This window comes from Myotis yumanensis, unplaced genomic scaffold (assembly GCF_028538775.1).
Source record: "Myotis yumanensis isolate MYYU_CA2020_CCGP unplaced genomic scaffold, mMyoYum1.0.hap1 SCAF_4, whole genome shotgun sequence".
Lineage (NCBI taxonomy): Eukaryota > Metazoa > Chordata > Mammalia > Chiroptera > Vespertilionidae > Myotis > Myotis yumanensis.
In genome coordinates, this window is record NW_027223755.1 from 57,395,516 (window position 1) to 57,539,694 (window position 144,179).

Here is a 144,179-nt window from a genome sequence, read left to right on the forward strand (position 1 = left end):
TCTCACAACTTTCCACCATTCCATTCTTGCTACACACACACATATTTATATACAATGTGTGTGTGCAATTTTCTTTGTTGAACTTAGTTACTATTTCTGTTCAGATTTATATAGTCCCCGGGAAAGAGATGATATGTGAGGAAGGGAGTGTGTAAGATTAGTGACCTTAAAATGCCTAAGTTTCAATCCCTGCCTTCTCTCAGTACTTTATTTATATCCTGAACACTCAACTGACTGAAGGCCCAAAATAGCTGTTTTCCTAAGACAAATATCAAGGGAGCTCTGTGAATCACAATAGTTAATGACAAAACAGTATGCGGTTCCACCTGCTAATTTGTCCTTTCTTTTTTTCATTTTTCCTTTCAGTTTCAACCACCAATTTAAATTTTGGTTAGCTTGTTTTCCAGGTCCTTTCCTTTTCCTATAGATACTGATTCTGAAGAGTTTAATGGTATTTCTCTTCAGTTACGTTATTTTCTCCAAGTGTTCTTTATTCATTTACTTATGTAAAAATGACAAAATAATAACATAATTTAACTGTATTAATAAAATGAATGTTTTTAATATATCATAGTATCAAAAGCCATCTTTGGGTTCTGTGATGAGCTTTGCTTTACATGAGCAGTTAAAGATATCTGTGTTAATATTGACAAATTGTATTAAATATATAAGTTTTGGTCCCTATCATTAAAAATTGTTAGATTCTGGGACATAAAACATTTTCTGATGGATTGAAATATTCTTCTTTTATAGTCTTGGGAAATATAATTCTTTATATATGTTCAGGTACAAAAGAGCCACACTTTTTTTTGCCAGGAAAATTAATAGAACAATAAAAAGAAAGTGAGAATTGTGTTTTAGTTCTTGCCAGCAATGAAATTTTATTAAAGATATCTAGTCTCCATGAACATGAATTTTGTTCAACTATAAAAAAGAACTAATAATTATGCTTTCCCTATTGGCATTCATAAAGTCCATGTGTGTTAATGGATACATAAGCTACAAGTCAACTTTGAAATGACATACCACTTTCCTTTACAAAAGTATAAAAATGCATGGGCTTATAGTTAGGATGTACACAGAAGTTAATAACAGAAGAAGATCATTTTGAAATAACAGAGCAGAAAAAGAATGGGGTACAATTGCAACTTAACTTTTATATAGGAAAGTTTAGTTTGGAACCTGGTATAGAGACTGAGCGTCAGGTCATGGCCAAGCTGTTAGTTAGGCCTAGATAACAATGTCATGTGGAATAGATAATATGGAACTCACATATATATTTTTTCTGATGGTTTCTGATGGGTTGTACTGGCTATGGACTTTTTATTTCATAATGTTTTTCTGCCTTGTAAAACTTGCTTCAACAAATTTCCAGGTCTGTTTCATCAATTATGTGAAGAAAGTAACAATGTTGACCAATTAGTCAAACATGATAGAATAAGAACACAGTATTAATTGCCACTACATCCAATCTATTCTTAAATTTTTACATTTGTGCTCTGCAAAAGGATGAGGTAGAGGCAGCTTGCTTTGATCCCAGGATTAACCTTAAATATTAGAGAGACAGTAAAACATCATCAAGATTTTTGTTCAGGAAAGGTAAGTCATAAATCAATGTTTGGAGTACTTTTTTGTTTGTTGCAGATTTTTCAAGGTCTCTTTGACTAAGAGGCAGAATATGTCTGAGGTTTCTATACCTCTTGTGAACGCTGGTTTAAACACTTTAAAAGTGATGGTTTTGATGTGAAAGACAACGAATGTCCAGGTCAACCGAAAAAGTTTGAAGACCAAAAGTTACAAGCATTATTGGATGAAGATGCATGTCAAACTCAAAAACAACTTGCAGAAAGATTAAACGTTGCTCAGCAAACAATTTCTGATCGTTTAAACACAATGGGAAAACTTTAAAGGAAGGAAAGTGGGTGCCACATCAACTGAATGAAAGACAAATAGAAAACAGCAAAGTCATCAGTAAAATGTTGCTTCAATGGCATGAAAGAAAATATTTTTTGCATCGAATTGTGACTGGATATGAAAAGTGGATTTATTTTGAGAATCCCAAATGCACAAAATCATGGGTTGATCCAGGTCGACCATCAAGATCGACTGCAAGGCCAAATCACTTCAGAAAGAAGAGAATGCTTTGTGTTTGGTGGGATCAGGGAGGTGTGGTGTATTATGAGCTTCTAAAACCAGGTAAAACTATTAATACTGATTGCTACTGACAACAAATAATCAATTTGAACCATGCTTTGATCATGAAATGACCAGAATGTTCCAGAAGACATGACAAAGTAATTTTGCTTCATGATGACGCACCATCACACACTTCAAAACTAGTTAAAGGCACGTTAAAAGATCTTGCCTGGGAAGTATTAACCCACCCACTGTATCCAACAGACCTTGCTCCTTCAGATTACCACTTGTTCCGATTGATGGCACATGCACTTCCTGAGCAGCACTTCAAAACGTACGAAGAAGTGGAAAATTGAGTCTCTGAATGGTTTGCCTCAAAACAAGAAAAGTTCTATTAGGACGGTATCCATAAATTACTTGAAAAATGGGGGAAATGTGTAGTTGCGATGGACATTACTTTAAATAAAGCACTTTTGATGTTTCTCTTGAAATTATCATGTGTTCTTTGATTACAAAATCCACCATTATTAACCGGTACACCTAGTAAATTTATTATACACTTATAAGCATTCCAATGATCATCTTGCTTGGAAAACCTACAGATAAAATTATAGATACAGTCATAATTATAACCTGATTTTGGCCTAAGAATGAAATTGCATCTATGTAATTTTTCTTTAAAATAAAAATTCCAAGTTACTGCAAAATTGATTCTCAATTCTCAAATTTTAAAATGTTAATGTAGATATGTCTTAAGCATCATCAAACTATAACTGTGGCATCCTATATAATAAAACCCTAATATGCAAATTGACCAAACAGCAGAATGACTGATGGAACAACCAGTCACTATGGTATGGACTGACCACAGGTGACAGATGCTCAATGCAGGAACTGCCCCCCGGTGGTCAATGTGCTCTCATAGAGGGAGCACAGCTTGGCCAGAAGCCTCTCTCACCTCCACTGCAGGTGGGTGGTAAGGAGCGAGGATTCCCGAACTGCGAGAGCCCTGGACTGGGAGAGGGATGTCTGCCTGCCAGCTTAGGCCTGATCCCCTGGGAGAATCAGGTCTAAGCTGGCAGGAAGACATCCCCCGAAGGGTCCCGGAATATGACAGGGCACAGGCCGGGCTGAGGGACCCTCCCCTCTAGTGCATGAATTCCATGCACCAGGACTCTAGTTAAAATATATTTTTCTACAGAGTTGGCACTGTACAAAATGTTGTGGAATTTGCTTTGTTGGTAATGACTTGAAATTTCATTGACCAGCTGGGGAACAAAATTATTTAGTTTGAAAGTCTGACCTATGCTATTTAATTTATCGTAGCTCTATGCTTTGTGTAAATTTTGCCATCTGTGTTTTCTGTTTATAACCACTCAAAACCCCATTGGCTTATTCATCTATACTTGTTCGTATAGACAACACAAAAATCTATTAATTTAAAAATTACAATAAGAAAATCCATCTGAAAATTCATGCACATGAGCAAAGATACAATTGGAGATGCCATCAAAAATATATTGCTTATTATTAATCTTCTGGGAATAATGGAGTCTAAAAACAAGGTAAATTCAATGTCCTTATACTACTTAGGGCAGAAATAGAATATTGAGGACTGTTATAAGAAGTATTAATCATGCTCTATTAACAATGATTGTTCTGTTCTGATAGAGAAAGCACATTCTGACCTGGCTGAGAGTTGTACAAGTTGCATGGCCCTGGGACATGGGAGAAAACTCTGGAATGCAGTCCATTCTCCTTTTCAGAGAATTGCCTGTTATCATGGAAAGATTAACAACCTTGTTACAGAAACAATGGAGTCACTGAGGAGCTCACCCTTTTTACCCCCAGCCCACATTGCCTGTAACCTGTAACCATTATACCTTGCCTACTTTCCCATGCCTGTAATTCTTACTTTCCCATGTAGTGTATGTCCTTCAAACCAATATAAACAGCTGGCTTATTGGGGGAGGGAATGGGGGAGCAGATTTTCCTGGATCACCTGCTGCTCTCCCATATTCCATTACTGGAATAAATGCTCATACAAGATTCAACCCTGTCTCTGCTTAATTGGCTCAAGAAGTGACAGGCAGCCAAGACCCATTCATTGTCCGGTTTCAAATGGACTTCTAACATTATGACCTTTTTCTCACTGTACAAAGGTAAAGAGAACCATGTTGCCCTATGTTCTCTTATCCTAAACTTTTACAAATATAATGAGTTGCTTTGTCCTGACAGTTGGAAAATGTTTAACACAGCCTAAGGTCTAAGATCCAAGTATAGCAGAGAAACCATGCCCTGGATTCCTGTGGAGTGTGCCCTGTAGAAAAGCAGACCCAAATTCCCATAGGCATTCCCACCCAACATCATGAATGGTGTTTAAAACTGAGTACCAGGCCTCCCTGTGGAAGAAAGGCTGTGCGCAGAGCATGATCATGCAGAGGGGACCCCTTGATGTCCGTAATTTTCCCCCTTGGCTCATCGGTGAAAGAAGAAAAGCAGATGCATACAGGTGGAAATCAGGAAAGATTAGCTATAGTTTAATCTTATATAAAGACTTGTTTATCTTATATAAAGACTAGCTTTATATAAGATAAACAAGGAATAATTTAAATAAGTTCTGGCATATTTTTCTCATTTTTCTCTAGACATAATTGTAATTATATAACCTTGTGGTTGGAAGCAACCTTGACATGCATGTAGTTTAAATACATCAAAGCCTTTGCATATTGTGTATTTTTTAAGGAGCTGTCAGATTTGGTTGGAAGAAAAGCATACTGGAGGTGGAGTAACTATAACTCACTTGTACTATATGAGGCCACACAAATGTCATCTAACCTTTCTGGGCTTTGCTATGACATTGGTAAAACAATAAAATAAAGGATATTAATTTATACATTCCAGATTGTTTTGAAGGTTCCAGTGAAAATATTTTGAAATCCCAAAGTGCCATCCAAATATGAAATGCAATTATTATTTTCCTTAACTTGGAGCCGAACTCAGAATTAAAACATCAGGACATCAATGATAAATTTAGTTAGCTAAAGACAGAGGATTTATTGCTTTTGTAGATTTAGAAAAGATCTAGAGAGAGGACACTATCTTAAAGAAATGATGCTTAAGTAGATATTCACAAAGAGAAAACAGGTTACATAATAATGAAACATTCTACCCAATTATAAAAACTATGTGGGGGCTAGGGAATAGTTCACTCATGTGAAAAAAAGTGAAAATATATTTAAAAAGCAATGAAATTGGAGGCTGAAGTTAAAAAATGTTCTGCTAGAAATAAAGAACCAATACTGTGTTCAACATTGAATACTACAATGAGAGCAGTTACAATGTTTTAGAAACATAAAAAGTGTCCTTGGAAAAAATAATGTCATGATGTATCAGTACAAATTTACACACAATGTTCTCATTCTTTGTGGAAAATAAGCCAAAAAATTATATGTTAAAGTAACAAGGGGTTTTGCTGTGGACCTTAACAGACATTTTGAAACCTAACTGGAGCAGACAAGAAGAACACAAACATGGCATAGTTAAGCATAGTAGAATGAAGGCTGGTGATAAAAAATGGGTAGGTTAATTAAGTATGATATTTACTAGCATCAAATATTCTATTACTCTAGTAAAGACAGTACAAAGATAGATTGGGGTTTTGTTTAAAATATATTTTATACAAAGCAATATTCATAAGATAATTAGATGAGAAATAAGGTATACCAAGCACTGTGGAATTTACATTCTTTTATTCTTTTTCTTAATTGAAATATAATTGACATATACATTGTGTAAGTTTAGGATGCAAAGTGCATTGTTCTGGCAAGACAGTAATTAGTTCCTATCACATTTTAATGCTGATATTAATTTTCTGTGTGGTAATTTTAATTTTATAATCACATAAAAGGAAAATATTTGTTCTTAAAATTCAGTCACAACTGTTATATAAATAATCGTTTGTTGCCAATATTTGACAGTATTGATAAGAAATAATTTCCTTATAAATATAAATCAATGTAGTTTATTTTTGCCAATATTTCAGACATTTTGAGGCATTCATGGTCATCTTATGCTTATTTGCCTGTTTGGAATTTTCTTGGATATCATCTTGGGTAGCAGAGATGTACAGTTCACGGGAGGTGACAGGTCCTTCCATTTTGTTGCACTTTTTGATATAAAAACAATTATATGTAATAAATTGAATTTAAATACATTGGTAGTGAGGATAAGAATTATGATTGAATATTGGTAAAAATGAGTGAACAAAATTAGGTAATTCTTATCCTTACTACCAATGTATTTAAAATTAGAGAATGAAGAAATCAAATATAGACTACATTTTCTCTGAGACTTGAAAAAGGATAATTTCAGATAGCTTGAACTGTAATGACATTAAAGAAAAAAATCAGTAATTTATGAAAAGCATGGTTATTTGGGGTAATTAATAAAAATATTTTGGTGTTAATCAAACATCAAGAGAATGTGAGGTGCCTCCTTATCAAAGCAATGGCTTATTATCTGCTTAATAAAAACCACATTATTATTTTTGTTATTTTTCCTTTTTCTTTTTTCATTTGGAATTAATAGAAAGACTATTCAGATTAACAACTCTGTTTTTACTTTACTCAATGAACTTCTCAGTTCTAACTAGTCTTCACTAAAATAATTCCATACTACCTATTTAGTTACTATAAAACTAGAAATTTCTCTTTTATTACACTAAAATATAGGGTAAGTTCCAATAACATTAGGAATATTTTCATGGCAAGTCTATTTTATACCTGATATATTAGAAAGGATCACAACATCATACTAACCAAAATTAATATAGTCATAAATTAAAAGAATATTGTCAAAGTTTATAAAATGAACATTAAGAAGTTTTTAAGGGGGGAATGTGCAAATGGCATATCACTCTAACACAAATACGAAATTATCCTGCATTTCCAATGCTTAAAATAGCGACTTATTTTTTGTTTTTAAACATTTAAAACTTGGAAAATATATACCTGAGGATTATAAAAGAAGTTATGGTTACCATGGCATGACTAATCCAGTGTGATTGAAGTATCACTTTAATATTTGCAGAGCTGAGCATGAAAATCTGAACATTTTGGTATATATTATGCAAGGGGAAAAATCTAAGGGCAATGCAAATATTTATTAGCAGGAACACATTTCAAAGACGGCCCTGCCACCTCCTGTTCTTAATGTTTCCTATTTGGTTTCAAAGTCAAATCAGTAGAATTAAATCACTAATTTAAACACATAATAGGATTAATAGCTTAACCAAACACAAATGGTTTTATTTCTAGAATACCATTAACCTTAATTTCCCTTTAGTCATTGGTTCAGAAGCTCAGAGTAATTTTTTCATTAACCCATTTTTCAAAAAGTTTACATCTAGATTCTACAGAATATTTTTTAAAGTTTGTAAGCATATATTTATTATATCAATGAATCCTAAAACATTTAAATTGTTGGTTTTTCTTCTTTTAAGGTTTGCTTTTACAGTACTAGTATATGCAAGCTATGACTGGAAATGGAATTCTTACTCTATAAATTGAAGTTTCAGGAAATTGAATTAGCAGAGGGCATTAAGAGTCTGGGTGCAACAGCACAAGGAAAATGAAAGATGGAAATTTTAGAACTCAAATATACAAAAGAAAAATTTGATAACACCAAGGGAACAATTTAAAAAAATGTCATATGGCCTTTATTTTTAATTTACTGAACTAAATGTCTTATGCCTAAAGGCATTTCAAATCTACTCTCATAGGCACATTACTAAGGAAAAAATACGACAGCATGAGAAGATTCCACGTTACCCCTACAAAGGGAAACAAGATGCAAACCTACTCCCTCAAGAATATTTATACTCTTGTAAATTTTTGGTGCTGTCTACAATATTTGAAAAAAAGTCATTAAAATTGATGTTGACACATGTATTAGAACCTCTGCTACCATTCTCAAATTATTTCCAATAACATAAAACAGAAATTTAGATGCAGGACATAAATTAGCAGTAAAATCCTTCCACCCTTGGTAAACCCTGCCAAATGTAAAATCTATATTTTTCTTATGTAAACATTTTCATTTTGCATTATTTTTCTTATTTAATGCTGCAATGAAACCATTTGGAATATTGTTTTGTAATAGAGGCCAAATATTACATATTTTACTATCTGGCAGACTTCTATTTTGAATGTGTAATAAAAATGGACATATATTGACATCAGTTGTGTTTTTCATGTCACCATACCTGTGACATGGATGCTGTAATAACCTTTATAAATATTTTTGTTTACATGGTACTTTCTTTCTCTAGTCATTTAATATGATGTGTTTAAGGGCTCCTAGGACATTGGTGGTGATAAAGAGAGAAGAGACCTGCCAAGTGCCTGTTGTGTAGGCTTATCTTCATCATCACTGTCACAAGGTTTGATATGCACTCATGGATGATTTACTGGATCCCTTTCATTTCCAAATATCACAATAATTTCTAAACATGATAATTATTATTAATTCTCTATGTGGGTCTAGATAAGTACCTTGGTCAAAATTTAAAAACTGGAAGGAACTTTGTTTTTATGTTTGTAATAAAACACTTTCATTGTCTAGATGACATCATCAAGGACTATGGTCACTTATGCAATATCCAAAGCTACACACATATGCTAACAATTACTGTACAGAGAAAGGTATAGAGCCAAGTGTTCAGACTGGAAGTGGTATCCTTTCTATTTTGATTAATGGCTCACCTCCTATTATACTCCCACTTACTACTTTCTACTCTTAGAGCTCTAGAAACATCAGCCTCCAATCTATTCATCAATTACCATAGCTATCTCCCACATTTGGGATTTTCCTTTAACTCTTCCCTTTCCTGATATCCATTTGTATTCTCTCTCTCTCTCTCTCTCTCTCTATATATATATATATATATATATAATAAACAACATATATAAATGTGCATTTGTCAATTTATCGGAGTGTGTATTTATCAATTTATCTGAATTGATTCTTTGGTTCTAGAAAAGTGTCCCTCAATCCACTGTATATTTGGCTGATCCAGAATAAAGCTGAGATTCAGCACTTCCTTTTACACAGAATCTACACTATAGCAATAGCTTTAAAAGAAAGTGACCAGGAAGGGTCCAAGCTTTTTAGATGAAAAGTAAAGCCATTTGGTTACAGAAAAGAGATGGACTCCAGGTATAATGATAGCTACAAAAGGACATCAGCCACTAAAACCAGGGCTTCTACTACTGGAGAGTGGTAACAAAACTAATGTGTGAACACTGGGTCAAGGACTTATACTGAATTTTGTTTGGACTTTAGGTTCTGTTTGACCTTGGTGTGCTTTAGAATCACTTGGGTAGTTACTTCAGATTGGTTCACCTGAAACCTCTGAAAATGTGCCCTGGTAATTGTATTCTTAATAATTTGCCCAGGTAATGTGAAGGCCTTTGCTGTATTTAATGTATTTGAGATCCCTTATTTTACTTAATGCTCTAAGATCACAATTTGTTATTATAACCAGAAGTCATTCAGAAACTTAAAGGCAAATTTTTCACCTGAGGGGGCTGACACAATATTTAAGGATTATGTCATACTAGAATGAGATTGATAAGTGTATTGAGATACCCAAATATTGACTTGTGATTGGCACTGCACCATGAAAGCCTAAACAACAGAATGATACAAAGGGTTTTGATCTAATAAGAAAAATAAATTATCTAAAGATGACTATGGCCCTGGCTGGTGTGACTCAGGTGTTTGAGTATTGTCCCATGCACTAAGAGGTTGACAGTTCAATTCCTGGTCAGGGCACATGTCCAGATGTCCAGGTTGCTGGTTCGATCCCCAGTAGGGGATCTGCAGGAGCCAGCCAATCAATGTTTCTCTCTCACTGATGTTTCTCTCTCTCTCTCTCAAATCAATAAAAACATATTTTTTAAGAGAGATGACTAAAGTTAAATGTCTATACACCATATACAATGAGTTCAATTAACTGTTACTTGAATTCAAATGAGGAAGTTATTTCTAACTCAGATGTACCGGGAAGTATTCATGGTGAAGGTCTTATAGAGTGGAGTCAATGATGAAAATTTTAATGGATGAACAGGAAGAGGGGGGCATATTATTTGGCTCATGATGAATAAGGTTCATATAAGGGTTAGTTGAAATTCTTAAATATTTTGAGTGGCCAAGTTATAGAGAATATTGGGAATGTTTTATTTTTTATAAAGGGAAACCTACTATAGGCTTTTGAGGTTAATAACCTAAAAATTAAATTAGTTTAACATTACTATCAACTGAACTGAAGGAATGGTGAGTGAATTTAACTGATATTATTGAGAAAGTTATATAATAAAGCAGAACTGATAGTGAAGAAAAATATATAATCAAAGATAAAGATGAATAAACAAATCAACAAATTTAAATAATGCATGAGATTTATTGACAATTTGAAGTAATGTTTTAAAAAAAAGAGAGAGAGTGTAAAATTTATCTGAATTTTGAGCCTATGTCATCCAGCGAATGGTGGGGCCAAGAGTTGGGTACCCTAGCAGCAGAGTTGGATTCAGGGACTCAGGGGATGAGTTTGCTGAAGCCGTGCTTTCACATGTAACTGAGTGAAGAAAGCACGATAGGGAAGGAGGAGACATGAATGATGTAGTCTCAGATGAAGTCTAGCTTTTGGCCTGATTGCCGGTGGGGTTGGGAGCTCAGGAGCATAACTCTCACTGGAGTTACTCTACAAGAGCAAATCTCTAGAGAAGAGGACACATCTGTGAGCCTCACAGCCCAAACTCCCACTAACAGGGGGATTGGTGTATGGCACAGTAAAGCTGATCTAGATAGGGGTATCAGCAGCATCTTTCAGCAGGAGAGGATCTGTTTTACCATGAATTTTCAATTTAATGTTCCTGTTGTCCATCTAAGTAGAAATGTCCAGTGTGTTACTGAAAACTCAGAAAGACATGAGGAAACTAAGTGCTATAATTAGAGATTTAGATTCATCCCCTCATTCCAAACATTATCACAGATGCACTGAAGCAGAAGCTTAAAAGAAGAGGGTTGATGTTAGCAAAATAAATTAAAAACATTGATTTCCTGTAGACCCTCTTTTGCAGTCTCTGTTCAAATGATATCAAATCTATTTTTTTAAAACATTTTTTAGGCAACTTATTTATTTTGTTGTAGGAACTTTTGCTGATAATAAGGAAGACAACAGAGTTCTGAAAACAAAACTAAGTAAATTTGAAGCGTTTAACCATAAGAGAAAAAAAAATCAATGTGAACCAAGCTCTGTGAAAAGTCTATGGATATTTTGTCACTGGCATTAGAGACCTCACTAGTCCCTTGCTAAGTTATGTAAATTTACACCCAGAGAGACCTTATAAATTATTATCAAAGCCACAAGAGTAACATTGGGAGCTATAAATAATTACACTAGAGCAAAATAGGTAAACTACAACTGTCTGGGAAAACCAAAATTTAGGAACAATTTACTTGTCCTAGAATGAATTAATCTCTCCAGTCCTGAATAAGTGACATTATGATGACAATTAACAATACTGCATTTCATTTTAGATATTTACCCTGGTAAAGATGGAGGCAATGCTTGATAGTTATCAACCAACAAAATAGTGCTCTTAATTCTGCCTATGAAATTATTTTATCCATTTCCTAAATTTAATATCATTTTGGAATCTGAATATTTTTCCACCAAAGATATGTATTACCTCTAGGTAAATGTCTACATGAGAATATTCATTATTAGGCCAGCTCCATTCCTTGTGGCATCCTGCTCTAAAACAAGTTAATGCCTTTAAACAAAGAGTCATGAGAGAAAAATATTAATCCTGAATTTATTTTGTACAGTTATCTTATTTGATTAGAAAATATTAAATATGAAGTCATCTAAAAATCTTTAAAAATTGTACATCTTCAAAACCCTTTTTAAGTCTATTATCTAAATTAGACCTTGATTATGACTCAAAAATCAGTTGCTAAATAATTATGCATAGTATTTCATAATGTTAAATACAATCTTTTCTAACTTAGATAATTACAGAGTAGTTACAGAATTTTAAAACTATAGTTTTCACACATTGTAAAACAGAATTTTCTGGGGGAAAGTTGCATAAAATAAATAGGCAGAAAAATTCACATATGAGAAAAAAACTATTATATATGTGCACACGATTAATCACTTACTCTACATTTATTTATTTTTTCTAAATATTCCAACTCACAAGTGGGACAAGTCCTTCAATTTCCATGATCTATCTCAATGGAGACCATAAACTATACCATTAGAATTCATTTTCTCTGCTGCAGAGCTAAGCATAGCTAATCATAGGCACTTCAGATTATGTCAACATCACTTCCAAACTAAAAATCTTCTGAAATATTTTAAATAAAAATAATTGTTTTTCTTCTAAAGTTTATGCCTGCTTTCCATTTGCAGAGATTTTTAAAAAGATATTTTTATTGATTTTTAGGGAGAGAGGAAGAGAGAGATAGAAATATCTATGAGAGAGGGACATCATCAATTAGATGCCTCCTGCATGGTCCCTACTGGGGCTTTGCAACTAAGATATGTGCCCTTGACTAGAATTGAACCTGGGACACTTCAGTCTGAAGGCCAACACTCCATCCACTGAGCCAAACAGGCTAGGGTCATTTGCAGAGATTTTTAATTGATAGCTTCCTAATTACTGGAAAATGGATTCTAGACAGGTTATGCACACCACATCTATATAATCCAGGCGATTTTCACTTTTCTTTCCCCTATTTCCTCTCTCAGTCATTCCTCAAAAAAAGGCTTTTCCAGTTTCCACTGCATGGCTATTGTGAGTAGTGCAGTAGTGAACATTTTGCATGCAACTATTTGAGTACCTGTTTTCAACTCGTTTGGGTATATACTTAGGAGTGGAATTGATGGGTCCCATGGTAACTTTATGTATAAACTTTTGAGAAATTGCCAAGCTGTTTTCCACACTGTCTGCTCTGTATTCCACTTCTATCAGCAATGTTTGAAAGCTCTAATTTCTCCACTTCCTTGCCAACATTTATTTACCTTTTTGTTTTGTTTTGTTAATGGTAACTATTTCAGTGGCTGTGAAATAGTATCAGATTGTGGTTTTGACTTGAATTATTCTAATGAATTATTATCAGCATTTTAAATATCTTATTGACCATTGGTTTATCTTCTTTGGAGAAATGTCTATTTAAATCATTTGCATATATTATAACTGGGTTACTATCATTGTATAGTTGAATTGAAAGAGTTCTTTAAAAATGTCCTATCAGATATATGAATTACAAATATTTTATCCCATTCACAATAATTTAATTCCTTGGTAGCATCATTTGTTGTACTTTTTTTTTTTTTTGAAGAGGTCCAAGTTATGTTGTTTTTTTAAAATTACTATTTAAATCTTACTTGTAGGTCTATTCAATTTTAACTTCCTTCTGGGTCAGCTTTGGTTGTCTATATATTTCTAGGTAATTCTAGAAATTTACTAAAGTCATCTAGGTTAAGTAATTTTTTTGCATACAATGTGGAGAACATTCCTTTATAATCATTTTTATTTCTGTATGGTTGCTAATAATGTCTTTCCTTGTATTCTTGATTTCAATCGTTTGAAACTTCATTCTTTTTTTCTTTGTCTTTTATTGATTTTTAAATTCATTTCATTGAGATTGGAGAACATGATTTGTATGTGTTCAATCCTTTTAAACCTAATTGTGATTTGTTTTATGGGCTCATATATGGTCTATCTAGAATAATATTCCATGTTCACTTTGAAAAATACATATTCTTCTGTTGTTGAATAAAATGTTTTATAGATGTCTGTAAGGTCAAGTTGGTATAAACTGTTGATCAAATCTTTTATTTCCTTTTTGATTTTTTTTCTAGTTGCCCTATTCATTATTAATAGTAAGGCATTGAAGTCTTTATTATTAGTGAATTGTCTACTTAATTTTTCAATTTTGTCTGTTTTTACTTAAAGTATTTTGAGTCTTTATCAGATATAAATATGATTATAGTTCTTATACTTTCTTGAAAGAGTGATGCTTATATCACAAAATGCCATTCTTCACTAGTAAAAATACTTGCCTTGTCTTAGCTCTATTTTGTCTGATATTATTGTAGCCACTTCAACTCTCTTTTGGTTAATGCATATATGGTATGTCTTTTCCCTTTCCTTTATTTTCAACCTATTGTGTCTTTGAATATGCACTGTGTCTCTTGTAGACAGCATATTGTTGGAGCATGTTCTTAATTGCTTTGCCAATGTCTGTCTTTTAATTAAAATGCTAATTAATCTAATTGGAATGAAAATTATTTACATCTATTACTTTAATAACTTATAAAGTAGATTATGTCTGCAATTTTGTTCTTTGTTTTACAAATGTGTTATCTTTTTTTGGTCCACTATTCCATTTTTACTGTGTTTTGTGTTATAGATATTTTCTAGTGTGTCATTTTAATTATCTTCTCTTTTTCTTACTTAATTTTTGAGTTATATTCTTAATGATTGCTGGGGGTTACAATTAATATCTTACACAATCAGTTTGGATTCATACTAATTTAATTTCAATAGTATTATGCTTTGAATTGTATCCCTGCCCAGCCCTTCAAATTCATATGTTGAAGTCCTAAATCCCAGTATTTTAGAATGACACTATATTTGGAGATAAGAAGTGAGTTAAAATGAGGTTATTAGGGTAGGCCCTACACTAACATAACTGATGTCCTTACAAAAAGGAGAAATTTGGACATAGATGCCCATAGAATGAAGACAATGTAAGAGACATGGGAGAAGATGGCCAGCTATAAGCCAAGGAGAGAGGCCTAGAACAGATCCTTCCCTCACAGCCCTCAGAAGGAACCAAGTCTGCCCAGACCTTGATTTTGGATTTCTAGCCTCCAGAACTATAAGACTATAAATATCTGTTGTTTAAGCTTATCCAGTCTGTGGCACTTAGTTAAGACAGTCCTAACACACTAATGCAAGTGATATACAAAAACTTGGTTCCTATATAGCTCTATGCTCTCCCCAATTCATTTTTTAAAGATGTTATTTTTTTTTAATTTTTAAAATTTATTTTAGAGAGAGACAGAGAGAGAGAGAGAGAGAGAGAGAGAGAAAGAGAAATATCAATTTGTTGTTCCACTTATTCATGCATTCATTGGTTGATTCCTGTATATGCCCTTGCTGGGGATTAAACCCAGAACCTTAGCATATCAGGATGATGTTCTAACCAACTTAGGTACCTAATCAGGGCTAAAGACTTTATTTTTAAAAACAGTTTTTAGGTCACAGCAAAGATGAGATGAAGATACAGAAATTTCTGATAACTCTCTACCCACACACATGTATAGACTCCCCATTGTTATCTTCTACTAGAATGGTATATTTGTTACGATTGATGAACCTACCCTGACACATTATAATCACACAAAATCTATAATTTGAAATAGGGTTTACACTTAGTGTTGCACATTCTTATGGATTTGGACAATGTATAACAAGCTATCATTATGGTGTCACACAGAGAATTTTCACTATTCCCCAAATCTGTGTTCCACCTATTCATCCCTCCTCTGACCCCTAACCACTGGCAACCACTTAACTTTTTACTGTCTCCATAGTTTTGCCTTTTCCAAAATGTCATATACTTGAAATCATAGAACATAGCCTTTTCAGATTGGCTTCTTTTACCTAGTAATAGTCATATAAACTTCTTTTATGTCTTTTGTGGCTTAATAGCTCATACAATTTTAGTCCTGAATAATATTATGCTGTCTGTATACTGGTACTATGGTTTATTTATCCACTCACCTACTTAAAGACATCTTGTTTACTTCCAAGTATTGCCAATTTTAAGTAAATCTGGTATAGAGAACTGTATGCAGGTTTTTATGTGGATACTAGAGGCCCGGTGCATGAAATTCATGCACAGTGGGGGGGGGGTCCCCTAGCCAAGCCTGCACACTTTCGCAATCCGGGACCCCTTGGGGGATATCCAACTGCCGGTTTAAGCCCGAATCTGCGGGATCAGGCCTAAACTGGTAGTTGGACATCCCTCTCACAATCCGGGACTGCTGGCTCCTAACTGCTCACCTGCCTGCCTGCCTAATCACCCTTAACCACTCGCCTGCCTGTCTGATCACCCCTAACTGCTCACCTGCCTGCCTGATTGCCCCTAACTGCCTCTGCCTCGGCCCCTGCTACTGCGACTTCATCCGGAAGGACTTCCAGAAGGTTGTTCTGGCTGTCCAATCTAATTCGCATACCGTAGGTCCTCGGGTTACGTAGGAGATCCATGCCTATGGCACAATGAAACGCGATTTTTGCCGTAAGTCCGAACCCACCTACATAAGAACCTACGTCACGCACATGGAGTACATACACAGCAGTAATGAGGTGAAACAGTAAAAAAAATTCAAAAGATAATAATTCCTGACCTCTAGTTATGGTAAATAAATAATAAAGCACATATGTACATATGTCAAAATGACAGAACTTTTTTTTTTAAATAAATGGGAGATGGTAACGTAACTATGAAATGACGTACGTCAAGTCTGACATAACCCGAGGACTGCCTGTATTATGCTTTTATTATTATAGATAAGTTTTCATCTCCTTTGGGTAAATACCAAAGAATGCAATTGGTGGATCATAGGATAAAAATATGTTTAGTTTTGTAAGAAACCACTGTCTTCCAAAGTGCCTATACCATTTTTGCATTCCCACCAGCAACCTGCCCTATTCTTTATGCTATTGAGTTGCTACTCATCTGCTGATTTTGATTCTCTCTTTGATTTGACATTTAACAGTTTGAGTTTGATGAGTCTAGGTACAGTCCACTGAGTTTTTCTTTCTGGGAGTTTAGTGAGCTTCTTGTAGAGGTATAATAATGCTTTTCACCAAATCTGATGTTTTCAGCCTTTATTTCTTCAAATATTTTTCTTTTTCTCTTATTTTTTATTGTGATCATTATGAGCATATTGACATATTTGATGGTTACCATAGGTCTTTGATATGCGACTTCCTTTTCTTCATTTTGTCATTCTTATCCTTAGACTGGATAATCTCTATTGACCTATCTTTAAGTTTCTGAATCTTTCATTGTCAGTCCAAACCTGTTGTTGAGATCCTCTAATAAATTTTTCATTTCATTTATTATATTCCTCAACTCCATACTTTCTATTGACCTCATTTTTATAGTTTATCCTTATTGGTATGAATAAATCTGGGATTACATATGTCATATACAGGGGTAGGATACAGAGTATGGTGATTAATGGAGAGAACAGGAGATATTTTTTTCTGGTAATTAATTAATACTGTGTACACTAAACCAGCTTCAAGGTTTTTTAACTTAATAATTAAAGTACAAATTTATAAACATGGCTTAATAAAAACTCATTTATTAGTTTGTCAAATTTAATAAAAGGATATTTAGTGGATTATATTTTCTTCTCATGTATAAAACTTTATGTAGAGAGTCTTTAAGTGAATGAGAAAATTATTTGAACTAAAGATTTAGGTGTAACTAGTTTGGACTAACCATGCTAATTTAAGTTTTCAGAAAAGTATTACACTTATTTCAGAACTGTCTATCAATAGCTTATCCAAAAACACTGTCCATTCCATCCCTGAAGTGCTCTTTGTCAACTAGATGATTTTGATTATTATAGTTTCCTAAGAAGCAGAGATATTTTCACAGAAAAGCCATTTGTAAGAAAAATATTTTGTTTCCTCCAAGACCTTTCCTTTCTGGTTAGTTACTGAACACATTAGCCATGAATGTGAATGCCTGTTAATGACAATGATGGTGGTGATGATGATAAGAAAAGGTGAGATTAAAAATTTTCCAGGTGAAGGAAGAGTTTTGTTGTCAATACATATCAGTAAACACATTCATATAGTGTTTGTCATCATATTTATAGGTATCTGTATACCACGGGCTATACAGATATGACAGCAAAGTAGAAGCGATAGATAAAGGGAAAAATAATCTTTAAGCAAAAATTTTGGTACAAAAAGACAAACTTCCAGATTTGTCATTCCACCTTATGCACATAGCTCTTGATATCAGTAAGCTCAAATCCAAAGTTACTTGTCTGCTAATATCTTAACTGAGTCTGAAAAAATGACTTCATGATATTTTTTCCTCCTCTGTAGGAGAAAGACTAGCAGTAATGTAGTTAAAATAATGGCAAACTAACATATTGTATATAAATCTTACAATATTTTGCTAGATATTCAAATTGTATATTGACAAGAACTATTACCAAAATAACAATAAACAAATTATGGTGACTTGGAAGATTCCAATTACGAGATAAAGTGCATGAACTCTTACCACCATTTTCATGCATTCCTTGGCCTAGCTACTAAGAAATTAACCGCCCTCTCGGGTCTTGTCTCCATAGGCAACCCAGCAGGTAAGTAGTAAAAGCTATGTTAAAAACCCTCTTACCTGAGTCACTATTGCTTCATGATCTTCTGAATTACAACAACAGATTTCTACAGCTGCTGTTTTTAGATCTACAAATTTCCAGAATAATTACAGGTGGGAATTACTAAGACATCAAAGTCCTATACAGCCTGAATCAGTTCTGCATGTCAAATAGTACAGATGGAAAAAGAAACATATCTAAACTTTCAGGCAGTTTTACAATGCAGAGTATTGTGGATGATCCAATTGCAAAGGCATACTACATGATAAGGAAAGAGATTACCTTATTCTTAGTATTGAGTCTGCCCTTAATTAATTGTGACCTTGGGCAAGGTGTTTGGCATCTCTATGGCTCTTTTTAAAAAAATATATTTTATTGATTTTTTTACAGAGAGGAAGGGAGAGGGATAGAGAGTGAGAAACATCGATGTGAGAGAAACATTGATCAGCTGCCTCCTGCACACCCCCTACTGGGGATGTGCCCGCAACCAAGGTACATGCCCTTGACCAGAATCGAACCTGGGACCCTTCAGTCCGCAGGCCGGCGCTCTATCCACTGAGCCAAACCGGTGAGGGCTCTATGCCTCTTTTTTTAAAAAGAATACATTTTTGTTGATATCAAAGAGGAAGGGAGAGGGAGAGAGAGATGGAAATATCAATGATGAGAGAGTCATTGATCAGTTGCCTCCTGCGCACCCCACACAGGGGATCAAGCCGGTAACGCAGGCATGTGCCCCAACGGGGAATCAAACTATGACCTCCTGGTTCATAGGTTGATGCTCAACCACTGAGCCACACAGGCCGTGCCTCTAGGCCTCTTAAATAAGCATAGACTGGATGGATTCACTGATATCTAAGTTCCTTTCAGCTTTTACAAATTCATCCACTTGCCTTAGACTAGCTGCTCTTTAAGATATTTTTGCACAAGCTGGAAAAATGTGCTCTCCATTGCCTTCAATATTGTTCATACTACCTTGTTTCTAGTTAATTACTTGCAAACAATAAAGGTATCTCTTTGAAGCCTTAAGTTCAACAGTTGCTATGAGCCACATCTGTTGTAATGTCAAATTAGTAACCTTCCAAATCCTGGGTACAATAAGGATATCTAAAACTACTGAAAGAGTTATGTGGCCCATCTCATATATTCAGACAACTCATACTAAAGATTATTCCTCCATGGTTTGTGTGTGTGTGTTTGTGTGTGTGTGTGTGTGTGTGTGTGTGTGTGTATTTAAACTCTTGTTGGACATTTTCCCAAGGTCATGTATATGAGTACCAGTTCTCTCTTTCACCAATGAGACTGTCTTTCTGGGGCTAAAAAAGGAAAAATACCCTCCTCATGTCATTATATGACGGCACAGCAGGTAAACTATTTGTGATTTGCTGAATGGGTCCGCTTACTCTATTACTTGCTGTGCCATCTTTCACTAATCGGGCCAGATTCCCCCAGAACACTAAGTCTCCAACATTACTCATCTGAGAGATTGCCTAAATTAGACTTACAAGGACAAACAGAAAAACGAGTTCTCATGGAAGCATCTATGCCTATGTAATTGGGCCGATTATCAATGTATTTTTTGTATTTGTACTTTATCATTTGATTTATTTACCAAAGATATATGTAAATCTTGCTAAAGTCAGCAAAGAAGATATCTCATTACTTAGCTCAATATCCCAGATTGGTTGCTGACACTTGAAAGCTGATGACAGTGCCATATAGGTTTTGACATCTGGAGTAACATATTCCATCTCTGATATGAATAAAATATCTCTCACCATGGCACTGCTATTTCCCCTGAAATATCTCAGTAATGAGCTGCTTTGATATATAAAATAAGCATTATATATCTTATGTTAAAATATAGAATTTTAAATCAGGTTTATAAATTTTTTATCTGTGTCATACTGTACATAATGAAAAGTTTTTATTTTTGGTCAATTTATAAATGTCTAAAATCTGACACTTGAAATTCTCAAAGCAACCACCTTAATGGAGATTTTTTGACAAATACAAACACATTAATACAGCAGAAAAGCAGACTTTGAGCCAGTTTGTTGCCTGAAAGACATCATTTTGAAAACAAATGATGTGTTAAGTTCAGCTGCCATCACAGTGACAGTACAAGTAGCTAAGAGACAGAATGATTGCTAAGAGTTCTACTTTACTTGTTAATGAGTGAGAGGAAATTCATTGTGGTGCCATCAAGTAATGTAGATTTTAAGAAATTTTACTTTCCTAAGACAGTGGTCGGCAAACTGAGGCTCGCGAGCCACATGCGGCTCTTTGGCCCCTTGAGTGTGGCTCTTCCACAAAATACCGCCTTCTGCGCATGGGTCACAAAGTTTCAATCACACTGTATGTGCGTGCCCGCATGTGGTATTTTGTGGAAGAGCCACATTCAAGGGGCCAAAGAGCCGCATGTGGCTCATGAGCCGCAGTTTGCCGACCACGGTCCTAAGAGATAGTTACATAAAACATAAATGTGCAGTCATGTCCTTCATTGTATTTATTTTAATAGATAGAAAACAAATTGTAAAAATTCAAATATAATTTTTATTCATAACTCTTTCAACTTGGAAAAATCGTTTTCTGGAAATATAAAAGTCAAATATTGGCACGCTTTATTTCTCAGCCACACAACTGAAGAAAGGCTTAAAACACGCTTTTCTGGTCATTTGCTGTTTTGTTCTCTACCCAACTGGAGGTGAAGTGTCTTGGGAGGAAATAGGATGTCAAAAACGTGCCAGGGTTGGGCACCTTCAGACAGAGTGGTTTCCCCTGGCTTTTTCTCAACATGGGTTTAATGTATAAAAGTTAGCAGGTTTACATATTACCCTTTCTTATTTTTAGCCCATAGGCTTGAAATAAAGTGATTTTCAAATTTCTTTCTTGTTATTGTTTTATTAAAATGAAATATTTCTAAATATATTCAGTATATTTTGTCTCATTTTATCCTATGTAATCAAAACCATTGGGGAGGGTTGGGGGGCGGGAAGGGGGGGTAAGAGATCAACCGAAGGACTTGTATGCATGCATATAAGCATAACCAATGGACAGAAGACACTGGGGGGTAGGGGAGACCAGGGGAATGCCAAGGGGGGGAAAAAGAAGGAGATATATGTAATAATTTGTAATACTTTAAGCAATAAAAAAAAGAAGAAGATCAAGGGAAACTTTGTTATGCCAAATGACTTACTAGTCAAAAGTAGCCAGGACATTGAAAACTGGAAACTAGTTAATGGTTTGTAACAAGTCAGAAATGAAGATGTAGAAAATGACATGAAGCAGCACTGGCTACAGGAGAAAAGAGCGGCCTGTCAGAATCAGGCAAGGGCCATGGTGACAGGTAGACAATAAAATGGGATGACACCGGTGCCTCTCGCTAGGGGGGGTTTTCAACAGCTTTCTCCTTCTCTGGGGAGTTTCCCTGCGCTTCCTTTGCAGGAAACCTTCCCTCTGCAATTGGCAGCAGACCCTTTGGAGGTCTTATTAAAATTCTCCTTTTGTGTCATAAAGTGTGTTGTAGGAGGCAGATGGTAGGACGCGGACAGTGACTCCTTCACTGTGTGAGGGAAAAGGGGGACAACAGGCAGGCCAGTGAGGTGGCTCTGGGGCTGACATACCCCAGGGGCACTGTGCAGTGGGCATCCTGAGAGAGGAAGCAGGTCAGAGGGGAAGGCAGGCCAGACCCACCTACAGGCCTGCAGCGTGTGTCCAAACACAGCAATATGGCGCATAATGACTTTCATATTCAGGTCGGCATCCATTATACCTGCAAGTGAACTTCCCACACTAGCTTAACCGTTCACAATGTGCAGTCCAGCGGCTCCATGAGGATGACACTGTTTTCGCTTTTAGGAGAAATATGCTGTCACTCACTCTCTGCCCCAACACTGCAGCCATAACAGTGCACCTCTGCCTACCTCATTATGTGCTCCAAAGGCTATGCCACGAAAGACTTGATAAAAAGCCAAGAACCCAGCGATTGCCCACCGAGTTCCTTAATACCAGTGGTTTCAAAAAAATGAAGCCACTGGATCTAAAATAAGGCTATCACTGTTTTTACTTAACGCTGTTCTAATGTAAAGTTATTTCACGTTGTCTATTTAAAGTGTTAGAATATCTCTAAACTAATTTCTAATAGAGTAATAGCTGTTAGAACAGTCTTCTAAACCATTTCTCTCTATTTTGTACTATTCCCAATGTATTTTAGGCGGCATGACAGAATAAACATTTCATAACCTTAAAAAAAAACCAAAAAAAACACCCCTTGAACCTAGAATATTTAGAAAAAGGTTAATCTGACATGCTCATAATAACACACATGCCTGCATGTGTGCACACACATACACACACACACACACACACACACACAGAATGAGCCAAGTGAAGGAAGAGTAGTGTTCAGTCATCTTTTAGGGCCATAGTTTGAGGATGAAATTACACTTCAGGTAATATAGCTTAACTTTTTAGCCATTTAAAATCCAGGAAATGCTTGCGTGGATGCCATAGAACAACAACAATAGAGGTAGATAGAAAGATATATATATATATATATATATATATATATATATATATATATATACACACACACACACACACACACACACACACACACACTAGAGGCCCGGTGCACAAAAATTTGTGCACTCGGGCGGGAGAGGGTGTCCCTCAGCCTGGCCTGTGCCCTCTCGCAGTCTGGGACCCCTTGGGAGATAATGACCTGCTGGCTTAGGCCTGCTCCCGGGTGGCAGAAGGCAGGCCCAATCCCTAGGTGCAGCCTCTGGTCGGGCTCAGAGCAGGGCCGATTGGGGAGTTGGGGAGCCGCCCCCTGTCATGCACAGAGCAGGGCGGATCGGGAGGTTGCGATGCCACCCCTAGTCATGCTCAGGGTAGGGCCGATTGGGGGGTTGGGGCACCGCCCCCTGTCATACTCAAGGCAGAGTCAATAGGGAGGTTGCGGCGCCACCCCCTATCACACACAGAGCAGGGCCGATCAGGGGGGTCGGGGCTCCATACCCTGTCATGCACAGAGCAGGATCGATCAGGGGTTGGGGAGGTCCCCCCTGTCACACACAGAGCAGGGCTGATCAGGGGGTTGAGGAGCTCCCCCCTGTCACTCACAGAGTAGGGTCGATAGGGGAGTTGGGGCACCGACCCCTGTCACACACAGAGCAGGGCCGATCAGGGGGTTGGGCGCCGCACCCTGTCACACACAGAGCAGGGCCGATCAGGGGGTTGGGGCGCCGCACCCTGTCACACACAGAGCCGCAGGGCGATCAGGGGGTTGGGGAGCTCCCCCCTATCAGGCACAGAGAAGGGCTGATCAGGGGGTTGGGGCGCCTTCCCCTGTCATGAACAGAGCAGGTCGGATAGGGAGGTTGTGGCCCTGCTTCCTGTCACACACAGAGCCGCAGGGTGATCAGGGGTTTGGTCGCTGCCCCCTGTCACGCTGATCCTGGTGCTGGGAGGCCTCGCGGCTCTGCTGATTCCGGTGCTGGGAGGCATATTACCCTTTTACTATATAGGATAGAAGCCTGGTGCATGGGTGGGGGCTGGCTTGTTTGCCCAGAAGGGTGTCCTGGATCAGGGTGGGGGTCCCTACTGGGGTGCCTGGCCAGCCTGGGTGAGGGGCTGATGGCTGTTTGTAGCTGGTCACACCCCCTTCAGGGTGGGGGTCCCCACTGGGGTGCCTGGCCAGTCTGGGTGAGGGGCTGAGGGCCGTTTTCAGGCTGGTGGGTGGCTGAAGCTCCCAACCTGTCCTTTTTTTCTTTTTTTTTATTCTGGGCCAGCTTTAGCTCTGAGGCTTGGCTCCAGCTCTGAGGCCTCGGCTGCTGAAAGCAGGTATCTGGTTTGTTTGGGTTCTATAATTGTAACACTGTTGCAGTCCTGCTCACTCCAGCTCTGAGATCCCGGCTGGCTGAAAGCAGGGATCTGCGTTTGTTCTATAATTGAAACAATGTTGCGGTCCTGCTGGCTGAAGCCCGGCTGGCTGAAAGCAGGTTTCTGGGGTTTTGTTTAGCTTCTACATTTGTAACAATGTTTCTTAAACTGCAAGCTCAGAGGCCGGCAAGGCAGGCGGGGAACGTTGGCTTCCTCCGTCACTGAAGCAAGCAAGCCTCCTGTTCGCTTCAAGCTGCCTGGCTGCCGGCTGCCATCTTGGTTGGCAGTTAAGTTGCATATTGCCCTGATTAGCCAATGGGAAGGTTAGCGGAGGTATGGCTAATTACCATGTTTCTATTATTAGATAGGATATATATATATATATATATAATTATGTATAACCTTTTACCATACAGGCAGTCCTTGGGTTACATCAGACTCAATGTATGTTATTTCGTGGTTATGTGGCCATCTCCCATTTATTTATAAAAAAAAAAGTTCCGTCATTTTGATGTATGTACATATGTGCTTTATGTTTTTTATTATTTATTTTCCACAAGTAAAGGTCAGGAATTGTTATCTTTCTTTTGAATTTGTTTTACTGTTTCACTTCATTACTGCTGTGTATGTGCTCCATTTGACTGACATAGGTGCTTATGTAGGTGGGTTCCAGTTTACGGCGAAAATCACATTACGTCGTGCCATAGGAACCGATCTCTGATATAACTCGAGGACCTACTGTATATCACTCAACATGATATAAACTTGAAATGAACTCTGTTGTCAGATAGGTGAGAGAAAACAGGGAAAGTTAAATAGTTCTTTTTTTTTTTCTATAAGAATACTCATTGTCATTACCATGGTAAAGAACATTTTCAATTTACATTATGTCTAATACAGCGTACTTACCCCCCTTCACACACACAATGCCTATCAGCACATTAAAATATTTATCAGGGTTATCAATTCTATGGCTTTTGGTACTGCAGTCTTCCCTATTTTCCTCTACTGAGGCAAAATTTTCTTATTCATAGAACTCAATTATTTTCACCAGCCACAAACCTTTAAGTGCTTAGATAAAGTTCCATTAAATTTTCCCTATTAACCTGCCAGGGCATTATGTTCAATGTCCTGAGAGATATTATGGGATGCATTTAATCCATCCATGACTCAAGAACATTTCCAGTCTATGTTTTTTTGTTAGCTGCAGCGTTGTAAGTAGGCTAAGTACATGTATTAAGCAATTTCAGTAAATATAAATTTTCAACATATATAGCATCTGGTATTTAGGCATAAACAGATGGCTCAAGTGCAGATGTTTTCAGATATTGGCTACCGTTCTAGTGTAGATCATAAATCATGGTTATATCCAAAAGCTCTTAAGCTAAGGAAGATGGATGTAAAGCTTTCTTACCAGCAAGGAGGGCTTTAATCGTAAGAAAAAAATATACATAGTAAATCTCCATTTACTTAACTAGCTAGTTTTCCTACACTGTTTTTTTTATTATTATTGCACTCAAAAGGGATATAAAGGACAAATTAGCAAATCAAATATATCCCTAAAATTTATGAGTATACTCATAATAAACATAACTGATATTTTCTGACCTTTCTATGTGGCAGTCACTTCTCTAAGTTATAGATATAGAGAGATATATTCCAGAGCTTACTGTGCTATAAAGAACAGACTGTGTAACATGACTTCCAAAATTGCTTATAAGTTATAATTTGCATGTTTCATTACATGCCTATATGACTGTCCTTGTAAAAAACAGAATAAAGGATGGATGGATAGCAGAGATGCTCTGAGAGTAAACAAACAGTAGCATAGAAATGTCTTAAAGTTTTATTAAGACCTTCAGTTTTACAAGTGACTTACACATAATTTACATACTGTGACATCATTTTCCATTTTCATAGTATTCTGATGATCTGCAATGCTGTGATATGGTCACATCGAATCTTTGGCATTCATAAGGGATGTTTTAAAAAACTTGTGTCAATACAAATACAAAGAGAGCTTTCTACGACTTTTGCAGAAATCATGTTTGCTGGCTAAGTGCTGTCACCATCTCATCCCTTTCCTCACTTACATTTTGAGCACTGCTACTTATATGAACTTATTATACCTTCCACAGTAGAAAAGTTCAAGAAGCTTCAATAGAATGCATGTGCTGGACAGTAGCCTTGAGTCAAGGACCAGCTAAATAAACTCATCATTAAGTTTATGAATGTGTTACTAATTTCACAAACTTCAGAAGTACACAATGGTGAAACCAGGAATTTGTGGGGGTTGGAAAGAAGAATCTTAAGGTGGCATAGGTGGCAAACTGGTGGCCACTTGTCCAAAGCAAGGTCACAAGCATGTTTTCCTTGAATTTCTTAATAACTTAAAGAGATTAATTTGGAGGGTTTGAATAAAAAAATCTAGATTTCTGGTCTCTCATGGAAAATAAGATATCTGAACACATGAGTATATCTCTCCATGGTTGGAGATAAGTAAACACAAGAACTTCAGCAACATAAATGCAAATAACCTATTGGGACAATACTCTATATTCTGTTAGTTCCTCTTTAATCAAAGTTGTCAATGGTATGAACAATGATGAAGGAGGAGCAAGTAGTTCAGTTGTAATTGTGAAAAAGTATTGCTAAATACACTGTTGGGAAAAAGTATTATGATTATCACTGGTTGCACTTTATCATCTGGATTAGTGTGCAGGCTTCTGTGAGATTATGGCTTATAGACTGGTACAACATGGGACATAGTTGAGGAGGGAAGGGAGAGAATAATAGTAAGTTTATAATGAGAATGCTGCACATATTGGTCCAAGACCAATGGAGTTGAGCCTAATGTAATAATGAGAATATAGTTAGTTACTACCCTGAAACACCTACAGAGACATGCAAATCACTTAAATGACTGACCTAGGCCGGGTATTGCATATCAGGTGGGGGTAAATGAATGATAAGAAAATAAATGTCATTCTAAAGATGACAATTTTTACATAAGAGCCAAACCTAGCTTTAACTACTAGGTTCCCAAGCTTTACTAAATGTTTACCAATTTCCATATCTATTGATAAGAATCCAAAGACTGCTTCATTCAAACATTTGTGTGCATTAGATACACAGACCTTACTCATCTTAACAACTAGAAGTTTGTACCTTTTGACCAATATTTCCCCATCTGCTATCACCTGGCAACTACCATTCTAGTCTCTGTTTCTGTGAGTTTAGTTTTTCTAGATTCCACATATATGTGAAATTGTGCAGTATTTGTCTTCTTCTATCTGACTTATTTCACATAGTATAATATCCACAAGGTCCATTCATGTTGTTGCAAAAGTCATGACTCTCTTTCTTATAGCCAAATAATATACCTTTGTACATATATACACCATTTTCTCTATTCATTCATAGACATATACTTAAGTTGTTTTGTATCTTGGCTATTGTAAATAAGGCTGCAATAAACATGGAAGTACAGATGTCTTTTTGAGAATATGATTTCATTTTCTTTGGATAAATACCAAGAAGTGGAATTGTTAGGTTAAATGGTAGTTCTATTTTTAATTTTTTGAGGAAATTACATACAGTTTTCCATAGTGGCTGAACCATTTAATTTCCCACCAATAGTGTACAAGAGTTCCTCTTTCTTTATATCTTTGCCAACACTTGTTACATCTTGTCTTTTTTATAATAGCCATTTGTGAGATGACAAATCATTGTGATTTTGATTTGCATTTCCCTGATGATTAGTGACATTCAGCATCTTTTCATGTACCTATTGGCCATTTTTATGTCTTCTTTGAGAAAATGACTATTCAGGTCTTTTGCCCATTTTTAATAGATTTTTATTTTGCTATTGACTTGTACATATTATTAGCCCTTTATAAGATATATGGTTTGCAAATATCTTCTCCCATTCAGTAGGTTGCCTTTTCATTTTGCTAACTGTTCTTATTGCCAGAGCTTTTTAGTTTGATGAAGTCTTATTTATTTTTGCTTTGTTGCATGTGCTTTTGGTGTCAAAGACCAAAAAAGTATTGTCAAGGACAATGCCAAGGAGCTTTCCTCTTGTTTTTTTCCCCCTAGGAGTTTTAAGGTTTCAGGTCTCAAATGTAAGTTTTTCATTCATTTTGTGTTAAAATTTGTGAGTATTGTAAGATGGGGGACCAATTTCATTCTATATGTGATTATCCAGTTTTCTAAATAGCATTTATTGAAAAGACTATCTTTTCCCCATTGAGTATTTATGGCTCTCTCTTTAAACATTAATGGACCCTATATGTGTGTGTGTTTGAGTTAACGCCTTTGCTATACTACTCATATTTTAATTGTTCAAGAGCCACATATATTTAGTGGCCATCATACAGGAGATCACAAATGTAGATTATTTCTATCACTGCAGAAAGTTCTATCAAATAGTATGATTTAGACCATAATCATATTAACACAATATTGATAATAATGTTTTAACTATTCAACAGTTCTTATGGTGAACAACACACGAGTCTATAAAAACGTAAATCGTTCTCTCTACATACCTGGATAAAACATTCCTTATTGTTTGAATTAAAAACAAATAGAGAAAAGCAGAAACTCAGGGCCTTCTTTCAGTCTGAACAGCAGGTCACTGCCCAAGTTCACTAAGCACTCAACAACCTGGGAGTGATAACAGATGGAATTACACTGCTGTCCTGCCTGTCCAAAAAGTTCTTTGGTAATGGCCATGCCTAACTTATAGGGTGTAGCCTAAGTTCCGTCTTCCCCCATCTAAATTTGAACAATATATGGTGAATTATGTTAAATATAAAATTATTTTCACCTATGCCTTGCAAAACTATTAGCATTTTATGTTTAATGTTATGTTTCATTTGGTTGCCTGTTTTAACTACCAGTATGCTAAAATACATGCTTTCAGATGATAGTAAAAATTTCAGAAAATGATTTTCTAAGATTGTTCAATAGCAATAATCTTATGATGTATTCATAATTACCTATTATTGAATTACAATGTCCTAGAATTTGTGAAAAGTTTGTGACATTATTTCCAGATGATACTATATTTGTTTCTTTCCTAAGGTTACTGTAACACAGACCACAGAGTGGGTGGCTTAAACAATAGAAATTTGTTGTATCACAGTTCTGGAGTTTAGAATTCCAAAATCAAGGTGTCATCAGAGTTGGTTCCTCCTGAGGGTTGTAAGGGAAGAATCTGTTCCAGACCTTTCTCTTTGGCTTATAAATGGTAATCTTCTCCCTATGTCTTTCTTTTCACATCATCATCTCTCTATTCATGTCTGTGCCCAAATTTCCTGTTCTTATAAGGACACTAGTTATACTGGGTTTAAGGCTCCTATGATATTGTGAGTTACAAGAAGAGATGTATAGTCTGTCTTCATCCTATTTCTAGCACAGAGCTCCTAGAACTCTGGTGTTCCCTAAGTGATGACAGCAACAATGGTCTTTCATTGTATTAATCAAGTGCTTTTGAAGTTCACGTAAGGTTGGGGGCTGGTTACCTGTGGAGCCAACCACAGGATTAGAGGGTTGAAACGTTCAGTCTCACCCACGTACCTTCAATCTCTGGGAAGGGGAGAGGAGCTAGAGATCAACTCCAATCACCAATGGCCATGGATTTAATAAATTACGGCTATGTGATAAAGCTTCCATAAAGCCCCAAAGGACAGGGTGAGAGAGCTTCTGGATTGATGAACGTATGTAGATTTGAGGAGAGTGGTGCACCCAGAGAGGGCATAAAAGCTCTGTATCCTTTTCCCATGCCTTCCTCTATGAATTTGTTCCATCTAGTTGTTCCAGAGTTATACACTTTTATAATAAACCAGTGATATAATGAGCAAAATGTTTCCCTAAGTTATGTGAGCTGTTCTAGCAAATTAATTGAACCCAAGGAAGAAGGGAGTAATGGGAACCTCTGATTTAAAGCCTATTGATCAGAAGTACAGGTAACAACCTGGACTTGTAACTAGCATTTGAAGTCCAAGGAAGGGGTCATGGGAACCCTCTCTATTGTCCGTCAGTCAGAGCACAGGTGACGTGAACTTCTGACTGGTTTTTGTAGCCTCTGGATAGACAGTATCAGAATTGCATTGAATTGTAGGACACCCTGATTGTGTGTGGGAAGAACGACCCCACCCCACCTCTGTTGGAATTGGGTCCATGAACAACAAAGACTATTCTAATGACCTCTAAATAATGATCTCTAAAGAAGGCTACATTTGGAGGTACTAGGGATTAGGATCTCAACATATGATTTTTTTGTGGGGGATACAATTCAACTCATGACACCTACCCATGTGCATTACACCTTCAAATATTTCTCTCCTCCTCAACGTATTTGTGTGTATATCATCACTATATACTATATGTATACACTATATAACATACTATATAGTACACCATATATAATATATACTGTATATATTCTATACTATATACTATATGTATACACTATAAATATATATTACTGTACTAAATACACACACTATGTACATACACACTCTATTTAAGCTATTTCAAGGAAGAATAAGTAAAGCATGAAGTGAAACGGATACAATGTATGTTCTTTACATATTCTCCTCCTTAACAGTTGCATTTAAAAAACCATCAGCCTGACATACCTCAGATGTGGGGGTGGGGGGGGTGAGAAGAGATAAAACCAAAGAACTTATATACTTATATACATAACCCATAGACATGGGAAATATGGTAGTGAAGACCGGGGGTTGGTGTGGGTAGGGGCTGGGTGGAGTGGGGGGAGTGGGGGGTGGGAGATATCTGTAATACTATCAACAACAATAACAAAATACATTAAAAAGAAACCATCAGCCTGAAAATTGGTTTAAAATAATCTCTGAAAACTTACAAAATGCATTAGACCAGAAGGCAACATAAATCTCTATCTATAAGAGCATAATTCTGTTTAATCACATCATTAGTTTTACTAAAGGCAGACTTAGCAACAAAAATCTCCCACTTTCCATTCTGATAGTGACTCAGAATATGGCCATTTATAATAAAGGCAAACTTCCTACTAATTCTATATATTATGCATGGTCATACAAACAAAAAAGCAAACCGTGTCTTCCTATTTCCTTAAAATAAAATTTAAAAAAAGCATTTCCATCTGTGCCCCAGTGAGGCAGAGTTTTCACTGTTTTTAATTCTAGGTCTTAACAGCATTAGTACTAGGAATCAATGAATAAAATAGCACAGTACCATATGATCATTATATATTTCACAGGTAGAAATATCAATTTTGGTGTAATGGAAAGGAAGAATGCTTGAAAACAAATGCAGAAAGGAAATACATATATGCAAAAACATATTGGATATTACTGTATTTAAAATATTCTGCACATGTTATGAATATTCCCCTGCTATACAAAAAATAATTATACTAGTTACTAAAGATCTGGAAAAAATAGAATCCAGAGGGATGTTGTAATATTCTATAAATATTCCAGCCAGAGAGGCCAGTTCTGGGAGCTTTGGGAAGGCAAAGCTTGATAGTAATATCTACAGTGAGTTTGGCACTGTTTGCTTAAGAAGTGACCTATTAGTGGAGTGAGTTAAATAAAAGTGCAAACAACAGAGCACATAATCCATTTATAATCCTAAGGCTAGGGCTTCTATATGCTAATACTTCCAAGAAACTTGGCAGAGAATCAATAATAAAATAGCTCCCAAAGTATCTGAGTTATTATAAAAGACAGTTCTCAAGATCATGGAAGCATCTTTAGTGTGGGTCCTACTAGAGGTAAATGTATCATATTAAGAAAAATAAAGCTATATTCTGGTTGGAAATGAAACTCCAAAGGAAATTTTGAATTTTTTCTCAATACTTTTTACAAGTACGCAGATAGGAATGACTGGTAGAAAGTCTGTCAAATAAAATTACATGCACACAGCACTTTACCAGCTCCCAGGACTCCAAGTCAAGCTTTTATGCCTTTCAAGACAGTTATCCTATCTAATAAAAGGGAATATGCTAATTGACCCTCACGCTGTCACAAAATGGCAGCGCCCACAGCCGAATATGCTAATTGACTGCCATGCCCTCAAAGATGGCAGCGCCCACAGCCAATAAGGAGGGGATATGCTAATTGACTGCCATGCCCTCAAAGATGGCGGCACCCACAGCCAGTAATGAGGGAATATGCTAAATGACTGCCATGCCCTCAAAGATGGCAGTGCTCGCAGCCAATAAGGAGGGAATATGCTAATTGACTGCCCTGCCCTCAAAGATGGCAGCACCCACAGCCACAAGATGGCAGCGCCCAGTCCCCTCATCCCTGCCGGGGTGCCTGTCTCTGGAGTCCCCCAGTCCCCTCAGCCCCCCAGCTGCCCAGGGCCACCTGAGGCTCAGGTCACCGGGGCCGGCCGAGGCTTGCACTGCGGCAGTGGCAGCAGCAGAGGTGTGATGGGGGTGTCGCCTTCCCCTGATCGCCGGGTCGCCTCCCGCCCCTGAGGGCTCGCGGACTGTGAGAGGGGGCAGGCCGGGCTGAGGGACCCCCCTCCAGTGCATGAATTTTCATACACCAGGCCTGTAGTAATCTATAATAATAAAAGCATAATATGCTAATTGGACAGACGTCCTTCCGGACGACCTTCTGGAAGAAGCCGCGGCTGCAAGGGAAGCCCGGGTCCTGGGTGCCTGCCGGCGGCTAGAGAAAAGTCTGGGTCCCGGGTGCTAGAGGGAAGCCGGTGCCAGCAGCCAGGGAAAGGAAGGCCTACTCTTGCATGAATTTTGTGCATTGGGCCTCTAGTCCTATATAATAAAAGCATAATATGCTAAGTGTCTGACCAATAGGTCCACCGTCTGGTCGACCGCTCAACCAGTCGCTATGATGCGCACTGACCACCAGGGGGCAGATGCTCCAACCAGTAGGTTAGGTTGCTCCTGGGGTCCAGCCAATCGGGACTAGGCGAGAGGGCCTGCCATGCCCTGGAGCCCTCCCACAGTCCCTCCCAGGCATGCCGGCCCCCATCAGCCCCCATTTGGGACTGGGGAAGACAGCCCTGATTGCCCCAAATAGCCAGCCAGGCCTCTAGCATTTTTGCATGGGGCCTCTAGTATTAATGATGATATCTTTAAACCTTAATATTACTTAAATGCATAACCTGTTTTTTTGTGCACACAGCATGACATGCTGAACATATTTTGCAGCATGCAATTTTGCAGGTGCAAGGTCACTGGGAATTTTTGCTAGCAAAACAGAAATCACAAAATCATGGTAGTACCAATGTTCTCAATTTAAAAATTGCTCAATTTGGTCTCTTTTTAAATTTATTTTATTTTTTTATTTTTTATTTTTTCGACTGTCTGAAATTTCTATAACCTTGCTCCGGATGGAGCAGGGCAAGGCCTCAAACCGTTTCAAAATGTTCTAGCAAGCACTGTAGGAAGGCACAGGGTCACCCCCCCTTTTTTTTTTCTTTTAAAGCAGCTCATTGCTTTTAGAGAGTTTACACACCTTTCTTCATGATTCCATATATCTTCCTTCTTTTTTCTTGTGATAAGGATTCAAGGCTTGACCAAATTCTGATCAGGTTCTTCTGAGCTCTTCAGTAACAGGGCCTCAAATTTGGGGCCCTCCGTATTGTGCAGTTTTAGCAAGAATCCTACTGAGTTTAGCCAGAATTCCTCACTGAACATCTGATCACCCTTGACATTTGATCAGGTTCCTTATCTTCCACCATCCCCAGATGATATCTGATCACCTTGGCCTGCCTTTGGCAAGAGTCCTGTTGGATCTATTTAGACAGAGTCCCCTCTAATACCTGATATTTCCACTTAACTAATTTTCTATTCATCGCATATCCCTACCACACCCCAGATTCTTAGTGATAAATTCCCTCTTTTCCTTGTTGTATTCAGAGTTGAGCCCATTCTCTCTCCCCTATTGCATAAACCTCATTTCAGTGGTCCCTACACCTATCATGATGGTCCCTGTGAATAAAGGCTGCCTTATCATCTTTAACAAGTATCATTAATAATTTTTTTCTTTAACACTTCCTTCCTTTATTCCTTTCTTTCTTCCCTCAATCTAGTCTTAATTCACTCTTTCCTTCCTATCTTTTTCTCTTTCTTTTTTTTAAAATTCCTTCCTTGTCACTAAAAATGTCTATTAACTTTCCCAGGTTCTTTGTGATACTATGTAAAACATGTTTTTTGTTTGGGTGAAACATTTCTAAATTGATATAGTAGGTTTACCAGGTTATGGAACTACTGATAGAGGAGGAAGTCATATTAGGGAGACCCATTGTACTGATATTATGGAGTCAGAACCTGACTAACATTATCAAAATATAGTATTCCACTGAAAGCAGTAAATTAAAAAATTATCCCCAAGTTATTCACTCAATATAATAAGACAACAAATGTGAAATTCCTCATTTATTTGTGTGTAATTTAGTATAATTTCAAGGTTAACTGCTTCTTTAGAAAATGAGGATAAATACCATTTTTAAAAACCTACACAAGTCCTCCTGTGAAGTTATAATATCTTAGAAACTTAAAGAGGAAAAGGACTTCAGGACTCATTTATTTAGACAAAACTTTAGTCGAAAGAAGGAAATCAATCATTTGATATATTCATAAAGTAATTACTATTTGATGTGTAAAAAGAATTGATATAAATATGAAGCCATGTGATAACACAGAGGTTATATATCACATTGTATAAGCAGGGACAATGAAACAAAAACACCATGAAGGTCATTTCCCGCATAAGACAGTATATTATTATTATTATCAAATAATAATAGAGACAGTAAATACTCAAAAATTCAAAGGTAGAGGAGATGTCTATGAGTAAAGCCATCTGGGAAGCAGAGGTAGGGTTCGAGCTACAACTAAAGAATTTCTGTGATTTTGTTCATAATCTATTTTAAAATATACACTGAGTGGCCAGATTATTATGACCACCTGATGTTTGTAGGCAAATTAGCAGTACACTGCATCGTATGGGATATGGACGCCGAAGGCCTGTTCGAAACCTTTGCTGTCTGCAGTTACCAAGATAAAATGTCTCCAATTCGCACAGGAACACAAGGATTGGATAGTTGAACATTGAAAAAAAGTCATGTGGTCCGATGAATCATGTTTCCAGTTGCATCATGCAGATGGCAGAGTGAGAATTTGGTGGAAACAGCATGAAAGCATGCACCCCACATACATGAGAACAACCCTTCAAGCTGGTGGGGGCAGTGTTATGGTTTGGGGCTTGTTTTCCTGACATGATTTGGGCCCTTTATTCATGTGGAACAACGTCTGAATAGCACAACATACCTAAGTATCATTACTAATCAGGTTCATCCTATCATGTGGATGGTGTATCCCAATGGAGGTGCCTTCTTCCAACAAGACAATGCGCCATGCCACGGTGCTCGTATTGTGCAGAAGTGCTTTCAAGAACATGAGGGAGACTTTCCCTTGCTTAGGTGGCCTCCACAATCACCAGATCTCAATCCAATTGAGCATTTGTGGGATGAAGTTAAAAGAGCCATCAGGCAGCTGGTTCCACAACCATCAAATCTCACAGAACTGGACAGTGCTATTCATCAGGCATGGTGTCAGATTCCTCGCATCACCTTTCAACATCTCGTGGAGTCAATGCCAAGAAGAATGGCCGAAGTACTGAAAGCAAAAAGTGGCCCAATGAAGTACTGATGGGGTGGTCATAATAATCTGGCCACTCAGTATATCTATCTATATATATATCCTACGTTCAAAGGCTGTTAAATTGCATTGTTTACCCATATCTTCAGAAAAAAATCACTTCTACTGTCGTGGTAAACAACCTGCTTCCCTATTTATAATGGTCTGGCCCTCTAGAAACTTCAGCATGAAATTATAACTAATTTGCCTACAAATGTCAGGTGGTCATAATAATCTGGCCATTCAGTGTATTTTAGGTAAATTAAGGGTATTTTTATATTCTACTGTAAGCTACAAAATATCAAATTGCCTACCCTCTCCCTCACCACTATCAGTACATTAACATGTGCATAATGGTACAAATGAAATATTTATATATATATATACATACATACTAGGGGCCCGGTACACGAATTTGTGCACTTTGAAAGGAACTGTGGGCCACGAGGCTGCGGTAGGCACAGGGGCGGGTCTCGGCCCATCCTCTGCGCCCCTGCCCGGCCCCTCCCACTGCGGCCCCCAGGCCCCTGTCTGCAGGCAGCCCAGCTCCCACTGCTGCCGCTCCCACGCGCTGACGGCATCAGCCCCACTTGCATCCACTGATGGCATGGAGTGATTGGGGCTGGCACCAGCAGTGGGTGTGAGCGGGGCTGGCGCTCTCAGCAGGTTTAAGCGACGGCTGCTGCCCTGATCACCCCCCAGGAGCAAGGGGAGGTGGAGAGGCTCTCAAGGGAGATCAGGGCAGGCAGCTGCCGCTCTCACCTGCTGATGGCACCAAGTGATCGGGACTGGCTCCGGGCACTGGCAGCGGGTGCGAGCGACGGCTCTGGCCTTGGTCCGGTGCCCCCGCTCATCTGCTCCACCATCCAACGCGGCCAACACCACCATGTTCTGCACACGTCCCCTGGTGGTCAGCTCACATGATAGCAACCGGCTGTTTGGTTGTTCGGTTGCTCTGCTGTTTGGTCTATTTGCATATTAGCCTTTTATTATATAGGATGTCTCTGTCCTCTTTCTCCCACCCCACTCCCATCTCCCACTTGTAAATTTCTAAGTGATAAGAGCACTAGAAGCACCTTTTGTTTTAAGGAAGTGACTCTGGTTGGGCTCCTCGATGGCTCCTGAATGGGGTCATCAGAAAGACCAAACCATCATTAGAAGCTTGGAATGTCCAGTCCCCACCATCCCCACTTCTCTAAAGAAAGGAGAGGGGCAGAAAATGGCGTAAATGATCAATCATGCCTACATAATGAAGCCTGCATAAAAACCCCAACAGGATGGAGTTCAGAGATCTTCCATGTTGGAGGTCACATCCACCCACCCAGGAGGGATATTGTCTATCATTTAGTCCCTCCTCCAAACCAAACAAACTAAAACAAAGATATTTTGCCTTCAAATGTCCATCACCTCTATCACTTTTCTCCTCTCAGTCAATTGTTCTCAAAGCAATCTATAGTGCTTAAGCTTTGTCACATTTTTTGGTGACAAATATGTCCTGTATTCATACAGAGTTTATTTATTATTATGCTTTAGGTTGGTTCAAGGTATGTTATATAATATGACCATAAACTGTCAAGTAACACTCCCTCCACGTTCTGCGTGGAGTAGGGTTCGGTATCTAAAAGTGGAGCCGCACAACAAATGGAAGAAAAAGACACGAGATAATTTTGCAATATTGGGGGACCAGGCGGGCAAGTCCCGAAGGACTTCCTCTCCTGTGCTTAGGTCTCACCAAGCTTTTATTGATTTGGGATGCACTCATAGCATAGCCCTTAGGCAGGTGACCCCATTAACAGGCAGACTAGCCCATCAGCAAGGATGTACATAGTAATAAATGGGAATTAAGGGAACTAAGGTGGGGATGCTTCAGCTATTATTACCTAAATTAACTGGGTGGTTCCTAGATTAACTGGGTGGTGCAGTTCTGACCTTTGCTAGGACTTCAAAGGTTACTAGCTTTTGGGGGTCTCTGTTTAAACTCAGCTAGTGAAGACAATGAATGGACTCCGGCAATAAACCTAAGTGGTAGTAAAATATGATGAATTATTTTTATAGAATATACAAAAATTGTATATTTCATTAAGAGAAATCCTCCAGCTATGATGCTTTTGCTTCTTTACATACCCTAAAACACTGAATAAAATTTTCTGTAAAATACTCTTTTTTTATGGTACCTTTAAGAATAGAATTTATTCACTAGGCAAAAATGTGCTTCTATATAGCAGATCGGTTTGTTTTCTTTATGGACTGGACATTTATGGTTTCCTGTCATAAAAAAAAATCTATATTGGATAGGTATTAAATATTTAATAAATAGCAGATGAACAAAATTGAATATATTATTTTATCTGTTGAAAATTCCATATGAATCCCAGGTAATCATTCCACCTGAGTGCTAATATAAAGTCAAAGGGTCTCACAAAATATATTCAGGGACAGACAGTTGGGGTTACAATTTGAAGGTCATGTTTACTGAATAGTGCATGATGCCACAACTTTATCTTGCTCCAGACTTTGATTTCTTCCTTCAGTTCTGTAACCAGAGATCCAACTTTCATCCCCAATCTCTCAATCACTTCCATTTACCTCACCACATTTCACCATGAAGCCAAATTTAATAACTGAGCTTTAAAATCTGAAAGCTGGGGAAGGCCTTATCTTTAACAACACAATGTCACGACACTTAAAAAAAAATCCCTTTAACTCAGAGACTAAGATTAAATTATATATTTACTCTAGGTTCTGGACATAGACAAAGTCAATGACTGTTTCAAATCATCTTTATTAGCCATGCTATAAAGATGTCATCCAGTACCATGTATTCTTGGTGTTCTTATTGTTTTCTTTCATACTGTGATCAGTAACAGTGTGAAATTTTCTGCCACTTACTTGGTCATCTTATAACCCTATGAAATGGCATAGAAAACTCAAGAATATTAGCAATAAAAACATTATATACAGGAATGTATCCTTTAGATGTGGCGCTAATACAATACTCTTCTTGATTTACTAATGAGAGAAAGCCAATGGGAGAGTAATAACAAAACTGCATTTGGAGTGTATTTCCTTAGCTCTCCTTTTTCCTTGGCTCATCATTTTATTACTGAATTTAATGGAAAAAATGAAATAGCCTTTGAGCCTGCATCAGCAATTCTATAGCTACTCAAAATGCCTATTGTCCTGCTATTATTTTATTTTAGATCATAACTTTTGTTTTTTTTTTTAGTTTTTGGAATAAATTTGAGGTTATCTTTCTGTTGATCATTCAAAGTAGCTCAATCTTCCTGGAAGATAGAGAGTACCCTAGAAATACCAGGGCCAAATCATAGGGCACACAGATAAGCAAGTTTGCCAGGCCAGTCATAATGTATTACTTTGAAAGGTACTGTGTCTTTTTTAAGAGTCTTTTGGTTACATATTAGAGAAACATACTGAAGCATATTTAAACAAAAACCATAGGAGTTATTAGATGGACAAAGTTACTGTCTGGAACGCGAGGCTAGGGATAAATCATTACTCAAGATGGACTGAATTTAGAAGAAAAGTAAATCAGAAATACCAGACGTACTTTCTCTCTGCTTTTTTTTTTTTTGGCTTTTTCCTTTCTACACGTTATTTTTTTCACACATTGGTTTCTCCTGCTTCTCGGCGATCTTAGCAAAACTCTGCCATTTCACCACTCCTGAGTTTACTTATCTTAGTGCCAAACATTCGCAGAAAACAACTGGCTGAGTCTGAACCCTGTTTTTAAATGTCTCAATGTAACTGCTATCTATTATAAATATATTTGCCTTTTCAAAATAATCTGCTTTAACTTATCGGAAGGCAACTTATTTTGAATTTTTGCTTTATGATATTCAGCCATTCACTATTTCGATTACTATAATTTTAAAACAGTAAAATAATTGTAAAGAAAATGTGACTGAAATATTCAAATTGGTTCTAGTTGATAAGCAATATAATCAAATGGTGTGTATTCAACATACAGTAAGTTCTCATTTGACATCATCAATAGGTTCTTGATAACTTTGACTTTAAGAGAAACGATGTACAACAAATCTAATTGACATAAACAAGTATTTTCCAACCCAATTATTCCTGTTCAGGGTCGCATGTGGCTAAAGTCAATCTCAGCAGCTTCAGGGCACCACTTGGGAACCAACCACAGACAGGATGTCCTTGCATCTTGGGGAGCACTCACACCTCCTCCCACACTCACTCAGACTGGGACAATTTGGACATTCCAAGGCATCTAACATGCATGTCTTTGGGATGTGGGAGGAAACTGTAGTACTCAGAGAAAACCAATGCACACATGGGGAGAATGTAGAAACTGTACACAGACCATGGCCCTGGAACTGATTTTTCCTTCAATGTTATAACAGAGCTATGTTGAACAAAAGGTCATTATTCAAGAATTTGCTGTAATCACATTTAGTTTTTATTCATTTCTATTTTGTATATATTTATAAATACTTATGCACTCAGAAAAAAATTTTGCCACAAATGACACTGACCTTGTATAGAAGTAGCCCCAACCCTCTTCTGCAGGGAATGTATTTCAAGACCCCAGAATGTGCTTAAAACTGCTCTTAATACCAAACCCTACATATACTATGTTTTTTTCTATACATAGATACCTAAGATAAAGCTTAATTTATAAATTAGGCATAGTAATAAATTAATACAATAACTAACAATCAAAGAGAGCAATTAAGTTAGTTAAGTGAGATATATCTTTCTATCAAAGTATCTATTGTACTGAACTCACACTTCTGGTAATGATGTGAGATGATACAAAGCCTGTGTGATAAGATAAAGTGAGGTGAATGAGGTAGGCATTGTGATGTAGCTTTAGGATACTATAAAACTTACTTGATCTCTTTTTTCAATGTCCTGTAGTTTTCAGAGTACAGGTCTTTTACCTTCTTAGTTAAGTTTATTCCTAGGTATTTTAATTTTTTTGGTGCAATGGTAAATGGGATTGTTTTTTTAGTTTCTCTTTCTGTGAGTTCATTATTGGTGTATAAAAAAGCCATAGATTTCTGGTTTTTAATTTTATATCCTGCTACATAGCTGAATTAATTTATTACATCTAGTAGTTTTTTGATGGTTTGCAACAGCATGGATGGACCTGGAGAGCATTATGCTAAGTGAAATAGGCCAGTTGGAGAAAGATAAATATCACGTGATCTCACTCATTTGTGGAATATAAAGAACAATGTAAACTGATGAACAAAAAACTGATCCAGAGACAGAGAAGCATCAAACAGATCGTCAAACCTCAGAGGGAAGGCAGGGGAGGGAGGGGGGTGGGAGTAAGAGATCAACTAAAGGACTTGTATGCAAGCACATTAGCATAACCAATGAATATGGACACTGCGGCAGTGGGGGCTTGTACCGGGGGGTGGGAGTGGCTGGGGAGGGGTTGATGAGGGAAAACGGAGACATATATAATACTTGAAATAATAAAAAAGAAAAAAAAATTACTTGAACAAGTACTAAGATACAATGACAATAGATTGGATAATCAAGATGTCTATTAAGTGGCTAATTGGTGGGTAGTGTACACAGCCTGGATACACTGGACAAGTGGTGATTCACTTCCCAGGCAGGATAGAGCTGGAAGGCTCAAAAATTAATCATATTTCTCAAAATGGTGAGCAATTTAAACTTATGAATTATTTATTTCTGAAATTTTCCATTTAATATTTTCTGACCACGGTACTGAAACCACAGAAAGTGAAACCACAGAAAAGGGGAGCTCTTGTGTTAAAAGTGGATTAAAAAAAAAAGTAACATTGAGTTTGTTTTGGTGAGAATATGAGACCATTTACCTTTTCAAAAACATAATGTTAAAATACAGTTAGTTAACATGACTTTTATTTGCTACATTGACTATTATTAACTAAAATGGCATTTATCCTAAGAAATATATCCTAAGAATCCTGAAACACCAATCAGAAAACTATATGCATCCCTAAGTTCATAGCAGCACAATTTACAATAGCTAAGATCTGGAAACAGCCCAAGTGCCCATCAGCAGATGAGTAGATAACAAAGCTGTGGTACATATACATCATGGGATACTATGCAGCAGTAAAAAAGAAGGATCTCTTACCCTTTGAGACAGCATGGAGGGACCGGGAGAGTATTACACTAAGTAAAATAGGCCAGTCAGAGAAAGACGAGTATCAAATGATCTCACTCAATTGTGGAATATAATGAACAAAATAAACTGGGGAACAAAATAGATCCAGCCACATAGGAGTATGGAACAGACTGCTGAACCTCAGAGGAAAGGTAAGGGAAGGTGAGTGGGTGGTAAGAGATCAACCAAAGAACTTGTATGCATATATGCATTGATGGACACAGACAATAGGGTAGTGAAGGCCTGGGGCAGGGGGTGGAGGCGGGCTGGAAGAAGTCAATGAGGGGGAAAAAGGGGACATATGTAATACTTTCAACAATAAAGACTAAAAACTAAAAATAATTTTTTATAAATTAAAAAAGACACATACATACATAAACCAATACTTATAAATCTATGATAATGAATAAAGATGTAATTTGTGATAGCAACAACAGGAGATGTGTGTGATAAGACATGGATAAACCTTAAATGCATATTTCTAAGTGAAAGAAGATAATCTAAAAAGGTTTGTGTATAATTTCAAATGTATGACATCCTGAAAAACTATTGAGGCAGTCAAGGATCAGTGGTTGCCAGGTTTTGGGGAAAAAGGAGGGGTAAATGGATAGAGCATGGAACATTTACTTGCAGTGGAATTATTCGGCATAATACTATAATGGTGGATACATGTTATTATACATTTGTCAAAACTCATAGATTACACAACACAAAGAGAGAACTCTAATGTAAGCTAATGCATACAGTGTCCCAAAAAATGTACACACATACTTTGCATAATTATAAAGGCAATGTTTATTAAAAAACATTTCATTTTCAAGATTGAGCTATCAGCTATTAAAGTGTGGATACATTTTTTGGGACATCCTGTATTTGGGTGAGAGTGATGTGTTAATGTAGGTTGATCTATTATAAGAAGTGTACCACTTTGATGGGGATGTTCATAGCGGGAGAGACTATGCATATGTGAGAGCAAAGATATTATGGAAATTCTCTATACCTTCTGCCCAATTATGCTGTGAACTCAAAACTTCTGTAAAATACAAACTTTATTTTAAAATATACTAGTAAATCCAAGACAATGATGTTGAACTAAAACTATAGAGACAAATAACTGTCATGTTTTATTTTGAGTTTTTGGTCACTTTTTTTTTTTGGAGTGGGGGGCAAATAGCAAGAAGTTGTAAGGGATTTCATGCAGGCTAAGAGTGGAAAAGGAGGAGAACCCATGCAGAGCAAATGAAGACCTCTCTTTGAAACAGATGATGGTTTATGCTCAGCTCAGGGTGACAAAGCGAAAGAGTTATAATGCACCTTTCTTAGTTTCACCTCTGAGAGCCAAACACAGAAGCCCTGCTGTGAGGGAAATAAAACAATCTGGTCTCGCTGTTGTAAGCCTTCTTTCTGTAAAACCAACATCAGGTTAAAATTAGAAGGATACTGGGTTGGAAGATTTTGAGAATATGGCCCTTCTTCCACAGCAAGACAAAAGGCATTGTCTCAGCTGCGTTCACCTGGAGAGCAGCATCTTCTCAGTAAGCACCTCAGTGACATGTACCCTGTCCTTGTATTTAAGAAATCAAACCATTCATAAGAGGCTAACACGCAAGTGATAAATTCTTTTGTCAAACATCATGTCAGGGTGGTGGGATTGGAAGATAGAACCTTTGGCATTTACCCAGTGATTCCTTTTCCAGCTACATGTGCCTACTGGGTCATTATAACAGCAGGAAGCTTAAGAGAATGTAGAAATACATAATTAAGGAAAAAGCTGACAGTTATCTTTCTCCTAGATTTACACAGCTGGTACTTGCAGCAGCCGTGGACCTTTTGCATCCATTTGAAGTTGATTTCAATCAACATTGATTGCCCAGCCTGGACCATTAAGTGCATAAACTGATTTCAAAGAAATGAAATATGATGGATATAGAAATCAGTGTAAAGAAGCTAGAGAACAACAGGAAGAAATCAAGGGTCCTAAAATAAATAAAACTATTCACAAACTGTTTGCTAATTAACTTTTTTTAAGTTCAGCAGTTTTGTTGATTGTTCTTCTTTACAGTCTGAATCTAGAGATTATGAAATACCATGCATCCTAAAAACTTTAGAATGGTAAATAAATTCATCTTTGTAGCATTCCTCAAGTTAATGAAAGTTCCACATACACACGGAAGTAAGAAGAGTAAGTACGGGGAAGATGAAGTATCACAAGCCCACAGAGGGGCTCTTAGATATTTGAGGGGTCAAAGAAGAAAACTGTTCCTTTAATACAATCCTTTCTTCTCTCATTACCTGAAGTCTGAGAGTCCTTTTAAAAGTCAATTTTCCCTCCACCTAATATACGTTCTTTTTTCTTCAAACAATAACGTGAAATGGTTCGGATATCTCTGAAACTCATCACTCTTTTATTAACAATCAATAACAGCAAAAATGGAATATGGAAGGCGCTAGGAGTTTAGGACTTAAGTGAGTGTACCATGACCGTGATTTTCAACTGGTGTGCCACAAGAACTTTTAAAACATGCAGTGCATGACTCTTTAGTCAGGGGCACTTATCTCTTTTTCCTTAGATTGTCAAATTAAAAAATGACAACAGTCAACACAATAATAAAAGCCCTGTGTGAGTGAATCAAAATTATACCTATTTTTTTGGTCAGATAGGCAAAAAATATGTTTTTGATGTGCCACAGAATTTCAGTAATTAGCTTATGTGTGCCATGAGAAGAAAAAGGTAGAAAGTAGCTGTACTATGAGATTGTATGTACACAAGTTATTCTGATAACCCTATACATTTTTGCCTTGTTCCAAAACAAACTTAAAACAACAATACAATGGTGGTCCACAAATTAGGTAGAAGGCATGAGAGACAGGGAGAAAGACCGATATTTTAAAAGGGAGACTGTGTAGATGACAATCTTCATATTTCCAAATGAACAGGAAATTAGTATTTTAACTTATACAAGAAATAGAAGACTACTCCCTTCTTTTCTTCTTCCATTAAAGAGCTTAAAAACTGATTAGTAGTTTACAAGAAACCCTTTTCAATATTTTTATTTCTGTGTGTTATGGGCTATTATATTCTTCTGTGTATTCCCCTCAGTTCGTTACAAGAGATAGGGAGTCTTTATTTCTGTGCTAATATGCAGTTCCTAATATCCTGTTTATCCTCTTCAGATCAATAAATGTCCTTAGCCTTTGGTTCCTCATTTATGTAATATGGAGCACATATATTTAACTAAAGCCATACTTTAATCTTTAAGTTGCATAATTACAACACAGTAATGATGTAATGAACCATAAAATCTTAAATAAGATTTAAGATTTGAAATCTTAAATATCATAAGTATAGGCATATTTTTGCAAAATACATTTGTGAATCTTCAATGAGCATTCAAAACACAGATTCAGAAATTACAGTGGGATTGCAGTTCCAATGAAATGAACTCAGATATGCAGAAAAGAGAAACTTCTCTTTTCTCCAGAGCTGAGTTGATCTCTTTTATAAGCTGTCACAGGACTCCATAGTGAAGAAATGTGTCCTTGCCAGAGGTTGGCAGTTCCTGCCTGCTCGCTGGTCCCACTCCCTACCACCACCCACCCCTGGTTCCCTGTTCCTTGCTGCTGACCGTGGGGGCGGGGGGGGGCGGGGGGAAGGGGTTGGGGTGGGACCAAGAGGTTGACTGTTCCCACCCACTCACCGCCCCGTGCCCCGCCACAGGTCACCCTCTGTGTGTGGGGCAACGAGTGGGGCGGTGGGGCGGGGGCCTTGGCTTGGTGCTTCCCATGTCTGCCACCACCCACCCCCATTCCCTGTTCCCCCTCTGGCAAAAGAGCCTGCCTACGGGCTGGGGAAAGGGACCAAGAGGTTGGCTGGCAGCTCCTGCATTGAGGGTCTGCCCCCAGTGGTCAGTGCGCATCATAGTGAACAGTCATTCTGCCGTTCGGTCGATTTGTATATTACCCTTTTATTATATAGGATTATATAGGATAATTATAAAATGCATTACATATTTTTGTAAGAATTAAAGGAATTAAATTTTTTTAGTCTGTGATATAATTTTTCGCGGATATTCTGAAATGCATAAGATCATGATAAATTGGAGCTGAAAGAAAGTAAAGGATTTATTTGTCCTCATTTTCCAGGAAAGGACATGAGTATGCCAAATAAAGCTAAGTAATGTTTTTCAAGGTTAGAGATAGGTTAAGAGCCAGGGATTATTTTATTGCCATGTGCACTCTATATGCTAGCCGTGTTAACTATTCATTTACTAGTGCTTCATGCTTTTCACATTTTTCTGTTTTTGTACTTGCCTCATCATCAAGTGCATGGTCCTCAGGTGGTACCTACCTATTTATCCTTCAATATTTAGCTCCAGTATCACCTGGGAAAGCTATTCTGAGCCTCATGCATCTGTCTGAATGGAAGAGTCTATTCCATTTCTTCTTTTGACAAGATATCTGTTTCTATCTATCTGTCTGCCAACTATCTATAGCTGCCTTTTCCCTTTCCTGTTCTTCCTAACCAATTTGAATTCTGTGAGAAATGGAACTATATCATTCATTTTTCATCCTCAGTGCCTCCTTCAGTGGCTAACTCATAGTGGGTGCTTAATAAATATTTGTTGCAATTGAATGAATACCTGCTAGAACTCTCATTTTATACACTGTAATCCCGCCCCTGTTATTCCTTTTAAATGACAAAGAAATTTCCTCTTCTATAAATAATGCAGTTTAAAGTAGACTATGCCATTTTCTTTCTACCTGGTATATTTTAAATATTATAATAAATACTGTTTTTCATATTGGGTTCAATAATCTTTCTCTTCACCATTTGTTATTGAATTAATTTTATAACTACATTTCACTGTTTCTGTTTCACAGCTATTGTAGTGCTTCAATTTTCATGCCCACTAAGGTCTCCAAAAAGGGACAGATCTATTTATAAGAATGTATCACACTTTTAAATTGCAATACTCCCTTCCTTTATTGAAATAGTCAAATAGCCTCCAAGCCTGTATTGTGACAGCTTCAATTCTGCAGAATATCCTTGGCTTCATCCATTATTTCTTTGGAAGCTTCTGTTAATTCAAAGCACAGCAAGAGAATTAGGAATTTTAGGTTATTTCAGCTATTTTGCAATGAACAAAAAAACATGTTCATCAAAGTAAATGGACATTGTCAGGGGCATAATGGAGCAATAGAAGGCTATGCAGAAAAAAACACACAGGACTAACTAAACTCTCATATGAAAAGAAATATTTTATAAAAGTTTGTCCTACTCACGAGTAGGAAAGAAGATGCAGATACTGTATTCCTGTGCATGACAGCTATTTTAACTTTCTAATATCTAAACTGCTTTATACAATCGATTTCATTGACTATTCTACATTTATTTCTGATATCTGAATAACATTCAACATTTTTATTGTTGGAATATGCTATAAATGTACTTGAATATTAAGAAAAACCTGTTGTATGGATATAACATTGTTCCATGCTCATTATAATGTATTCTATTTTATGAAATCTTTGTCTATTTCAGATTAGATTTATGATTTTTCATTCATTCAGAGATATGACTTCATTTTTTATTCATCTATCCATTATTTCTTAAGAAAATATGCTTCTTAAGTGTCTACAATTGTATACCTATTTTGGATTCAAAGAAATAAAATACAAAATGTGTCTGAATGTCTCTTTTGTCTTTCACATAAGCACATCTTCCCCTGAAGTTAGATAAGGTTCAGAGGATCCCTCTCTATTCCAAATTCAAAGGACCAAGTTGAACTGATTGAAATAAAATTGTTAAGCCTTAGTCAGAACAGACTCAGTTATATAGGAATTATAGGATCAGAATTGCTAAGAATGTGTCTTGAATCAGAATTTTAACAAGTGTCACAGGAAAAATGTACAGCAGATTTGAACTTTTGAGGGCCACTGATGTAAAGCGTGGGCCAAGTAGACAACATGATGACAACAGAGGCCCTAACAAGCACTCGGTGTGGAAAATCCTTAAAGAGAAAGTCAAAATGGATATAAAACTAAATCAGAAAAAAAGAAAAGAATTATTATAAATGCAAAACTCTGATTTATCCAGTGGCTTTTAAAATACCTTCTTCTCCCGAGCCGGTTTGGCTCAGTGGATAAAGCACTGACCTGCAGACCAGACCAAACGGTCCTGGATTTGATTACAGTCAAGGGCATGTACCTTGGTTGCAGGTCCCTTCTGGCCCACGCACTGGTCAGGGCTTGTGCAGGAGGCAACCAATCAATGTGTTTCTGTCACATCAATATTTCTCTCTGTCTTTCCCTCTCTCTAAAAATCAATGGAAAAATATCCTCGGGTGAAGATTAAAAAAATAATAAAATAATTTAAAATATAAAATACCTTCTTCTATGGTGTAAGCCAACTATGGTGAAGGTAGCTTTAGATAGCAAGTAGTCTTACTCCAGAGCTATATATTTAAATAGCTTTCTTCACAAGTCTTTTAAGAAGCTTGGCCAGAGCACAGAGGAAAAAGAGATATATGAAGGGTAATTGAAGGTAATAAAAACTAAAAGGTAACCTGAGGTGTGTAAGGGAGGCATCTGATAGCTGGGGAGAAAAATCTGAGCATTGTTAAATAAAAAAGATATGTTTCTATTTCTATTTCAATTTCTATCTGTCTTATCATATATAGGGTTGGGCAAAAATTGGTTTACAGTTGTGAGTATGCAAAACAGATAGTTTATTTTCATATTATTTTGATTATTGTATTAAAATTTATTGTAGTATTGTATTATATGAAAAAGTGAAACTTGCTTTTGTACCACCCTGTATATGAAGTGGTGAAAAGCGAACAGTTAAAGAAATGAGAAAGAGTTATGGGGCATAGTCCATGTATTAAAACAACCAGTTTAGAAAAATAACTCAAATAGTAAAAATTGCTGCTAGTATCATGCCATTTAAAAAAAAATAGGTTTTTCCCTACTGCATTAAATTCTAATGCAAAGTCTCTTCAGATTCATCTTGTGTTTATTGGGTCTTCATGAGATCTGACTTTTTAATCAATTAGGCAATAGAAGTAGGTGTAACACCGGTAATAACAGCCACAGTAGATGGCTGGTTATACAGTAAAGGAATATTAAATATTGCTTTCTGGGTATCCTTTCAAGATACACTTTTTTTCTTTCTTTTACAGTAGAATGTACTCTTCTTACATTGTTCAATTATTAACTGTATTCAGTTAAAATAATGGATTAGGGCAATCATGTTGGTATAGTAATACAATGATGCTGCATACATATAAACATAAAAACTACACAAAAACAAACAAACATAAAAAACACCTACACTTTTATAGGTATTTATTAACTTTTCAATTTGGTCAACAATTAATCAAGGTCAGGATAGCCAGAACAAATTAGATATTACCACTGAATATAGCTCTCTGAACCTTTTTCTAGGTGGTAATGGATTAGTAACATCATCTTTGGGTAATGCAGCATTAATAAATTGCTTGATGGACACCAAAATAATTTAATGTGCTTAAAGCTAAACATATTACTACAATAAACTATCTCTACACATAGATGGTAACATATTCTTGCCTTCTCAAGCTTTTCTTATAAATGTACCTTAAGAAACAAATAACTGAGAATGTATTTAATTTTATTAATTGTGTGATCCCATGTTCTTATGAATAACATTAGCTATAATTTCTTTTCATTATCTGGGTACACTTAAGAAAATGAGGACTAATGCAAAGTAACTTCATCAGAACAGACTGAATTCATTAGAATTTAAACATTGAACATGTTGATTCATTTTAAGTTTGGAAAATTATTCAAAAATAAAATTCCACATCCAATATCATTTATATTTAGGTTATCTTACTTGAAACTACAAAATATTACATCTGACATTTCCTATGTTGACTACCTTTAAAGAAATATTCATAGCTAACAAATGTAAGTTTTAAGATTCAACATTATCCTATATCTAAAATGAGAAAATATACATGAAAACTTCACTTCTAATCTTGAGAGAAAAAAGGATAACTAGGTGGTTATGAACTAGCATCTCCCATTAAATTAATGATTTTTACCTAATTCTTGTGGCTGTGGAATGCAGATCATTAAGCTTTAAGCTCTTTTATATTCATTGCAGTAGCACCTTGCAAATTGTGTGGTATTTTTCTTTACTAAAGATAAAAATCTCTACAAGTTAGTGGTCCAATATAATCATCAAAATACTGTTTCAAAGCATAGATTTACATGGAAATAGGTAATGTCTTGGTCAGTTGGGGCTGCCATAACAAAAGCCCTAGATTGAGTGGCTTAAACAACAGACACTTATTTTCTCACAGTTCCGAAGGCTGGAAGTCTGAGATCAGGGCACCAGCATGGTTGGGTTCTGGTGAGTATCTGTTCCTGGCTTACAGATGGCTGCCTGCTCTAGTTTGCTCACATGGACTCTCTCTGTACATGTGCCAGGAGAAACAGGAACTCAGCAAACTCTCTGATGTCTCTTCTTATAAGAATGCCTATTGTATCCGATGAGAGCTCCACCCTTAGGACCTCATTTAACCTTAATCACCTCTTTAAAAGCCCCATTTCTCATATAGTCACACAGGGAAGAGAGGAGTTACCTGTGAATTTTGCAGACACAGTTCGATCTATAAAGAGTACTAACCTAACATGCATCCTAGAATGACTGGCATCACTGAGAAATCTGGGCGTGCCTCTCTGGTAGTTCAATTAATTCAACAAGTAGTTACTGTTCCAGATACTATTTAGGGTCAGGTATAAAGCAATGAACAAAAGAGAACTACTATTGCTCTCTTATATTTGGTATCATATGTTTCTAAAGGAAAAGTTCCCAATATGAAGACTGTGGGATGCGGAAGGCTTCTCTGAGAGTACTTAGGTGAGATTTAGGCTGAATTGAAGGCTGCCCACAATGCCCTGCAGGACATCCAGTCAGGGGCCAGGACAAGGAGTTGCTGAGCCAGCATGTTGCTGGGCATCTTGAGGAGGACAACCAGGAGCAAGAGAAGGTGGAGCCCCACCAGCAGGTGGCCATCCATCTGCACATGGACTTGTGCTTGTTTATCTGATGTTTGCCATGCTTCTGGAGATCACCTACCTACATGGCAGCCATGAATTTGTGTGTGTGTCGGGGGGGGGGGGAGGGGTAGGAGGGGGAGGGGAAAGAAGAGACACAAACATGCAATCTATAGCAGCTTTCTATTTGAAATTCCATCTAACCTATATAGGAAGGAAATACTGGATTTGATATGATTTAAATTCCCATATTTGAGAGAATTTAATCCATAATCTTTGTGTAAATAATAAACACCAAATTACAGCTGTTTATACTAGATCAGGGGTTGGCAAACTTTTTGACTCGAAGGCCACAATGGGTTCTTAAACTGGACCGGAGGGCCGGAACAAAAGCATGGATAGAGTGTTTGTGTGAACTAATATAAATTCAAAGTAAATATCATTACATAAAAGGGTACGGTCTTTTTTTTTTTAATTTTATTCATTTCAAACGGTCCGAATCCGGCCCGCGGGCCGTAGTTTGCCCACGGCTGTACTAGATTGTTGCATGAAAAAGTAAAAGTGCCAAAACCTTACAGAGATTTTGCCCATGGCCCCAAAATAAAGCATTTATAATATACTAGAGGTCTGGTACACAAAATTCGTGCATGGTGGAGGGGGGGCTGTGTCCCTCAGCCCAACCTGAACCTTCTCTCAATCTGGGACCCCTCAGGGGATGTCCGACTGCCAAACCAGCAGCTGGACATCCCTCTCGCAATCTGGGACTTCTGACTCCTAACTGCTGCCCTGCCTGATTGTCCCTAATCACTCATCTGCCTGCCAGATGCCCCTAACCTCTCACCTGCCTGCCTGATCACCCCTAACCACTTTGCCTGACTGCCTGATCACCCCTAACCACTCGCCTGCCTACCTGCTTGCTCCTAACTGCTCCCCTGCTTGCCTGATTGCCCCTAACCACTCTGACTGCCTGCCTGATCACCCATAACCGCCTCTGCCTCGGCCCCTGCTGCCACAGTTCATCCAGAAGGATATCAGGAATGATGTCCAGAAGGTCGTTCAGCTCTCTGGTCTAATTAGCATATTACGTTTTTATTATTATAGATATAAAACATTGATGATGTTTGATGTCTTATTTGCCTTTCTGTAACTAGATATCAGAACAAATTGTCATTCCAAAGCAGCTATCATGAAGAGCTTAGTTTTCCTGAATTCAGTTGTTATGAACAATGAAGGTTGCCAACAGTATATATTTATAATCTACCTTTAAACTCTGGCAAGAAGTGACAGTTGTGAATAGACGGAATTGAGTCCCATAAAACTCTGTCCTATTTCACTGTTTTGCATGTGGATATCTCTGGTTGTTGTTCAACACCATTTATTTACTTGTTAAAATGAATTGACAAAAATAATTGGTTTATTACTCACCTTTTAAAGAATAATAGACAAGTATAAAATTGATGGAGTAAATGGTCAAGATGTCCTTTAATTTCTTCCCTCCAACCATTTGATAGTGACAAATTGACATATACTTATTTTTAGCCTGGAGGACTCTATTTTATGCACAAAGTTTCAAACACCACAATCTGCCCTTCAGAAAATAAGAAGCTTTGGACAATTAGTAAGGTGGCTATTTGGAGGAAAATTCATTAAAGCAGGTTAGCAAAGGATACTTTTAAGAGTCTGTGTTTCTTATTTGCACAAGGAGTCAGAGAGCACTAGACTTTGAGTTCTAACAATAACCTCTTATTAAGTAAATCTTTGTTTGTATTGTCCATTTCCAAGATTTGCTCCCTAGAGGAGAAAAGATAACTTTATGTCATAAATAACGGGACAGGTCTCTTTAAGTAACTATTAATTTAAAGAAGGGATTCATATTGGATTTACAATAGATTCTGACATGCATTTTTAAGATTAACATTGAAAATAATAAAATATTATAAAAGCACCAAAGAAATAAGAAATAAAGGTTTTATCCAAACTCAATGAATGAGTTAATAGAATGGGTTTCAAAAGATGAGTAACTCAAGGTACAGTTTGTTCTGCTATAACACTTATTTTGAAAATGGAACTTGTTCCAATGGCAATGGATATATTAGGAACAATTTAATAGAACAACTTTTATGTTAGCTTATGTGTAATTTTCTTCATGAGAAAGAGAGATGAACATGGAAAACTACAGCACAGTGAACCCAAAAGCACAGTAATACACAAAAATACACGCATCTACCAGCTACTTCAGTTTCCCACATGTTATGAGCCCCCACTTAACCACATCTGGTGTTACAACTTTTAGTTCAATTTCAGATAAACATCCTTCCATCCTATATAGTAAAAGCCTAATATGCAAATTGACCTAACTGCAGAACAACAGGTCGCTATGACATTCACTGACCACTAGGGAACAGACACTCAATGCAGGAGTTCCCCCATCCTGCAGGCCCCAGGACAGTCAAGACAGGTGCCAGCTGGGGCCCCCCAATTGCCCCACAAGTTGCCCTGCAAAGGGAGGCGACTGGTGGCAGTGGTGGGGGGGCAGGACCAGCCAGCAAGTGGGCTGGTGCCACCTCCTGATCGCCCCACTGGTGGCCTCCTGCAGCAGGGCGATTGGGGGTGGGGCCGGTGAGCAGGTGGTGCCAGGCCAGCCAAGGAGGGTGCCAGCGGGGGCCCCTTGATCTCCTTGCTGGTCGCCCCACAGATTGTCCCTGATCGCGGCCAGGCCTAGGGACCCTACCCATGCAAGAATTTCATGCACCGGGCCTCTAGTCACTTCATAAGAACTCAGGACCTTCATCCTTGCTGATGTCCAATTGTACAATTAAACTTCAGGGTTTTTCAAACCAGTGACATATTTACTGCCATATTTATGTAGTTCTTAATGATTTAATAACATATATGAAATCATTTTTATTAAGTTCTTATCTTCTCATCCCCATAAAACCAGAGTATTTTGCTACTGAGTTTTTCAGAGCCAGTAATATTTAGGAATACATATATAAGGTTATAGAAAAAGTGACTAGTATATTGAACAAATTAAACCAACATTTTGCTAGAAAAAGAATAAGCAAGGATAAATAGGGTTTATGCATATCTTATGGTCTCTTGAGAACAAATGATTAATTAGCATCATTAAAAATAGCTACAATATGTATTAAGTCCTTGAGCTATACACTTTTCTGTAGCTAGGGTAAGCTTTAGTAAAAAGTTCAATTATAAAACTTTATTTTTAAAATGTATAATAGACCCAACTATCTATTATTTATCAATTCTTCACTTTTTTTTTCTGAGTTAAATGTATAATAAATTAAATATCTATATCCATATCTATATCTATATTTAGTTACCTTTAGGTATAAATAGATATAGGTAGATAGATAAAAAATAGGATTCAAAAGATTTTATTTAGCTCAAATTTTTTATTCCTTCACACCTAACTAAATGCCCATCTGTAAACGCATATGTAAGTCCATTAGGTTCACAAATGTCTTTGCTTCTTTTGGGTTAGTGTGATATTTATGTTTAATGTTTCTGTTTCAGGTATCAACAGCTACAGAATAAAACCATTAAAATTAGTGGCTCAAGATCACAGTAATTTATTATTTCTCATCTTTCTGAGGATTAGTTGGATGATTCCTCTGCTGTCTTCCCTACATGTATTAGAGGGTCAGCTGTGCTGGAAGTTTTCTGGGGGCCTCGCTCACTCGTCTGGCAGTTGTCGCTGGTTATCAGATGGTGAGGGTTGGTTCGGCTCCATGTGGCCAGTGTCCTTACACAGCACCCTCAGTGCAGCATTCCAAGAGATCAATACAGGAGCTACAAGCTATCTTAGGGCCAAGGCCCAGAAAGTATGACTTCCCTTCTGCCATGGCAAGTCAGAAGACCATTTCAGATTACAAAGGGGGTTAGGTAGACTTCACTTCTTGATTGAAGTATAAAAGTCACATTGTAAAGGATCGTGGGAGGACCTTTATCAATCATCTTTGAAAACAATCTACCACAAAATGTATTTGAAATGCATGCAGTGGATAAAATTGTATGAATCTTGTAAAAACAGAAGGAGAGACTGCTATAGTTAAAAGGTGTCATGAGTTGATTGATTGATATAATCAAATAAACATATAAGTAGGTGATTCAAACTGGAATTCATAAAAAACATGGTTTCAAAGACCATATGCCAGGTAACAAAATAGATTCAAATAGAACATCTTCTCACAAAAATAAGGGAGGCATGATAAGAAAACATATGCATATCTAGTAATAATAAAGTCTTTTGAATTACATGGAGGGGGAGTAAAGAGTTTCTTAAGGAAATTATGGCAATTCCCATTAAAAGCATTCTGTGAACCATTATTTGAAAAAAAATCCTTACAAGTTCTCATGCACTGGAATGTATGAATAAGTACAAAATAGTTTAAATAAATGGATGAGGAAGTTTTGGTAAAGAGATGGAAGTTCCTCAGCAGAGATAGCTTGAAATGAGTTTCATAACATTTCAATGGTCTCAAATAATACGTCAATTTACTGACATGTGACACAAAGCCTGACAGTATAAGATTTGAGGTAGTTTCAATCAGAACTTCTGTGCCCCCCCCCCCAATTATTTCAATTTTCTCTCTTTTATACATTAATCATATCATCAGACTGGCTCCTCTTATGATCATAAATGGGTGCTCATAATAATAATTATCACACTGTATTACAATACACAGGTATTTTTTCCACTTTCCCCTCAATCCTAGTCATAGGGTTCAAGGAAGGATAGGCATCGGATTCAAGCTAGGCAAATCAGATGAGCCTGAGATTTTTGGCGGAAATATGGTTAAATGAATGACCTCATCCACTCCATTCAGAGTTTATACAACAGAATATAAGCTAGTGTTCTTGCTGCCACATAGTAGGAGGCTGGAAGATTGGAGCCAATTCTACAATAGTTAGCTGGATTTAGCTGATCCTAAAGCCTATCTCAGATTTTCTGTTCTCCTACACATGTAGCCCTTCCCTTTTTAAACCCCAAATAGTTTGAATTAAATTTCTTCTATTTGCAACTGGCAGTGTGGTGAGCATAGAATTGGAACCGAAGGATTTAGTGGGGTGATCTTAATGTAGAGTGACACCAAGCTACAACAACCACATGTCTTCCATTAGTCTTATTTGCTGCGAAGGACTGTGCATAGCTTCTCCAGTGCTAGAAGCACTGAGTCATGCTCTCTTACATTTCTTCCTCTGACCAAGCCTTTTCAATTTCTCAATAACTTAATCTTTAGAATTAGGAATCATATCATGTAATCTAAAGTTATTCAACTCTTATATTCTAATGTGACCTTATAATTTCTACTCCAGTTCACATTGTACTGACTTCTTAGTTTAGTAACTCTCATTAAATCAATTTTATATATTTGTTTTCCAGAGTTCTTTAGGCCTTTAGGAACAGAATTTCCTATAGACCTTATACAAACTTACCCCTATTTTTATTTGACTTAGAGATACATTTTTAGAGCTTGTTTGGAGGTTCTAGCAGGGGAGCGCAGCTACTTGTATACCCTTGACCGAAGACCGGTCCTCTCCTGGCGGGGGCGGGGAGGGGGAGCGGGGAAGGTCGTCCTCTTTGACCGAGCATGCAGCTTCGGGAGGGACGCACATGGATCGGTGAGGGAGGAGGGGGACACCCGCCTAGCCAGCCAGATCAGCCGAATCAACCCTGGCGATCAATGGGGTGACAGATGTCGCAGCCAGATCGCCCTCACATCCAGAGATACATTTTTAAAAGAAATGATCAGCAATTCACTTGTGGAGATACATAGAAGTATCTTATTAAAGAGTAGCCATATGATATCTGAAAAGTTAAAAGAGAAATTGAAAATGATGTCTGTGAATAGTTTTTTATATTATTGATTATTGACTATTGGAGGGAGAAGAAAATAACAATTCTCTCCATTCCATATATAATTTCAGAAACAGTATTCTAACAAGCATTGATTAACCCCCCCCTTTATTGGGTCATGAAAATATATTCCTCCAAGTGGAAATAGAAAGATAGACGCTTCTGAATTCAATTACTAGGTTATGTAGAGTTTTTAAATATAATAATATTGAGACTTAAATAAGATAATAAGACTTATATAAGATTACCCCACTAAATCCTTTGCTTTTATAAAATGACAACATTCATTGGCCTGAGGGGGGGGGGGGGAAGTGGTGTGCAAAATAAAAGTAATTTTATTATCCCTTAATTTTAGTGACAAGAAAGGTTGTTCTGTATCCTCACCAGAAGTTAGCATTGTCAGTTTTCTTTTCTTTTTTTTTTTTTTTTAACTTTTAGTCATTCTATTAGGTGTGTACAATCTCACTATTGTTTTAAGTTGTAATTTTCTAAAAATGAATATGTTTAGCATCTTTTCATATGATTATTTACTAGCTGTATATCTTGGTGAGGAGACTTAAAATGCTTCACCAATTTTTTAAGTGAGTAGTTTGTTTTCTTATTGTTGAGCTTTAAATGCCATTTGATATATTCAGGGTGGGTCAAAAGTAGGTTCACAGTTATAAATACATGAAACAGTTGATTCTTGTATTTTATTTATTAATGAATATATTATTTCCCATACAAACAATTGTAAACTCACTTTTGCCCCACCCTGTAATAGATGAAAGTCTTTTATCAGATATGTGTTTTTCAAATATTTTCTCCCATTCTGTAGCTTGTCTTTTCATTCTATTACAGTGTCTATCAGAGAGAAGTTTTTAATTTTAATACAGTCCAAGTTATTGTTTCCCTCATGGATCATACTTTTGATGCTGTATTTATAAGAACATTGCCAATCCTGATATCACCTAGATTTTCTCCAACACTTCTTTAGACAAAAATTAAAACAGGTTAAGAAATCTATTCACTGGGAAGCATGGGTAATTTCTTTTTTTAAAAAATATGAAGGATCATTCAGAGGTTAGATCTGGGAACTTTGAAGAATAATTTCCTTGCAATAGAACTAGGACCGAATAAAAAAAAACGGTGACTGGTTGGTTTTCAGAATCGTTATGGACCAGTAATTGCTACATACTTCCTATGATCTGCCATTTTGAGTGGTGGGCCAAAAGGGGTTTACTGTTGTTTGTATGCAAAATAATACAATGATTAATAAATAATAATGCAAGAACAAACTCTTTTCCACATACAGCTATAAACCTACTTTTGTCTCACCCTTTCGTTTTGCTGTCCTTTTCAACTGACTCAGCACTATATTTGGGTTTGCAGAAGGCATTTATTCATCTTGTAAGTCTACTGGTCATTAGGGCAAGATAATCTGTACCTGAGGGGCTTCATTTTTCTACTGAGTCTAGATTTAGATGATGAGATCACAGGCTTCAACCTTGAGCAGAATGGATAGTATTTTGGGAATATTAGAAAGAAGTTAAGTAAAACATAAATCATATCAGTCTACAATAAACTGTAGATTTACCTACCCCTAAGGTAACATGCTGCTGTTTTGCTGGGGTCCAACCCCAGCAGGTCCAGGGATCCCCAAAGGTGTGGACGGAGTCGGCGAAGAAGGAATGACACAGAGACAGCGTTCAGTTGATCAGTAGCCTAGCTAGGATCTCTAGCCAAGTTCTCCAGCCAAGTTCTGGTCTGGATCTCCAGCAAAGTTCTGGCTAGGATCTCCAGAGAAGTTCTGGTCAGTACCTCCAGCGAAGTTCTGGTTCTAGGTTCTCTTGCCAAGTTCTGTAATCAGGTTCTGTTCAGGTTCTCCAGCCAGGTTGTGTCCATGTTCTCCCGCTAGGTTCTCCAGCCAGGTTCTAGCCCAGATCTCCAGTCAGGTTCTCTTGCCATGTTTTCTTGCTAGGTTCTATCTCTAGGTTCTGTCTCTAGGTTCTTCAGCCAGGTTCTCTCGCTAGGTTCTATGTCTAGGTTCTGTATCCTGTTGTCTTGTTACATCTGTATTTATACCAGTTGATTCCAATCCTATCAATCTCTATTCCAAAGGTTAGGGCGTTTCTTATCTCCATTCCAGGGAGTAAAGATTATGTAGCTTAAGTTTGATTGTTTGTAGTTAAAGTGATTAACTACCCGCCTGGCACTTACTTAAGGGGTTTTATCCCCTCCCTAACTTCAGGGAAAAATCCCTACCTGGGGAAACAACCTTTCTCGGAGAGGTGATCTTGGTTAAAACACATAGCACCAAGAAGGTGAGCAAACATATTAAGAACAGTATACCATATACGCCAGGTCCCTTGAAACATACGCTGTGCAGATGTTTCTTCCCTGCAGCAACTGTGTCAAGCAGCAAGGATGGACTGGCTCCCAGCACTGTTTTTTCCCCAGTGGTATTAACCATTTCCATTTCCTTGAATACTGATTAACCCGGTGACTTGTTTAAGTAATGGTAAATAACACAAGCAACAGGGTACCATTTCTAACACAAGTCTTAAGAAAGGCAGTCTTAAGAAAGAAGGTCTGGTGACTTCTGCTTTTACTTGCTGGGGGAAACCAGCCAACAGGTAGTAGGTATAATCACCTTGAGAACCCCATGTGGTGAAAGCTTATTTACCAACATTGATAAGATTTTTTACAAAAGAATTAAAGTTCAGACCAAACTGAAGGCGGAGTATCACCCATCAACCAGAACAAACTTGCCAGCCATATGAGTAAACTCATTTTGGGAGTGAATCTTCCAGCTCCTTTTGAGCCACTCCTGTTAGTACAAAGTGGAGCAGAAATAATTTATCTCCATGGACCCTGAAAAATTTGTATAATTGTGAGCAAACAAATACAATGGTTTAAGCCATTGGGCACTGGATAGTTAATTACATAGCAAGAGATAACCAAAACACTATTTCTAATGCTTTTATTTTTCATGTCCCTTTATCTATTTGGTGGCTGATAGAAAATATTTCAGACTAGATATCTCTCACTAAAACACCACAAACAATCGGTAGATAGTCTATCCCCTATTATACATTTATCACTGACAGATTTTCTCTCTCTCTCTCTCTCTCTCTCTCTCTCTCTTTTCTTTGTCTCTCACTACTATAGATAAAAATATGTATATATAGTTTTTCACAATTAAATATCTAATATTTAAAAATAAAATTACTTGTTAATTCAATAGTAAATATGTAGTGATATGGTTAGAATGCTCAAATGTAATTTTTTAGGAAATAAAAAATGACATTCAGAGGAATATACAAATGATAAATGTAATCAATTTTGCTACTTAACAGTCAACACTTGTATTTATGCATAGTGGTTTTGTTGGGAATAATTTGTCACCAGTATTTTCCAAAAGAAAGCATCACATTACAGATTCCCAGAGTTGACAGAAGTCCTTGAGCATCCTCATACATAGTTATGCTTTTTTGAAGTATTATGTAAAACCTCCCCAACCTCTGCTAACCCAAGTAGTTAAAATCCTTCAATAATCCCATTATGTAGAAGCTTACTTAATATCAATTTACAATGATCTTGTAGATTATTAATGAGGATATTGTTATATATTTATTATATGTGACAGTTGTGCAACTATTTGTAAATTGGGCAGTGTATTTTGTTCATGGCAAGTCATTAAAATAATTTAATTATGTTTTACATTTTCCCTTTATTGGCTCAATTCCTATCTTAAATTATTAATTATTGGATTCTTTAGGCTTATTTGGTTATGAAATGACAGAATCATTCTCTAAATTGAATACATATGGTGGATATCAGTTGAAAATATCTATTCAAATACAATGAGAAAAAAATCAACTCCTGTGTACCAATAAATGAATCCATGGGAGATGTCTTATTTAAACTGCAGCTCTAGGTATCACAGAAGCAAACATTTTTGGATTTTTTCCTATGGTAATGTAGAAACTTCTAAAATCTCTCAAAAAATATCTGCCTATATCTGTTTCCAAATGCACTATTTTGTATTTTTCTTTATACACTGGAAAGTGCTCATGTCATAAATATACAGATCGGCAAACTTAAAAAGAGAAGAGCTATGTAGCCACCATTGAAATTAAGAACAATAATGTGGGCTACTCGAATCGCATGCTGTGTCCTCTTCTAAACATTACCACCCCCCACATTGTCCTAGAGTTATCACTACCCTAATTTCTAACACCATGGCAGACGGTGAAATGTACCAAGGTAGTATCATAATTTAAGTATTCTTTTTGTCCTTTTTTTTTGCTAACACTATGTTTGTAAGCTCCATCTGTATTATGTAGTTGCAATTTGTTCCTTTGCATTGCTGCACAGCATTCCATTTTGTGAATACAACAAAATGTGCTTTTCTTTCTATAGTTGATATTGAATAATTTATGTTTTAGCACTCGTTAATAGTGCCGCTATTAGTAATTTGGTATGTTATTTCATGATAATAAGCATACTTTCTTCTCTGGCCTGTACTACTTCTTTTGCCGGTTCTACAATCTGATACCTCTATATTTTAATTTTTTAATGGTAGGTTTTGTAATTACTCCAACTTTGCTGTCCTTTCTCAAGCCTTAATAATTTTTTGCCTTTCATCTTTCCATATATACTTTAAGTTAGCTTGTCTATTTCCATAAAAAAAAATATCCTGAGATCTAGATTAAAATTTTATTAGATATGAAGGTCAATTTGAAGAGAGTTAACATCATTGTGTTACTAACATTTGTAATTTATAAATTTTGTATATGCCTCCATTTCTTTAGTTCTTCTAAAAAATATTTTGTAGTATCTATAATAATAAAAGCATAATATGCTAATTAGACCAGACGTCCTTTCGGACAAAGCTGGGGCTGAGAGGGAAGCCTGGGTCTCAGGTGCCTGTGGGCAGCAGGAGGAAAGCTAGCCCGGGTCCTGGGTGCCAGAGGGAAGCCAGTGCCAGCAGCTGGGGGAACGAAGGCCTACTCTTGCATGAATTTCGTGCATTGGGCCTCTAGTGTAAGTATAAATATCTTACACATTTCTGCTAAACTTATTCAGAGGAATACAATGTTTTTTGTATATGGTATAATTCATTTTATTTCCATTTTTCTTGTATACATTCTGATATACTGGAGGTTATGGCTTCAACATATGAATTTGGGATGAGGGGTACAATTCGGTTCATAACACATATATTAAATCTCCCATCTCTTTCCCACATACCTCTTTTGTCTTTTTCTGTAGTTTTCATTCTTCCTTTGTGTACATTTGTCTATATATTTTCTACCAGTTAACAATCCTTTATTCTTTTGTATTTAATTTGTGTAACTTTATTAAGATGTAATTTATATTAAAAATATTAATTTTAAGAACACACATTGAGTTTTGACAAATATATACACCTGTATATAACTACCACTCAATCAAGATATAGTACATTTCCATACCACAAAAACTTTGACTTTTCTTTTGTATTTTTATTCACCAATATGTTTCTCTTTTTCATGAAAAATACCCCTTCACCATGTTACCACTAAAATCTCATGCACTCAGTCCTTAGGTTCAACATCCAGAAATGGTAAACTATGTCAAGTGTGCTATTAGCTGTTCTTGGTCTGGAGACTTATAAACCAAAAAGATGCTATGTGGCCCTCACAGTTCCAGTTTATATTTGTAAAAGAGTTATAAAAATAAACATAATGGCCCGGCCAATATCACTCAGTGGTTGAGTGTCAACCTATGAACCAGGAGGTCATGGTTTGATTCCTGGTCAGGGCATATGCCCGAGTTGTGGGCTCAATCCCCGATGGGGGGGTGTGCAGGAGGCAGCTGATCAATGATTCTTTCTCATCATTGATGTTCTATCTCTCTCTTTCCCTCTCTGAAATCAATAAAAAATATTTTAAAAAAATAAAAACAATGAATATGCTCAATCAAAATGTGAGAAATAGAGATACACAAGAGACAGAGATTAACAGAAATAATGAAATCCCATTAGGCAAATTGAGACACTTTCTCCTTGAAAGTAGCTCCCAAGTCTATTGCTTTCACAGCTTTTGCTTCTGCCCTCTAGGAGGTACATTTTTAATATTATATTCTGGACCACCTTTGAATCAATATTGGAGAAGTCCACTGTTTGGAGGGCTGGACAACTTCCTTAATGTGCTACTACCTTCTATAAAGGTTTAGAGGGGTTTTTGTTTTGTCGTTTGTTTGTTTTATACCTCTTTTACTCTTAGCTACAACATTTTTGTCATTTCAACTCTCTCATTATCATGCGATATCTATATATATAAAAGCCTAAGTGACCGTTATGACAGAATGACCAGAATAACCAGTCACTATGATGCGCACTGAGCAGGCAAGCAGGCAAGCAGTTAGGACAGAGCAGGCAGGCAGATGAGTGGTTAGGGGTGAGCAGGCAGGCAGGCGAGTGATTAGGGACAAGCAGTGCCAGATTGCAAGAGGGCACAAGCCGGGCTGAGCTACACCCCACCCCACCCCATGCACGATTTTCATGCACCTGGCCTCTAGTTTTAATATATTTGATTTCAGTTAACTCTATCAAAAACCATATGCACATTTTTTCAATGATCTCCTCTTTCTCTTTCTCTGTCTCCCTTCCTCCCTTCCTCTTCTTTCTGTTATCACAGGTAATTGAGTACATATTTTCAGTTCCCTCTCTAGAGTTGTTTTGAAGAGCTTAAAAAATCTACTAGGCAGCAAAAAAAAAAAAAAATCCATCCAGAGATCTTAACCATAAGGTTACAGTATTCCCTTAACTTGGTTTTGCCCTGAAGCTTTCTCATAATAACAGCACACCGGAATACATCTTTGCCCTAAAGCTGTCTTCATAACAAAAAAATTATTTTAATGTGAAGAATTTTTATTTTTTAATGCTAAAGTTTGAGGAATGAATTAACTTTCTATTTTATATTAGTTACTAGAGGCCTGGTGCACAAAATTTGTGCACTGGAGGGGGAGATCTCTCAGCCCGGACTGCACCCTCTCGCAGTCCAGGACCCCTCAGGGATGACCAACTGCCGGCTTAGGCCTGCTCCCCAGACATCCCTCTCACAGTCTGGGACCCCACGCTCCTTACCACCCACTCTCTGATCCTTACCACTTGGCTTGTTGTTTCTTAGCACTGCTGCAGAGGCAGGAGAGGCTCCCACCACTGCCACTGAGCTTGCCAGCCATGAGCCCGGCTTCTGGCTGAGTGGTGCTTCCCCTGTGGGAGTGCACTGACCACCAGGGGGCAGCTAATGCATTGAGCATCTGGCCCTGGTGGTCAGTACGCATCATAGCAACTGGTCGGTCTGGTCATTCCACTGTAAGGGTCACTTAGGCTCTTATTACATAGATATTTGCAAACAGAGCTCATGTTTTCTTTTAATACTCAACACAATCAGATAATAAAAGTGAACTCCCACCATTATTTTGTCTCAAAAGTTCTTGCCCATTAGTACAACTTTACTAAATGCATTTTTATTCCTTCTAAGTTGTCACAGGTAATAATTTTACCAAGTGTTTCAATATATAAAATGCAATCAACACTAAATATTGACCAAATATGAGTAACAATTTTGTAGTCTCTTATAAGTTTCCTTGTTACCTCCTAGCTAGTCCCAAAGCTAATATTTTGCTGTTATTGAACTACTTCATTTCTAGGTGCAAAATCCTGCTTTAAGAATTTGCTGCTGCAAAAATAGTCTGTGCAATGAAAATATTAAGTATCATAATGATAAAACAAGTATTTTTATTTCACTCACTGGTCTGCAGAAGACTTGCAGGTCAGTTAATCAAGACTGAGATCAGCTGGGATTCCATGTTTTAGACTATGTATTGATTGGACTTGCCTTAGTGTTGAAGGTTAGGGTTTAGAACTGTCCCACATGAATTCTTATAACTCAATAAGTAAAATACAAAAAACTTGCATAAAAAATGAGCACAAAATAGACATTTAACCAAAGATGATACACAAATGGTTAATAGGCAATTAAAAGATGTTCACAGTCATTAGTCATCAGGCAAAGACAAATAGAAATCACAATGAGAAAATATTACACACTACAATGGCTAAAATTCAAAAAGTCTAACACTACCAAGTGACAGTAAAATCTATACTAATAAAAGGGTAATATGCTAATCAGACCAGAAGACTTTCAGGGAGACCTTCCGGACAGAGCCATGGTGGCGGGGCCGAGGCAGAGGCTGTTAGGGGCGATTAGGCCAGGAGGGGAGGGCAGTTGGGGGTGATCAGGCTTGTGGAGGGGCAGTTGGGGGCGATCAGGCCAGCAGGGTGAGGGAAGTTAGGGGTGAGCAGGCCAGTGGGGGGGGCAGTTGGGGCTGAGAAGGCAGGCTGGGGGGCAGTTGGGAATGATCAGGCTGGTGGGAGGGGACAGTTGGAGGCAAGCAGGCTGGCAATGTGGGGCAGTTGGGGGCGATCAGGTCAGCAAAAGAGGGACAGTTGGGGGCGAACAGGCCGGCAGGCAGAGTGGTTAGGGGTGATCAGGCAGGCAGACAGGTGAGGGGTTAGGAGCCAGTGGTTCCAGATTGGGAGAGGTATGTCTGACTGCTGGTTTAGACATACCGGCAGTCGGACATCCCTCAAGGGGTCCCAGATTGGAGAGGGTGCAGGCTGGGCTGAGGGACACCCACCCTGTGCACGAATCTCATGCACCAGGCCATTAGTTCTTATAAATTACTGGTGAAAATATTAAAATGAACAACTACTTTAGCAAACAGTTTGTCATTTATTATAATTAAATGTGCACTTCTTTAAATTAGCAGTTCCATAATATATGTTCTAGAGCTTGCTCACACTGGCCTCACAAGAGTTTCATGTACACATCTCTTCTTGACTCCACCTTCAAGGTGTGATAATAAATCCTATCTGTCACTTTTTACATTTATGAATTAGAGGACATTATTTGATCTATGCTTTGGTCTTCCATTTGTAATATAGATATAACAACTAGTTACCTATTTCTTAGAATTACTGTTATAATTGAAATAGTTAATATATGTGAAATCCTTACTTTTGCACCTGTCTTGAGTGAACACTCATTATAAGATAATTTAAATACACATATTTACATTGTATGCTTCAATACATAATTATTTTAGGATAAATTAGCAAACATTTTGAAATTTCAAAATTATTGTTTTTTTTTCTTTATTATGAAACCCTCTCTCATAAAGAATATTACCAGGATTAAAACAAAACAAAACAACAAAAATATATTTGAGAAGTGAAATCCTATTTGTTCATTCTCACTGCTGAAGGGTACTCATTTGTATGTCTATACCACCATTCATTTATTTTACTGTAATGGCATTTAAGTTATTAAAACTCATTTGCAACTTTAAGTAACTAATTCAAAATCTGGGCTCATTCTGACCAACTTCCAAGTAAATTCCTTGCTGCTAGAAAACCAGTTTTCTCAGTTTCTTCTTAAAATAATCTAGTACTTCTCTGAAGCAATTCATCCTACCTAGAATATCCTCATTTTTTATTTTACTTCTGAAATCTTATATATACTTGAATAAGACCCAGATATATAACTTTTACTCTAAAACCTTACATAGTTCCGATGCTTCACAATAAACTTTCCAAAATGATACTACATTAGCACAAGTCTTGGTTGAAATGTCATCTTCTCCATGAAATTTCCTCAGCCATTTTTTTATATTAATCCCCATTATCCTACTGTATTTGTTCTAAGGCACTTATTTCCTTCTAGCACACTAATGAAATTTATGTAGTAATATATTTTTGTATATATATTGATATATAAGCATATATGCTTACATGTGTTGGATTTGGATTACCATTTTAACTCCCATTCTCCCCTCCCCTTTCCTCTGATAAACAGTTTTACTTTCTGTTTCTATGTATTTTGCTATTCTAGATACCTCATATAAGTAGAGTCATACATTATTCATCCTTTCATGTTTGGCTTATTTCCTTTGGCATAAGGTCTTCAAAGTTTTATCCATGTCGTAGCATGTATTTGAATTTCATTCTTTCACAGGCTATTGTATGTATAGACTACATTTTGTGTATCTGTTCATCCCTCAATGGACATTTGGATTGTTTCTACCTTTTGGTTATTGTGAATAATACTATTATGAACATGCATGTCTGAGTGCCTGATTTAACTTCTTTTGTTTTTACTCAGAAGTGGAACTGCTCTATGAAATGATAATGCTATGTATATATTTTTAAGGATCCACCATACTATTTTCCACAGCAGCCACACCATTTTATATTCCCACCAGCAATGCACAAGTGTTCCAATTTCTCCACACGCTTGCCAATACTTGGTTTCTATTTTTTTGTTTGTTGGTTTGTCTTGTCTTTTTTTTTTTTTTTTTTTTTAAATAATCATCCAAATGGGTATAAAGTGGTATCTCACTATGGTTTTGATTTTCATTTCCTTAATGATTAGTGATATTAAGCATTTTTCATGATTATTGGCCATTTATATATTCTCTTTGGAAAAATGGCTACTTAAATCTTTGTCCATTTTTTAAATAGGCTATTTTATTATTGTTGAATTTTAAAAGCTCTTTACTAGTATATATTTGGGGTCTTAATCTCTTACCAGATGTGTGCTTTGCAAATATTTTCTCTCATTCTGTGATTTGCATTTTACTTTGTTGATAACGTCCTTTGATGCATAAAAGTTTTACATTTTGATGAAGTCGAAATTGTCTATTTGTTCTTTTCCCCTGTACCTTTGGTGTCATCCTCCAAAACGATCAGAAATGGCTTTTCTCTAATTTACTGGGAGAAATAACAATTCTGGAGCTAGAGCTGCAATTCCCAAGTCTTTCTATATATTGTTTCCAGCCTATATCTATTACCAATTTGTAAGTAAGGCAGACTAGCTCTGGAAGTAGAATGGAACACATTACACAGTGAAAGCTATAGGCCAAAAGAGTGGGATATATATTTCATAAAGGCATTAGGCACTAAATGCACAAGATTTGAAGTCCAACAGACCAAAGCCAGTTCTATCTATTCACGTCACCTCCAGCAAGCTTTGCAATTTCCCAGCCCAAATCCAAATTACCCAATCTCTAAAATGACAACACTCACTCAAAGTTATGTAAATCACTTAGTGTAATTCTTGGCATCTACTAAAGGAACTCTATAGATGCTAGCTAAAACAACTATTGGAAACTGTCACGCGTATCTCATTTATCCTCCCATTACGTATGGCATATTAGTGGCATACAGAAGCTAAACAAATGCTGTGGTTTAACTATATAAACATCACTGGTTCACATTGAAATGCCTCTGCTGCCTCTGTACAGAGAAAAGAGACTGGCTGACTTTTCTGTTATCACCTAAGCTCTGTTTGAAGTGCTTATCATATGCATGTGATAAACTTATGAACTAAAATTAGTTAAATCTATTAGAACAAAACATGACAAAATATAGCTGCCATAACCACAAATTCATGATAGTTGTATGATTTCTTAAATAACCAAACAATTTTGCTGCTTAAACTAGAGGGGGCACTTGGGAACTAGAAGAATACTACATAGAGACAAAAGATGAAATTTACTCTATACAAAATTGTCTTAAATTTGGATATTTTATATTGGCTTTTGTTGTTGTTGTTAATTCTCACCAGAGAATATTTTTCCATTGATTTTTAGAGAGTGCAAGGGAGGGACAGAGACTAAGAGCAACATCAATCCATGTGAGAAAGACACGTGGATTAGTTCCCTCCCACATGATTGAGCTGAAACCAAGGCACATGCCCCTGACCAGAATAAAACCCTGAACCCTTAGTCTGCGGACCAACGCTCTGTCCACTGAGCCAAACTGTCTATGGCTACATTGACTTTTTGACACTTTTTCTGAAAGCTCTATGGTAATATAATCCAATGTACTCTTTTGACTGTTATTTTTACTAACAAGTGAATTATTTGTTTCTTGTGTAAAATTAAATTGTGTTTTAATCAAAGAAACATTATTTAAAAAGTCAATTATTTTTCTTATTTTAAAAGTAATACTTGTACATTGCTGAAAAAAGGAAATCAAACATAATCCCATTATCTGGTGGTAGCCACTATTAATACATCAGTGTATTTTCTTTTTATAGGTTTTAATATTTTAGTATTAATTCATAGAATCATATTGTTTGCATCCTCAAATAGCATGTAATATTATAATGTAAGCCATTCCCTAGGCCATTATTTTTTAAATGTGATTTTTCATAGCTGCATAAAATTTCATTACATGAAAGTACCATAATTTACTTAATATGCTACTGCTGGAATTTCACCATTGTTGCTGTTATAAATAAAACTGATTTAATCAAAAGTCTTAATTTTGAACAACAATCTAACTGAAATGAACTTAGGCAAAAAACAGACCAAAAGTATTTTATTTAAAAAAATACTAGTATATCTTATGTAACTGACCAACTTCTACCAAAACAACAACACAGGAGAGGTACATGGCAGGTTTCATGAATCATTGGGACCAGAATTTAAATTCCTCCAACATTTGATTCTCACTTCTGTGATATTATAATTTATGATAAGAAATTGACCTTTTTGGTCTTCCTCCCTGTTTCTGGCACAGAGCCCCTAAAAGCTCTGGGGTTTCCTAAGCAATAAGAGCACTAAAAGTGTCTTTTGTTACGTTAATTAGTGACTGGGAAGCACCATAAATTTGCAGGATGGTTGCCAGGAGAACCAACCATGTGTATTCTTACTACTTTCATCTCCACCTGTGTACAAGATACCAGACATTATTGCTAATAACATCAGATTACCTTTGAAAAAATTAGATCAAGGAGCTATTTTTCAAAACCCTTTGGCTAGCATCCTTCAGAATATTGAATGCCATTTGATGATGTAAGTGAGAACATATAAAATAGCTCCAACAACTCTTTAGTAGGAAGGTACCACACCAGCCAGACAGCTGATTTTGGTCAGGTACTGTATTTTGCAGATGAGAAATAATAATTAGAAAAATTTAGATCTAACTATTACAGCATCCAGACCTTATCTTACCTCCCTTTTTTCTACCTTGGGAATTAGAATTGATGCTTCAAAAGCCCTCAGAACTGCCAAGAGTTCTACAATATGGTTGCATATTAGAATTAAATGTGAATCTTTTAACATTATCTATGATTGGCCCTAACCCCTGAAATTGTTGTTGTGGAGTGAAACCAGGTATCCATATATTTCAAAAGCTCTAAATTTTATACAGAATTGAGATCCATTAGCCAAGGGACCAAAGCTGTCATCAATTTAGAATTAGCTCAAGGTTGCTTGTATTTCATAATTTTTATTATCTTTAATATACAACACATTTTTGGGGTGGAAATCGCTAATTCATCTAGATTTACTGAATGTTACTTTTAAAAATCTCCCTCCAAAATCTACTATGTGTTTGACTCATCTTATTTATTTACATCAGACTCTTTGTTACATGCTGGGTGAAGTTCCAAGTATTTACCAGCTGATAAAGTTCTATGGTGAAGAAAGAAGGAGCAATCCACTTTCTCCCTCTGTTCATAAGCAACACTGCTTTTCTTCTAATAGATTACAAAGATATATCAAAACAATTTGCCCATAAAGTGTACCTGAATGCTATAATGTTGGCATTTGGCCAAATTATATTGAGAAACTAAATATGGTTGAGAAAATTATTATTCCCCAACCTTGAAAACTTTACAGACTGTTGAACACTAAAATAGGGCAATATTTCTTTAAAATAGCTAACAACAGCAAGTAAAATTAAATAATATATCCTCCATCAGTTCTCAAGGAAAAATAAATCTACTTTGTCCATTTACCTCAAGGGAACAGTTTAATTATATTTCCACTAAAGCTGTCCTTTCCAAGCTTATATTTGACTCTCTATAAAGCCCAAACTCGGTTTCTTTTTGGAGTCCTAAAATATATACATATGGATATAGGAGTCAATAATGTTTTTTAAAGTAATTCATGTTATTGGTAGAATAATAATTAGTTCATCCTCAATGCTGTATAGCAGAGGTCAGTACTTCTTTTCTATAAAGGTCCAGATATTAAATTTTTATACTTTGTAGCCAGACAGGTTCTCTTATAATTAGTCAGCTGTTTTGTGGTAGCACAAAAGCAGCCTTAGGCCATATATAAACAGAAGGATGTGGCTGTGTTCTAACAAAACTTTATTTACAAAAACAGGAAGCAGGCCGGATTTGACCTGCTGGTTTTAGTTTGCTTACTGTCCATTCCCCTTGAAAGGGAACTGGCAAACCCCTAGAAGGCCTCCCTAATCTACCATGGTATTCATTTGAGTGAGTGATGAGATATGTAGAGCTCAAAAAAACTGAGGCATGCACCACAGACAGGGACCAAACAGAAAGAAGTCATTCCTTTGAGGATTATCTTACCAGGGTCTAAACTGATTTTGAGGACAGCTAAGAAAGTAACATATTTATGCTGAGGGCACTGACTACTTATTAGTAGTATATAAAAAATTTTTATAAAAATTTGTGGAATATGGCAGAAGAGGCTTATTCATATTAACTATCCTATCTAATAAAGAAGGAATATGCTAATTGACCCTCACACCATTGCAAAGATGGCGGCACCCACAGCCAATAAGGAGGGAATATGCTAATTGACTGCCCCACCCTCAAAGATAGCAGCACCCACAGCCACAAGATGGTGGTGCCCAGTCCCCTCAACCCTGCCGGGGTGGGAGGTACACAGCAAGGTTAGGCCTGCCTCCAGACACCCCCAGTCCCCTCAGCCACCCAGCTGCCCAGGGCCGCCCGAGGTCAGGTAACCAGGGCCAGCCGAGGCTTGTGCTACTGGCAGTGGCAGCAGCAGATGTGTGACGGAGCGTCACCTTCCTCTGATCGCCGGGTCATCTCCTGCCCCTGAGGGCTCCGGGACTGTGAGAGGGGGCAGGCCAGGCTGAGGGACCCGCCCTCTCCAGTGCATGAATTTTCATGCACCGAGCCTCTAGTTAGATTAATAAAGAATAAAGATACCCCTAATGCCTTTATAATTATCCAGTTACATAATAAATTTTATTGCCAGATTTGTTTGTAGATGTTGAATTAACATGAGCAAAAGAAAACTCTTTTATCACCAAATTGCTGAGTTTGAAATATTGGATTCTATAGAAGCAGCATGCCCATGGACCATGAATAATCTTCGCCTATCTGATGATTTAAGTTACTTCTGATTTACTTTGCAATTTACAGGGTCACCCTAATACACACTTGCAACATTTCTAACCATTTTTAAAAATATATTTTATTAATTTTTCACAGAGAGGGAGAGGGATAGAGAGCTAGAAACATCGATGAGAGAGAAACATCGATCAGCTGCCTCCTGCACACCCCCTCCTGGAGATGTGCCTGCAACCAAGGTACATGCCCTTAACCAGAATCAAACCCAGGACCCTTCAGTCTGCAGGCTGATGCTCTACCCACTGAGCCAAACCAGTTAGGGCTCTAATCATTTTTTTAAGTCTTAATTATAGTTTTGCTTCATCTTGCAGGGGAAATCTTTATGGCTTTTTATAGTTACACTAGAGGCCCGTTGCAGGAAGATTCCTGCAATAGGGCTTCCTCGGGCCTATTCCTGCAAGAATAGGGCTTCCTGAGGCCAGAGCGAAGCATCTCTGCTGCCTCGCTCCCTCCCGTCTTCGCCACCTCGCTCCCTCCCATCTCTGCAGCCTCAACAACCTCCCTTCTCTGCTGCTTCGCTTCCTCCCATGTCCGCTGCCTCGCTCCCTCCTGTCTTTGTTGCCTCGGCTCCCTCCCTTCTCCACCACCTGCTCCCTCCTGTCTTTGTTGCCTTGGCTCCCTCCCATCTCCACTGCCTGGGCTCCCCTGCTTCTCCGCCGCTTCTCTCTCTCCCTTCTCTGCTGCCTCACTTCCTCCCGTGTCTACCGCTTCACTCCCTCCCATGGCCACTGCCTTGCTCCCTCACTTCTCCGCCACTTCGCTCCCTCCAGTCTCTGCTGCCTCGCTCCCTCCCATGTCCGCTGCCTCAGATCCACTCCTGTCTCCGCTTCCTCAGCTCCGCTTCCTTCTCCGCTGCCTCCACTTTGTTCCCTTCTCCGCCACTTCGCTCCCTTCTGTAGCGCTTGGCTTCCTTCTACGCTGTCTTCAGCCTTCACTCGGAGCCTGTGTATGCAAATTAACCACCATCTTTGTTGGGTTAATTTGCATATCACTCTGATTGGCTGGTGGGCATAGCAGAGAGATGGTCAATTTGCATGTTTCTCTTTTATTGGTGTAGATATTATTTTAAATTTATTTTATGTTATAACTAGAGGCCAGTGCATGACATTCATGCACTCGGGTGTGGAGGGGTTCCCTCAGCCTGGTTATATAAGAAATCCCTAGCACTGCTGGGGAGGCTAGAGAGGCTCTCACCACCCCACCGCCACTGCACTTGCCAGCCCTTAGTCTGGCTTGTGGCTGAGTGGCGCCTCCCCTGTGGGAGCACACTGACCACCAGGGAGCAGTTCCTGTGTTGAGCGTCTGCCTCCTGGTGGTCAGTACACGTCATAGCTACCGGTCGTTCTGTCGTTTGGTTGATTTGCATATAACCCTTTTATTATATAGGATAATCTAAGTATAATACGGTCACAGTTTTTTTTTCTAAAATTTTTTAAATGATTTGAAAATGTCTCTATTATAAAGATCAAAAACTTGAATAAATGCCCATTTCATAGTTACCTTTTAAGTACATCAAAGTATTGAATGAAATGAAAAACACTGAGGAGAACTCATCATCTTCCTGTTTTGTGAACAAATTAGCAAGAGAATTATTCAAATTAATTTTCACAAATTAATATTGAATGATTAATCTGTTCCTATTGTTAGAGTAAGCTATAAAGGCCTTCCTTTTAAATAATTATCACCTACTATATACTTAGATAGAATTTTCTCTATTAATATAATTCCTCAGAAATATACTAAATCAATAGTAAAAAATTGCTTTGTGTTGCATGATGAATTATTTTCTTCTTTTAAAATAATTTTTAAATGTATACATTATACAAATGAATATGAATGAGTTAATGGTTACCGTCAGTTGGCAATAAAAATATATTCAATGTTATAAAGTGTAGGTAGGCAATACAGTAAAATATCACTAAAAGCAGGATGTAAAATTAATCCTTTACTCTAACGGCTATAAATTATAAAATATTTGAAGACATAATTTTTCAATGCAATCATATTTATTAATAAACATACTGTGCTTTATTTATCTGCAATGTGATCTGCTAAAGTATTTGGGCAATTTTTATTGTCATAAATAGTTTAATAAATGTTAATCTAACATGTTTATAGAACTCAACTGCTAAATAAAATTTGTTAAATACATGGAGTAAATCCCAATATCAACCAGCCTTTCCTGTGGTTTTAGTTTCCTACTAGAAGACTGAATTAATGCTGCTTTACTACCTATTCAATTTTAATTCAGCTGTATCAACTATACTATCTTAAAGTTGCTCTGGTTCCCAAACATTATTCCTAAAGGTTTATAGACCCGATATTTTGAGTTGTGTAGCTCTTCACAAGTGCTTGTAACAAAAACATAGAACAGCACCTGAGATTAAATATTAGTTTGGTAGCTCAGTATCTAAGAATCTCAACTCGATTGCTGAGATATAAAAGAAAACAGTGCACTAGAAATGGTAACATCACAGGTGCCCCTGGATTTTCATTTCCTACTAAAGGAGTCACAGAGCATTTAGGAAGAGCTGCATAAAAGTTAATGTACTATAATCCAACACCATATCTGAATTAAATTAATTAATTAATTTTTTTGTTTCATCCATATGTTGAAGCGCTTAATTTTTAATATGGTCTTCTAATAATGGAATAGGAAGCAAGCATTCTTCTGTTTATCTATGCATTTCAGAAATATTTATCTAAATGCACAAGTCCATGGATAAATATTTTTAACTCTATATTTAATTCTCAAAACAAGAATATAAACAAATGTCTGAAAAATATAATTTTGCTTTTCTCTTAATTTCATTATTTAAAGATTATATATTAACAAAAAAATCTGGTTAAAAAAATAGTTCTCAAACTATATGACTCCAAGACTTCTATAAAGCTACGATAATCAAGATAGTGTATCATTAATAAACAAATGGACAAATAAACATATGTAATGGAAAATAATTTAGAAATATATCCATATATATTCTGCACGATTATTTAAGCAGTATTTTATATACACTTAGATAAATAACTCCAGCTCATGCTAGAGAAGTACATGGTGTCATTTTATACGCATGAAATAAAATCCCCAAAAATAAAAAAATAAAAAATTTGGGGACATTCATGAAACTTTCTGTCTCTAAATTCTACTTAACACAACTGACATCACTGTATTTTCAACATTCTTAACTACTTCTGGGCATAAGTCTAAAATTTGCCTCCCTGACAAGATAAGCAACTTTAATTGGAAACAATGATGCTCACTTTGGTGATGAAAATATGAATTTGCTTGAGCTCAGAAAAACAGCACTTTTACCACAGAAATTCATGAAGGTATTCTTTACTTTAAAAAGAGATAGCATGCATTTCAATATACTCTATAATTTGAGTAAATACATGTCTAATAAAGGATATGTGTGTAAATATGGAGTTTAATTTCATATTGCACTGCTCGATTGACTTTGAGTGTTCATGTGATCACCTGCTCAGAAATTTCTGATTAGCTCATGTGAGAGCTTTTGACCTATGAAACGTATTAAAGAAAAATTGGGTTGTATGGTACAAAGTGGCAGATTTAATTGATAATCTGTTTTACATGTTTTATTTATTTTCCACTACTGAGAAAAAGATTTCCAAAGTTCAGTAAAGGTTCACAGAAATTAGAAATGGAATTTTGATTTTGCCTAATGACATAAGGACAGTTACCCTGGCACTTTTTCCTTAGCAGTGTGAAGATTATCCATACCTACTGTGAACTTCAAAGTTGCTATTTCCAGGATTCTTCACTTGGCTACAGGTCACCAAATGTAAAGTATATTACATACAACCAACAGCCCTCCACAAAAATAACCTTAATAGGAAACAAATATATTAACAATTTCATTTTCCCTTTTTCTAAATTTTCTACTCAATTGCTTCTGTTTTAAACTTTGCAAACAGAGTTTTGGCTTTTTATGATGCAGAATTGAGAGGTAATGAGAGGAAGAGTATTAATAAAATGTGCTGGTATATTCTGTAGAGAAAAGTTGAGCAAGGAAAGATAAGCTAGAAATTCTTGACACAGGAGGTGTGGATGGCTCAAGTTGACAGGGGTGGGATGAAGTGTTGAGATTTCTGTGAGAACACATTCTGTAACATAGATTTTCAAGACATTGGACAGTGAAAATCTTATATCTTTAGAAAGAGAAAAAGAATTTGCGAGTTGAGATAAAGGGATTTTGTAAATCTCATGGATTTCATATTTGGTTCCCTGGGTCATAGAGCCCTTGGTATAACTTTGATAGACCAAGAAATTGTTCATTTTCTCAGTGGCACTGCTTACACTGTCTTTGCATATCTGCACTTGTCAACCATTACTGAGCAAGCGTGTTTAAAGTCTGCTTTGTAATACCTCTGTTGGGAACAGAGGATGGCTGCATCTCAAACTCCAAGGGTGAAAGAGAGGTTGTATCTACTGGTCATTACTGCCAATTGCCTAACATATAAAAGAGGGAGACAAGTTTCCTCACAGACAGAGAAGAAAAGGTATAGTCAAATCTGACTGTTCTAAACCAATGCTGTGAGTGGAAGGCAGTAGAAATTTTTGAATCACTGCTTAAATTTTTATAAGTGTATAAGGCAGTGACCTCATTAGCAGAGAGCTGGAATACCTATTCAGGTGAGATATGAAACTTGCTTTATATCTACTAAACTTAAGAAATTGAATATTGCTATGGTCAGATCACTTTGAAGTAAAAAAAAATAGTTTTTCAGAGTTTATATTTAAATAGTTTTTGAAAGTTTATATTTTTAATGGCCTGTTAAATTATTTTTCCTATAAAAATTCACCAGTGAATAGTCTCAAAAAGTGATGATCAAAGGGATAGATAACATGGCATTTTGAAAGAAAAGTAATTAAATAATAAATTAATAATAAGCATTAACTTTATAGAATTAGGAAGCTTCTTTGACTTTTTTTCAAGTGGCCACGAAGTAGGCAGACATTCAGACAGAGCGAGCCTACCAAAAGCAGCCCACCATCATTCAAAATAAGAAGAGGGTCCTCCTTGGAGAAACTGGCAAGGAGAAGCTACCTCGATACTACAAGAACATCGGCCTGGGATTCAAGGAGACCATTGAGGGCACCTATATTGACAAGAAATGCCCCTTTACTGGTAATGTCTCCATCTGAGGGCTCATCTTGTCCAGCGCAGTGACCAAGATGAAGAGGCAGAGGACCACTGTCACCCACCGAGACCACCTCCACTTCATACGGAAGTACAACCGCTTTGAGAAGCACCACAAGGACAGGTCAGTGCACCTGTCCCCTGCTTCAGAGATGTCCAGATCGGGCGACATTGTCACCCTGGGTGAGTGCCGCCCCAGAGCAAGACTGTGCGCCTCAACGTGCTCAAGGTCACCAAGGCCCCCGGCACCAAGAAGCAGTTCCAGAAGTTCTGAGGCTGGATACCTCCCCCCCACCCCAACAAAATAAAGTGATTTTCTCAGTCACAAAATGAAATGAAATAAAATAAAATAAAATAAAGTTCTTTGAATATTTCTTCTCTCTAGGAGATCCAAACATTTTATTTACTGACGTGTTTAAAAAATACTTACCAATCCTATATAATAAAAGGCTAATATGCAAATAGACTGAACAGCAGAACAACTGAACAGTTGCTATGATATGAGCTGACCACCAGGGTGCGCGTGTGGAACATGGCGGGCATCTGCCACAGCAGGATGGCGGAGCAGGTGAGCAGGGGCACCATACCAAGGTGGGGCACCAGTTGCTGTCATTGAGGCGAACCTCTGGTGGTTACTGAAAATTCTTTGCTCCCGCATGCTGCCGTCTCGCACAGCACTTATACCTGCTGCCGGCACCAGCCCCACTCGCACCCATTGCCTGCGCCAGAGCTGCCACTCACACCTACTGCCAGCGCCCAGTGCTGGCCCAATCGCTCGGTGCTGTCAGTGGGTGCAAGCGTGGCTGCTGGCCCTGATCACCCTTCAGGGCTGCTCCACCTCCCCCTGTTCCTGAGGGGCAATAGGGGCAGCAGCTGCCGCTTGCACCCACTGACAGTGCCGGCCCCAATTGCTCCACACCATCAGCGGGTGTGAGCACAGCTGGCACTGTCAGTGCATGGGAATTGTGGCAGAGGGAGCGGGGCTGCTGGCAGACTGGGGACCTGGGGCCGGTGAGAGTGTGGAGGATGAGTCGAAACCCATCCCTATGCCCACCGCAGCCTCATAGTCTATAGTTAATTTCAAGGTGCACGTATTTGTGCACTGGGCCCCTAGTTATTGTATAATAGAAAGGGGAAGGAAATTTCTTCCAATCTTTAATTTTTAAAGTTGCCCTAAATAATTATTTTAATCATTAACATAGTATATTTTGTTAGTTCCTATGAAGTCAAAGTCATTAACTTTGGGAACTTAGATTCAGAATTGTACCCTTAGACAACACTCCTGACATAAAGCAGTTGGAGAGAAATCCATTGTGCTAGAAAGAACTCTGATGCAGATATACAAAGAGATATAACATTGGCTTTGTCTCATTTAGTTTGGTCTATTCATTCACTGTCATCCGAGTGATTACCAAAACATAGTATTTAGTTGTTTTCAGAGGAGACATATAGATTTTGAACCACTCAATAAAATGGGGATATCATTTTAGCCTAATTTTCAAGGCTAGTAAAAATGAAAATATAATAAAAACCTCCATTTATAAAACTCTAAAAGCACAGGTTTTTTGAAAATGGTCAACAGAAATAATTCTCTTTTTGCTGAAAGGAATATAAAGTACAGCAAACAAACCCGTGTTCTTAGTGCATTCAAATAGCATGAACACTCCGGCTCATTAGATGTCCTATATTCAGCAAATTAATTGGGACAACTATTTCAGAAAAGAAGTAACAGTACGTTGAAAATTATTTTATTTCCTTTTAGTTCTGCTTCAAAGACACACACTGATAAAAAGGTGTTCCAAAAACAAGGTGGTTAATTACTAAGGTTGTTCTGCTCCAAAATCACAGTGAAACCACAATTACTCTAAGAGCAAAAAGAATAGTTACTTCAGTTGCTAGTTCTAAACCTGCATCAACAGGAAAGTTTGATGAGTATTAAACAGATTGTGACTTCACTGACTTCTCTAATTATTCTGTTTACTTGGGAAAGGAAGGTAATGGTCATAAAAATGTATGCCTAGTCGTATTGGCTCAGCTGACAAATTGCTACTAATGTAATTTGTAGACTAAAACAATTTTATAAATGTACTTGGTCCTAAAAAAAAAAAGTCTTCATTGTAGCTCCCAAACTTCAATACCATTCTAAAGGAAAACAAGGCTGTCTTCTTGGGAGAAAATATGGTTATAGTGAGTTAATTTTCAAGGTGCTCATCACGTTCTTGGACAGACTGTACTGCACACTTTCTTCTTTATTTTTTCGTGGGAAATCAGAAGTTTACTGAAGTAGAAGGTTGGGGAAAAACAATTACTTTGTGAAAGGAAACCAAGGCCTGCACCTAGAGGCCCACACTGAAGATCAGTGTCTCTCTGGACTCCATATGGGGCATTCCATCTGCTGCTTGGGCTCTGGCTCAGGACATTCTCTTGGGTGACCGGGCTTGACATCCCCCAGGGCCCTTTTTAGACACCCCTCTAGACTCCAAATAAGGTCGTCCATCACCTGACCAGAAGTGTAATCAGATACTTGCCAAAAAATCAGAACTTCCGAATATTTTCTCTACGATATGTACCATATGGAGAAAAATGTCACAACATGACATTCTCTCTCATCATAAAGACAGAAAAATATCAAACAGAGCAAACGAACACATATCATTGAGAAAGTGTCTGACAACAACTTGTAGATTCTACAACTCCTCATTATGTTACTACATTTTACTATTATTTGGAGCCTTTAGTTTATTTACATCTATTGTATCTGTTTGGTGGAACTGTTATGTTAAATGGTCTGCTACTGCACTTATCTTTGCAATGCCATAGTAATTGATGTCCTGTCAAACAGCTCGAAATCTGCCACGGTAGAACATCCACATCACAAAAATTAACAAATGGTGCAAATCAGGGCTTAATTTTTTGTGTTGTTGGGTTGTCCAGACTTTAAAGCAGATTAAACTTCAGTGTGTCATGTCTATAACTTTTGCGTTGTAGATATCACAAACTTTAAAGAAAATGTTCTGCCAGTATTCAAAAACCATTATTTAATTCAGCAAAGAGTGCATTTTTACTTGCAGGCGTATTTGTGAGTCCTTTGGAGGACCCTATGTGGGACTCCACTCTGCAGTTATTGATGTAGAAGATCCTGCTGGAACTCGTCTCTAGGCCCACCTCAGTTCTATACAAACTGAAATCTCTCTGCCAAATCAGACCCCCTTTCTTCTAGCTGTTTCATTTTATTGATTGAAGAACAAGAACTGTGATGATGATGGGACTGATTCTAGCACCTTTCAAAGAGACCCACTTTGTAAGTGGCTGAGCAAAATTAGAGACTCTCCAAACACTGACTTTAGCTGCTGAGCACTTTTTCACTCAACATTGGGCCTTGGTCATAATTCTGATATAATTGAGGGAAAAATGCTCTGGATATAAACTATGATAGAACAATAATTTAATTTCAACTCTGTTTGTGTTTTTGACTGGTATTTATTGATCTCCTCCATCCCTTAATGTTATTTAGCATTTAAAAATCTCTCATAAAATATAGTTGCTGTTATTTACTAATCAAAATTTATATGTTTCATCTGATATACCATATGCTACATAGAGAATACAAAATCAACAATGAGTAAGATAGAGAGATACTGTCCTTGTTTTACAGTATTTTTCTCTACAATTCTAGAGACCATGAAATTAACTTGGGGTTAGCATTGTCTCAGAGAGTGCTAGTATTGAATAGCAAAATTATAATGAAAGTTTTTTTAACAGAGCATTAAAATGATGTTTACAGCCAACTTAATCCTTCAGTCCACGGATAAATGCAAATCTAATTTTATTAATTGTAATTCTCACAGTAGTACTATTTAAAAAGGTGTATCTTATTTAAATATGACCAAAATGAAAAACTCAAGCTCTCCTTAATAATTAGCACTCTCCATTCTATCATTTAAATGTAGCAAATCAAATGTAGTTTATCTCTCTGTACTGTTAACATAAATTGATAAAGTATTTCTGAAGAATATACATTTTCAGGAATGTTAAATCATTGCACTAATGTTGTACTGTAAACTGAATTCTGAAGCAGGGCAAGACAAATCGGTATTACATCCTTCATAAGTAAGAAAAAGGCACAGTGGTAAAAGAGCAAAGTGCATACAGGGGAGTTTTCTAAACAATACTGGAAGTATGAGCAATTGTGGAACAGTAAGAAGCTTGTTGTTACTCTGAATATCATGTAATCAAGAACATGTTGAACAGAATCAGGCAGATTGGAATTTTTATCCAGTGATAGTTCATGCAGAACTGAGCACTGCTTAAGGCATTTGGAGTCCAAGCATCTTTATTTTATATATAGGAATCATTATATTTGTGTTATGCAACCCAACAGGATTCTCTGAGGATCCAATGCACAAATTTATATAGAATGCCACTATAAAAAAATATTGCCTGTGGAGAAAGGGTGGAATTGTAAATAGGTATAGTCACAATGGACAGCAGTATGTAGATTCCTCAAAAAATGAAAAATAGAACTGCCATATGACTGCAGTCCAGCAATTACACTTTTGGGTATTTATCCTAAGAAACAAAACACTAATTTGAAAACACTATATGCACCTCTGTATTCACTGCAACACAACTTACAATATCCAAGAAGTGGAAGTAACCTAAGTGTCCATTGATAAACAAGTGGATAAAGAATATGTGGTACATATATGCAATGGAATCTTACTCATCCATGAAAAAGAATGAAATCTTGCTATTTACAGCAACACAGATAGGCCTAGAGGGAATTATATTAAGTGAAATAAGTCAGATGGAGAAAGACAAACACCATATGATTGCATTTGTGTGTAAATTCTAAATAACAAACAAATAAAATAGAAATCAATTCATTACTACAGAGAGAAAAATGATAGTTGCCAGGTGGGAGACGACCTTGGGGGATGGGTGAAAGGACAAATGGGATTAAGAAGTACAAATTACCAGTTATAAAAACAGTCATGGGAATGTTAAGTACAGCATAGGAAATATAGTCAGTAATATTGTAATAATTATGTAAGACATCAGTTGGGTACTGATTTATCAGGGTGATCACTTTGCAAGTTGTATAAATGTCTAATAATGATCTTATACATCAGAAACTAATATAATATTATACATCAACTATAACTAAAATAAATATAAAAAATTTATGCAGGGCAAAGTATTATCGTGTGGAATTTTTTGGCATTTATTACATGGACAACATGAGCTAAACACTTAAGTATTTAATTTATTTAGATTATCATTTGGATATAACTGCTATAATGAAATCATTTAACTTTAAGCAAACTATCTTAAATATTCTGTGAAATGTAAAGAAGGCATAGCTTTAATCACTGCAACACAACAATGTGGATGTCAAGGACCTTAGCTCCTGGCACGTCTTGAAAATTTCCAGGAGTCAAAAAGTACTTTTTTCCTGCTAAAATTCCAATCAATGTGTCCACTTAAAACAATATTCCATTTGTTACCTCATGCAAGCCACTTGAGAAGACAACTGCAGGGAGATGTGCCATCATTAAAACATCTCTCTCTGTGAAGGCAGATTCTGCATGTATTACTTCAATAATGCATGCTAAGTCTGATCCAGAACGCACCCGAATACAGAAGAGAAATAATCTTTAGAGTGTTTTGCTGACAGACTTGGACTTCTTTCCCAAGAAAAGAATGCTTTTCAGGCCTAAAGATGGCCTGTATATTTTGAAATACTAATGAAGTTTGTTATTGGTTGATATTTATGATTCCTGCAATTTCTGGTTTGGCAATTCAGTACTGTTTTTTCTCAAACTATGAAAAAATCCTGCACCAAATGTCTTTGCTTTTTGTTTTATTTTGTTTTGTTTGTTTTTAATTGAGGTTTAATTACAGAGTGCAGAAGTTGGAAGTGTATACTTAAAAAATGTATACACCCACACATAAGCAACATCTGAATTATATATAGGACATCTTTTTGTCTAAAAAGTTTCCTCCCAACTATATAGAGTCACTTTACATTTCTCTTATAATGAGCAATATTGAGCATCTTTAAATAATTACAGAGCAATTTGCATTTACTTTGAGTTGTTGATTTATCTGTTTTTCCTGATTCTTTTCTATTATGTTATTGTTTTTGCATCTCACAGATTGGAGATCTTTATATATTAATTGTATTGGCCTTTTGTTATTGTATTTTCCCAATGTGTTCACACTTTCTTTTTTGCCTATGGTATTATTTTTTTCACGCAGTTCATGATATTGTAGTAAACTTATTTATGTTTTCTATTATTAACTTGGGTTCCATCATAGTAATAAAAGATTTCTCCACTTTTGTCCCATATATGTTTTCTTTTCGATTTTGCATGATTTTACATTTAAATGTTTGACCAATTTGCATTCCAAAATGTTAGTTATTTTATATATAACACTAGGATGTTAAGTTGACGTATAGAAGATATATACATTGCATTTGTCATGAAAACCCAATTTTCCACTCTAGAACAAAAACAAGGTTATTATGTCCTTGATATTTTTATAATGAAATGGAAGAACATGGGCATTAGAGATTATATAGGATATAATCTGTTCAAACTAAACCCCCGTTTCCCCAACATTGACTAAAGACCATAAGCCTCAGTGAACATTTCGAGTGATGTGGAAATGCTATTTCAAAAAGATCATATTCTACTGTTGGAATTATTACATAATTATTACTTCAGTGAGACAAAGTTATTTGTAGTTCTCATCTTTTGGTTCTAGGTTTTGTTTATCCATAATGTCACACAAAAAAATCTTACCATTTAAGTGACAAACTAACAAAAATTTCAATTATCAGCTGATATTTCATAATGCCTTCTTTTCCAAGGTATCTTTCCCAATTAATACAACTTCTCAAACATATTATTTCTAGTTCCTCACTATCCTGGTTATTCTAACCTTGGACATTTTGTTTACAAATGTGCCCCTTTTAATATGTTGCTACATTTAAGCCTAACTCACTGTAATTTTTACTTTTATTGTACTTCCATTAATTCACATTGCCTAAAAGTTTATTTGGATTTCTCATACTGTGGTCTTTTTGTTATACCTAATTTACTCTGTCATCTCTTAATGGATTATTCAGAATTTCTACTTATGTTTTTGAAAATATATGCATAAATTTTAATTATCTGGCAAACTCATTTAAACAATTTCTTGGTTTAATTGTGCTAGAGTTGATACCCTATGGTCCATGCTTCAATTTCAGGGCTTTAGCTCGCTTTTGTAAAATTGTTAGAAGCTTTAATAAATAAATGTACTCCGCTAGAATCAGAATCTGATCTTCATTCAAATACTTTATTTAAATATTTGCCTTTGGAACATACAGAATAATTCTATACTTTTTTATATTACTGTCCTAAATATTTAAAATATACTTTCAAGATATAATTTGAATATAAAACATTAAAATTAGATGAAATATCAGGCTAAAACTTACTAAGATAGGATCTTAGTTTACCTACTTCCCTCGGAAATAGATTCTTGTCATGGTATTATATTTGAATTTCATACCATCTTATGTTGTGCTCATATATTTTTACTTATTTAAATAGTTAACCAAATAATTTTAACTGCCTTTTAAATGACTGATTACAAGTTGATATAAATAATTTTATGTTCGTGACATTTTGCTTAATATAGCAGCAAATATCTTTATTTTCAATTTACATAGTCTTATAACTATTAGCCTATTTCTATTCATTATTCTTTTTAAATTTCCCTGATGCAGACTATATATATCTTTGGGATGTGCTTTGGTTATGAATGTAATCAGTGTTCTTATGAAAGAGAGTGCACAGTGATCCCTAGTCACTTCCACCATGTGAGGTCATAGCAAGGAGGCAACTGCAATGAACCAGGAAGAGGGTCCTCACCGGAACACGACCATACCGGTGCCATGATCTTGGACTGGGCCAGAGTTTCACACTATAAAGTAAAGGTGTTTCAGTAATTTTTGCAGTATCTAGCACTCCTAAAATTTTATATCGCTTGTGTTATAGTAACTATTTTGACTTAATATTTAGAGTATGAAAATGCATTGTACATTTATATTTTTAGGACACAAAGATAAGTGCTTGAAATTTACCACATTTTCCCAAATATTTTCTTATGATGAATCAAATAGTTCATTAACTGGTGTAAGTGGTATATTCAAATTTTCTCAAATTCTTTAGACAAGTCAAATATATTAAATTAAGAAGTTTTTTTTATTCCAAACTATTAATACATTGAGTCTCATGCTCACCTAATGTCTAATCCTATCCAATAAAGAGGGAATATGCTAATTGACCTTCATGCTATCACAAAGATGGCAGAGCCCACAGCCAATAAGGAGGGAATATGCTAATTGACTGCCACACCCTCAAAGACGGCAGCGCCCACAGCCACAAGATGACCAGCAGGAGAGGGCAGTTGTGGGCAATCAGGCCAGCAGGGGAGAGCCGTTAGGGGTGACCAAGCCATCAGGGGAGGTCAGTAGGGAACGACCAGGCCTGTAGGGGAGGGCAGTTAGGGGTGACCAGGCCAGCAGGGGAGGGTAGTTAGGGGTGACTGGGCCAGCAGGGGAGGGCAATTGGGGTGGACCAGGGTGAACTGGCCAGCAAGGGAAGGCAGTTGGGGGCAATCAGGCTGGCAGGGGAGGACAGCTGGAGGTGATCAGGCTGGCAGGGGAGAGTTTAGGCATCGATCAGGCTGGCAGAGGAGTGGTTAGGGGGTTATCAGGCTGTCAGGCAGAAGTGGTTAGGGGCAATCAGGCAGGTAGGCAGGCCGGCAAGTGGTTGGAGAGACAGCAGTCCTGGATTATGAGATGGATGTCCGACAGCCCACAGGGATCAGGCCTAAACTGGCAATCGGACATCCCCTGAGGGGTCCCAGATTAGAGCGGGTGAAGGCTGGGCTGAGGGAAACTCCCCCCCCGCCCCTGCATGAATTTCGTGCACCAGGCCTCTAGTAGAAGTTATAAAGATAAAAAAACCTCTTTGTTAAAACAGAGTCAAGTAATTAACAAGGAATAAACAAAATCTAAATTCTGTAGCTTTGGCACAGAACATACCCTCATTAAATTACATCTTTCATAAATATTCTTTTGGCTGTGAAATACTAAATTTTAAGATGGGAAGAGATAGTTTTTTCTTTAGTTAAATAAGTTATTTATTTTCTTGTTCCTGAGCCATAAAGAGATTTCATTTGTGTTATAACATCTGTATAATAGTGAGTAAAAACACTCCCTCCTTCCAAATAATTACTTTTATTGAAAGAGTCCAAAATCTCTGGTCCCTGGACTATAAGTTGTTAAAGTTTCAAAACAAATTTAGTATTGATAGTGAATTTTTTCATCTATGTTCCTGATACCTGTGTCCTATGGATGAATTATTGGATATCTTTGAATTTAGTTTCATCACATGTAAAATAAAGATAACTTTTATACCAAAATGAATATTAAATATGTAACAAATTATTAAGAAGCATAATAAATGTAAGATATTTATATAATCTATAATTTTGATGTCAATATCAGTACTTTAACAATTTTAGTTGAAGTTAATTAACATAATTAAAGTCTGACTCTTTTTATACCAATCAGAGAATATGCTCAAAAGTTAAAATGAATTACAAGAATTGTTATTTGCATTTTCTGTGCTACTCTTTTGCTAAATAAAACTGATTATATCAGAGCCAATGATCCCAACAATTAAGAAAATACTATTTATCTTATTGGATATTTTTTCTTATTCAACATGCTTGAAAATATCTATTTACACGGTGACTTTTTTATTTTTACTAGCAAGTTAGAAATTACTATAAAGTAAGAAATAATTAAAATACATTAAATATTTGAACTTATCCTCTATTACTTTGATTGTCAAAGGAAAGGAGATTTTAGTTACTAATTCCTTTGAAAATGCATTGAATTGAGATTATATACACACTATATTTATACTTTGTTCTATTTTTTTAATATCTTGTTGATGTGCTTAAGTATTATTCTGCTTCCCCTTTCTTTTCTCGGATTCATATTACTTACAATGCCTGTCTTAGGATATTAGAGTAGACTTGACAGTTGTTTATTTATTAGTTGTCAAATGTTATAAAGAAAGTAAAAGTGACTTGAGGTTGTTTTTTATTTATTAAATATTTTTATAGACACTTTTATCTATCTATCTTAACAATATCCATCCCTAGTTCGTCCTTGAAAATAGAATCTTGATTTAGTTTTATAGTGGCAAAACAAATGCAAACCAATCATAGTTGTCACACCCTGGTTTCTCAGTTTCCCCATACAAAAGGTGGGCTTGAGGTATGGTTTTGCCAAAAGAGAACAAATGAAAGTAGTAGTAGTCATCAAGAAAGTCATTCACTTTCCTAAGAAAATAGGGAAGACACACTAGCATCACTCCCTGTTATTTACTTCTTTCTCTAACACTGATAATTCTATAGTGACTGAGGCTGCAGCAGACATCTTGTAGTCATGGGGGAAGGCCAAACTAGTCACAGAAATGTTGGTGCTATAGACACCAGTAACCTCTTACTATGAACCATGTAAGAAAAATATATTGTGCTCCTTTTTTAAACTTTGTTCTTGCTAATGTGCAGAAGGAGATGCTCCATTTGTTAGGAAAATATTCCACTGTCTAATACAGAGAACCTGATTGACAATGGCTTAAACAAGTGTTTGTTTATCCTCACATGACCAAAAGTCATTAAAGAAAGGAAGTTGCTACTTTTTTAGCTGGCTCCTCAAAAATACTACCAAGGACCCAATATTAGCTTTCAGGGTTTAACATATATTAATTTGATGTTTACTAGTTTTTGCTTCCCTAACTCTTCAAAACAGAAATACCACATATTTAAAAAAAATAAGTTTTATTTCTTTATCTCCAGAGGACATTTTGAAAATAAACAAATTAGTAATATTTTATTACCCTAACCTTAAATAGTTATTAAGAAAAAAGAGAATTAACACCAGTCCTGGCATATTTACATAGTTAATTAGCCAATGATATTAAATAATTATATATACATTCTAAGCAATTTAAAAATATCTGTTTATGGGGAATAGTAATGCCAAGATAGTGGAAGATACTCAAGAGATGAATTCAAATTTCTTTCACTGCTGAATGAATAAACCATTGAGTTGCATTATATTAATAAGCTACCATAACTCAAAATTACCCATGTTCTTCATACTCTTTCAACAGAAGTCAGTGAAGTGCAGTGACATTTTCTCCCAAAGTCCTTTCTATAAGCACTAGGGGACCAGTGCACGAATTTGTGCACCTTGAAAGGAACTGTGGGCCAGGAGGCTGTGGTGGGCACAGAGATGGGTCTTGGCCCATCCTCCGCACCCCTGCCTGGTCCCTCCTGCCACGGCTCCAGGTCCCCCATCTGTCAGCAGCCCCACTCCCGCCACTGCTGCTCCCATGCACTGACAGCTCCAGTCCCGCTCGCACCTGCTGATGGCACGGAGCTATTGGGGCCAGTGCCAGCAGAACGTGCGAGCAGGGCCAGCACCATCAGCGGATGCAAGCAGCAGCTTCTGCCCCGATCACCCCTCAGGAGCAGAGGGGTAGAGGGAGGTGGAGAAGTCCTCAGGGGTGGTCAGGGACGGCAGCTACCAGTTGCACCTGGTGACAGCACCAAGCGATTGGGGCTGGTGCCAGGTGCAGGCATGGGTATGAGTGGGGCTAGCGCCAGCAGCGGGTGCAAACACCGAGCAGGACCAGGGCACATGGGAGCAAAGAATTTTCAGTAACCAGCAGAGGCTCGCCCCGATGACAGTGACTGACGCCCTGCCTTGGTCTGGCACCCCACTCACCAACTCCACCATCCCATCATAGCCGAATTCCACCATGTTCCATGCTCTGCTGCCTGCTGCCTTTGCCTTCCATATTTTGTGCGGACCCCCTGGTGGTCAGTGCATGTCATAGCAACCGGTTGTTCGGTTGTTCCACTGTTTGGCCTATTTGCGTATTAGGGATATATATATATCTATCTCATAATAGTGACTGGTTTTATAAATTATTCATCTAAACATTTGTATTAATGTTCTGAACTCATACTGAAAAACAAGAATTAACTGCTGAAAAATATAGTAGCACTAGCATATTTATAAACCAAGATCTTAATATAATGTAGTGTTCAAGATTTTCATAATTTTAGAAGAGAGGTTGCAAAGGTATTTGTTGTAATTCAAAATGGTAATGATATAACAAATCATGAAAATATTTAAAAATTGTTATTATGTAGGTGATTGTTATTGTGATTAAGTGGGTCTAGAACAGTGATGGCGAACCTTTTGAGCTCGGTGTGCCAGCATTTTGAAAAACCCTAACTTAACTCTGGTGCTGTGTCACATATAGAAATTTTTTGATATTTGCAACCATAGTAAAACAAAGACTTATATTTTTGATATTTATTTTATATATTTAAATGCCATTTAACAAAGAAAAATCAACCAAAAAAATGAGTTCTCATGTCACCTCTGACACGCGTGTCATAGGTTCACCATCACTGGTCTAGAAGCTAAACATCATATACATCCTGAATTATTTCTGTCTTATCAGTAGGATAAGGCTAACCCTGAACTAAATCAAAATAATTACATAAATTTGAAATAAATTATGTATCATGAATCATATTTTTACAATTCTTACTAAAAGAAATTAAAAGAAAGATTATGTTATGGGCTTAATTGTGTTCCCTGCTCCCCTACCTCCCCCCCAATTTTGTTTTAGAGTCTTTACTTGCAGTATCTTACAATGTGACTCTATTTTGAGATAGTCTCAAAGAGATGATACAGTTAAAATGAGATGATTAAAGTGGGCCTTAATCTAATATGACTGATATTCTCATAAGAAAAGGAAATTAGGACATAGAGATGTTCAAAGGGAAGACCATGTACATATACAGGGAGAAGACCCCATCTACAAGCTTGGAAAGAGTGGTCACAGAAGAAATCAACATGGTTGACAGCTTGATCTCAGACATCTAGCACCCAGAATTGTGAGAAATAAAATTCTGTAGTTTATGCCAACCAGTCTGCAGTAATATTTTGTTGTAGCAGCCCTAGAAAACTAATATAGATAGCAAAAATAAGATTTTTAAATAAGTCAAGTAGAAAGATAGTTACAATTTTGGTAATATGCATTTCTACCCAGAAGCCATTTCTGTCCTTGACTTTAATCTGTTAAAAAGTTATTGTCAACCAGAACTCAATTCTAGGCCCAATATTGACATAAAATTAAACTTTGCACTAGCTAAATGTTTGTTAAGAAAACATATACATAAAATATGGAGCAATTGTGCAAGGTTTGAACATTTTTTCGCCTTATTTCCAATATTCAGATTATAAGTTACTGAACATTTCAGTCTTTATATTTGCAAGCTATGATTCTTTTTTGGTATTATTTTCTAGGTCTATATGTACTTTCTCACAGTGAATGTCTTATGAAAAGTGACTTTATAACATCTGTGGAACATATAAGATTATTATTTCTAAAATTTATAATTTGATTTGTTTATACTAGAAAAATAGCATCTGTCTCTTCTTCTGAAATTTTGAATATTTATGAGTAAATGGCATTTTAAGTTCTTTTTTATACAGCAAGGCAAAATGAGGAATTTAAAGGCAAATAACATACAAATTATAAGATTGAAGATGATAGCAGCACTAGTTAGACAGAAAGGGGGAAATCATAGAAGCATAGCATCATTAAATCACCTAAATTCCAAAGTCTGTAACCTTACAGATTTCCTTAACCCCAATGGATGTTATTTTACCCTCCTGCTTAGGAGATGTAGGCGAAATGAGGTAGCTGTAAAAGCCTGGGGGTTATGAAATCTGTGTTGCTGAAACACAGGTTATATATGCATTAGATTTACTTATTTTACTATCTTTTTCCATAAATAAATATCCTGCTTTAGGCAGCCCAATCTGTTCTTTATTTCCATAGAGTTCTATGCATATTGCCAACAACACAGGGTCTTAAATTATAATCCATCCCACTCTCTATCATCTGTCTAAATGCTATTGACCTTCAAGGCTCTGCTAAAGCCTTGTTTCTTCTCAAAGCTACGCAGATCATATTAAGATCATGTAGATTTTCACTCCTCTGGCCATTCAACTCTCAGAATCTCTACACCATAAAGAGTCTCTATACCATACCACCTTCTTAGTGCAGCAGCAGAATTGAAGTGGCAGCAACCCATGTACCCAGTGCATGACCTTGGTCTCCAGTTCCAGACAGAGCAGAACTGACCTTATTCACAGGTTACTGTAAAAGTCTGTTTTGATCTGTCTGGGTGGATACCTGAAGGACCTACACAAGGTGTTTGTCTCTGCTTTGTATAATTCAGAAGTCAGACTAGAAAAGTGGTGGGCATTGCTCAAAAGTACTGCAAATTGAACTAACAAGCAATAGACTAATAGGACAAAAGACACAAATATTACATGATAACAAGTATATGTAGAATCTAAAAAGTGGAACTCATAGTGACAGAGAATAATGGTGATTACTAGGGGCTGAGGAGTGGGAGGCGGTGAAGGAAATGGGGAGGTGTTGGTCAAAGAGTACAAACTTCCAGAAAATGAATAATTCTGGGGATCTAATGTACACCATGGTAATTATAATTAACTATATTGTATTATATATAAAACTTATTTTATGTAAATAAATGCAATAGACACTATTGTTAAAACTATGAACCATGCACAAGTAAATAAATGAGCCTTGTCTTCATCTCGTGTGGGTAGAGAGCTTGAGGTTCTTCCCTCTGGCATTTACAATGAAACCAACACAAAACAAACAAATTACGGCTGTTTTTACCCTGTTATAGAGCTAAGATCACAGAGCAACAAGAGTTCCAAAATCTAGTAAGAGATAGCAAACTGCAGGAGAGAGAAGTGAGCACTGGCTTTCTTGATGTAAATGCAAATGGGTACTTGCAACAAGAGTTTGGCATGAATAACTGACAAATTGTCGAAGGCTGCATTTGGACTCATGGAATATGGTGATGCCTTTGGAGGTCATACATACTGGAGTACTTCCAACACTGTAAAAGGCACGTATCAATAAATCTTACTAGTTTCTCACAGAAAAGGTCAGAATGAGCCCTAAGAAAGTTGTCCTTGTAGTTCAATGGAGGAGGGAGCAGTTATTTAAGATGGGCAGGAAACTCCACCTGGACCCTTCACCTCTATATCCACTATGAAACAAAGACCTTACTCTGTAGCAGAGGTGGGCAAAATATATCCCCGTCTTTAGGGCACTAGAGACATTTTATTGCATCTCATAGTTAGGAAAGATGGAAAAAACAATGGAAGAGATTTTTCAAGAATTAATGACAAACATCAAACCGCAAATCCATAAATCCCAGAAAACAATCAGTGTAAACCACTGTAATTAAAAAATAATTGTCATATCATGTTGAAACTGCTGGAAATGTTAGATAAATATCATAGAGGCAGAGAAACAAAAAAACACATAACATATAGGTAAAATATATATCAATTATAGGAGATTTTTTTGTCTGAAACTGCACAAACCTGAATATTATAAATCTAAAAAAAAATGTGCAGAATCTGTAAATGAAAACTAAACAAACTAACAAACAAAACCCTCTGATGGAAGAAACTGAAGGTCTAAATACATGAAGAAATACACTATGATCATAGATTGAAAGACTCAATACTGTAAAAATGTCGGTTAATTCTTCCCCAAATAATCCATGGATTAAATGAAATCTCAATCAAAACTCAATCAGGCTTTTTTGGAGATTTCAATAATAATATTTTCAAAACCATGTTAGAAAGCAAAGAACTAAAATAAAAATATTTATGAAAAAGAAATCTTGAGAATCATATTAATGCAAATAAATATTGGAATATAAATAATGAGGGGAAAGAAACAATTATCCATTATAGAATAATTGACAGAAATAGAAAATCACTATGAAAATCCCACTTTAGTAATTTCTACAAGTACTGTCTATTGGAGAATGTTAAATTAGTGGGTAGAAGTTCAAGCAGAATGAGAATATTTGCATAGCCTCAAATACCTTCCCCCAAATATTTATAAAGTAATTATGAAGGGGAAATAGTAACAAGGGAGAATCATTGCTGACTCTGCCTAAATGGAATGATCAAGTTAACATTACCAGTAACACACATCTAAAATTAAGATATGATGGGCTGACAGGGCATGTTTATAATTTATAACTATATCTGATAATTTAAAAAAACACACAGAAAAACAAAGTATTCTATAAAATAACTGACCCAAATTCTTCAGAAGGGGCCAGGTCATGAAAGATAAGGAAAACTATTTCACAGATGGAAAAGACAAAGGAGGCATGACAACTAAATATACTGTGGAATCATGCATAGATTTATTTAGAACAGAAAATGAAATGAGAGGAAAAACTGGTAACATTTGAATAAATTCTTTACTTTAGCTAATAGTATGTTACCAGGATTAATTTCTTTGTTTAGATAATGATCTTGTGTTTATGTGAGATGTTAATATTAGGGGATAGTTGGATAAAGGGTTTATAGGGATTCTCTGTATTTTTTTATAAAGTTCTATAAATCTAAAATTAGCTCAAAATAAACATTTGGATGAGGTTTAAATCTAAGCTACAAAAAAGTCAATGAATAGGAAAATAATGTTTTACTCACCATCCCATATTTAACATTTCATAAGAAAAATAGATATACATAATTATATCCTACTAGAGGCCCGGTACATGAAATTCATGCATGGGTAGGGTCCCTAGGCCTGGCCAGTGATCAGGGCCGATCTGGGCCTTCCTTCCACAGCTGCCGGCTACTGGCCAGGGACTTCCTTCATTCCATGCCACCCCCTAGTGGTCAGTGCCCATCATAGCGAGCAGTCCAACTCCCAGTCTTCCAAACTCCGGAGGGGACACCTTTATATATATATGTATATATATATATAAATGAAAACTAAACAATATGTATATATATATATATATATATATATATATACATATATATATTATTTATATATTGTCCTGTGCATTGTTATTTTTATTTATCAAAATATTATTATTTTGCCGAAACCGGTTTGGCTCAGTGGATAGAGCGTCGGCCTGCGGACTGAAAGGTCCCAGGTTCGATTCCGGTCAAGGGCATGTACCTGGGTTGCGGGCACATCCCCAGTAGGAGATGTGCAGGAGGCAGCTGATCGATGTTTCTCTCTCATCGATGTTTCTAACTCTCTATCTCTCTCCCTTCCTCTCTGTAAAAAATCAATAAAATATATTTTTTTAAAAAATATTATTATTTTGTGACTATCAGAAAACATACTGATACAATGCATTTATTTTGGGTTTATTTTCTATCACCACGACACCAGACAATTTCAATATGAAATCAGTGAATTTAAAGCCTATCCATAAATTCCTTGACTCTTTCCTATAAAGACATTTAGACCATGTCCATTCCCCTGAATTTGAACGAGTTTTAATGACTGTCTACTCAAATCATATGTTGTGGAAATGATTCTGAGTAACTTTTGAGGCTATGTTAGAATATAACATGTACCTCTTGGAGCCTCAGTTACAATACAAGATAACCAGTGACTATATGACCATTGTATCAATAGACCACAGGAAGTCACCACATAGAGAAAGAGAGAGAGAAAGAGAGATACCCAATAATTCTAGCTGTTTTGGTGCTCAGATGTTTGACTCAGCTAGTGCAAGACATGTGACAAAAGAAGCCTTCTAGAGGACCAAAGGCACATGTGACTGCAATTGTATGAGAAAATATCTATTTTTTCAACCTGTAAAACAGGGAGATGAGAAATGAAAAAGAATCATATTAATGAGAATTGTGCAGTTGAGCCTAGGCAACTTCCAGATTCATGAGCAAAGTAAGTGATAGTTACTGTTTTAAGTAACTATTTGGGGTCACTTTGTTTTGCAACCATAAAAAACTGCAAGAATGAATTTATTTAGAATCATCCTTAGTATTATTACTGCATTTGAATACATGACTTTTTGTTCCAATTAAGTTAATAGCCTTAAATCTTAGACTCCTTGTAGTGATAGTGTTTCTTGGATATGTTCTCTGCATTTTATTCTGAGATGATCTTTCTGTGTCTCAGAAACTTTTATCAACTACATTTGTCAAAACTATTATCTTTCCTCATGAATTCAGTTGAGTTTCTTAAAGTAAATGGAAAACAGTTTTGCATGAAACATCTTTCTGAAGTTGTTCATTTGCAAGGGTGTATTTTGACAGAAGAAACTTGAGCTGTGATGTTCAAATCAATACTATGCTCTCTATATTTTAAAAAGCAGGGAAGCTCTAATCAAATACTTAGAAAACTATAGTTTATTATCTTCATTTCTTGGTAATCCTTTCCCTTTTAAAACTTACACAAAGTTTGTAGTATCTAATTATTTTGAGCCATAGAAACATTGGAGACCATATTATCAGATTTTACTTTGGTCTTACTACTGATTCACTATAAGAAACTGGAAAAATTGTTTAAACATGTAGGACATAAAATAGTACATGTGAGAAGTATTTTCTTCATTTATATCATGTGCTCATCTCTCCAATATTAGCCTCTGAGTACTTATGTGAAATGCTTTTAGAAATGCCTAAAAATTGATGTACAGCAAATTTTAAATAAACTTTAAAATGTGACATCATCTCACATCTCAAAAGCTGAAACAGAAGTAAACACTCCAAGAAAGAAGTTCAGATATTTTTTAAAAGTATAACTTGCATATGGAAGTAATTAAGAGGTGCCATAAAAAATAGGATGGGAGTAAACTTAGGTCTCCTTCTTTTACCTCTGTGGTGACTTGCTCTTTGAATAATCTCTCCTTACAATATTTTTTTCTTGGCTCTGTCCTACTTTCTGACATCACAAGTTACAGGCAGGAAGAAGAAAGACTACTTAAGTAATGGTGTCAGGAAATGGTAGTAAATTGTCCTTTAACAGCTGTGTGTTACATACTTAGTCAAGTAAACTAAATTAGAATAGAAAACATATTTCATAATACTTCCCATTATTCTCATGCTCTAAATTGATGCTAATGATATAAGATACATTAAGACTTTAAACATTCCTTGACAAACTCATTTATTTTATTAATCTACTCTTTAGCTAATTTTTTAATAAACTGTTTTTTAGCAATGGGCTATCCAAGAATGCTAAGAAATGGAAATAGGCTGAAAATGGTTATTTTCACCAAATTGTTCTACTAATTTTTTAAATAAGCAGAAAATAGTTACATGCCCACAAAAGCATGACACTTATTAATCTATTCTCAATAGGTGATGTCATGTGGAATCTTTTAAAATCCTGGAAAATCATAACTAATCTAGAGACCAACCAATATTGAATTCATTATTAAATCTTAGTACTCAGATGCAGGCAAACAGTTATGTATTAAATGTGATTAAATAAATAAACATGCATTCACATGGACGAATAATCATCACATATTAAATTTAAACAATTAAAAAATGTTTAAACAACAATGAATTCCACTTCTCTCTATGACAATGATGAAGTAACAGAGACTACATTTACCCTCCAACATTAAAGTAGAAATGAGAAAGCTATACAAAGTATATGAAAGAGCCACTTTAAGACATTGGCCAACATCCAGCAAAGGACTATAATGTCTGAGAGAAAGGCTTAATGGCAATCTTAGAAACTACTAAACTGTATAAAATTGTATAAGATTGTTATTGTATATATTACATGAATACTTTACCAGTTGTAAATTCTTGAGACCTTCATTGATACATTAGCAATATATTGCAAATGCACTTAATATAAAAGTGGATGGGAAACTCAAGAAAAATAGACTCATTCTAAAATCACAAATAAGAATTTAAAGGAATGCAATTTTCACTTCCACTGTTGTGCTAACTTCAGTTCTGATGAATTCTAAGTGTATCAAGTACTTTCGATTATGTTTGACTTTAATGTATGACAAGTATTTGATATTGCTATTCATCTTGCTGTATAATGACAATGCCTGAAGACCATAAAATGCATCCTATTTTATAGAGTCTGGAATATCAGTCATAAACTCAAGTTATTAAAACTCTAAGAGATAAAAAAAAACCTTCCATATAAATGATTATAATACAAAGAGGAAATGATTCCATAACCTGGTTGGAAGATAAGCTCTACATTTGGGGAACAGGCTTAGAGGGTTTGTCGGCATTGATGCATTTCACGTTGCCAGCTCACAGAGGAGAAACTGCCAGAGAAAGGGATAGGCGAGTAAAAGAGGCATATGCTACATACGTGCATTTAAGAAAATGTCTAATTTAAATTTTTAAAGAGGTGTTTGTTTTAATTAATAATAAAGCAGAAACTGTAGATATTCTTTTTCCTTCCTTTATTATTGCAGTCTGGTGCCTTCCTGTTTCCTAGAAAGAAACCTTAGTGCAATATTCTCAATTTAGGGAAATAACTTACCATGGATTCACAGAATTTTTGTTTCAGATGTAATCTTAGAGCTTAGCTTTCTCATCTCCCTGTTTTACAGGTTGAAAATTAAAAAATATATATTTTCTGAGAACGGTAATAATCCCCTTTTTCTACCTAAGCATTACTCAAGAAGCATACTTTCAATAGATTGCATCATTTTCTTAGTTACATGTGCAGGTGACTCACTATTCAGTCATGAAGGCAAGCAGCAGCCAAAGGATTTTAAAAGCTAGTAAACATGCAGATCATAACTCAATGCAGATTATGGCTTTCGTTCTTCTTCCAGGAACAGGTTACAGAGGATCCAGAACAACAAGAACAGCATCGGTAAAATACATGCAATGGGAAAAAGGAGTACTGTTCCCACAAATAACTGCAATAACCAGTACTCTATTATCCACTAATAAATATATATACATTACAGTGGGGCATGATATTCTATGTGGTTTTAAATGCCATGAGCATTTTTATTTTGAGATTTTTGAGTTAGGTTCTTTTAATGTTGTTGCATCATATTCTTAGCTTCTATGGTAACAGGTATTTATATTCTAGGATGTCATTTGAAAAAACAATACTATAATTAAAGATGTTTTCAGGTGAGGCTGAGAAATGTAAAATATTACACAGAGCTGGATCAAGCATTGAGCCATGTTATTGATGAGCCGTCTGTCCAGCACTGAGATCCTCAGAAAGCTGTCTTTATTAGAACAAAGCCATGCTGTGCTAAAGCTGACAGGATAAAAAAGGGAAAGTGAAATGTGCTATGCAGGATGCCCACAACTCAATTGCTAGCCTACCTCCTCTATACTGTACAATCACAATTGGTGAGCTAATATTACTATAAGACAGAGACAGCTCACATAAAGTGTATAAAGAGAAACTCTTTTCTAAAAAAGGACATAATGGAACTGTACGTTGTCAAGGTAAAAACCTCACGGCATATGAAATAAATTAATTAAAAGATCTAATTAGGATGTGTAGTTGAACTTCTCACTAACTTAAGATGCAGTTCCCAGGGAGGGAGCTTAATCTCTAATTTTAGTCAAAGGGCAAATGTACAATTAAGCTAACACAAATACCTCAGCCAATCATTTAGGAGAATTCTATTAGCCCTGGACTCCCTAACCAGCCACTGCTTAATAAGAAGTTCCAATGGCACCAAATTGCTGCTTGTCAGGATGAAAAGAGCACAGCCCTACTGCACTGCTCTATGGACAATTTGGTCTGAACAGAATGTGTGTATAGAATAGAGTATAGCACCCATAGTTTCTGGAATTACAAACTTTTTTTATGCATTGAATACATGTCATTTATTTCCAATATAAAAAAAAGTATTTGCCAGTCACTATGTGAGTGATCCCATATATTGAGCATTTAGTCACCAAATGAATTTTATTTCCTATAAACAAATATAAGAAATCATGGGCTTTACTGGAAAAGCTTCCAGAATAAGGAAGTATATAATTGTGGGAATGCCTGTGCCACTGACCCTAGTTCCCGTATGTGTTAATGAACAGAGGTATTTCTAGCTTACAGAGTTGGTGAGGGTTTACTACTGCTGGTTCACATAGCTTGCTCCTGTGAGTAAGCTGAGCTTTCCTTTTTGACAATGAAGCTTGTCTTTTGACTGATAGGGTTTGCCAACTCCTCTTATCCTTTTGCAAAGGGCCCTTCAGAAAACGGAAATAACGAGAGAGCTTTGGAAATGAACCTGACCTAAGAAAATGATCTGGCCTTAGCTAATATGATGCACTGCTTTCTCTACTCAACTAATTTAAATTCAAATGCACTTAATTATGTGTCCGATACTTCTTACTCCTACCATATTAAAATTGGTGCTGCGTCAAGGTTTCAGAGAACAGTGGAAAGTAAAACAGACTCTACACTCAAACTTCCAGTTTATTAGTAAAAAAAAAAAAATCTCAAAGAATGATGAAATAGTACAAACAAAATGTTAAGAGGGATAAAATAAAAAACACATCATACCCACCTAATCATGCACATCTGCCTGAAACAAATTGGTCATAATAGAAAAATTGTTCTCTTGCTTAAAACATGCCACTGTAACTTGTTTAAAAATTGTCACCAGCTCTGGCCAGTGTGGTTCAGTTGGTTGAGCATCATCCTACGAAGCGAAAGACCAGTTTGATTCCTGGTCAGGGAACATACCTGGGTTGTGGACTCAATCCCTAGTAGGTTGCATGCAGGAGGCAGCCAATCACTGTTTCACTATCACATGGATGTTTCTCTCTCTCCTTCTCCCTTCCTCTCTCTCTAAATATCAATAAAAATTCTTTTTAAAAACATCACAAAAATCTACAAATATTGTATGAATAGAAATGTGAAAGGCACCCCTAGAGTCATTGATTACCATGGCCTAATGGATATCTGTCTTTTATCCATTTCTCCCCTGAAAAATTTTGTCTTATCTTATAGGAAGAAGCAAGTGAAGGGATGCAGAGGGGAGAAGAGTCATCATTTCAATAATGCACCCTGGGAACAGAGTGAAGGTCCTCTTCTTTCTATGGCAAGGTTTGCGGCAACAGGTAAATCTCCCCTTAAAGACGGAGTGGTCTACATTTGGCTCTCCCCATTTCTACAGCACTTCAGACACAGTAGGTCCTGCTTGGTTATCCTTGTTTGTGACAAATGTATGTAAACCACATTTGATAATTTCAGAGGAATACGGGTTTTCTGCTTTTTCTACTTCTAATAGTGCCTTCCTTCAAATTAGTTCACAATGATCCCAAACATCACATTTGACACTTTCAGGTACTTCAGTCCCCATGTCCAATTAGTTGTAAAATCCTAAAGAGTCTTTACTAACACCTAGGTCTTCATTTTTAAACCTTTTAAAATATGTTTTCTCCTATATAACTTATTCTGGATTACAGACACAAGACCAACTATTTTAATGAGATCTATCAAGGGTATGAGTCTGACCATCGGAGTAATGCTAACTTCATTATTCTGAGAGCAGATATTCCAGATTACAAATCCAAATTTGGATTGAACCTACTTCTGGGAGAAAGGAACAGTTAGGACTACAGAACTGTTTGTTATGAAGGGGTGAAATGTTCACATTTTCAACAATAAAGATTTTTAAAAAAGAAGGGGTGGAATGGATCATGGTCCTAGAATAAAGATAATACAGGTAGTTAGTGCAAGTCATAAGAGTAGAAGTTGACATACAGCTTTATATAGATAAATGACAATTTTCAGTGAGATCTGCATATAGTTCCCAAAATAAGAATCATATCCAAGGAAAATAACATCAGACAGGAGATGCAGCTCATACGAAGACTTTAAAGACAATATATGCATCCTTCTGTTTTACATGTATTTTGTATGCTCTTGAAAAAAAATCCTCTTTTGTACTTACTGTTATATTTTCCCTATAATTAAGTTTTCTTCTTGTTATCTTTAGACCATCTCTCTTCTTGATATATTTGTTCTCCTGTAAATGTACTATCATCCTTACTATTATTTCACTTGTAATCAAGTCCTTAAAGAATTGGGATTTCTGGGGAAAAGTAGGTGCTGTGGTCCCGTCAGGAGTGATTGCAGGTTTAAAGGTAACCTAGAGCTGCTTCTATGATGCTGGCTTAAGAGCAAACTTAGTTTCATACTCTAGGAAGTAAATAAACCTACTGCTTGATATTAATTAGTTTTACTGTTAAGGTTAAAGAAATGTGTGGCAGAAAATATGCATCTTTCTGATCTCTACTTCTGTCAGATTATAAAGCAAACATATCTTAGAAATTCATCTCTTTTGATTAAGTCTATGGATCTATATTTTTTTTCCTAATTGAATGATTGTGCTTAGGCAAAAGCCTCCATTTTTAAGTTCGTCTCATGTGTCAAAACATTCAATATTGTCCTCCACTTAATATGTTTTCTTATATTGATTTTATACTTTGAGAGTATATTTTAGTTGATTTACTAATTTATTCATTCAGTAAATACTTATTGAGCACTTACTCCTTGTAGAAGTTAAAAATAATGGAAATGGATAAAATGAAAACAATTCCCTGCACATCACAAATCCTGAGAGATGGAGTGTAGCACCACAGATATTTTACCCAGTAAACCTACAGAAACTTTGTAACAGTCACTTTATATATTGCTTAGAATTTTTCAGGCATAATCTTATTTAATTGTTTATAGCAACTATTTAATGGATAAGAATTCCAAAATTCTAAGAGATTAAGTGATGTGCTAGAACTGAGAGTCAAGAGGTTACAATGTCAAACTCAGACCCGGGCTCTCTGAGGCCAGATCTTAACTAATATAATAAACTTGGTCTATTCATCTTCACACATAGATGTTTGAATCGCATGCACTCCACTTTTATATATAGCCATTAAGATTGTGCTGATTGAATCATCAAGTAAAGAGCACATTTAATAAAATGTGACTCTAAATAAATTCCTTACTGCTTATGGGAGCTGATTTACAGTGAGCTTATAACACTTTACATATCATAGAGAAAGGTAAAAGATAAAGAAATGAATGACAAACTCTTTGAATAGATAAATGATAATTTACCTCAAACATGGTGAAATAAAAATTTACAAAAACCAAATGTATTTCTTATTATCAAGAGCTACTTGTAAAGAGTTCATTTTATGAATCTCAATGAATCCTAAAAGTGAAATAAAGAGGGAAATTTTACTACTGAGATTTCTTACATGTTTTCTTTATTGCTTTAATAGCACAAAAAGTAGGATCTTCCTTTAAATGAACGTTATTATCTTTATTAAGTAAAAAGTCTCTATCATTATCTTTGACAAAATTTCAAAATTCAACTCCCTACCTCTTAGAAATAACATTTTAGTTCTTGGAATGTCTACTCTCAAATCAGCAGACTAAATAATGCCTAAAAACACTACCAGGAAACTTCCTTTATTCTGCAAGCATTTCAAAATAAATATAACAATCTTAATTTCAAATGATAAAATTCTTCAAAATTTTTACCTTGAAAATGTGATCCGATAAAACCTAAACCACCATTTACCCTCTGGACTATTACTGCTAAACATTTAATTTTGACCCAAATAAATGAGCTAACATTTTAGAAACCATTTTCTTTTGAACAATAATAGCCATAAGATTCAGGTGGCTGGAGAATACTCACAATAGATGGCTTCCAATTAAATGGTGGTACCCTTGAAGGACTTTGTACTTAGATAACAGGGATGGGGGAGTTATTTATTAGTCATATACTATCCATTCTAAAAACAGGAGGTCATACCATTGCATAACACACTCACTGGTCTATTTCTGCTGTCTGAAAAAAGGTGTGTTGAGCATTAGGACAATGAAAAAGAAAAGCTTGTGTAAGTAGGCTAAGCTTCAGGAACCTGTTACCAAGTGGACATAAAATAGATATATTGCATCTATGGAATTTTACCCCTATTTTCAGCTCTCATTGTTGGGATCTTCATGAATATTGTATGATTACTGCTTTTCATACAGTTCAAAGAAACAATCATGTGGTACCACTAAGACACTTACATTCAGAAACTTAAAAAGAATCCCCAGAGGTGAGCATTGATAAAAGGGCTAGATGATAATGGGTGTTAGAGGCAGACCTATCTGGAAATGCTAGGTCAAGTCACCTCTGGTCATGTGGTTAGAAAAAGACTACAAAGTGCACACCAAGAAGTCATTCTAAGACTTAATTTATCATTCTTAATTCTTAATAAAAATTGTATGCACACATTCAAGGTCATCAAGACTACATTGAAAAACTCTGATGTTCTCATCTGGCTTCTTATGTGCAGAGTAACGAATAAAAGCCACTCGATGCTCATTATTTGTCCAACCTGATTAATATCCTAGAGAATTCCATGAGAGTAGGTGTATATGTAGAAAGCTAGTGGTAGTTATTTAAAAATATGTAATGATGAATAAAAATGTGATGACTTTTAGTAGTACAAATACTGCTGTGTGAATGGAAAGTAATACAATAGTTAATTTAAAAAGAATAATACAAAAACAAACTCTATGTTTCACATATCCATAACTGTAAACCTACTTTGCCCAACCCTGTATATATATCCATACTGCAAGGAGATATTTTTACTCACTTGATAACACAAAATATTTCTATCAAGAGTAATTTTAATAAATTACTTTAAAATCTCATCTAAAACAAATATAAATTTTACAGAGCAGTATAATTTTAATGCTAGTTACTAATTATTAACCATGTTAGAGTAAGGATTGATAATTATTATCATGAACTGAATGCTGACATTCGATTCAAACATATATTTGATTCCTTTAACAATATTTATATTTAGCAAATAAGGAAAATCCTGAAACAGTTTAGTTATTCAGAATACTTGGCAATATCTTTCCCAATGTCAGTCATTCAAGATCAATTTTCTTATGTTAATATAGCTTTTGATCAGATATTACAGCTAGGAAATCAATTAAAATATAATAGAAAAATATATGAGAGCACAAAATGAAGATACTATTCCTTCTTTAAAGGAAGATACAATCTAGTGAAGGGGGATTATACACAGGTCCATACAACTACAACTAAATATCCCCATGTAAAATTTAAGTTACATAAAATAGCAGAGAGAAAACATGGTGAAAGCCATGAGTGAGGTGTGATGATGGTGAAAGTAAATTGTGTCCTGAGCAATGAGTAGGATACAGGAGATCCTTGGGTTACGTGGAAGATCCCTTCCTACAGCGGCATGACATAACACGATTTTCGCCCTAAGTTGGAACCCGCCTACATAAGCACCTACATCATTCACATGGAGCACATGCACAGCAATAATGAAGTGAAACAGTAAAAAAATTTAAAAGAAAGATAACAACTCCTGACCTTTACTTGTGGTAAATGAATAATAAAAAACATAAAGCACATATGTGCATACGTCGAAATGACAGAACTTTTTTTTAAATAAATGGGAGATGGCGATGTAACCACAAAACGATATATGTAGAGTCCCACATAACCCGAGGACTGCCTGTATATATCAGTGGAGATCAGAGGAATCCTTGCAGATTGGAGGCACATCGTGAGCAAGTATTAAGAGGTAAAAATGAACTTTGCATATAAAAAAACTAAAAATAGATCTTACTGATTGTAATAATTGGAGAGTTCAGATTAGGTCAAAGAAAAGAAAATTTGAAAATTATGAGAATGAGTGAAAATGATCTTGAATAGTAAGCAAAGTATCACAAACTTTCCTATAAAAGTATTGGGTTGCATTAATGGTGAGTGTGTGTGTGTGTGTGTGTGTGTGTAACAGAAAAGTAATGTTTTATTATGGTTAAATCTGAATGCATTCATTCATTTGGATGAATGAAGAAACTACTTTTGTGATTAGGATAGAAGTGATAGGTCCTGCCCCACAGTGGTTTAGATGTAGCTCAAAAGGACATTTTAGATAAAAGATTACACTATGAAAGAATATAAAAGGCTTTGTGATCAATTAGTTATATACTATATATATATATATACACACACTAGAGGCCCAGTGCACAAAATTCATGCACTGGGGGGTGGGGTTCCCTCAGCCCAGCCTGCCCCTCTCACAGTCTGGGAGCCTTCAGTGGATGTCCTACTGACGGCCACAGTCTGGCAGCAGAGGCTTGGAGCAGGCATCCCGTGTGTGTGTGTGTGTGTGTGTGTGTGTGTGTGTGTGTATGTGTCTGCTGGGGCCTGCCCCCAGCGGCACCATGTAGGCTCGGAGCAGTTGCCGTGTGTGTGTGTGTGTGTGTGTCCCCACTGAGGGCCTGTCTCCAGCTGCGTAAGAGGCTCAGAGCAGTCTCTCCGTGTGTGCTTGTGTGTGTGTGTGTATGTGTGTGTGTGTGCGTGTCTGCTGGGGGCCAGCCCCCAGCCAAACCATGGAGGCTTGGAGCAGGTGCCCCTCTGTGTTGATCTCTCAGGCTCCTGGCCTCCACTGCGTGTTGTTCTCTCCCTTGAACTGTGGCCAGGGTGGGGTGCTGCCTGCAGGCCGTGCTTTCCTGCTCACGGATCACCATGGTGACCCAGGAGCAGGCCCTCCTGGGTGCTGCCTGCAGGCCGCACTTTCCTGCTCTTGGATCGCCATGGGGTCCCGGTTGGCGGAGGGTCTTAGGTGGCCCATGGGGGTCCTGGCTGGGGGCGGGGCTTAGGTGGCATGGGGCTTAGGTGGAACACGAGGGTCCGGGCTGGGGACGGGGCTTAGGTGGCATGGGGCTTAGGCGGCACAAGGGGGCCCCGCCGCCTAGGGCTGCACACGGGGGCCCGGATGGCGGCTCGCACTGGCCAGCCCTGTCTGCAGTATGCAAATTAGTTACCATCTTTGTTGGCAGTTAATTTGCATATCGCTCTGATTGGCTGATGAGTATAGCGAAGGTATGGTCAATTAGCATCTTTGTCTTTTATTAGATAGTGTGTGTGTATATGTATATATATATATATATATATATATATATATATATAATACATAAATATTTAAACCTTTGTGACTTTGTGTAGGGCAGCTCACTTTGGTTTAAAGATGATAAATTCAGCTTTATTTTGAGCTTGGATCTTCAGGAGGATTTAAGGATGGGAATATATATGCTACACTGTGGTTGCAACTGTGAGGATTTCCGTTAGGTCTTATAATAAGTCTTTAACATATTCGAAGTCTACAATAAATGTAGATTTTTTTCTTATTCATTTTCCTATAAATATTATTTTCCTATAATATTATTTTTCTTATTCATTTTCCTAAAAACTTAAGAACCCAAGCATGTGACTTTGGAGCTTCATAAGTATTTGAGGTATATGAATGGCTGTGTCTTTGCGAAAGACTGTTGCCTCTCTCAGGCAAGACAATACATCAAGTGAGAGAGTAGTTAGCTAATTTAGAAAAAAAAAAGACTAGTTTCTGTGATGTAGAAAAATAGAAAAGAGTTTAAGAAAGATACTGACAAAGGGCTCAGGGAATCAGCAAAAGAAAAGCATAAATGTAGCTCCAGAAAAATGAGAGACCTTGTCATTGCCAACAATACTTTTGAGAATATTTAGGTAGCTGAGTGATGTAGAACATAATGTTATGCCATAAGTAACAATGAAATAAGTCTTGTTTGGAGAACATGGAACTTGAATTATGTGTAAAGTTTGAATATAATCAAAAGATGTATGAGAACCTAAAACTCATCCTAGGAAATGTTAGAAGTAAAACATAAAGGCATAGAAGTACAGGCATTAGTTAAGATGAGAAAGACATCAATTTGAATAAAACATATAAGATGAGGTTCAGTAGGAAAGTATTGCTTTACACATATTAAGTGATGAAATAATAAAGATATGAATATTTGATTAAACAAGTAATCACTTAACAAATATAATAAATAAAAATTAGCAAATTATTTTAATAGCATCATGGGTAAAATACAATATTTTTCTGGTATAAAGTATATATCAATTCATGTTTATTGTTTATACAATCCTATCTAATAAAGAGGGAATATGCTAATTGACCCTCATGCCGTTGCAAAGATGGCAGCGCCCACAGCCAATAAGGAGGGAATATGCTAATTGACTGCCCTGCCCTCAAAGATGGCAGCGCCCACTGCCACAAGATGGCGGTGCCCAGTCCCCTCAGCCCCACTGGGGAGGCAGGCACGCAGTAAGTCCCGCCCCCCGGCCCGGCCGCTCTGTGCACCTGCCTCCACAGACCCCAGTCCCCTCAGCCCCCCAGCCTCCCAGGGCCAGCCTGAGGCACAGGCAAGCCTCAGATGGCAGCTGCCCAGCCCCTGAGGGCCACTCGAGGCTCAGGTAATGAGGGCCAGCCGAGGATTGCGCTGTCAGCAGTGGCAGCTGCAGAGGTGTGATGGAGCGTCACCTTTCCCTGATTGCCAGGTTGCCTCCCGCCCCTGAGAACTCCCGGACTGTGAGAGGGGGTAGGCCAGGCTGAGGGACGCCCCCCTCCAGTGCATGAATTTTCATGCACCGGGCCTCTAGTTCAGAGATAAAATGATTCCTCCATAGAATCATTTTTAAGCTGTCCTCAGTACTTCAGTGACTATTAATTAGCATTAATGGAAGCTGTTAAGGCATCATGGAAATACACATTTAGATAACAACTTTCTTCCTATAAATAACATGAATATGCAAAAATAAAATCTGTTGCCTTTAAAGACACGTTTGAAGTTTCTACTTCATTAAAATCATTGACATGTTAAAATCCTTAGTATGATTTAAAAATAGCAATACTCCAGGGACTTCAGCCTTGTTTGATCATAATTTGGACAGATATGTATGAGATGGAATTTTTTGTTGCTTGATATTTATGGATGATATTTTCTCATAAAAAATGTTAAAATTTATGTAACAGGTATTCAAAAGATAATACAATGAGGGATAACAAAAGTTTAAATTTAATTTTCAATGTAGACAAAATCTTACCCCAACTTATATTATTGTTAATATTTCATATTGTAAAAATTTGCAGTTATGTGAACCAGTTAATTTTATTTACGTTTTTCACTATTCTGTATGTTTGATCACAAAAATGCAGTATAAAATATAATCATTGCTATACCAGAAAACAAATAAAATTTAGCACAAATGGTTAACATAACTAATTCTTTGTAGACAATAAGCATGTGCCTAGGAAGCAAAGTAGAAAAAAATGTGTATCCCTCTATGTAAAATTCTGTATTACAAAATATTTTATGTATTCCAGTGCATATATAAAATAAAATTTTTATTATAAATACACAGAAATAACATACATAATGTATATTCTAATTAAGGTATGTATTTTCCATCATTAGAGGTATGGTGTACATAATATCACATACTAGACTGTGTTGGTTGTCAAAGCAATAAATTCTATATGACCAATGCAGATTTATAATCTTAGTAAAGACAATAATGTAGTAGAAAAAGTCATCTTTTGTACTGAGCAAATAACCAACACTTAATATGTTTGCATTAGTTAAGTGGTAACAGAGATAAAAATAATTTACATTTAAGTTATTAGTGGAAAGATTTTTAAAAATGGAACTTTAAAAGTTCAAAGGGGAAATCAAGGTGACTATCACTTTTAACATATAAGTAGAATGATATTCAGAAAGAATTAGAAGGAAAAGGACTTCAAAGGTCTCATAAGCCTAAAGAAGTCAAAAAAGGTTAATCTTGAAACAACTGCTGGAGGGGATCAGAGACATAAAACTTAAACTTCATAATTACTGCTAGAAAATTAAAGGAATAAAAATGGCCTACATCAAGTCAAAGTGTCCAAGTGGCAGATTCATCATACACAACAATAAAATTTATCTGGACATAGTGTTCAGAATTCATAGGAAAAGATGATTAAAGAAAAACTAGCCTTTATCAATATACTATCAAGAAAGTCCTAGATATCATTCCAAGTTAAGTAGGAAACGACAGAAAACAGGAAAGATGACTTCCTGAGACATGGAGAATTAAAAACCTTGAGATAAAGAAATAAAATCCTCAATTTGAAATGTAAAAACATGACACAATGTTGACTTTTCATTGACATTCCATACATTTTTCCTGTCACATAATCATGACATTCTAATAAGTCCAATATGTATTTTTATTACATAGAAGTTCTCTAAAATGGCATATTTAATATTAGGTTACTTAAAGTGTTTTTGATTTTTATGATTTATCTAATTATTAGTGTCACTGAATTTAAACTATTTTTTAAAATCACAAATTACTTGTATGCAGTTTAATTCCCACAGTTCTTTTTCTGGACTAGCAACAAGATAGAATAGGAATATTAATCAAGCAAAAAAGTAAACATTAGAAGCAGACTCACAAGTAATTTCAATAATAATGCTTAGTAGATAATGATTTTAAAATAATAAAAATCAATATATTAAAGAATAGCATTGATCCAAACTATTTAAAACAAAAACTCAACAGAATTAAAGGGAGGGAAATGGGAAAATCCACAATTAATATTGGAGATTTTAGCACTTTTTATGTAGTAATGGAAAAATTAGTTAGAATGTAGAAGGTAAGAAAAATAACAATAAGATTTAGACTAACCAGCATATTCAGAACAGTGTTCCCACAAATGGCAGAACATGCATTCTTTTCAAGCACACATAAAATATTTTACAAAAACTGACATTTGGACCAAACAAGAGAATTTAAAAATTAGAAATCAATAATCAATGGCAATTGATCAGATTGTTGAGAAAATAAAATAACAAAAGATTGAATTAAGATGTACACAAATACTTAAATGTAAAACAGTATACTTCTACATATGATTCAAGGAAGAAAGCTCAAAGGAAAATATAAAATATTTTGTACTGAAATATAATGAAGATATGATGTATAAAAACATCTTGGATACAGCTAAAACAAATAGGAAAATATTTGGCTTTAAATACATATTACCTAAGAAGAATGGCTAAAAATCAATTATTAAAGGTTGAATGTCAAATATGAAAATGAACAAGAAATCCATCAAAAGAAAGTAGAACACTAATATAAAAAATAACAGAAATCAATAAAATGCAAAACATGTCCGATAGATAAAAGTCACGAAAAGTTAAATTCTTTAGAAATATTAAAATTGATAAACTCCTAGCAAGATTGGATAAGTAGAAAGAGATAAAACAAATGTCCAATATTAGTGATGAAAAAAGTAGACTCCACCACAAATCATACACATATGAAAACCATAATGGAATAACATAATCAAAACTTGTTGCAAATAAATTTAATTTAAATGAAATGGGAAAAATTCCTTGAAGTCCAGAATTTACTTAAGCTAACAATAGACTTAAATAAAAACTAAACAAAATTCTAATGTAATGAAAAGCCAGACAAGTAAAATAGCATCAGCAAAACAAGTTTAATTTTCAAATATGAAACCATGGTGAGATAGAGATTAATGTATAAGTATTTAAAAATTGTAAATATCAAAAAGCTAAAATGACTTTTCTTTGGATGGTATACTCAAGGACAAGTGATACAATTAAATTTTAACACTACAAGAAAAACTAGCCAGCAGGAATAATATTACTGGCTGTATTAAAATGACTCATTCCCCTACCCTCAGTGCTGATTAGGTATGTGACTTGAATGACCCATGGAGTGCTTCTAATAGGTTCTGTAGCGATGGGGAAAAATTATTATGGTTATGAGTCCTTATGTTTCCAGGAATAAATTGATCACTGCCAGACCTAAATAACAAGTTAATCCCACAGTGTTATATCAATAACAAATATATCCAGAATCACAATTTATTCTTCCCTTTCCCATTTAAAAACGCAGAATGAAAATTATGTAGGCTAGTTTGTTAAACTGTAAATACTCAGCTTCAACAGAGCCTTATACAAAACAGACAAGTAAGCGCCACTCCCATAAGCTCCTCCTTCCTGCCCATTTATCCTTTGTCCCCATTAGCAGAGTTGCATCCCTGTCCCTTGTATGAAACTGCTGAACAATGAATGCTGCTAGAACACTCACCCAGTCAATAGGCAAGAAATATTTTGAAACGGTTATATTTGGTATCCTTCTTCTCATTGTTACTTGACAGGCAGAAGGATTTGGGCATTTACTCTTTTGGTAGAGTTTTTAAGTGACCACTTTGAACAATTATATTAACACAATCTCACTTTTGATAACATTTTGTGCTTTGCAAGTGCTTTACCAACTTTATTTCATTTGCTTTTTGTCACATTCCTGTAGAAAAAGATGAATTTATTTTGAAGTTTGAAGAGAGTAACACATGTAGAGACTTGCATAAGCTCTCTTGAAAATACTAACAAAAGAAGAGCATGAATTCACTTCTTTTTGACTCTTTCCATGATAATACCTTGTTACTCATAATAAGAAATGTTAGGGGCACTTGAAAATAATAACCTCAATAGAATGTTGCTCTGGAAACATTATTTGCAAACAAACAGATTATTGCAGAATGTGTCTTTCAATAGACAATCACTTACTAAATCATAATTAACAAATCTTTATATTAAATTTCTATTGTCTGTGGTTCCTATCTCTTGATTAGACCCAGATTGCTAGGGCTCCTAATTCACATAGTACGAATAAGTTAAACTTGTCTAATGAGAGTGATCCAGGGCACTTGTTTAAATTAAAAAATACAGGTGTGTTTTTTTTTCTCATAAATTCATAGCTTTCTCTCTCCTGTGCATTCTAGAATTATCATCTACATACAAGACATACTAATGGGTTCTCATAACCTTAGAGCAAATATCTTGTTTGATATTAACATCTGTTTAAACTTAGGCATCTATTCAGTGGTACACTTCCAAGAAATTCTACATTCCTTTTTTCTGTCTTACTTTTCAATCTCCAGAGGAAATACTCAACAAATATTTGTGGGAAGAACACATAATGGTCTATGGATCTCTGCTCTGTATACCTAGGCCAATCTTGTAATAGCCACAAAAAAAGATCAAAATTGCAGGAAAAAAGTTGTAGATTCTCATTAATTACTTAAAGAATTTTCCTAATTATTGAACATATTAATAATTCAAAAGAGACTAAAAATGTTCCAAGTTTATTTTTCTTGCTCACCATGACACTGTACATTTTCTTCTTAAAAGGACAAAGGCATATTTTTTTCAGGTCTCAAAACTACATACACACCTAAGGAAACACCATTGCTAAATTACCAATGTGTTCCACAAGTGTACACATTTAGTTGCCTCTTGTGCTTCTGTGAGCTTACTGATTATTTAAAAATCAAACAACTTAAATTATTTAGCAAATATCCATTTGGAATATGCTACTATTTGTTTCCTAAGAATAAAGAAGCCATTGGACTCATTAAGTTATTGGAAGTAGTTTGAGGATTAAAGGTTATTAAAATAATTCCAATTAGTGTGTATATGTTATTATTTATAATACTGATTTCATAATTAAAAATTAATATTTCCTTTTTGAATACTATTTTACTGAATTTGAAATCTTTATGTACATAAGAAATAGAAACATAATTATTTCTTAATAATAATCCTTTCCTTCTTTTTAATTTTTCAGGATAACAATATTGTTTTGTAAAGATTTTAATCAAACCTGCATGCATAAGATTCATGTCTGACACCAACAAGAAAAGGTAATACCTAACTGTGGTAATTCACTCCCTGCTGTGAATTCTCAAGCTGGAAATCAATGTTTTAGATGTAGAAATTATTAATTTGGTGCCTAGAAGAAGTCCAATCAAATTTAAGCTTTATACAGGAAGTTAAAATAGTTCAGGATTTAATTAAATAGTTCAATATTTGTGGTGAATAACTTTTATTCTATATTCATGAATGGAGTATGATATTTTTGAGTGCTGCATATAAGTTATATAGTTTAACAAGTTATATATGTTTAATATGTAGAAAATTTTCTTGTTTAGAAAATTCCATAAGAAAAATTATAGTGGAGCTCTAGTTGGTTTTGTTCAGTGGTTAGTGTCAGCCCATGGACTGAAGGGTCATGGGTTTCATTTCGGTCAAGGGCACATACCTTCGTGTGAAGGAAGCAACCAATGGATGTGTCTCTCTCACATCAATGTTTCTACCTATCCCTCTCCCTTCCTGTCTCTCTAAAAAAAAAAAAAATCATAGTGGAAAACTGATATATCACTACATTAACATAACTAACCTAAGACTTTACATTTCTTAAAATTTAAATTCCTTACTAAGGGTTCTCAACCTTCCTAATGCCGTGACTCTTTAATACAGTTCCTCATGTTGTGGTGACTTCCAACCATAAAATTATTTTTGTTGCTACTTTATAACTGTAATTTTGCTACTGTTATGAATCATAATGTAAATATCTGATATGCAGGATGTATTTTCATTGTTTGTGACCCACAGGTTGAGAACCGCTGGCTTAAAGTATTGCATAAGTCTCCTTTTTCCCCCATTGACCTCTCCCCAACCACCCCCAACCTCCAGCACATGTCCTCACCCCGCCCCCACAACTGTCTGTGTCCATTTGTTATGCTCATATGTGAGACTTTACTTTTTATGTGATCTAATCATCTAAATTCTCCAGTAAATAAACAAAAGCTTGGAATAAATCAATCAAGTACGCCAGCTAGTTCTTTTAGGTCATTTAGGTCTTTTTTTCTTTTTTGCTCAATTGGCCTATTATAATAATCACTAGAGGCCCGGTGCATGGAATTTGTGCACTGGTGGAAGGCGTGGCCTGCAGGGATTGGCCCAGTCTGGGAGCACTGCTCAACCCCGTCAGCCAAGTGGCACTTCCACTGTGGTAGTGCACTGACCACTTGGGGGCGGCTCCTGCATTGAGCGTCTGCCCCCTGGTAGTGCGCATCATAGTGACCGGTCAACCAGCTTTTCTGGTCATTATGCAGTTTGGTCACTGGGTTTTTATTATATAGGATTGGTATTGATCTTTTATGAATCAATCATTGCAGTCTATCCCTCTTCAATTAGGGCAGGATCTTCTTCAGGTCTGTTTTGCTTCTTGCTCTCTATTTGACCATGGACTATGGAAGACCTTCTAATAATATTGCATTAAGATAATAAGTGGCTTTTTTCAGTCTGGATTGCAGACCTTCATACCATGTTAAAATCTCACTATAAATTCTACTTCTGCTAACATAAAGTATGTGCTACATTGGAGCACAACACATTTTAGTGGAGACCTAAATTTTCTATGAAGACATCTGCTACATTCAATTAGGAAGTTCTTAAAATGAAAAAATTATAGTAATAAACAAAGTATATTATGTTTTAAACCCATCTGTGCTTTAAGATAGGGTAAGGCAGTTAAAATATTATGTATGTTGTGAAAAATTTTAGTTGTTTTTGGAAGTAGAGAATTCATGGATGAGATTTATCTGTTGATCATTCTAATCACTTTTCTAGATACATATCTGATACTAAAACCTGGAAGAAAATAGACTAGCCACATGAATTATTTGTGCCTTAGTTCTCTACATACTAATAATATCATCTATATTTCTAGATATCAATGTGGATTGAATCTAGCTCTTAGAAAGTTTAATAAAACATTTATATATATAATATATATATGTATATTTATAATCTATCATCATGCTTAAGAAATCAGGCAAAACCCCACATGAGTCACAAATACTAATTACTATTCTTGCAACCTCATATACTGCTCTCCATTCCACTCTTTCAGCTTCATGTAAACTGACATTGTCCTGGTTTAATGGGGATATTTTTGTTTGTTTTTTTAAAATATGTTTGAGAGAGAGAGGAAGAGAGAGCAATAGAACATTGATGAAAGAGAAACATCAATCAGCTGCCTCCTGTATGCCTCCTACAGGGGATAGAGCTAGCAATCTGGGCATGTGTCCTGACTGGGGATTGAACCAGGGTCCTCTTGGTTCATGCGTTGATGCTCAACCACTGACCCACACTGGCCAGGCCCTGGTTTAATGTTTTGCATTTGCCTTTTACTCTGTCTAAAAAGTTCTTTCTCTAGACCTATTTTAGCTTGTCTAATCACTTCCTTCAGATCTTTGCTCAAATATTGCTTCTCAGTAAAGTCTTTCCTAATTCCCTTATCTAATGTACAATCCTTCCTTTGATACACCCTATTCTAATTCTCTAATATATTTTTCTCCATAGAATTTCTTTTGATCCAATATAGTTTGCGATTCTGTGTATATATGTGCATGTGTGTGTGAAAGAGTGTTAAGGTTACCAGATAAAACACAGAATTCCAGTTAAATTTCATTTTCAGATATAAATCTGAATTTATTTATTTTCAAATAAAACATTATTTTTTGTTTATCAGAAATTTACTTTTAATTGTGCATTTGAATAGGTAATATATGGAGCATAGATTTAAAATACAATATATCATACATTATTCAAACATGTAATATTTGAGACATATATATGCTATTTATCTGAAATTAAAATTTAACTGGGTGTTTTATATTTTTTTATACATCTGGCAATGTGTGTATGTGTGTGTGTGTGTGAACGTGTGTGTGTGTGTGTCCTCAACTAAATGTAATCTCTATTGGGGAATTTTTGCTGTTTTGTTCCCTCATGTAGAGAGGAACAAATAAATAGAGGTGTTCAATAGTACACATTTAAGAGTAAATTAAGTTGTCTGACTCTTTATAGCCTATGTTTTATTATCTGCTGAATTTGCACAATAGTATATCTACCTTTAGAGATTTGGTGAGGTTTAAAAGAAATAGCTAATGTCAATAATTTTGCATAGTTCCTAGCAAGGTAGTAAGTATATATTTTTTCCCGCCACATTTAGCCTGTTGAAAGGACAGTAGTTTTGATGATTGTTCATTCATTTGCATTTGTTAGCATTATAGTTATTGTTATTGTTATTGTGTTTAATCCCAACAATAGCTGCCGGATATTCTAAGTGAAGAATTTTCAAACTCTTGAAGTTTTTTATATGACAAATGTCATTAACTGCTTTCCCTAGGATTGAGTTCAAAAGAGATTCACTTTGCTTCCAAAAGACATATTCACTGTCTATTCAATCCAGTTGAAGCTCAACAACATTTTTTGATTTTTCAAAGGATATAAAAATAACAGCCTTCTTTTCTCTCCTCATTTTGGAAGGCACAAAAGAAAGTGGACCAAATAAATCTATGAAGGTTTGGATGGAACCTATAAAGTGACCATTTCAAATGTTATTCCCCATTTTCAAATAGCAGTGTCATACACAGGAAGAGGATATAGGGAGAGGAAAGTGCTTAAAAAGTAATTGCAAGATGGGTTTTAAATAGCACCGTTTCGTAACTTAAAATTTCCTGTTTTCTGAAATAGGCCTGATAAGAGGTGAACACATCAAATGCACTTTAATGCTTTAAGCGGTGCCTCTGTCCACAAGGAGACTCATCTGAGCAGCTGAGAGTGCTGTGATGGGCCGGGTGGGGTACTCTGGTGAACAGAGTGCCCTCTCCTCTTCCCCTACTGATACAGAGCCACAGGCTTTCATGTACATGCATCAGACACTGGTGCTTTTCTCCGACTGCTATCACGACTTCTTCAAAATTCAGGTTTGCCTAAGTTTAAGCCATAGACGCATGCTTTAAAAGATGGCTGTAAATTGACTATTTCCTATAATTTACAGTATGTTTCCAATTTCTCTGAGAGAGCTTACCATTTAAAAAGACACTTTAGTAAATATTCTTATGACTGACAAATATTTGGGGATATCACAAAATCTCCCTAACTTATTTGTTTTGTAAATTTGGACATCCACAAAATTATTTTATCTTATGTAATTGGAGAACAACTGGTAAACAGCAGGTAGAATTAAAGCCACACATTAGTTAAAATTCTGTTTTGATTACATCACTGATAATATTAAACAGATATTTGATGTCCCATATGGTGACACCCACTGTCAATACTATTCTATTCAGCAAAGGTCACATAGGTAAAAAAGGACATACTATTACTAAGATTTATGTTTTCGTTTTGACAAATACATTTACATATTAGAATCCCCATGGTTCCTGACTGGGCATCAGAATAAGCACACACTTGAATTTTAATAGGCATGCATAGGGAAGTTCTATTTCTGACTTTGCAAGACTGTTCTCTTTAGTAGAAGCAAATTATTAACGCACAGAAATTATGAACATGGACTCTAGAGTGAGACTCCTGTTAGCCACGTTCCATTCATGTAATCCTGTAAAAATTACTCATTTTCAAAGCCAAAATTCATTAATTTAAATAACGGGGAACTGCAATAGCACCAGACTCAAAGACCTTTTGTGATGATATAGTGACACAATTCATATAAGGTGCATAGAGCTGATCCTTTTATACAGTATTATATAACACATAACTTTTAATCCTTAGTATCCTTTTGTATAATTATTATAACCACCTTGATCTTGACTTTCCTGATACTTATGATTACTATCATCATCATCATCATCATCATCATCACCACTACTTTAGTTGTTAATAAAGAAATTAATGCTTTCATGTTACATACAATCTTTACTTATATTTATATTATACAAATATGTATTTTTTTCCATTACACACATACATCTATTTTACCTGACGTGCTTACATTTCTAAGAAGACAATTGTCAAAAAAATGTTAATTGCATTTTCATATTTTAAAATAAGAAGTAGGCTTTTTCAAAATTACTTTTATACAGTTTGCAGAATGGTAATTTCTAATTGTTATTTGGTAAAAGTCTTTGAATTTTAGTAACTTGACTGAGCTTGTAAGAGCTTGTGATTTAAGGAACATACATAAATGAACTTAAGTGATATTTGTACACTCACCCTATCTTATAAAAGAGAAACATGGTAATTAGCCATACCTCCGCTACCCTTCCCATTGGCTAATCAGCATATCCTTATGCAAATTAACTGCCATCCAAGATGGCGGCCGGCAGCCAGGCAGCTGACGCGAACAGGGAGGCTTGCTTGCTCCAGTGACAGAGGAAGCCAGGTTCCCCGCCTGCTGCTGCCGGCCTCTGAGCTTGCAGTTTGAAACATTGTTACAAATATAGAAGCTAAACAAACCCCTAGAAACCTGCTTTAGTCAGTCAGGCTTCAGCCAGCAGGATCACAACATTGTTTCAAATACAGAGGGTAAACAAAGGCCAGAAACCTGCTTTTAGCAGCAGAGGCCTCATAGCTGGAGCCGAGCCTCAGAGCTAAAGCTGGCCCAGAATAAAAAAAAAAGAAAAAAAGGACAGGTTGGGAGCTTCAGTCACCCGCCAGCCTGAAAATGGCCCTCAGCCCCTCACCCAGACTGGCCAGGCACCCCAGTGGGGACCCCCACCCTGAAGGGGTGCGACCAGCTGCAAACAGCCATCATCCTCTCACCCAGGCTGGCCAGGCACCCCAGTGGAGACCCTGAACCTGATCCAGGACACCCTTCAGGGCAAACCAGCCAGCCCCCACCCGTGCACCAGGCCTCTATCCTATATAGTAAAAGGGTAGTATGCCTCCCAGCACCGGGATCAGCGTGACAGGGGGCAGCAACCAAACCCCCTGATCACCCTGCGGCTCTGTGTGTGACAGGGTGCGGCACCCCCCCCCCCCCCCCACGGGCCCTGCTCTGTGTGTGACGGGGTAGAGCCATAACGTCCCCATTGGCCCTGCCCTGAGTGTGACAGGGTGCGGTGCCCCAAACCCCTGATCCGCCCTGCTCTGTGGGTGATAGAGGGTGACGCCCCAACCTCCTGATCCACCCTGCTCTGTGTGTGACAGGGGGCGGTGCCCCAACTCCCCTATTGGCCCTACTCTGTGAGTGACAGGGGGGAGCTCCTCAACCTCCTGATGGGCCCTGCTCTGTGTGTGACAAGGGGCAGCGCCCCAACCCCCGATCGGCCCTGCTCTGTGCATGACAGGGGGTGGCGCCGCAACCTCCCCATCGACCCTGCCTTGAGTGTGACAGGGGGCGGTGCCCCAACCCCCCAATCGGCCCTACCCTGAGCGTGACTAGGGGTGGCATCCCAACCTCCTGATCAGCCCTGTTCTGTGCATGACAGGGGGCAGTGCCCCAACTCCCCAATCAGCCCTGCTCTGAGCCCGACCAGGGGCTGCACCTAGGGATTGGGCCTGCCCTCTGCCACCCGGGAGTGGGCCTAAGCCAGCAGGTCGTTATATCCTGAGGGGTCCCAGACTGCGAGAGGGCACAAGCCGGGCTGAGGGACCCCCCTCCCTCCGAGTGCACAAATTTTTGTGCACCGGGCATCTAGTCTATATATATAAAAGCTTAAGAAACCAGAAAGCCAGAATGACTGGTCGCTATGATGCACACCAATCACCAGGGGGCAGACGCTCAATGCAGGAGCTGCCCTCTGGTGGTCAGTGCACTTCCACAGCCAACCTACCATGGCCCGCCAACCTCCCATGGCCCCTTTTCCCCCCCACCGTCCGGCAGGCCCCAGCCGGCAGCCAGCAGGAAGGCTCCAGCCAGCAGCTGGCATGAAGGCCCTGATCAGCCCTGGTCACCAGCCAGGCCTAGGGACCCCACCTGTGCACAAATTGCATGTACCAGGCCCTGGGACTCTAGTTTAATCATAATATTCATAATCAAGTGAAAATCATTTTAGGTAAGTGTATCTTTAACGTATACAATGAATTAGCTTTAATTTGAAAATGAGTGCTTTTACATAATTCTTTTCAAATTTTACTTAATATAGAAAAAACTGATCATTCTCTTACAATTTTAAAGAAAATATTGAAAAGTTGACAAATTTAATTCAACCACTTTTTCTTTATTTCTGGATGAGAAGTTTTAAAATACCTTATTGACCTATTGTATAATAAACTAGAGGCCCAGTGCACGAAATTCATACTCCCTCCCTTCCCCTAGCCACTTGCCGCCACCCCCCCCTCCCCCCCACGGAGCCTCCTTCCCTTCACCCGGTCACTTGCCACCATAGGCCGTGACCACTCTCCCTTCCCCTGGCTGGCCCCACCCCCTGGTCAAACTCCTGACTGAGGGGACAATTTGCATACTATGCTTTTATTATATAGGATTATAGTAGGCCTGTGTTAATTAGTCAAGTGACTGACTAAGCCTTTTAATATAATAAAATTATAGCTTCTAGTTAGTATCTTATCTATAAAAGCACATTCAATTGAAAGATGAAACATGAATTACTACACAACTTAAATATCCTAGAAAATGAATCAAGTATATGCATGAATATAATACATACTAGAAGCCAAGTGCACAAAAATTTGTGCACTCGGGAGGGTCCCTCAGCCTGGCCTGTGCTCTCTCGCAGTCCAGGACCCCTAAGGGGATGTCCACCTGCTGGCTTAGTACCGCTCTCTGGGGACTGAGGCCTAACCTGGCAGTCAGACATCCCTCTGGCAGTCCAGGAGCTCTCGGGGGATGTCCAACTGATGGCTTCGGCCTGCTCTCCGTGGTCAGCCTGGCTTGTGGCTGAGCAGAGCTCCCCCTGTGGGAGCGCATTGACCACCAGGGGACAGCTCCTGGATTGAGTGTCTGCCCCCTGGTGGTCAATTGCGTGTGTAGATAAATAAGTCTGAAAGAGGGTGCAACAGAAACTATTCTTCCAAGGTCCTGAGACACTCCCAAAGATAGCCAGACTGTTTCTGGCTGCCTGTGTGTGTACAGTTCCTGAGACTGCAAGTCTCACCATGAAAATCTGGATTCTCTCACACCCAATACACATGCTGTGAAAATCAGGAGCTTCTCAAACTTCAATTTTCAACCCAGAAGGATTAGAACAAACAAATCTGAAGAGGTCAGAATGCAAAATAAGCAGAACTCTACCTGAGAGAAGCTTGCCAGGGATTCCAGAGAGTGACCGAAGACCTAGCAAACCAAAAGGGCTCTGTGGGTACCTTCACATGCATGCAGATACTATCCCCAAAATCTTCATCATCTGTTTTCAGCTCCCATCTCTTCACCACAGCTGTCAAATGACAAAATCATATCAGGAGGCACAATGTTGTTCATCTCTTAGTTAAGGAAGTCTCAGCCCAATCCTCTATTCAAGTTAATAATTGCCTTTACAAATGAAAGCTAATGTGCGAAGAGATACTATGAGTTCACACTAACCTATTGAGAGTCAATAGTCTCCCACTAGTTTTAGCATCCATGGATTTTTTTTAACCAAATAATTATTCGTTATTAGTGTTAAAAAGTAAAATTGCTTAAACTTCTTTCCTAATTATGTATTTACTAGAGGCCCGGTGCACGAAATTCGTGCACGAGGGGGGGGGGGCGGGGTCCCTCAGCCCGGCCTGCAAGACACCAGCATCCCTTGCCCTGGCCTCTGGCCAGAAGTCCCTCCCCTCCCTCCCCGTGGCCAGGGAGTGGACGCTGGGCTCATGTTGCCAGGGCGCCGCCGCCAGCGTCCCACCCCGGGCCGATATGGGTGCCACCATCTTTGTCACAGAGTGATGGTTAATTTGCATATTACTCTTTTATTAGATAGGATTCACTTGTTTATATCTGTATGCATTAAAAGCTTTATTTTATTCCATGGGCTATATATATTGCTAACTTTATTTTGATGTTCAAATGGTCTCAGATTTTTCCAGTGATGATCTCTCTAAATAGGTTTCTGTGTCTCTTTGGCAAGTCCCTATAATTTATTTATTTTTTTGTAAAATTTTATAAGATTTTAAAATTGATTCTTTTAGAGAGGGAGGACGGGAGAGGGAGAGAGAAACATCAATGTGAAGGCAAAACAGTGTGAGGGCAGTTGGCTATCTCCTGCATACCCCTACCTGGGATTAACCCGCAACCAGGACATGTGCCTATGCCCTGACCAGGATTCAAACCAGTGACTTTAACATGCACAGGCGGATGCCCAACCAACATGACAGAGCACCAAGTCCCTATAATTTTCTTAATGTATTTCCTTACTTTCTGGAAATATGGTATTCAGCACTCATGTTATATTTTTATTTTCTGTACCTCTGCCCTGAAATTAGCCTTTCCTCCAAGAAGCAATAGATTCTTAGAGTTGAAAATAATATAATTGCATCAAGCCCCACTCTCTCTCATATATATGAGCTAAGTTTCTCACTGTATGATGTTTCAAAAGAAACTAGGTGGAATCCTGTAGGAATGGATTGTAAATGAATGTATCAACATGAGAACACATGGTTTTATAAATAGGTAGATGGGGAATATTAAAATAAACACCAAAAAATAATTTAAAAATAAAAAATAAACACAACAAATATATTTAAACTATGAATTAGCTGGACATGTCATTATTTTAATGGGGAAGTAACAGAAGAGACAAACAGAACCACTAAATTTAAAATAACAAAAAGAAGGTTTGTTTTAAAAAAAAACAATCATTTTCTAAAGTTTTGAGTGTCTAAGAAATTTTGTCCTTTACTAGGTTGTTATTGCTTTGGTAATGATGCATTTATTTCTCAAATTTAAAAAAATGCATTTATGCTATTTCTGCTATAATAAGAATTGTTTTTATTAGGTAAGTATTTTATCTTAAATAGGAGTTGGTATTCATTCAAATAGTATTGCATCAATATGTAGAGGGGCCTGCTTCACAAAGTTCTGTCTGATAATGTTTTTCAATCTACAAAGCCCTTGAATCTGTTCAGCTTGTTAGGCATTTGCTATAGAAGAGTGCATCCATCTTTGAAAACAAGATGCAGGGAAATACCGTCCTCATTTTCTCCAGTATTTAGTTTGTTCAAAGGACTGTAGCCATTTTAAGAGGTGCTAAAGATATGCATGCATAAGGCTTGATCCTGCTAACAATGAAGAAGTATAATGAGCATTTTTTATTTGAACTGAAGAGTTTCAAAAGGATGCAAATTAGTATCTTACTTGAAAAGTATAAAAATCCCATCAAGTTAAAGAGCAATTTTTTTTCAGATTCTACGTTTATCATGAGCATTTAAAAAACAACTTGTGTTTACTACATTTGCCTAGAGTATACTGCAATCCTTTCATTTCCCCAATGAGAGAGTACTTCAAAGATATCAAGGACACTCACAATTCTTAATAAGGTATACAAGTGAAGGAGGGGGTCGTGGTAATAACTGGGAAATGTCACCTGAGAAAACAGAATATAAATTTAACTGTCAAAGTTAAGAGCAAGGAGATGTCAATCATATCTATCTTTATTAGTTTTCTATTGCTGTGGAACAAATTACCACAAATTTACTGACTTAAAACAGCTCATCAGTTCTCATCTAGTTCTGTAGGTGAGAGGTCTAGGCAGGCTTGGCTGGGCTCTCTGCTTAGGCTGTCCCAAGGCCAAAGCCAAGAAGTCAGCTGAGCAGAGATCTTATCTAGATACTCTGGGGAAGAATTCATTTCCAAGCTCCTTCCCAACTATGTCAGAATTCCATTTCTTACAGTTATAGGACCGAGGAGGAACAGAAGAAAAAGAAGTCACTAAATCTCTCTCTAAAAAGAATGGATAGTGATAAGGAGCATACCCTCCCAAAATATGCCTCTTTGGCATATTACTTATATTGAGGTGATGATTTTTAAGAAATGGCAGGCACAGAAGCTCTGAAAACCAAGAAAGTGTTATCCTATGGCAATTTGCATTGATAAAAGAAATCTCCATTTGTAAGTGTGTCTTCCTCTCCATACCAGGAAGAGGAGGATGATCAAATTTCTAAGACTCTTAATAATGAAGAAGACTTGGATTTAAATCTGAGTAACAACCATACCCATGTTTAGTGAGCTTTTCTTGGTAACTTCACATAATTGGCCTTCAAACCCCTCAACATATTCCTTTAGTCTTCAGCTATTTAGTCTTCAGTATTTAAGGCGGTGGCTTGGGCCATTTAGGAGAGCAATTCAATTTTACTGGGAATGTCCCAGGTATACAGGAGGTATACATGTTATTAAACTTCTGTTTGTTTTTATCCTGTTAATCTGTCTTTTATTATGGGGGTGGGAGAGTGGGAAGAGGTTGGAGAGTTGGAGGTTGCATTGTTACCTGTGGAAGGAGGGTATCCTCTTCCACACTGGGTGCTGGAGGTGGGGCCCTTACGAAAAAGAATTATCTAAGACTCACACGGGAAAATGAGTGATTTTTATTTGCATAGAATTACATCCTTGGGTTTCCATTTCCCTTAATCCAGTCCTGGAAGAAAAGCAGCTGAGGAGTCAGCAGACCTAAAAGCAAAGACAGTGTGCAGAGTTTTCATTCCATGTTGGAATTGGGTCCGGTTTAGCATTAGGCTAGTTGCAGTCTACCAGTCCATTGTGTGGGGCCCACATGGCTGTGGGCCATGTGGGCAAATAGAGGAGCACCAAGAGAGCACTGGGAGCACAAACCAAGAGCAACCAAGAATGCAAGACAAGAGAGACCAAGAGGGCCAAGAGAGCAAGTTCCTTTGTTTAGGGACTTAAGTACCCCATGTCTTTGTGTGCTTGCAGTAGCCATACCTACTCAGGCCAATGACCTGGTCCCAGGTGTGACTGATACACAAGTACCTTACCTATTTCACCCAGACTTCACTGGGCATGTGTCTATACTCCCCCTCACCAGTCCCTTCCCTCAGAGATCTGCGGGGAATAGACCGGTGGCTCCCTGGGGAAGTGAGAAACTGCAGCTGCACAAACGACTATACTATTTGGCCTTCCCTTTACTCCTTTCCTGTTAATAACAACTAGGCTAATTACAACGGCATCAGTATCAGCCAGCAACATATAAGAGTAGAAGGGAAATTATTTTTTTCCTCTACTACAATAGAAATTTCATATTTCTCCCTCATTCTCCCATCCTGACTTTCTTTCCTTCATATTCTCCTTTTGTCACCTCCGAATAAATGATATTCAGTAACTTTCCCTAATGTGAGGGGTAAGACCATAAACCCACATTCCAGTCCAGGTATCTCAGGCAGGCACATATTGAGCTGCTATAATAGAAATGCCTGCTGCTCCTATACACCATTACTATTTTCAGTGACACCACCCAAACATCATTTCAGGAGTTGATAAAATGAAATAACTTTCCACAATGCTACCATCAGAGAATTTTATGTTATCATAAAAAAAGGCACTAATTAACACACAAAATCAGGGACAGCTTTTTGTCTTTCCTCTAAATTACAGAAATCGTGAAAAATTCTGTATTTACTATTATTCTTGTTGTATGTTCTTATAGACAAAACTATAGACCACTGCTAAACTCATTTTGGAAAGCTGACACATTCACAAATTATTAATGACATGTATTTACATTCTAAGCATTTTTTTAAAAGAAATATTGAGTTTATTTTAGACATTTAAAAATTTACACTTTGCTATATAATCATCTATACTAACAAAAGCATAATATGCTAATTAGACTGGATGTCCTTCTGGATGAAACCAGGGCTGCAGGGGAAGCCTGGGTCCCAGGTGCCAGAGGGAAGGGAAGCCAGTGTCGGCAGCCAGGGGAAGGAAGGCCTACTCTTGCACAATTTTCGTGCATCAGGCCTCTAATAGAAAATATTTCTATAACCAGGCCTCTGGTTTTCTGCAAATATTACACATCACAACAATTAAGCTTTCCTGCAAATGTAAATTTTTTTAAATGACAATTTCTAAGGAGAATGACTCTAAACTTACCTTTGTCCTCCAAACCCTAAATCTGGATAGAAGAGGGCTGAAGAGAATCATTTTATTTGATTTTCACAAATTATTGTCTAGAATGTGCTACTCAAAACATGATTCTGTGATCAGAAAATTGCTCCTGAATATAAATCATTGCAGAACACATCCAGCTTTGAAATATATAGTCAGTTGTTAAATATTCAAGCCATATACTAGGCTTTTCAAAATCATTTGAATTTTTCAGGACCAAGGTACAATTTTCAGATCATCATTTCTGGTTATCACAGAACTATGGTCAGTGGGTCCTAAAATATACTAGTTGAATCGAGCAATAATATGTTCATTTGTAAAAATATTGATTGCACATATGTGTAGATATACATTGTGGTTATTTTAATATGTTGTTTATGTAAACAAAAATTAATTTTAGATTGTAATAAGGAATAAAACAGCATTTATTTCAGCTCAAGGAGCTGTAACCTGAAAGATACAGCTTCAGGAAGCAACCTAAATGGTTGAGAAAGTACCTGCCAACTTTTCAAGTTTATGCAAATGAGGTTCCCAAATTGTGCACTTTTGATTGGTTAATATAGCTGCAAATGAGATTATAATTTGTATAGTTCTGATTGGACAAGGGAGGTCTCACTCCATTGGTCAGAAGGCAAAACCAGGCACTCTCTTATAATAGTTGACTGATATGGCAGACATGAGAAGGGCATATTGCAGGAATCCAAGAGTTCAATCTGAGGTTCTTCCTAGTGAAGAATATGTGAGGAGCCCCTGTCAGCAAATGGCTACTAGACACTTATTACTCATAAAATTTGGGTCCTTAGTTGACCATGGAGAGTCTATGTCAGCAGATAAATTCCTTCTGGGGTTAACATCAAATAAATCCTTCTTCTCAGGTTCATATTTGCAAAACGTAGTAGGAGTAGAAATATTTCTAATTATAGCCAAGCCTAATTGCTTCCATAATTTGATATATTTATTACATTACTTTGAATACCTGGTGAAGTAACTTTTCCATGGTTACTTTAAAACACACACCATATAAGTCTTGATCAAGGGAAGAATCTAGGTGAGACTGAACAGAGGCCACCTACCTCCTTTCTTGTGAAATGTTATTTCTGGTCTATTCTGTTGGGCCTCACAGGGTAAACTATAAAGAAACCCTGTCTTAACAAATAAAAAAATAAGATATTTATATAATAGAACTCAGAAGACCATTTTCAGATGGTAAAGTGCTCCCTTGTGTTAAATTGGCCTCCATTACTCTGCTAATTCCCCATCAATATTGCCTAAAAAAATGTGTGTGTGTGTGAGATTTATATATTTATTTGTTTCTCCAAACCAGTGCATCCTAGCTTATATTCTTTCCCCTTTTTTATCCTGATGTGATGTGACCCCAACTACAATCTTTTAAAGAAAATAAGCATTGAAAACAGAATTATTAAGTAAACAATGGCTTACTTTAAAAATGACATTCTAACCCTCCCCAAAGTCAACTTGCCCCACAGTCTGTGTTCTATCATGTGCAGTTCTGAGATAGTGAGCCACTAAAATCAAGGACTGGCAGAGCCTGTGAGGGAAATCATCTATAATAATAAAAGCATAATATGCTAATTAGACCGGACATCCTTCCAGATGTCCTTCCGGGACAAAGCCGGGACTGCAGCCACAGGATCATGGCAGCTGCCACGGTTGCGAGGGAAGGATCCAGGCAGCTGCAACTGCAAAGGCCTACTCTTGCACGAATTTCATGCATCAGGCCTCTAGTCCATATATATTTTTAAATGTCCTCCTCATCTCTTGGTTGGTCTGGGGTTTAAAGGGAGCACAACATTTCACATTTCATACTTTGAGTGTCTATCAACTTCAACATTAAAAAGTTTACCAACTTCAACATTCTCATGTTTATGTACTCAAGACCAAGAGATTTTTTTACTCTTTTTAATGTGAAATAAAGTTGTTTTTCTCACAAGCTAATAGATCCAGTTGTGAGTCTCACCCTCTGAGGAAATCCTTAGAGGTTGCATATTCATTACTCTGCAGCAATCACTTGCTTATTAAAGACATGAGGTCACAAGGTTTTCCTGAGTCTAACTCACAGTGGAACCAATTAGGAAATACCTATAATTTTTGTGAAAATAAAATAAAATACCCATGCATGAAAAAAAAATTAATAAAAGATCTACTCTGGTCTGTGTGGCTAAGTTGGTTGGACGTCATCCTGTGCTCCAAAAGGATACCAGTTCAATTCATGGTCAGGGCACATGCCTGCCTTGAGGGCTTGACCCCCTGTAAGGGGGGTGTAGGAGGCAGCCAATTGATGTTTTGCTCTCACATAAATGTTTCTCTCTCTCCCTTCCTCTATATTTAAAAAACCAATACAAAAAATTAAAAATTAATAAAAGATCCTTTTACTAGAAGTTACAAAACATCTATGGAAGGATCTACTAGTATACCAGGTAGACACTTCCTTATGCAGTTCTTAATGGGTCTTTGGCTAGTTCTCCAAGCTCCAGCTGTGCCATTTGTGCTAATCCTGCCTTGTCACACTTGTAGACATAACTTACAGTCTCTCTAACTTCATGCTGCCCTGAGTATCAGATTCAGGTTAACATTCAATTTGCCAGGATTCTAGCCCTGACCACATTTCTCGCCTCAATATTTCCCCTGAAGGATCCCCATTTTGACCAAACCCAACATTTTTACACTGGAGAAGGGAAAAGCAGAAGCCATTATGTTGTAACAAATCTATCACTGACAGGTCATTTAAAATATAAAGGAACTTTTGAAGGAGGGAAATTTAGAAATGCTAATTATAGCCACATTTGTAGAATTCTTAATAAGAAAAGTTTGATTAAAAATAGTCACAGCTTGGAGTCATAAAAGGAAGGAGCAGTGCCTAATAAATCTGACAATTTTTAAAGACAGAACACAGAGTCAAAAGGAGGAATCTGAGGACTAATTTGGCTCTGGTTTGAGACAAATTCCTAGCACAGTATAGCACACAGAAGACTAATTTAAGGGGTCAGGAAGTGTGGCATCATGGAGTGAGCACTGAAAATAATATAGGAAATTTTAGATGGTAAAGGACTTCAGGTAGACAAAAATGCTTTGAAATGAATAGTGTCTGAGAAAAAATGTTCATCATATAGGTATCTAGTTTTAGGCAATTGAATTGTTAGTGACCTAGCAGAAGGAAAATGGATGAAATAAAATAAAAAGAAAATTAAGAAAATGTTCACACTACTGGCTAATTCATAGAAAATAAGAACAAAATAAAACCAAATAGTTTGACTACATTAAAACATTAGGTGACAGCTTAGTTATCATTCCTTAGAATACTTATGTATCTTGTACACAACAATTGTAAGGTAATATAATACGGATATGGATAAACAGAAATAAAGAAAAATATTACTTATACATTCTGGCAAAGTTGTCAGTCGAGGACTGAAAAGTTATTAAAGAGTTAGAATATTAAGACCTTGTTTAGGGGCTTCTATTCAAGATAGCGGAGTAGGTAACCGCTGTACACTACTCCCACAATCACTTCAAAATTACCTGAACTACAGAACAACCATTACCTGGAACAACCTAAAATATAGCTGAACTGAAGTCCTATAACAAAGGATAAAGAAGAAGCCACATCTACACTGAGAGGAGGCACCAAGGCTGCTCCTATACCCATGTGTGGTGGTTAAAAATCAGTCAGGATATCTCAGGTATGGAGGGCCTCCCTGAGGAGTGAGGATTCCCAGCTCCACAGCAGACTTCCCAACCCAGGATTCCAGAGCTGGGAAGAAGCGCTCATTACTTCTGGCTATGAAAACCAGAAGATTGTGGCTGAGTGAGACAGAGGGCTTCTGAAGTCCCAGGCACTCCTCTTAAAGGTCCTACACTTGAACTTGATGACAGACTCACTCACTCTTGAGATTCAGTGCTGGGGAAAAGCACAGGGACACTTAGGGAGGAACTGAATTGTCTGGCTTCAGGTTGAAGGCTGGAGGAGCTGCTTTCTCCCAGACAGAAGTTCTAGGAGGAGCCATTGTTCCTTTACTGAGCCCTTGCCCTGAAGGTGCAGACCAGCACTATATCTGAGTTTCAATCAGCCTGGTTAACATTATTCCCCTGGCCTAGTGATTCTCTGAGACCCAGCCACACAACTTGAGGCCCACTCAAGCCACTTTCAGTGGCTTTTGCATACAGACGGCCTGTCTTGGCTCACGCTATCTTTTGTAAAATCTCTCAAATGTTCACAAACCCCAAACAAGCAGCATTTGGCCTTGGCCTGGCCCATATCTCTTGCTGAGCAGCCCCAGCAGCAACTAGCCTCAGTTTGCAACTTACCTTCTTTCAGGGATCTCCAAACCTAGCACAACTGAGAACCATCTACAGATCACTTTGTAGCTCATACCAGGTGGCTCTGAGCAAGGCACAGAAACAGCTGACCTTAGCACGCACCTCCCTAGAGGCCCTAGAACCAAAATACCACACCAGAGGACCACATAACCACCATCACAAACAACACACTCAAAGAGCAGACTTGGCAGACACCATGGCCCTGCTAAAGTGAATCCTGCTATGTAAGGTAAGCCCTGCACAATAACCCTCTATAATGGTCACAGCCAGTCCTTAAAACCAAGCAGCCTGAGGGTCAATCCCCCCAAACAGCAATCAAGGCTCAACTACCCCAGGAGGGCACACACATCTCACACAAGAGACACACTTGGAGTACCCAGCTCAGGTGACCAAGGAGACTGTTCAACTTGGCCCCACAGGATAGCTACGACACAAGGTCACTCCACCAAAACCAGGAGACATAGCAGCTCTACCCAATATGTAGAAACAAAAGCAGCAAGGTAGCTATACGGAGAGACAAACAAACATGCCCCAAATAAAAACAAAACAAAACAAAACAAAAACAGGAGAAATCTCCAGAAAAAGGGCTAAATAAAATGGAGGCAAACAATCTACCTGATACAGAGTTCAAAAAAATGGTTATAAGGAAACTCAAGGAACTTGGTGAGACCTTCAACAGCATCAAAAAGGACATAGAAACCATAAAAAACCAGTCAGAAATGAAGAACACAATAATTAAAATTAATAATACATTAGAGGGAATTAACAGCAGATTAGATGAAGTAGCAGACTGAATCAAAGACTTGGCAGATAAGGTAGCAGAAAAAAAAACAAATAGAATGGCAAATAGAACAAAGAATCAAAAAAACTAAGTGCAATTTAAGGGACTTCTAGGACCATATGCTAACATTCACATGGTAAGGTTACCAGAGGGAGAAGGAAGAGAGCATATAATTAAAAAACTATTTGAAATAATAACAGAAAATTTCCCTAACAAAGTAAAGTAAATAGACATACAAGCCAAGGAATCACAGAGAGTCCCAAATAAGATGAACTCAAAGAGGTCCACAACAAGACACATTGTAATTAAAATGCCAAAGGTTAAACACAAAGAGAGAATCTTAAAAGCAGCAATAGAAAAGCAATTAGTTACCTAAAAGAGAGTTAATTACCTATAAGACTTTCAACTGATTTCTCAACATAAACTTTGCTGGCCAGAAGGATAGGGCAGGAAATATTCACAGTGATGAAAAGCAAGAACCTACAAGCAAGATTACTCTACCCATCAAAGATATCTTTTAGAATTAAAGGACATGTAAAGAACTTCCCAGCCGAAACCGGTTTGGCTCAGTGGATAGAGCGTCGGCCTGCGGACTGAAAGGTCCCAGGTTCGATTCCAGTCAAGGGCATGTACCTGGGTTGCGGTCACATCCCCAGTAGGAGATGTGCAGGAGGCAGCTGATCGATGTTTCTCTCTCATCGATGTTTCTAACTCTCTATCTCTCTCCCTTCCTCTCTGTAAAAAATCAATAAAATATATTTTTTAAAAAAAATGCTTAAAAAACAAAACAAAAAACTTCCCAGATAAGAAAAAGCTAGAGTTCATCAACATCAAACCAGTATTACAAGAAATGTTAAAGGTATTCTTTAAGAAAAAGGAGAAAAAAGATCAAAAGTATAAATAATGAAATGGCAATAACTCTATCGACAATTACTTTAATTGAAAATGGACTAAATGCTCCATTCAAAAGATATAGTGTGATGGAATGGATATGAAAAGCAGACCCTTATATATGCTGTCTGCTTAAGATTGAAAAACACACAGATTGAAAGTAAAGGGATGGGGAAAAATATTGTATCACAATGGAAACAAACAATAAAGCTGGGGTAGCAATACTTATACCAGATAAAATAAACTTTAAAACAAAGGCTATATAACAAGGAACAAAAAAGAACCCATCAATACCACTTTTGGATATTTACCTAAAGAAACTCACAACACGAATTCAAAAGGACATATGCATCCACGTATTAATTCCAGCATTTTTTACAATAGCCAAGACGTGGAAGCAACCTATGTGTCCATCAAAATGAATGAATAAAGAAGAGTAATGCATACATACAATGGAATATGACTTAACCATAAAAAGGAATGAAATATTGCCACCTGCAACAACATGGATGGACCTAGAGGGTATTGTACTGAGTGAAATAAGTCAGACAGAGAAAGAAGAATGCCATATGATTTCACTTATATGTAGATTCTAAAAAATATAAAATAAACAAACATATTCATAGATACAGAGAATTATTCTTACAATTGCCAGATGGGAGGGGTGTTGGAGACATGGATGAAATAGGGAAGGGTTTAAGAAGTACAAACTGTTAGTTATAAAATATTCGTGGGTATGTAAATATAGCATATGGAATATAGTCAATAATATTGTAATAACTCTGTATGGTGTCAGAAGGGTACTAGCTTTATCAAAGTGATCACGTGTTAAGTTATATAAATATCTAATCATTATGTTGTACACCTGAAACTAATATAATATTGTATGTCAACTGTAATGAAACTCTATTTTTAAAAAGACCATGTTTATAATACCAATTGAGAGAAAAATGGAATAAAATATTAAAACATTAACAACTAGCTAAAATCAGTTCAAATTAAACAGAAATTACTTTTAAGTAAGAAAACTATTGCCTACTGTGCAAAATAAATATATTATTTAGAAATTATAATTTCTGTGTTTTAAAACTTATTCCATTTCTTGACTTTTTTCTCATAGTCAATGTAATGTTATACACACATGACTTATCTGCTTCTACCTCCCATACCTCTGTACACCTCTAATCTTTTAGTATGCCACAGAATATCTGAATTATATTACAGGTTTATAAGCATGGAGGCAGGTCTAAATTGTTATACTAGTAAACTGTTGCACTCTTTTTTTTTTTTCTTTACTTTTTTTTTTTAATATATTTTATTGATTTTTTACAGAGAGGAAGGGAGAGAGATAGAGAGTTAGAAACATCGATGAGGATGAGAAAGAAACATCGATCAACCGCCTCCTGCACATGAGGATGAGAGAGAAACATCGATCAGCCGCCTCCTGCACATCCCCTACTGGGGATATGCCTGCAACCCAGGTACATGCCCTTGATCGGAATCGAACCCGGGACCTTTCAGTCCGCAGGCTGACGCTCTATCCACTGAGCCAAACCGGTTTCGGCAAACTGTTGCACTCTTAAGTCCTATTTCAGGTATCTCCATTTTCCCCTCCTGAATCTGCATTTTCTAAGTCACTGAAGGTGTCTATTACGCAGAAAACTTTTACTAAGGTGTTGTAGCACATGTGAAATTTATTACAAAGTTTTAGACATAACCATATTTCTCACTAGCTGTGCTGTAGTAATAAGTGAATGAATAGGAAATTGTGAATAACCTACACTAGTATAGTAGAATATTGCATCAGAGCATGTGTGTGGCATTATATTCAAGATTCCTGTGGCTAAGATAGCAGCTATTTTTGAATGTCTATGATTGTACAGAGGTAATCTTCTCATACTTTACACAAATTACCTAATATAATGCTCACACACACACACAAAAAAAACCTATTAGGTAAAAATTATTAGTCCTATTTTATAGATAGAAATTTGAGGAACAGAGAAATAACTTTCACAAAAATGACAGCATTCAATAAGTTATTCTGTCATAACCAGGATATGAGGCTTATTTTATCTTTCTTTAAAACTTATACTTGGAACCACTTTGATACCTGTGCACAGAGAAATAGGACAGCAGCAAAGTAAATGGCTCAAACACAATTTTACCTAAGGTCATTCCTCTCCTAATGGGATGTTAGTTGAAGCCAAGATATTGGTCATTACTGAAAAATACCTATAAAATAGTCTAATCTTTATATGCCTCAAAAATAAGAGGGAGCCGAGGATATTCTGCAAGAGGGAGAGCTGTCACTCACCAGTAGGTCTAAGTGATAAGTAAAATGTAATTCTTTTAAACCACGATACAAATTCCTGACTAAACTGGGTTTATTTACACAAGTAGGGGTTTCAGATAGGATATTATAACATAATATTTAATACTGAGCACCAATTGAAAAAAAACAACAACTAGATCTATGAACATTTCTACCATTGAAGAAAGAACACTTTACCTTAAATTGATTTTATTTGTGCATTTCAGGCAGATTAAGAAAAGGCATAGGACTCACCTTACCCCTGGAATGTCATATACCTAAGAAATTGTTTTTTTACTGGGTTCAGTAACTGGCACTAGTTTAGGTATACATTTGTTAAAGTGCGAATTGTTACCATAACAAATACAATCATCTAGCCCCCATTCCTTCCCGTAAGACCTGGAGGAACAAAATAAAGGACGACAGACAGTTGCAGAAAATGGCAGGCAACTTCAAAAATAAAATAAAATTACAACAAAAATAACAAAACTTTAAAATACAAGCTTATTTAGGGCTGACATTTACAGAGAATAATATTTCTTGCCACCCTCATGTAATTAGAACCTAGTCATCTATGTGATGAAACTATTCACTTAATTAATTCTCAAGTTTTGGGAGAAACTGCAGATAAAAAACTTCTTCACTTAAAGTAAGTAACAAAGAATATATTCTTTTCTGAATGCACAATGTTTTGTTCAGGTAATCCCCATTAACACAAAATGAGAAAAGGTATACACATAAATTCTTTCTCATTAAAGTAAAATTATGCACATTAGCATGTTTAGTGTTATATATAAAAAGCATATGCCATGAATTGACAATTAAATTGCCTACATTCATTTTCAAGTAATTGGGAAAAATTATCTCTAAAACGCACTCTCTTTGTTTTTCTTCTCTTCTAGGAAATTAAAGTGAATTAATAAAGATAATTCTTGATATAGGACTATGATATTCTAAAATATATTTAAAGGTAAAAGATTAAAAGTAGATTGAAACCTGACAAAGTAGTTTCTTGAGCATATCAAAGCATAACTAATAAAAAATTATGAAAATAAGATTATAAGTAAAAATTTTGTCAGAAATGTAGAAGACGACTAAAGGAAATGAATGGATCTGTAACTGGACAATCAATGGGTTTCTGCTTCCTGTTACTACTTGAGCTAATTAAGCAGAGACAGCGTTGAATCATATATAAGCATTTATTCCAATATTTCTGGCAGTATGGGAGAGCAGCAGGTCACCCACAAATATCTTCTCTGCACCCCACCATAAGCCAGCTGCTTATATTAGATAGAAGGACAAAGATTACATAGGGAAGGACATGACAAATGGGCAGTTGACAGATAATGGGGACTGGATATTTGCAAATGCCTGCAGGTATGCAAAGGTTTGGTGTCTTCAAAGGGCTCTGGTTTCTGCAACAAGGTTGTTAATCTTTCCATGATAATAGGTAGCTCCCTGATGAGGAGGATGGGCTGAATTTCCAGGTTAGCTACCAGGTTCCAATTGCAACTAGCAGTTAGGTTAGAACAGTGGTTCTCAACCTTCCTAATGCCGCGACCCTTTAATACAGTTCCTCATGTTGTGGTGACCCCCAACCATAAAATTATTACTTCATAACTGTAATTTTGCTACTGTTATGAATCGTAATGTAAATATCTGATATGCAGGATGTATTTTCATTGTTACAAATTGAACATAATTAAAGCATAGTGACTAATCACAAAAACAATATGTAATTATATATGTGTTTTCCGATGGTCTTAGGCGACCCCTGTGAAAGGGTCGTTCGACCCCCAAAGGGGTCGCAACCCACAGATTGAGAACCGCTGGGTTAGAATGTGCCTTCTTTAATCAGAATAAAACAATCACAGTTAACAGAGCATGATTAATATTTCTTACAATATTACAGCTGGTCCCCAATATTCTATTTCTGCCCCTATCATATCCACAGATTTTAGAATACAAGAACCCTTACTTGTGTAGTTCTTTGTGAGTCCTATTACCAATCAATAGCTCTCAATCGCTAAGTTTTCATTTAACAATTAAAAGAGTATTTGTGTTCCAGTTTTAGCTGATATGCTTGAATTCAAATTCACAACTCAAATTCAAATTCATGTCATAATATATTAAAACAAACAATTGTCTTGGGAAGACTTATTATAAGAATGGGTCTATTTTCAACCTAGTGCAGTGGTCGGCAAACTCATTAGTCAACAGAGCCAAATATCAATAGCACAACAACTGATATTTCTTTTGAGAGCCAAATTTTTTAAACTTAAGCTATATAGGTAGGTACATTGTTATTAACTTAATTAGGGTACTCCTAAGGCTTAGGAAGAGTCACACTCAAGGGGCAAAAGAGCTGCATGTGGCTCGCGAGCCGCAGTTTGCCGACCATGGGCCTAGTGCTTAAAAGCAAATCTGTTTGAGCTTGTTAGACAAGAACATTATTACACTGATTCTACTCCTACAGCATTTATCTGCAAGAAGGTATGTGAACAGAACTGAAGGAAACCTACTTCATTCAAGTAATATGTGAAGATGATAATAATAAAAATCATAATAGCAACAGCCAAAATTTATTACACACTCTACATATCAAAAACTTGACTGATCCTTTTAATGTCTTTTTCTGCATATGAAACTTCTGTTTTACTTAGGTTTCTATGGTCATTATTTTACAACTAGAGGCCTGGTGCACAAAATTAGTGCACTCAGGGGGGTTCTTCAGCCCAGACTGCCTGGTGCACAAATTAGTGCACTCAGGGGGGTTCTTCAACCCAGACTGCACCCTCTCGCAGTCCAGGAGCCCTCAGGGGACGTCCGACTGCCAGCTTAGGCCCGCTTCCTGTGGCAGTCGGACATCCTTAGCGCTGCCGCGGAGGCAGGAGAGGCTCCCGCCACCACTGCCACTGCGCTTGCCAGCTGTGAGCCTGGTTTCTGGCTGAGCGGTCCTCCCCCTGTGGGAGCAAACTGACCACCAGGGGACAGCTCCTGCATTGAGCATCTGCCCCCTGGTGTTCAGTGCACATCATAGTGACTAGTCATTCTTCCGTTTGGTCAATTTGCATATTAGCCTTTTATTATATAGGATTTAGATTACCATAATTACTGCATTCCCAAGATAAATATGTGTGTGATGGAATGTACAGGAAATCATGTGATTTTGAGATAAAACAGTAATATCTCTGCTCACTATAATATATCATCAGTAAGTACCTGCTCAAGGTTATCAGGAAGGCCAGAAAAGGTCCAAAGGTCTGACTGGGAATATGGCAGCTTTGGAGAGAGACCACAAACTGAGTGACTTCAAACAATAGAATTTTTTCACTCATATTTATAGCCAGAATCAAAAATTTAAATGGTGGCATGGCTACATTCCCTATGAATGATTTAGAGGAGAACCCTTCATGGGCTATTATGACTTCTGGTGGTTGTTGGCAACCTGGACTTTTTAGGCTGTGGCAACATCATTCCAGTCTCTGCTTCCATCTTCACACCACCTTCTTGGGACTCCCAGGAAGCTCCCTCATGCTGCATCTTAATCAGAAATCCTCAAGGAGAACCACTCTTATTACATCTATCACCTGATTAGTTTTAAAAAGTATATAAATGCATATAATGGGATAATTTATAAATTAAATTCATGTAAATTTATAAAACTCATAGAGATAGAATTTTTACAAGTGGTATCACCAAAAGACTGCTTACCAAGCTCCAAAGATGCAACTCTGTGACCATGGATGATGGGCCAAGTTCAACCTGAGAGCCTCATCAGACCACTGAAATCATGCACAGTGGGAGATCGCCTCTCCAAACACTAGTAAGACAGACAGAAGCCACTTATAAATTTACTAGTGCCCTAGTGCATGGATTCATGCACATTGAAAGGGAAATTAAGTAGAAGGTGGCCGGCGGGGCAGGACTGGGCGAGATGAGCCGGACACACCCTGGAGCCAACCTCCTGCAGTCCCTCCCTGGCTGGCTGAACCTGGGGGAGCACCGCAGCTCAAAGGTCATCTGCAGAGTGAGCAGGGTCCCTCCGGCAGGTGGGGTCTCTAAGCCTGGCCTGCGGGGATTGGGCCAAAACCGGCTCTCTGACATCCCCCGAGGGGTCCCAGATTGTGAGAGGGTGGTTCTTGGATAAGGCACCCTGGAATCAGGCTCCCTCCTCTCTGTTTCCAGGTCCGTCCCCCAAGAACCGCCATTGCCAAGTCACAGCAGCTTGGCAGCTCTTGCATTGCCCATAGTGGTCAGTGTGCGTCATACCTACTGGCTGGTTGGATGGTTGCTTAGCCTTTTATATATATAGATGAGCAAGTAATATTGTAGGGAAAAGGCTACCAAGAATGTAGATTTTATTTATTGAACTATAGTACCTGAATATATATGCATTTTGGGGAAGGGAGGTAGAAGTTATAATTAAATAAAATTATATAACCTGCTAAAATTTGGTAGACAAATAATATACAGAAGTACCAATTCTAGGTCTCCTAGTAATTCAGTATATGACATTAAACAAGTTATTTTAATTTTGTGTCACTGAGTGCCCCAAATTGGGAAATAAATATTAAAGAGTTATGTCCTGCTAGGCCTAGATAAATGTTTCAAGAATACTGACTACTATAACATATTATATAACATATTAAGCAACGCATTATTAATAACATTGTAATCAATCTGAATTTCTAAATTATTTTCCTATTTAAAGATAAGGATGCCAGTGCACCTGTTTGTATTTCTTTAAGTTAACACTGTATCAGATTATATGAAAATAAGTGCTTATGTATATAAACTACTTTTTTAAAAGTAGTTTAAAAAAATTGATTTTTTAGTAAAACTATCTCCTTGGCAAGGACAGTGTGTCACAGTAGCTGACAGCATAGTGACCTAAATATAAACTTATTGTCCTGACTATATTTTGTACCTTTAAATTGCTGAAAAGCAAATTTATACAAGTGTGTTTTATAATTTCAAAGGCCAATAATAGCCAACATTTCCAAACTGCTCTTTTAACCTCTATATCTAACAGGTTTCCTGGCAATATGACGCCCCTGGAGCCTTCCCTCACTGGCTCTCCAAGGCAGAACTTGTATTGTTACCCTCCATTGCCCATTGTGACAATTTGGCACCATTTTTCGCTTTGGAGTCAGAGTGTGTGCTTTTAAATCTGGTTCAGTATTTAGTTGCTCAGTAACCATGGGTGATTTTATTTACTTTTCAATGTTTCAGTGCCATCGCATGTAAATAAGAATACAATTAATCACTATACTATAGAGTTGTGTAGATTCAGTGAGATAAAAGAGTGCTTAGAAAAGTGCCTGGTACCTTGTAAGTATTTAACAAAAATGAGTGAGTGAGTGATAATGATAGTGATGATTTTAATCTGCTGCCTTAACTTTTTGCAATACCACCCATTAAATAATTTAACTATTTAAATTTACCCCTGTGGCAAGGCAGCTAAAAATTGCAGTTCATCTGTACTATTTACACAGATCATGATAGAGGCCAAGGTTAGGAGATTAAATATGTTATGTACTGTCATGAGACAGGAGCTAAGCCAAACATTGGAGACAAAATGTTGAACAGAATATGAGTAAGATAATGGGAATAAGCCATTTGGTATACATGAAGGAGGTATATGCACTAAGACATAAACACATTAAATGACAATCATTTGTAAATATCCTACTCTCTTCTCTGATCTCTGATATACAGACCAGTGATTTTCAACCTTTTACATCTCATGGCGCACATAAACTAATTACTAAAATTCTGCAGCACACCAAAGAATATATTATATTTTTTGCCAATCAACAAAAAATTGGTATAATTTTGACTCATTCACAATAGATGGTTGTGTTGTGCTAGCTGTTGTCATTTTTTTTAAACAATCTAAGGGAAAATAAGTCAGTGCCCCGAACTAAATAGTCAGGTATTGCATGTTTTAAAAGTTCTTGGTGCACACCAGTTGAAAATTGCTGGTATAAACTATGAACCTTTTAATTTTTTAAAATTCAATTGATTTCCATGTATGAGCCACAATTTCTTACTTATATATTCAATTCTGGGAGGAGAGTTTCATGTCATCTATATTTATACCACACAGCATTTAATGATAGGTCAACTGTAGACCTAGGTGCCTTAGCAATTATAAATCACGCAATATTTATACTAGTTATTAGTAGGTATAATGTGAACATTTTATTCATGACTCTGAGAACCTTCAGAAGATACTCCTTTTTAAATGAGCACAACCTTGGCATAAAAATAGGCGTTATAATCATATTGTAGTAATTAGGGGTTGAACTGTTGACCTTTAAGCTTTGTGGGATCTTCTTGAACTGAAACCCATCTCTTTCAGGAAAAAGACCTACATAGTCCAACTTCTCCCTCACATCCCTGGGAGCAAAGCAGTAAATATCTACAGGGTCTTTTGAGCTTGAGAGGGTGGCAGAATTCCTTCTCCCATTAATAGGAAGAAAAGAGTCCTGGCTTACTTCAGCCTCAAAAGCCACTACAGAGAAAAAAAAAATAGCTTTGAAAAGGATGTCTACCAAGCATGGTAAGAATAAGCTGAATACTGTAGAATGGATGGGAGTGCAAAGAGGAGAATAAGAATCTATTATCACCTACTAATGATGCTACATATACCAAGATCAGTGAATACAGCTACCCCATTCACTCTCACTGCTCACTAATTCCAGTGCCATCACTACCACCGCAGATTCGAAAATCAGTGAACACGGCTGTATCATTAAAACATGAGATATAGAGTGTCCCCAAAAAATGTATATATACATTTTGATTAATTATAAAGGCAGGGTTTATTAAAATACATTTTATTTTCAAAATTGAGCTATCAGCTGTTAAAGCATGTGTACATGTTTTTGGGACAGCCTGTATGTTAGATTAATGAACTTTTTTGCAACAAGTTATATGCTTAACTAAATACATAAAATAGCTAACACCCAAAGAGCACTTAATATGGGCAAAATATTCTAATTGTGCAAATACTATACATAATAACTAATATAATGCTCACAACAAATGTGAGGTAGTGCTCTCATTATCCTCATTTTACAGATGAAGAGACTGAGGTGTGGAGAAATTAAGTGACTCACCTGCAGGAAGATGGACTCTAGAATCTGATCGCTGACTCTTCATGGTGACTCGTGGTTATTTTCCTCTCACCCTCGTGCCACAAATCCACATAGATATGCAAGTGCACCAAGAAACCTAGATAAGATGGATAAGAAGCCCAGAGGTAATAAGACTCCTAAGAAAACTAAAGTGCTAATGAGTCATCTGTGAATAAATTGTGATTTCTTTTTTTAGTGGCTTCCTCTATCTGGCATCTTTCATAACCACTAAATAAATTTTCAAAAGCAACAAACAGAAAATATAATAAAAATTGTGGCTAGTGTTTCTTTATTTGCCTTCTAAGCTATAGGTATAAATTTACACTTCTATCCTTGAGCAACTGAACATATAATTCCCGCTAGCATGGATGAGAAATTATACAAATGTTTACAGACCCCTGAAAATATGTACACACTTGTAGCAATTTAGTGCTGTATCCAACTATGTACCCACTGAGACACTATTTCTACTGTCTGGACAGAGAACCCCCAATCATCACAACATACTTGTTAGAATCACTAAAATCCAAAACCTGTTAGTACCCAATGCTGGTGATGATGTAGAGCAATAGGAATTCTCAATCTGTGCTGGTAAGAATGCAAAATGATACAGACACTATGGAAGACTGGCATTTTCTTGGGGCTAAATGTAGTCTTAACCATGTGCTCCAGCAATCATGTGCCTAGAGATTTACCTAAATGAGTTGAATACTTATGTACACGCAAAAACCTGCACATGGATGTTTATGGCAGCTTGACTTAGGATTTCCAAAACTTGGAAGCAACCAAGATGTCCCTCATGAGGTAAATGTATAAACAAACTGTAGTACATCCATAGGATGGAATGTTATTTATTGAGGAGTTATCAAGCCAGTATGAAAAGGTTACTAGTATATATAGTATTATTCTAATTAAGTGACATTTTGACAAAGGCAAAACTCTAGATAATAGAAATATAAATGGTTGCCAGGTAAATGGGGTGCGGAGGGAAGAGGGATGTATAAATGAAGTATAAGAAACTTTTAGGACAGTCAAACTACTCCATCTGATACTGTAATGATGGATGCATGACTTTATACATTTATCAAAACTTACAGAACTGTACAACACAGAGTAAACCATAATGTAAACAATGGACTTTAATTAATAATAAAGACTGGTTCATTGATTTAAAAAAAGGTACCACACTAACACAAAATGTTAAAATAGAAACCGCAAGGGGGTAAGGGTATATATGGAAACTTCACTAACTGATCAGTTTTTCTGTAAACATAAAACTGTTTTAAAAAATAAAGCCTACTAATAACAAAGAAAACTAGGAAAAATGTGCTACATATGCACCATTCAAAATGTTTCATTGGACATTACTTGTTAAAGACTCTGAGATGTTTTTCAATAAATTATTGTTAGGTAAGTTGAGAAAACATTTTCCCCAACTTACTTAACAATATATCTTTCTTTTAGTAGATTGCCCATTTGTATCAAGGATATTACAGCATACAATACATACTGAAGCATCATGTTGCTTCTTCACTCACATTCACACATTCCTAAGTGGACCCACTAGCCTACTTACTCCCCCACCCCCCACCCCCCAGGCATCTTGCTAAGTGAAGTATCTCTGCATAGCGGTTTTTCCTGCAGGTTTACTAACAGTTCAGAGTCAAAGACTGTGCCCAGGACCTTTGTAATCATTCCTCTTCCTCTTTGTCTACAAATTTTTAGTTTCCAAAAGTACCACTTTTACTTACTATTTATTCATTATCCTGTATTTATTTTTATTTCCAACTCATTGTAATCTGGTAACAGTTTCATCTCAGTAAATTAGTACCTATGTATCTGAAACCCTTCAACGTTAGCAATGTAAGATTTAATAGATAAAGCTACTTAATCAAGTGCTATTAGCCAGGCACACTTCTTATTTTAATCCCATTGTTAACATGTAAAATGCTTGTCTTGAATTCATAGATTTCTCACATCATAGTTTCACAGTGCCAGGATTTCCCCCAGTATGCTTAATAAGGCATTCTTTCACTCTTGTGTACCCAAATCACTCTTATACCATGTACTTCCTCCTAGGGAAAGCCATGTGTATTTTGACATAGGCATATATTGACTAGATTTCCTTTAATTTTGAGGGCAAAATTTATTGATCCAGGATAATTAAGAGGAATTGTAGTGAAACTAGCAGAACCACACAGCTTAATCACCCATTAGATTCAGACCAAGCTTAGCTAAATGATTTGGAGATTTCAACTTGGTGATTAGAAAAAGAAATTGACTAACCAAATATCTGCATGGAGAATATAGAGATATGTAAAATTAAAGGAAACAAGAACAGCAATATGATTCAAAACCATCCAATATGCAATATTATTGTACCCAGTCCTGTCTTTTATGTGTTTGCTTCAAGATTTCACTCTCTCTATTATTTGGTATGAATAAATATGCATAGGCAATGG

At 36.7% G+C, this 144,179-nt stretch overlaps 1 non-coding gene and 1 pseudogene across 1 annotated transcript; one reads left to right on the forward strand and one right to left on the reverse strand.

Annotated features, from left to right (window-relative positions):
• Nucleotides 1-33,860: 33,860 nt before the first annotated feature.
• On the reverse strand, nt 33,861-34,015 carry LOC139009645 (small nucleolar RNA SNORA9). The gene has a single exon (XR_011471368.1). It is a non-coding gene; the product is annotated as a small nucleolar RNA SNORA9 (small nucleolar RNA).
• A 2,097-nt stretch (nt 34,016-36,112) lies between these two features.
• Nucleotides 36,113-77,949, forward strand: LOC139009431 (small ribosomal subunit protein uS17-like; annotated as a pseudogene).
• Nucleotides 77,950-144,179: the final 66,230 nt, after the last annotated feature.